At 39.7% G+C, this 135,920-nt stretch overlaps 1 long non-coding RNA gene across 1 annotated transcript; it reads right to left on the reverse strand.

Annotated features, from left to right (window-relative positions):
- Positions 1-62,040: 62,040 nt before the first annotated feature.
- Positions 62,041-119,658, reverse strand: LOC139669328 (uncharacterized). Its single transcript, XR_011697239.1, has 4 exons — positions 119,560-119,658; positions 62,884-62,997; positions 62,385-62,513; positions 62,041-62,104 (listed from the first exon to the last, which is right to left on the reverse strand). It is a non-coding gene; the product is annotated as an uncharacterized lncRNA (long non-coding RNA).
- Between the last annotated feature and the right edge of the window lie 16,262 nt (positions 119,659-135,920).

The following is a 135,920-nucleotide window of genomic DNA, read 5'->3' on the forward strand; positions in this document are numbered from 1 at the left end:
TTTTAGAAAAAGTCTAATAAAGTTACAACCACATGTTTAGCCAAGCTCAGATGTCCTAATGGCAATAGCATAAAATAAAAATGTTCTGTGATTGAAAAGCTCTGCTATAATTTTAAGAACACCAGAGAGGGGAAATCCGAGATGCAACTCCCACAGCTGCAGGAAATCAGTTATATTATACACGTGACAGGGGAGCACAACTCCCACTGAAGTTACATTTTCCATCTCTGTCTGTGATAGGTCAGATTCTCAACTGATATAAATCAGCCAGTTCCATTAAAGCCAGTGACAAGCTGGACTGATTTATGCCAGCTGAATGCTTGGTCTGACCTCTTTCCTGTGCTGCAGCAATTGCATGACCAACTTGTAATGGCTTTTGGAAACCAGTTGCCATTGTGCCTTCAGCTTCTGGGCACACTGCAGTCAGGGCTCACATTGTTCCTCTGCCTATGGAGGTAATGGGGCAATGTGTCTTCTTGAAAGGGAGTTAGAGGTCGTTTGTAGCCCAGGTCTCTCTCAGACCCAAGAGAAGTGGCAGTGGTAGAGGCCATGCTATGGCTCTCTAATGCTGAAGAAACAAATAGGACTAGAAAACCCACTGCCTGATACTCCCAGACTTAGGTGAGTAACTCCAGGCTGTACACCCAGTCTGTAAGACCTGCCTATATTCCTACAAGCACTTTGTAAAGGAAAATAAAGTTGACCCAGACCTGCTGGTTTTTAGTGTGGTAAACTTGATAGGATAGGAACTCCTCATCAAAGAGTAAAGGCACCAGAAGATTTAATAAGCAAACATATACTAACTCTCTCTAAAAGTCTGTTTTCTGGTATACAGACAAACAAATGGCTTCAAGAAAAGTGAAGCTATCTTTGCCTTTTACAGTTTGTAGCTCCATAAATACAGTGCAGAGCCATTTGTAATGCACAAGCTGTCTGGGGTAATAAATCATTGATTGACAAAGTAAACACAGTATTATTATAAGAATGCTGGAAATGTTTTTGTTCATGCTCAGCATCCTTTGGGAACTTCTTGTACTTTGCTTAAGATTGCATCTCAGCAGGACTTTTTTCCCCCTTCTTAAAAAAAATTGGAAAAAATCAGTCATTTATTTTGAAAGCTACAAACACTTTATAATGTAGCTACTAGAGAGGGGAATGCTGTCGCTTTTCCTTCTTCCCTGTCTCTTTTACATGAGGAGCAAACAGCAGCATTAACATCAAAAATGCAACCATAATTAATTACATCTGTCTCAGCATGAGTCATTGCCATTTTTGAGGTTTGATGGGCTCTAACATCTATTGATGTCATCCAGGGATGAAGGTAATGCTGAGAGGGTTGCTCTGTAAATGTGAACACCCAAGACTGATAATATGGCACTGACTACACTTTCAGGGCAGCCATTTCACAGAATCACAGACTATGCTGAGTTGGAAGGGACTCACAAGGATCATTGAGTCCAACTCCTGGCCCTGCACAGGGCCATCCCCAAGAGTCACATCATATGCCTGAGAGTATCATCCAAATGCTTCTTGAGCTCTGTCAGGCTTGGTGCTGTAACCACTGTCCTGGGGATCCTGTTCCATTGCCCATCCACCCTGTGGGTGAAGAGTCTCTTTCTAATATCCAACCTACACCTCCCCTGATGCAATTTCAGGCCATTCCCTCAGGTTCTGTCACTGGTCACCACAGAGAGATCAGTGCCTGTCTCTCCTCTTCCCCTCACAAGGAAGTTGTAATTGCAGTGAGGTCTCCCCTCAGTCTCCTCTTCTCCAGGCTGAACAGACCAAGTGACCTCAGTTGCTCCCCATATGACTTCCTCTCAAGTCCCTTCACCACCTTCCTTGCCCTCCCTTGGACACTCTCTAATGGCTTAATATCTTTTTTATATTGTGGTGCCCAAAACTGCACCCAATACTCAAGGAGAGACTGCCCCAGTGCGGAGCAGAGTGGGACAATCCCTTCTTGTTACTTCAACCAGCTTAACATGTAAGAGACAGACATGTCCATCACCAGTCATCTCTGAGTGGTCTATCACTGCAAAAATAATTTCACATGTGCAACAAAATCAGTTGTAAGAAAAATTATTCATGATGTTGCCAATATGTACACTATCAAGGGCATGACAATACTCTACAGTGGCATCTTTCATTGGCCATGTTCCCCCTGTCCTTTCCCCTCAGCAATTCCTCATTGTTTCTTTGCCTGCTACCCACGGTATGTGTTTGCATATGTCTCGTGATACACTGAAGCATATCACTAGCAGTCTCTGTTCTTGACATAGCCCTCTCCTCTTGCCAAAAAAAGCTTGTGACATTGAAGGTTATATAGGGAGGCAAGGAAAAACAGAAAGGAAATTAAGTCCAGCAATCTTCCTCAGAATGTGTCACACATTTAAAGTAATATTTTTTTACCACAGCAGTTTGTTGAAGTGAAGGACTGGAACAAGAAAGAGGGGGGAGAAAGGGAAGAATGGCTTTGATTTTGGGTAAGTTGCCTAATCGGTCTTTCAGGTTGCAGAGCAACATTCTTTACAACTGCAGTGCAGCATCCAGCTTAAGTCCCAGTTAAGAGCTAAGGAAAAGTCTTAGCCAATTCAGCAGGGCTGCACCCTCCCTTTCCAGTAAAGACCAACTCTAACTTTGCCTTCTCTTTCCTAGGCTGGGAAGAGCCAGGCAATTTTACTGAGCTAAAGTTGTTGGCAAGACAATTAAATCTCTGCAAGCCTTCTAAGTGTACAAAGGCAGATCCTGAGTGCTCATTCAGATCAGTTTGCAGATCTGCAAAGCTCCACCGTGAGACAGATCTGCACGTACACAACAAGAAGGCTTTTTCACACTAGCCATAGGTGATAATCAGATGTCAAAATGAGCCAAATGTGATTGAACTGTCAACATTTTCCAGTGCACAGAAGGCAGAGGATTCAGCAAGCAGTGGCAGTGGGTGCTGAGAGGCATTTGTTTCAGTGGTGCACAGTGACCAGCGAGACCACTGCAATAAGAGAATGGTGGCCACCCTGGATGCTCACCTGGAATTATCCAGCACCTCTGAACTGAAATTTCTGTGCAAAAGACAATCTAGACTATCCGTGCCAAAGAAACATCTGGTTTGAAATACTATAGTTTCTGACAAGGAAAATTCGGGAGTTGAACTACATTGAGCAAAATACAAAGCCTGTTTTAAAAAGAACAGGAGGGAAGAATTTCTGGGGCTACCATAAAATCTTGACAAGAAATTAAGATGTATTGAGACTGTGGGTTATCAGTTCCTCTTTCTGTTTGACTTTGTCATGTCTCTGTACTAAATCTTTAGAGGTAAACATATTATGTCATATTTAATAGAAGATGATTCCTTCTACCAAGGAACATCACAACAAACACTGTCCCCTTCTGGAAATATTAGAGTTTTTGGAGTTTTTTTAATCCTAAATCCTCAAATACTGAAGATAATACAGATAAATCAAAATTAATATTCGAAGGCAGAGGCAGTTCCCTTGAAATTGAAGTACTATAAGCATATTTCAAAAATTTATTAGTTAGTAATATCTAAGCATTAAAGGAGGAACAGGGCTTAATTTTTTATACTATGAAATAAAAATTACTTTCTGTAAAATGCATTTTCCTTTTTATATGGAAATGTGTCAAATGTATTAAAAACATCCACCTGAAGTTGTTCATATCCTCTTACAAATCATATTTCATGTTTTTAATGTAATAGACTGATCAGATACAGTAGTTTAAAAGTATTTGTCAAAATTTCCCTTGTTGCAAACTTTTGAGTGTTTACTTCTTCAAGATAAATTGAACTGTTTTGATTTAAAGCACTGTACTTTCAGAGGGAGGGGAATGGATTGCAAAATGTGTTTATAGAAACAGTTCTGAGGTTTGCAAAAATCTAATTTGAATACCTACAGTGAAAAAAAAAAAGTGTTTCTTTCCTGCAATTCATTACTCTGTTATTCACCCTTTAGTGCAAGTTTAAAATTTAAAATTTTTAACTCCATGCTGAAATTTTACATTTCATTACCAGTACCAACTGAAAATACACTGCTTTGGAAAATATTTCATTTGCTGTATGGAAATATCACAACTGAGCTAAAAACCTAAAGCAATACTAAAGAAAAACTGGATCTAACAAAGTAATATTTTTAACTCTGAAACCAGCAAATCACACTAACTTTCAATTAAGCAAAAATTCCTTTATAATTTTGCTGCTTCTAATAAAAATATGCTTTTGAGCTAGGTTAATTTTTATGCTGAATAAAAAGGAGCAAAAACTGAAATCATGCTGATTTTTGCAGAACGTCTGCATTTAGGATTATATTCTGTAAAATGTGAAGGAATATACTGTATTGCATAAGCATGGATGACATTTTACAGTAAGTTTCATGAAATCTGGTAGTTCTGTAGGCTTTGAAAACATGTTTAGTAAAACTTCAGGGGACAGCTTTGAGAGAACAGGGTTATTATATACAACATGACCTCCCAATTCTTCATGCTATATGTCAACAACCCAAGTGTGTGTACTATACAACATCCTTTTTAAATAAACAGAGGGGGTTTTTTTGTAAGCAAAGAGCATACTACTTTACTCTAAGGCAATCTCTTGAATAAAACTGCTCTTAGACTTCTTTCTGTTTCAATGATTTTTTTTGCTTTCTTACAAATACCTGCATATTGTGGGTGAACATTCATGTAATTAGCCATATTATTATAGTCATTTAGCAGAGGCCAAAATCATGAGCTGGGTATAGTTCTCAAATATGTTAATTACTGAAAGTTACAAAAACTGTGACATTTGGCTGTTGCGTGTGTGTGTACTTTTATTGTGCCCCTGGAAGCTTCTTATAAAGGGACTCTATCTATCTATCTATCTATCTATCTATCTATCTATCTATCTATCTATCTATCTATCTATCTCCACTAATATCATTTTGAAAGCCTTTTGCAGGATTAGGCATCAAATGATAACAGTTTAAAATTATTTATTATCAGTTCTTTGCTTTCAGGATCAATATAACAGGAACAAACAGCTGATATCCAAAACTTTTTGAATGTTTATTAGATTTCAGAAAACAATTAAAGCATGTTCATGAACATTCACTGGCAGTCTTTGCTGAAAGGTTAATATATGTTTGGCTTTCTCTTTGGTTGTTTTTTGGGGGGTTTCTTGTTTGGGTTTTGGTTTGTTTGTTGGGTTTTTTTTAAATAAAGTCTAAATTTTCCATAAAAAATCACCTAACAAGTCACCTAAACAGTATTAGCAGCTATACCACTAATACACAGAAAGCAATTACAGAAACACCTTCTATATTTCCTCTGTTAAAAACAAAAACAAAAAACAACAACAAAAAAACCCAAGAATGTTTCATAACAATTTCCTTAACAGGGCTCCCCATCCATCTCTTGCTTAAGGACATCTAACACACACTCTAAAGAGCAATCTGATTATTGAATCTCTGCAGGGAACAAAGGCCATCTACTCAAACACCATCTGGAGCTCCAGTTTGAGTGGCTTTTTTCACTAGTATATATCACTGCCATAGAGCCATGTTATTAAAATGTCTCATCTGACTCATCTTTTACAGGTATTTTCCTTGAGATTGTTAAAGAGTGAATTATTTACTTTCCTTCCAAAGCATCACAAGCCAGGAAAGAGTTAAGAGAATGCTTTCTTTCCTGGATTAAAAAAAAAATAAATAATTTGGATTACTTTTAGTTCAGAACCAGTTCCAGTAGATTGGACTCCAAAAATAGGAGCTAGCTGCAGCTGGCCTGCTTCTTCCTCTCAGTTTGTCCCTGAACCAGAAAACCTGTAAGCAGGAGCAGCAAAATGGCATTCAAGCTCCTTGAACAGGTGCTGAGCACAGCACAGTTAAGCTCACCAGACAGCTGCTTGTAAAATCCTGCGTGGACAGGGCACAAGATCCATTGCTTGGACCTGCCAGCTCAGAAGTACCTGCAACTTTGCACATGATCGAGCAGAGTAGTAGTGCTGGGCAAGAGGGATTTTATGGAAACTCAGAAGCTTCTCGAGATCTATGAAACTGTGAAGACTGAAGAGTCTTGCTCCTGACTTCTAAAGAAAGCATGGGCTAAGATGCTCTACCCCCGCCCTGGCATAAAAAAAATTTCAGGACTCAATCTGTAGAATTGCATAGAAGTTATAATATTGTATTGCAGCACCTCACCGATAAAAAGCACTCTTTGTGCACTAATCAAGGAGCACAGCAATTCACCAAAATAAAGACATTCCTTTGCTTCTTACATGAAAACTGAGAGAGCTGAGAAGAGAGAAGTACAGACTCTGTTGCTCAGTCAGCAAACAGTAAATAGACTTTCTGCCCTGGAATCAGCATTTGGCACTTACAGGAACATAATAATACAAAACATTCAAATTATTTTACAACAGTAAAAACAATTGTGGAAAGTACCAGATCGGTTAACTTTTGGCAACAGTAAATTAATGCTATTGTTTTAATTAATTTCCTTTTCAGTTCATGAGTTGACTTCATAAAGTTGTTACTCTGTGTTGATAGACAAAAACGCTCACTTTCTGCAAAAGCAACAGCAAATGTCTTTCTCCTTTCTCTTAAAAAAGATGGGTTTGTTCATCCAGCCATAAACCAGCATATTAGTTTAAAAATAACTTAGGAAACTATGTCTTTCTGAATTGTGATTTTGCCAACACAAAGAAATAGCTCATATATTTATCTATCATTACAGCCTGGTTATGGGAACTAGAAAAAGGAATGCAATGATAGGAACATTAACCTTTAACAATGGTTGAGCTATAACCCACTCTTGTTCCAAGACTCCAGTTGCACAATGAAGTCTTTTTATGATAGTTTAAAATGTCTTTTCTGATAGCAGTGTTTATAGAATTAGCTTGAGATGACATCTTCTTTGCTATCTCTCAGGGCCCCAGTAAAGCAAGAGAAAGAATGTCTCTGCATAGGGAAAACTAGACAGGAGCAATCTCCACAACTATCAGAAAAATGAGTCGCCCAGTCATTTTGTCAAGCTTTCCACTGAGCAAGTCAGCATTCCCTGCCACCCACCCCCTTCCTGAACCCATCACTCACTGCAGAGCATTTGGTTCCCCACTGTTGCACTCCTTGGGGTTTGTTTTTCCACCCCTCTTCCCACTGCACCTTCCCTGTTTGAATTTTCATGAATCTTGCCCTTCACGCTTTTACTTGACTTCTTTTTCATACTCTACTAAGAATGGCATAGTAGATTATTCACCTTCATGCTACATACACACTGTCTATACAGTACATATGTGTTGCTACACATAGCAACATGAAGAACTCAATAAAAATTACCTTTTGGCAGCCTGTAGGGGAGCTTCCACTAAGAGTTACACAAACAGCACATTTTACTTTGCTGGACATTCAAAAGAAGGTATAAACTACCCTACTCTGTGAGTTTAACTTCCCATAGTATTGAAGTGCTTAGTATTGCATTCACTATTCAGAACTTTCCAACCATTTGACCATTAAAAATGTACTTTTGTAAAATTTAAACCTGAAACAATACAGATTTTTCTGAGTAAAGCAGTTTACCATGATCAGTGTGAATTTCTACAAAGTCTTTTGATCTATTTTAGGCAGATATTGCAAGGGAAAGGGGACAGTGTTACAAGTGTAGTGAAGATTTGGGAAAGTAACTTTAAAAAGGTAATGAATTAATAAGATAGTCTCTAAGGGTTTTTCTCTCTCCCCAAGACTATAGGGCAGCAGCAAAATGCTTTTAAAAATTGCAACACTGTTGAAGTAACAGTATTTCCTTTCCAAAAAGTTGAGTTGTACCCATGTCAGGTGAAAAAAATTCCTGCTTATTGCAATGTGAAACGAAGTTAAACAAAAGAAATTAGATCAGTTATGCTAATTAAAATAATTATTTGCATGTATGATCCTTTGTATTTAGAAAAATAAAGCAAACTAATTCAAACACATATAAAGGTTTCACATTTAGACATGTCTCATGACTGTAGTTACATGTGAATGCATATTTGAGGCTAATTGCAAAAGTTTTCCTTTTTTCATGCTTCTCACTCACAGGACTTGCCTTGGAAAACTTAACATGTGTTCAAAGATTGATAGGATTCTGTCTAGCATTTGAGTAAACAAAAATGCTGGGTTTCAAATTAGCTATGCAACACTGCCTGAAATATATATATATATATTAATTTCATTCCTGAAGACAGACCACCTTCTTTACCAGGTTACCAGTGCAAAGTTCAACAGAGGAGGGAAGATATGACACCTACATTTGTTTTGGTTTAGAGCAGTCTGACAGTTTTGAGTTAAAATCCCCAGTCATGCCCACTTGCTGGGTATTAATTTGATTCACAAAGTTATGGCACTATACATGGATTAAATTCCTTAAGAGGAAACTGAAAATTGTTCCAGATGTGCCCCAAATGTACTCCAGCTTCTTTGAGGGACACAGGGCCTGGGGAAGATCAGCCCTGTGGACAGATGCACATGACAGAGATCCCGGGATTTCCATTGAGGGGACCAGAGCAAATCCAGTCCAAAGCAATCCCTCCCTCAAAACACAGCCAGTGTTGATAGAGCAGCACCGTACCATCTGTTTGGGTTTGCTCTCTGCTGCTATTGCACCCACTGGCTTTTCCATGTCGGCAAGCAGATGGACAGGCTGACAGATTCCACAACTCTGACCGCTGCCAGAAGAGCTGAAACAAAATGTACTGAGGGGCGTGTTCTGAGTCTCATGCATGGGGAGAATGATGTTCCCAGCCACTAATAACTGCTGCACCCAGTATTAATTAGAAATTCAAATTTTTAATTTTAAAGAATTTTTGGGAAGGTCGTCTTTGTTCTTGGTGCAATGCCTGGTTATTTTCACCACATGTGACTTTCTCTTCAGGCAATTAGTTTTGTATTAGTTAGGAAACAGCAATTGATCACTGCAGCTTATGAAAGAGCATTTGTATATTGCCCCATGTTCTCTAGTTTTACTGAGACCATCTACAGACCTCTTCTCTTGTCCATCAGATATTCCTCACTTATTCCAATGGTTTTTGCACAGCAAGAGGGGCCTCAGCCACTGACTGATGTGGCAGAGGAAAGACCATCACCAACTTACTCACCTACTCAGAAAGCTAAGCTGCTTTTTGTGCAAAATTTTAAGATGCTGTTCTTTCCTACAAATCAAAACTTTTACACAGCACAGCACCAACATGCTGGAGACTTTTCATTTCAGGATCAAGTCTGTAACAGAAGAGGGTTAATCACCTTAATTAGAGACAGTCATTGAGTTCTAGAGACCTATATTACTGATGGAGAAGGACTATTTACAAGAGCATATATAGGAGAAGGAGTAATGGGTTCAAACTGAAAGAGGGGAAATGTAGGTTAGATCTACAGAAGAAATTCTTTACTGTGAGGGTGGTGAGGTCCTGGCACAGGTTGCCCATGGAAGCTGTGGATGCCCCATCCCTGAAAGTGTTTAAGACATGTTTGGATGAGGCTTTGAGCAACCTGGCCCAGTGAAAGGTGTCTCTGTCCTTGACAGGGGGGTGGAACTGTATGATCTTTAAGGTCCCTCCCAATTCAAACCATTCTATGATTCTGTGATATTACTGACAATCATAGACTCCTGTCCTAGCTGTCCTACTTTACAAAATGATGTTATTTAAAAAAAAATCCCACAAACAAAAAACCCCCATAGATTACACATAAAATGCAGTACCTACCTAATACTCTAGGACTAATAATCTACAACTGTACTCAGTGTTGTTAATTTGGAGCTGGGATGGATGTTTAGAAATCCAAAAAAAATTCATTATATCTTTGCTTTGATAATTAGTTTTGTGACTTTTGTACTCAATAAGCTAGCCAAGAAATTCCAAGCAGAAACACAAATTCCCCTTAAACGTCACCACGCTTTCACTTCTAATATCTCATTTAAGTTCACCAGAAATACAAAATCATGTTCTACACTTACACACCCCAAGGTCTCTGGGCCATTTCTTGGATTCATCTGGCAAGGACTGGGATTTCTCACATAAAGTCAACCTTTGAAATAAACCACATCTCAAGTATTTCTTGATTTTTTGGCATCAAGGGTCATCTCTTTTGTTGCTGTATCAAAGTTTACCAAGGGAGATTTGACTACCTAATTTGTATATTAAGATGTATATTTGATCTGGATTGAAAGTGCATCTATACTTCCTAATATAACATAGTTGCATATTTCTAACCTGTCAAGGAATTCCAGGTGAAATTTGCCCACTTACCAAGATCATTTCTGCCTGTCAGCATTTTAAACTTATCCTAAGATAAAAAGAGACTAAAATTATTGAACATAGTAACAATACGTATTAACAGAAGGTAAAACATTACTATATTTGAAGTTCCTCCTTCATGAGAATGTGCTTAAACAAATTTTAAAAAGAAAAACCTAACTACTCTAATATCTTGATGTTTCTTCTTGGAGACAGTCTGATACAGAACAGTCATCTGAGACAATTTATAATTTTGTTTATGCAGGCTGGATGGTACCGTGGCATTAACAAAGCAGGAAACTACAGAAAACAAAGCAGGATGTACATCAGAAGCTTTCCTGCTGGTTGGTTTTGGCCATAGCTATGCTATAGCACAAGAAAATCTGCTATACTCATCATCTGGGGCATTTTGATCACAGCAGTTTATGTTTTTAATTCTCAGTGTTTTCCTGTCTCATTAATGAAATAACATGGGGTCTTCCTACCATGTGTAATTATAGATGTAATTCCTATATGTAGATATTAAATCCAACTGATAAATTATTTAAACTCTTTAAGAAAATGGTAGTTTGAGGGTCCAGGACTTTGAGTTTGTCATTGTATTTTAACCTTAACAAACTCAGCCTTTACAGAACTTTTCACTGTCCTGAACAGCATGCTTCTGGTACTCAGAAGCACCATGAAAGTTTATACAAGCTGAAGGTCTTGCATAATTTTTTCCCCCTACCTGTAGCATTCCTGTCCACATTTTCAGGTATAAATTTTGGTCCCATGACATACAGTTGACTTGCAAATTAAAATATGGCTCTGAAATACAGAATGAAAAATGAAGTAACTAAAGGTTTAATTTTTTTTTTTGTTTGTTTCCATGGTTACCTTTTTCTTGGTGGCTGGACTGTTTCAGTGGAACATATCCTGCTGTGAAATATGAACTACCTAATGATCCATTGTTCTTGCATTCAACACAGGGTGCAGAAATTACATTCATAACATATTGAAGTCTGTTAGCAGTAGCAAAACTGGAAATTCATTTAGTGGTATGTGATTCTCTTCTAACCAGGTGGGACAAAAAGAACTTTGCAGTTGCTGGAAATATGCATTTAAATATTTCAGAGAAATAGATCTGTGCTGATTTAAAAGTTAGAAGGAACAGCTGTAATCACCTAAAAATGTTCTTAATAGATCACAAAGTATACTTTTTCAAACCATAAGATAGGTTTGACAAAGTGTTTAGCAGTCTCTTGGATTTAATCACACCTTATATCATTATGCAGAATAGCTGTTTTCAGAGACATTGAAGACTACACTGCATCTTCTTGTCCAGCAATTCAACTTGACAATACTTGGTTTGTTAAACTTCCATGGAACTACTCACACTGACTTTGCAAAGTAAGAGGGATTGGGAGTTCATAACTCAGTCCAAAGAGTTTGCTTAGTGACTGGGGGTGAAATGTGGCTTTGATGCTTGACACGTCACATCCACTGGAAGGGCTCCTCTTCTGCTGTCAAAGGGAACTGGCTCAGGCTGGCTTGGCATAGTCTGCTGATCAGCAGTGGATGGAGCAATCCCTCTGCAGGGGTGTTCCAGAAGGAACACACTCTTTACTAAGAATTTTAACTTTGGAGGAGGGAGTCATACTATTTTTCAAAGTACAGATTACCTTTTTTTACTTTCTGAAATGTAACAGATTTATCTTAAAACTGAGTTAAAAGGAAACAACAAAACAAACTGTAAATGAGACAACATCAAGAAAAAGCCTGTGCAGACTAACTTTCCTCTTTGAAAAAGCGGTCAATTTAATCAAGCCTCTGAGTTGGCTGCAATGAATTAGTAGTGGTCTCAATCAAGCTCTTGAAAACAAAGCCACAAGCACCATGGGCTGGATTTTGCCCTAATGAAGTCAGCTGGAGACTTGTGTGTGATTAAATGGGAGCAGGAGACCTAACTGACAATGTTTAAGGTGCTTTCTAGCAATTGGCACCAAAAAAAGGCAAATAATAAGTTACAGACACTTCTGTGTCTGCCCAACTACCCAACAGCTTAGAGCAGCAGACCCTTCACACCCTGGTTACCTGAAATGTCATGAGCACTGCCCTACTGGCAGAAAAGTGGCCTTGCAGGTGGTATCAGCTTGCTTATGACAGATCCATTCCAATTCTGGCTCCACCCACCACACACAGGAAGAAACCAAGCCGTAGCCAAAGTTAAGGAAGACAACTCAGCTTGGCCCTACCATCAAGTTCCAGAGAGGAAGATTGATATTGTCATACGCTTTTATAGAAAGTTCAAAGAACAAGCACCAAACGTGAGATCCTTATGGGTCAGTGAAAACAAACATCTGAAGTTATAAACAGAAGTGTCAACCATGTTATAAATTAATGGTGATTATTGATGAACATGAACTCAAAGTATTTAGGTGGGCTGTGATGTATTTTCACCAATCCTGTTATTTACCTCTGCAGCACTTGGTTCACTATAATTTTTAACACAGAAATTTTCTTTCTCAGCAATCCAATCAGAGATTCTCATACAATAAAGTAAGCACTTAGAGAAGTTTTCCTCAGTCTCTAGAACTTACATCTGTGAACACTGATCATTCAAGATAAGACACAGTTTAAGACTAGAAAGAGGTTTGATTTATGATAGGTTATCACATGAGGTAAAGATGCTTATCAGGCACCTACTGCAACAACCAAACTTCCCAAGTGAACACAGTCATGCCAGTTACAGCTGAGATCAGAACTTGGAAATGCAGAAATACATGAAAGATAATACAGGAAGGAAAATTTTAAGAGAGGTTTGCTGTGAAAGAAGTCTGATAACATAGTTGTGTTCAAGTTTTAAATGCGAAACCAAGTCAAGTCCTTTTCTTCTTGAAATAATTTTTCCAATAATTGGTAGATCAAGTAATCATTTAGGGTAGTCTAACAGTGAAATCAGATTTACTCTTAGTTTTGTCAATATTTAATTTCCCTCATTTTGAACTAAGTCAGTCCCTTCTCCCCACTATGCTGAAGGAAAGCTGTGCTGAAAGAAACTGACCCACTTCCAAGCATAAATAAACAACCAACCTGAGTTCCTCCTCACATGGGTCTAAATAAAGAATGTTATGATATTACAAGATGTTGCTGTCTGAGCCAGGAAAAACCTGAAATAGTAAAGAGAGAGACATACCATCCATTACACAAGCAGGCAAGCAAATGGAAAGTCCTGGTGCTAAATCTTTCCCCCGCGAAAGTCTAAGAGCAAACCCAGTCTCACAACTAGTGCCAGTCTTGGTGACAAATGCTCAGACAAGGCTCCTGTTGTCCTGCTCAAGTCAAAGTCATCTTTATAAATTTGATGTGTAATGTATTGAGCTAAACTGCTATTTCTCATCTGATCAGAGTTCTACCTCAGCACATAGCCCATGACAGTCTCACCATTCCTAGAAGACTGTTTCCAAAGTGAACTGACAAGCTGCTTTATGGGAAGAACAGGCATTTAATCCTTCTGATGACCTGAGGTGAAAGGGGGAGAAAAAAAAGTCTCAATCAGCTAAAATATATTTTTGTTTCACCCACTTTGATCTCAAAACTTCAGACAAGTACCAGTCACTGTATGTGGAAAATCAACACAGATGTCAATTTGTTATGTCTTGCACAGGCTGAGGAGAGATGGAGAAGGGAGTAACTCTCCTCTCCCAGGTCTTGCACACACAGCTCAGGTGAGCACTGTGTGGTGCCACATGAATCCACACAGGCAGGAGGCCAACCTGAATCAGTCACGAGTCTCATAAGCAATAATTTAACACCAGAACAACTCTCCTCACTTCCTCAGTCGACTGTTGTTCAGCTCCTTTAAAATGTCATTCAAAAAGCATGTACCATGCACCAGGGCATAGGATTTGTGACTCTTGGGCTTCTCTGCTTCAGAAATATTCTGGGAGTAAAAACAGACACAGAAAAAATATCAAATAGGATGGATTTTGGTAGCATATGCACCTGCCAGACTAATCCAAGATCTATGACATTGATAAATTTGGCACCATTTCATCTTGGTATTTGCATTATTACACTTATCCAGAAAATCAGCTGAAAGGAAATTGTTTTTGACAGTGCAGGTTGCACAATACCTGTGGCAAGAGGATGGCTATTTCCACACCATGCTTCTTGCAAAAGAAACCTTGACCTCTCTTGGCTTCTCAATGTGGTTCTCCTGATGCTATAACATGTGCCAAGAGAATATGCTTGAAAATCAAGTTTCTGGATTTGCTATAGGTGTTTTCTTATTTGATCAGCTCCTGCTAAGGGAGTAGCAAGCACCCCTGCCCATCTCCAGCTTACTCATATATTTACTGGTACAACCCCCAAAACTGTTTGGGGTTTAGAATTGCCCATAACAAATTCAGGTGCAGAACATCGAGCTTTTGTTTCTCCTTATTATACAGAGTAAAGTCACTTGCAGAGCTGAAGTCTAGATCTCACAAACAACATAAGGTTCATGAATGTTTGGACTCTGGATCTTCGCATGGGATGTTCTCAGAGAAAGCAGGCATTTCTCAAAATTACGGAAATGTAGATTCCATCAGATAAAATGGTTTTCCCATTCAACACACAGAAAGGGCCTGAAGTAACAAAACAAAAGCTTAATAAAGGGCATAAACAAAATTAGCAGGAATTCCTCCAGGCTGAAAGTTAGAATAGAGCCAAAACTATTGAAATGTCCGGAACCCAGACAGCGCCTAACTAGTTCACAAGTTCATTCAGGGTAGGGAAAGGGGGAAATGTGGTCAGACACTTCTGTCATTTTGAAGAATATCTGTGGGACTTTGACAAAAAAGATGAATGTTCTCATTCAAATGCACCACCAGTTATTTAACTTACTTCCCCTGAATGTCTGGACTTCAGCTGCCTGCAAGACTGAAATATTTTGTCCCACATGCATTTCTGGTATATTGATTTATTTGTATTCTGTCCTGAGCCCTTCTCCAAGAAAGATTCCTGTTTTGAGCATCCACATCTATAAGCAAAACAGGCTGTCAGAGCAGGCTTTCTTCAGAGCCCTTACCATCAGGTTCTTCTCCACGCCACCAGGCTGGTTTACATTGCTCATAGGAGTGTTGATGCTCTTTGGGGAAGTTCTGAACTGTGGCTTTTGCTGAACAGCAACCTAAGGAAAACTTCCACTAGGCTGTCACTCCTCTTTGCCTTTAGCAGTTAAACATCTAAGACATCTAAAAAGAACCTGAGTGTTTTCCTAACATTAATATGTAATTCACCATCTTTTACTGGTGTGAACACAGTGGAATATAGAAAGAAGCAGGCTATATTTTATAACTTCTAATAAATGAGGTCTCATTATGATAACACTGAGAACTCTCTAACTTTTTAGGGATCTCAAATGTTTATATTCTAACCTAGTACCAATTTTACTAATGTAGGTTCTGAAAAATGGCAATTCATGTCCATTTTGCAACACATCCTTCTCTTGGGAAGGACTGTCCTGCGTTGATCTAGATTTTAAGTATCATTCACATCCTCAGAGCAGTAGATTGACTTGGAAAGACAGATTGTCAGAAAAAGTTATATCATTAATCCCAAATGCACTTTTGTAGAGCATTATACAGCCAACAATGCGACAGAAAACAGCCTCCCTGGCTAACCATAGCCATGAAGTTAGGCTTGGCACGGTTCATCACACCCTGTGTTTTTAATCTCCACAGAGGAAAGCCGACACCAGCTTTCACATGGGTTTAGTGTTGTGAGAGTTCTCTTTCTATAAATGCCCAGAGTCACTTCAGGGTTGGTACTAAATAAAGCAGTCAGCAAAAATGTAAACTAATGTCTGATGTTTTGTTTTGCTGCATATAGCCACCAGGAAAAGTGAAATATTTCAGAATCCCCAGAGTACAAGTGGAAAAGAATCTGCAGTATAGCTCTGTCTTATTTTGGCCATGCAATAAAAAGAAACACTAACCATTCTCAGAGTTCAGTACTCCTCAGCCAGTAGCTGTGTGACCTGGCATCAATGTCCTCTCCAAATATGTTATGATGTTCATAATTTTCCAGGGAACTGGGAGAACAGGAAAAGCTCAGCTGATGTATCCTTCCATTTGCTGAGAAAAGCCATGAGTTGTACCTATTTGCTGTAATTCCTGCTTGAACTTTAGAAAGAAATATTGCAGCCCCAAACTTTCTAGCTTGAATTGTAAAGATAGTGTTTTAGGGTTAAAAAATTCCCCTCCTCCTTTTTCCATATCACATATTAACTACAGCACACCTGGAACTCCAGTGGCTATTAAGATCTTGCCATGCTGTGTCCAAATAGCAGCTCGTCTTCCATTTCTAGTGCTCTCCCTGCACTCTGGTTTCATTACTTCAAGTTTCCTCTCCAACAGACAGCAGGACAAACTCTCCTCTCATTTCCAGTCACATTAGTCTGCAGTTACTTCATAGATCTCCATGACGTTCCAACAGGCTCTTACCAAGTCGACCAAGAAGAGAAAGTTCCCTCCTGTAAATGATGTGAAAACTTAAGTTACAGAGAAACAGAGCATTAATTCCAGGTTATGCTGATGTCAGTGGAGGTTCTGTCATGGGTTTCCATAAAGCCACAATTTGGTCCCCTCATACTGAATAAGCCCAGTGAAGTCAGTATATATCCATTTGGCAGGAGAACAAACCAACTTCTGCTTCCAGCTACTGCTACACAAATCTTTTTATTTCAATGTTATCACATATTCCCTAATTCATTCTTCATTCTCAGAAGGTCTCTTACACAATTTTTTTTTCAGAAAGCAGTGCTTACCTTGTGTTCATAACTAGAATACACTAATACTTTCATGTATTTCAACATCAGATTCACCTGCTGTATTTGATGTGAGGAAGGAAAAAGCATTTTTAACAGCCATCCTCTTACCTCCTCTTTTCAGATGTGCTTCAAATCTAAATGGAAACAACACATTTAAAACACTGCCGTGTTACATCATGTAAGGCAATGCTGTCAGCAGAATAGCATGAGATCTTTATGCTGACTGATATGTGGGAACTAAAACAGCTTTAGTGGTATTATGTTAATAGTTCAGCAGCTTTTACATAGAAGGAGATATTGTCCACAAAGGGTCCAAAAATGGAGAAATTTACTCTCTCTCATGGTCAAAACTTCCAAAATTACTAGTTTTATGTTGCCTACAATATTCAGTCCCCAGTGTGAAACTAGAAATTCATCTGGTCTCTGAAAATAAGCATCATTAACTATTCTATTAAAACAGTATTCTTCAACTGTGCTGGGAAAAATATAGTAATGGATAAAATCATTTGGCTAGAAGTAGTCTCTAATTGATTATCTTGTTTCTCTAGAATAGTTCTTGTCCTATTTGACTGCTGATTTTTTCCTGAAAGGAAGTGAACCTTGACGGAACACTGCAAATTTAATTGTGCCATTTAGTCAGTCCTGGCAAAACCTTAGTGGCAAATTATTACTGAGTTCTCAGTCTTAAGAGGCGCCCATAGCACAGTTTACAGGATCTGCTAGCTACACAAGTATTTATTTAAATGCAAATTTAAGGGCACTATATTAACAAAACATTTCTTTTTTATTCTATTGGCATCACCAGTTCCGCTGTGATCTGCATCGTGCTCCTGAGACCATGATCAGCATAACTGGAGCTCCCTCCTTGACATCATATGCAACATTTATTTTAAAGAAAGATTGAGTCATTTCTGTAGTGAGGGCAAGATGGCTACAATGGGAAGTGAAAAATCTAGTCATCTATATTCAAGGAGCAGTTCACTCTACTCTGTGCGAAATTTGAATCTGAATCTCACTAGGCTGAAGATACCAAGTCCTGATTTAGGCTCAAGTACTTCATACAAGCGTATTAACTTTAATTCTATGGACAGAGAAATAAATATAGAATGCAAAGATGCAGTATTAAGTAACTGTTCCAAGCTTGAGAAGGTTCATACCTATTGAAAAAGTCCAGTAGGTTTTGGTCTTTTCAATACTGGGAAATACCAATGAAAGAGAATAAAGACTTTATTTGAAATCTCTTAATGGAGACAATGTGAGTTGTATATGCATTCAGTCCAATTTTATCAAAATCTCCAAGTTTATATGTTGAAGGGGAATTCTGAGGAAAAAAAAGAAAACATTGTAATGATAGAAAGCAACTGTGACATTATTAGATCAATACACTGTCAAAGTTGATTCAGTCAAAAAAACCCAGTAATTCTGCAGACAAAAGAACAAGATTTGAATTGTAGTTTAGTGCTTTTCTGAGGAAAAAAAATGCTGTTTCAGCTTGTATTTGATGATGATTAATACCTACCATATATTTGGCACGCTTATCTTGATCATTTTTTCTCCAGCAGCTCACAGTCATCTCCCTCAGGGATGTGTGTGTCAGCATATTACCTAATGATAAACTGATAGCTGAATCTGCTGTTAAATAGGATCTGTAACATGACAAAGTGTCCACTTTCTATGTTTCTGCATCTGTAAGTGCTACAAGGGGCAGATCTCCAAGCAAGGTCAGAAAAAGGAGGAGCTAAAGAATGTTTTGTGATGAGTAGAAATAAAATGGACAGAGTAGTGAAAAATGGAATTAATGTGGGAGATTTGTCTTCATAAGCTGGTCCTTCCAAGAAATGGAGCGGGAAGGGGTTGGAGATCAGTGAGCACATCGGCAAATTCAACTTCCAAATGTTCTTGGATGCTTCTCAAGGGAAATAAGGAGCTGCAAATAGATGTGAGGACAAATGGCCACAAGTCTACAAGACTTTTTTCTCCTCTCAGGAAACGATGGAACATTATTTTTGGGCAGCAAGCCAGCAGAACAGTTCTTACCACAGCTAGTCCTACTCAACTTAGCTATAAGGTTGAGATTAAAAGCAGAGATGTCAAAAAAACAAGAAAATTACCACAACAGACAATTGCAAGTCAGTCTCCTTTCCTGAATATCCAGTGTTGGTATTATGATTGGAAATTAATTCATGCTATGCATTTAATCCTATCAGCAATTAACATTTCTGTTTTGCGTGTTGCTGAGTTGAAACACCACAAAAGGGCAGAAGGAGGCTCATGCCAAGTACACCCAAACAAAGAACTGCTGAGAGCACACTACAGGGGAAGCTCTCACTTTTTCTGGGAAATCTGCATGAGTGGATGCCTCTCTGAAAAGCCTGTACACAGATGCACATGGTGTGGGGAACAAATATTAGAGGTCAGTGTGCAGCTGCAGGCCTGCAAACTTACTGACCACAGAGAGGTGGTGGGGCAGGACACATGACCATAAGTGTTGCAAAAGATGCACTTTAGGAAGGACAAACTAGGGTGATGAGAAGAGCTGTGCTTTGAGATGATTGATGAGCCAGCTGAAAGCCTGTGGCAGACCAATATGGACAGTGTTGTAATGATGTCTGCTACAGACTGTCTGATCAGGAAGATGAAGAAGAAGAGTAGACATTTTTCCAGACAACTGGAAAATTTCTCATGGTTCACAGGGTCTCGTCCTCATGGGGGATTTGAGCCATCCCATCTGCTGGAGGGATGACACAGAATGGCACAAACAAGCCAAGAGATTTCTTGAGTGCTTTAGGACAGATTCCTGGCACATCATCAAGGAATCAACAAAGGAAGATTATCTACTGGACCTCATACCTAGAAACAAAGAAGTGGTCAGGGATGTGAAAGTCGAGGTCAGCCTTGCTGAAATGACCACAAGATGGTGGAGTTCAGGATCCTGTAAGGAGGAAACAAGGCAAAAAACAGGACTTCAGATAAGCCCACTGTTTACTTCCAGGGTCTGCCTTGGAGAATCCTATGGCAGACAGTCCTGGAGAGAAGAGGGTCTGGGAGAGCTGAGAATAACTCCTCCCACTGTTGTTCTGTCCTGACAAGAGAACAATCAGTCACAGGTGGCCTGCATGGATGAAAAAGATGTTCATGATGACTCCAACAAGAAAATAAAACATGCAAGAGGTAGAAGCAGGGACAGGTGACTTAGAAGGAATAAAAAGACTGTGTTTGAGTGTGCAGAGATGGGGTGAGGAAAGTCAAAGCACCAAGTTGAGCATGAGCCAGCAACATGCCCTTGCAGCACAGAAAGCCAGCAATATCCTGGATTACACTAGGAAGAGTGTTTGCAACAAGATTGAGAGAAGTGATCCTTCCCTTCCACTGAGCACCAGTGAGGCCACATCTGCAGTGCTGTACCCCGTTCTGAGCTTCTGGGTACAAGGGATACATAGTCTCATGAACAGATTCAGTCCATCAAAGCCAATGAAAAATTTGGAGCATCTGTCATACAAAAAGGATTAGAGAACTGTAATTATTGAACCTGGAGAAAAAAAGTCTCAGGAGTTGTCCTGTACTAGTTTATCACTTTGTGGATGTGACCAAAGCTGTGTTTTCTACACCCTCTATATCACTTCTCATGAACTGTTAACAGTTTACAGCAACTGCCCAGGGCACACCTGAACCCTCATGCTGCAAGCAGGATGCCAAAGAAACCTGTAAGATAGGAGTCTTGAAAACTCCCCTGCAGAGAGTCATTAGCATCTCCACACCCAGCCTGAGGGGTCATGTATGCTAATGGGCCATCAATGATTCCAAAAACATCCCATGACTCACAGAGTTAGATCACTCAATATGGAACTCCCCACCCTGGGGGAGGGACTGAGCAGTCCCACCTGAACCAGAGGGTATATAATCTTGGGGTTTGGAGACTTCTGCAGCCACTCACCAGGTCCAAAGGAGGACTAGAACCTTGACAGGAGGAGACCACCACTCTTGACCAGACTGCAACCATCATCTGCACCAACAGGTTTTTCCCTTCCTTTTACTTTGGACTCAAGGCAACCATGGGGGAGGTCTCAGCACAAGGGCTAACAAACACCGTCCTGTTTGTGCCCTGGGGTGCTTGCTTATACTTCTGGGTTTTGTGGGTTAAAACCAATTTGTCTTTGTATCATTGCCTTTATTGTAATATTTTTATTAAATTGTAACTCTGACTTATAACATCTTTTGTGTTGGGTTCATTTCTCCTGCCAGTTTACCTTTAAACCAGCACAGGAGGATATTACGGATATGGGAGACTCTTACCCAATGGAAGATAGTAAAGAAGACAGGTCTGACTCTCATACAGAAAATGCCATTTAAATATAAGAAAAAATATTTTTACTGTAAGAGAAATCACACACTGGAATAGGTTGCCCAGAGAGGTTGTTGGGTCCCTGTCCTTGAAGATACTCAAAATCCAACTGGAAAGAGCCCTGAGCAACGTTGTAAGTGATCTTACTGTGAACAGAGAGCATGGGTTGACTGATCTCCAGAAATGCCTTTCAACATGAGCTATTCTGTGATTCTGTGAATGTTCTTCTGTTCTGTGATTCTGTTGTAGGAAAAAATTTTTTTCTTTTTAATTTTTAAATCCTTATTTACATAGGTACTATAAAATGGGTACTGCAAATGAGGTATAAATATAGATAAAATAAGCAGGAAATTATGTAGCAAATTAACCTGTTTCTTTTAAAAAAATTGGAATGCATTTATATTTAATACTGAAATGAAGCAGAACCAATCTCTGAAGCAAACTTGTGTGATTTTTCTACTGATGCCGAAGGAGGTTTTTTTGATTTTTCAATTTTCATATTTTGTAGATTTTAGGAACACAGTAAATGTAATGCTGTAAATTTTAGTGAATTAATATTTAGCAGCTTGTAGCATAAAGTCCTTCTATCTCTACCCCTGCTCCAGAACAGGCAGCTAAGATCTGCCAGCTATTTAGTCTCTTCCTCAAGGTACCTGATTAAAGCATATCAGAAGAGAACATAAACATGGAGCAGTGTGACCCGAAGCCCTGGAGAGCGTCCAGAGAACCTTTATGTGCTGAAGAAGAGGAGGTGGATGAAGACAGAGGGTCCCAACGACCCCAGCCCCAATTCAACAGGGGTGGGAACTGGGAGGGGACAGAGGTGGAACTGGACATGTGGACAGTAGTGATTGGATAGGTTATATTATAAAAGCTATAGAACTTAGAGCTTGCTTGCGCGCGCGTCGATGTATTCCTGGATGAGCGGGGTTGCTCATTAAAGTGACTGCCCATTATCTTATCTCCTACAAAACTTGGCTCGGAGTCTTTTTTACAGACTTCTACGGCAACACTACCAATGAAAATAAAGTATTAAAAATTTACTAAATCAAAAATTTAATTTGTGGAGACTGGTCTAAAAAAGTTCTGAAAATTCAAAAAAAACCCTATTACTTCAGAGTATATTACATACATTCTTCAGTTCTTTATATTTGGCCTCTGAAAAATTACATTTCAGATACACACTTCTCTATTCTTTGAACTCCATGCATCAGTACTACCTGAGCAGATATACTGACATTGTCCTTCTGACAGATTCCACAGCACAGACAGTACTACTGAACCTGTGAGGAAGGCTACAGTGCCAGCAGATCCAGAAATGTGCAGGCAGTCCCACATGGCTTCTGGGTGAGACCTTGCAGGAAAGGTCAACCAAAGTGCAAGAATGGGAGCGCAACAAGGAGCAGAGGTGCAGTTCACCACACAGCCTGAACAGTCAGTTGTGGCTTCTCTGTTTTTCCTTTTCAGATTAATAGCCTTGGCTGCCCTGATTGAGAAATGTCAGTAACGAGTGAAGGCAGGAATGGATTTTATACTTATTTGAAATACAAGCAATTGACATATCAAAAGGCCAGGCCACTTATGCTAGAACATATGGAAACAAAAGGAGCATTAGCAGAACCTACCTAGGCTGTTTCAGTTCTTGAACTGTATGAGAAGGCAGAATGAACCATGTATTGTACAAATGGGTATCAAGGGACAGAGAGATTAGGAGGGAATGAGGTATATCCAATTGCACACTGTTCGGGCTCATGGGACAACTTTGCAGATCCAAATGAATGTCAATGAAGGAAAGAAGCCAAAGAGTTGGAATAGTGATGCACATCCTCTGGCACAAGAAACATTCCATGGAAAGCACTTCCTTCCAATGTTGCCTGATGAGAATGGAAAATCAAGAGCATCACTCACCATACTGAGAACAACCCCAGGGCACTAATCATCACTAGGAAAATCCAAGCTCTTGTCACCATCTACAAAGGCATGGGAAGAGTTTGCAGAAAGATATTATGTAGCTAAACAAAACCTGGCCTGACACAATATTAATCAACCACTGAATGTCATCACCAAAAGAAAAAGTAAAACCCCAAAAGAAAATTGGTTTCTTTGATTGTTTGGTTTGAGGGTATTCCTTTCTTCTTCCTTTTCTGTATTTATGGAGCAATTTTTCTTACATCAGTATGTCTTACATCTTGCTTTCAAATCAGTGGGAAAAGATGTTTTTCTATTCAGCTGTAATAATCCAGATCCTTCAGAGAAAAACACTGAAGCAAAGCAAAATTGCCATCAGAAGAGAAACTCTATCGGATCTCCTTCTAAAGCACAACTCTTCAGATAAAATCTTAGTTCTCTATCCCATATTCACCAAAATTATATAAAGTGCTAGCTAAATACTCTTTGTTTACAGCTGAACTAGTTTGCCAGTAACAAGTTTACTGTTTGGAAAAATACTCAAGAAACACATTTTAGCAGTTATTGCTTTCAGAAATAAAAGGTACTGATCCACCTACATATAAAATGTAATATTAGGGAAGACTTGGAGAATTTGAAGTCACTTCTGTGTCCTGAAATTGCTTCAGAAGTTAAAATCTCCAAAGCATTTCTTCAGAACAAACCCCAAGATGTTAAAGCTTCTCACGGAAACTTAGAGCACCTCATAGGGGAAAAGGTCCAGATGGTTAGGACATTTGTCTAGATGGCAAGTTTTCCCATTTGAGGTTAAAGCAGGAATGTCATTAGAAAAAGTGACTGTGCCACAGTGCTTTGGTGTTTCTTCCCCTCTCCAGTAGTGAGATGCCCAGGAACACAAATATATTAGTTACTGTGAAAGAACTTATTTGAGCTTTCTAGAATCTCTTAAATAGGGGTCCTTTTAAAAAAAATGTTTTGGCTCTGTTATCTATTTGTAAGAATAGGTAAAGTAGAGGGAGAAAAAAACCCCAAGAGTTAAAAACTATAGAAAATCCATTATTTTAGAAGCTATTCTGACATATTCATTACTGTGGTATTCGTCTGGACCAGAAAAAGGAAAAAAAGAAAAATATAAAAACCAGCAGAGACCTCAGTGAAGGCAAAGAAAGTAGTGGTAGAAATTCTATTGAAAATAAAGGTTGCAGTATGGGTGGTTTCACCAGGGATCTTCCATTACTAGTCATGGAAAATTCTACGGTACAATCTTTTAGCTTTCACTTAAGACTTTCATTTACTGCATAATGCCTAACACATAGCCATTCTCGTTTGCTAGTTTATGCTTTAGAAAACATCTAGCCCTAAGAAATTGTAAAGGTATTTCTCTAGACATGAGACTGGACTTGGATGTTGAACCACACTATTGGATTTATGTGTCAAGAAAATACAAATTTCTCCAAGTGCTGGTATGTGCAACCATCATTTGTTCTTCCTCAGCTGCTGTATATTTTCTGATTGAAGCATGCAGTGTGTTCAGAAGGATTGCTCTGTTGAGTATTGCAATCCTATATGCAACAGTGTCTTTATTTAGAAAGTCTCAAACCCTTTACAAACCTGACTTGCTTCTCTGTGGCCTAAACCGTGGGTCAGTTCACCCACCAGTGAATTCGTGACCAGTAAGGCGTGACAGCCATTTATCAGCATCCTGGCGAATTTTGCAAATCAAGAATAATCTAATTTAGAACTTGACAAGAGCATCGGAGACATTATCATTATTCTTGTGAAACACCTAGAAATGTTCCTGACATTCAAGGTGGGGTTTTGCTGCAGAGTAAGACTCTACCTACAGCCTAGTGCGTAGCCAGGCAACTCTCACCAAATTAGCTCACTCAGCTATCCCCAAACTCCCAGGGCTCAGCCTACTGCCATCTGAGACCTCGAGGTGGGGCTGGCAGATGTGTCACAGGGGCAATGTAAGACACAGGCTCTCCTGGAGGAGTAAGTGGAGGCCAGGTCTGGTACTGCTGGGAGTACACACGGACACTGATGCCTGTGTATGAAACAAAGCTCTGGATGCTTCTCAACTGATTAGCTCTCTACCCTCTTCTGATAGTACTCACTAGACCTGTGCCAACTAGAACAAGCTCCTAGATGACATTCCTATAGTTTTATAGTAAGGCACCCGAAATTGTCTTAGACTTAAATTGAAACTCATCCTCTCACCCATGCAAAAGTTTTAGAGCAAAGGTGTTCTGTCTGTCTCATTGTGCAGAGGTACAAGCATTGCTATATCACATTATATCAGATTTTCAGGTCTCCCAGTGTCATTTAGAATAGGTTTTTTGTGCCAGGCACAGAATTGAATGCAACAAAAATTAAGTCATATTTTTCTAAAATACAATATCAAACTTCCAGTGATCCTTCACTGAAATTGCAAATGAGTATTTTTGAGGACAGAAAATTATTAGACCGGAAATAAGAATAGTACATCAGAATTAAGAAGGGGGGTTTTGTTGTTTGGTTTGTTTTTTTGTGTAAAGTGATACAAAAACAAGTGCAAGAGCATTTGTTTAAATCTAAACCACAAACAACCACTTCAAATCTACCTAGAGAACTTTCCAGGTGATTGATCCAGCAATACCATTTCCACTTTCACAAAATGCTTAAAGTTGGCAAATACATGGGACAGAGTCAGGAACTAGGGGACCTGGTGCAGGCAGTGGGACACACAAAACCCCTAGAGATTTCCACCCTGAAAAGAGGAGGGACTGTAAACACAGAACAGATGCTGCCATGGGAGAAGGAGGTTTTGTCTCCTGGTCCTCAGAACCAGCATTCAAGAAGTGAAAGACAAATTGTTGCTTCCTCTCCAATGGGATCTGCATTTCACCAAGAGAGGGAGAAGGTTGTGTTTTCAAATCCAACAGCCTCGACCTCAAAAAAGTTTTCTTAAGGAAAAAGCCAAATTACCCCAAAAGCAGAGGGCTCAGTCTGCAGCAACAGACAAGCTGCTTCTTAAGCCTCCCTGAATCAGCTCTCAGGTCCCTCTTCTGAACAATTTCATAGGAAGTTCCTGTGGGATTTGTGAAAAGTACAGCCTTGCTGAATGCCTTCTTTCTCTGTAACTTAAGCCAGAAGGGAATACAAAGCTGATTATTAATTGCATGATGTGTTGAAACACATTTTTAAACCTCTTCCATAACTACCATTTGCAGAGTTATGGGGACAGAAAAATCTCTGCTTTCCCACAGCAGGTCATATTTTAGGTGCAGGGAAGTTTCCAAGGCTCTGAATGAGTCAGGCAAACAGTGAGGTACTATAAGCCTGTGCATATGCCTTATACCTCCTCTGTTTCTTTCCCTTCATAAAAAGATGTATTTATTTTCAAATGCTGGGGAATTCTAAGGAGTATGAAAGAAAGGAAAGACACAGCAGTTTAGCACCCAAAGTCTTGTTCTTTCTCAGTATTCAGGAGAAGGCCACAGACAAGCACTGCATTGATTTACTACAGGTTTTATGCACATCACTGTATTTTAGACTTGTCTACAGGCATCAACACGGAGCAAAATCATTATGTTATTTATCAGAAAATCTTATTCTTCATGTTATAAGTGCTCAGAGAACAGCAGCACAATTTATTAAATCTTATTCTGAACATCAGCACTGGATCAAGCTTTCCTAACCACAGTATGAGATCGATTTGTGCCTTTAAGAAAGAAGTTACCTTTCTTATCTTAGCTTGAATACCCTACAGCATTATGAATTATCTTAATTACACAGGTCTCTTTACACAAAGGTTCATGAATATGAAACACTCTGATTAAAGTAGTGCTGAAGTTCCATACACATTCATCTCTGGAGGTAGCTCCATCAGAGTTAATGGACTTGCAACAAGGTTCAGTTCTGCCTGCTGTGCCGAAGCACTGTCTCACATCATGCATACAACCAACAATTAGATGATGAAGTGACATGGTAAAAGGGAGATTTAGCCTTCTGGGGTGAAGCAGGGTGAGCGTCATGTTACAACTACAAAATGCCATACATGAGCTGGCTGGAGGGAAAGCAGTTACACTGCAGCAAAATAGTCCTGCTCTCACTGAGGCTGAAGTTACATCTATTTTTTATTCTATGTTTCCTCCTTAAGCCACTGGATAATTATTATGCATATCTTGCCAAAGCCAGCCATGACATTCCCAGTCACAGAGCAGAGTGTGCCAGGACCCCATCCAGCACAGCATGAGGACTCCTCTGTGCTGTGAGTCATCGCCTGCTTCTGGCTACATCTGCCACTTCCATTGTCCCAGAAAAACCCTTCTGGGCTGATGGTATCATGCTGGCCCTGCCCAATGCTGAAGCAAGTGAGAAAGAACAGAGTGGATGTGGCAGATCACAACATGTGCCCTGAAGGTCACAACATGGGTTCAACATGGAAATACTTTGTCTTTTAATAGGTGACAAGTATAAGAACCATCCTTCTGCCAGCAAGCTTCAGGGAGCAGCTGTGGTGCAACAATCCAGCATTTGATGTGAGCTAGAGACAATTAAAGAGTTCATATAAAAAAGGAAAGTAAAAGTGCAGCCCATTGTTTTTGGTGGCAGCAGCTTCACGTGAACAAGAGTCAGAATGGCCTTCCTAAGCCACAGCAACCAAACTAGGCCCACAAAGTCCCTGACAGAACTACAAAAATGGCCTCACCAAGTATGGGGAGAAACTAGGAACACAATATTCTCTTACTGAGTGACAGAGAGAGCAAAGACAAATGTCTGAAGATTGAGTGTTAGGTCTTCCAGCAAATCTGGCAAGTTTGTTAAATGGATTGTTATGACTCTTGATTTTGGCAGGAAATTTTATCTGATTTTTATAGTAAGCCAGAGACCTCCCAAGTGCAAAAGCTGAGCAAGAGATCAGATATGAAATGTTGTTTCTTTTTCCCAAACTAAGCTTCAACACCAATCAGTTTTATATGTTCTATTTTCAAGTGCCAAAATTTTTAACACACCAGTAAGTCAGGGCTCCAAGAGCAAGCTCAGCTCTGGGTATTGAGATGGGGAGTTTCTTGTGTGAAAAAGGAACTCCTGGGTACTATGGAACAGGAAGGCTTCTCATCTAAGAAGAAACTTCTTCAAATGTCACTTCTAGGGAAGAATTTTATTATGGTAGTCTTCATGTATGCTATTGATAACAGCTACTTAATATAGCCATAATGAAAAATAGAGTCATGACACCCTGTGTCTTACAGAAGAAATAGAGATACATATTTGTCATCTACCTGAATAGCAGCTGGCCTGTAAGAGAAGAATTCTTCATGGTATGTACATGGCTTTTAACCTCTAGGGAAGTGTTGAACCTTATCTAAAAACCAAATGTTATTAAAGTGGACACCAAATCATTGGTAATACAATCTGGCTCAGAGAAAAGCAAAACAAATTGCTCTGAATTACTGTTTCCCTGCTTCTCTGGCATACAGCAACATGTGAGTTGTGTCCTAATTCCACCTAAAGTTTTAACTGGATAAAAGGGATAGGGAGAAAGACTGTATTATGCATGCCTCAAAAATCTTAAGCAGCCACGCCTAATAAATCACATTTCTGAAATTGATTACTATTGTTCCAAGCATATCCCCTTTCCCCTTTCTGTGACACAAAATGTACTTGTACTTTGTACTTCCAGAGCTGAGTGCCTCAGGGGCACATACAACTTTCCTATTTTTTATTTATATTTTAACACAAAAAAAGTTAATAATGTTTTGACAGAACAATGACCTGCCATAACATTACTGGGAAAGGCTCAGCTTCAGGCCTTAAGAAGAGATTAGATTTTTACTGGCCTTGGAATCAATTGTTTACTTTCAAAGGGATGAAAACAAAACCTGCTTCTAAAGGTTACAAAAAAAAGTTACAAAATAAAACTAAATGAAATAAAATATAATCTGAATATGCTTAGAGCACCCAAAATGCCCTGACATCCTCTTCCTATGTGAACATCACTGCCTTGACAAAGAGAGCATGAAGAAAGGTACATTTACATTTTACTGCCAGCTAGTAGGGCAGGGCATTGTGTCACGTCCATCATGGGTACTGATCCAAGAAGCAGCTCTCCATTGAGTTGAGAAACTCCAGAAACGTTTCTCATGGGGAAATCCTCAAACACTACTTTCTCAAGGAGCATGCAGCTGCCAACAGAGCAAGCAAAGACACATAAGGGAGACAGAGTAGGGCAAGAAACTGTGAGAAGAGGAACACAGTGTTTGGATGCAAGTCCAGAATCTGACCAGATGTTCAGAACTGACAGTGGACTGGGATTTGCAGCTAGTTTTCATTCCCACAGAAAGGGAATAAATCAGCTCCAGCACTCAGGAAACTCATCCTTCCTCCTCCCAGAACTCCTTTCACAGTTGCTTTTGTGTTCACTGTTCTTCATCAGCCTTACTTCCCTCTTCTCTGCTCTCTGATCTCTCCCAGCGCCAGACTCTTTCCCATGTCTCCATATCTACTGGCGTAACTGAGTAGCTCATATCCATCTTCTGACTTATTGTTCAGCTACTCACTGCTGTGCACAGAGCTCTAGACATCACTGGCAAGTAAAGAACATGAAGCAGAAACTTGAGCTCTGTGAAGGCCTGTTTGTTTTGGCTGTCACTGTTGTTTTTATTAATAAATGCCTCCTGGTAGACTAGACTCCATTTATCATGCCATATGTTATCTAGCTTATGTTCTTATACAGTATTTATTACAAAATTTAAGTTGAGCACAAAACTATTTCTCTCTCTTCCCAGGCAGTGAGAAGGGTGGTTATGTTACTTTAATGAATTTCCTTGTCTTATAACATTATTGAGAGGCTTTGGTTAAAGAAGTGGTCTAAGTGTTTTATTTTGAAAATGTGAATTTTGTGGATGCTGTAGCCTTTTCCCATTGGAGAAGAATTACTCATCCATCTGCACATTAATAAGTCTCCAACTTCCTTTTTTGCTCAGATCTCCCCAACTGTGGATTTTCCCCAGACCTCTTTAGCTACTTCCCTTTCCAGCCTTGCCTATCTAATTAGTTTGATTCTTGCTTTCACACACCACATGCTGAAATCAAGAGGGCTGCTAGATGAACCCAGCCAAAAAAAGGGAAAACATCCATTTTCATGCTCACCAGTAGCTCCTCTAATATTGCTACAGAAACCTAATTCTTGACAAATGCTCTTTAGGATTACAATGAAATCTTGGGAGAAAACACATCTAATCGAATTTGAGGGTAAAAAAAATTCAGACTAACTTCAGAAAGAAGAATCAGATAATGGGGTAGTTGTCCAAATGAAGCCTCTGCTCCTAAAATAACGGGATCCATTTCTTAGACGGGGTCTGATATCTCACAAGGGCTGTATCAAGCAAATAACTGAACTGGTCAGTACAAAGCCCAGATTTATGCAAAACTTTACTGGCTAAAACTGCAGAAACATCTTATGATTACCTAATGTTAGCAACAGCATCGTAATAAAACTAAGGAAGAATGCACATTTTGTGGTCTCAGAAGGATCTGCATTTACAGAAGAGCAAGGTCCTCATTTGGTTAGAATGGTCAAAGTTGCTAGGTGTTACATATGGAGTACACAATACCTTTTCTTAACATGAAACTCTACCATTGTGTTCCTTTCCTTTCTCAAGAGAATTTTAGTAAAGCTTTGATGCAAAATATTGTCTTGAGTAAGTTCTCCTATCCTGAGCCAGTTTGATAATTTTTTGTGTTTACTGTCTTGGTTCACAGGTCCTACATTCACAGTGATTTATACAAAGTGTTCTGGTTTGTATCTCTCACAAACTGTTTTAATACTGCATTAGGTAAACAGAAGGTCATCAGATTTCCAGTCCTTCCTGGGTAATTTTCCCCAGTTATGTAAATGTTTATCTTAATTCTGCTTCTTCCTTTGCACTTTTAAAAAATGTTTTTGCTCTTTCTCCATGCTGAGGCAGTGTGATAACTGCTGTGCAGAACCGAGACAAAAGAATACCAGGGCTGGATGCCAAGGAGCAAGGCTGCAAGTACCCAGCCAACACCATAGTCTTTGACTGCCTGTTCTCCAAGAAGGCATAAAAGCAGTATAGAGATCCTGTTTTGCATTATTACCCAAAACTTCCAAATGCACCTATTAGAAAGCTTCAGTGAGGTAATTCAGCAGCCCAGCCCCTTGTGTTTATGCAGTAAAACTACTTGCTCCTGTGAACATGTCCACAGATGTGCCAGGGCCAGACATGTACATAGCAGCAGAAGTTTAGATCAAGGCTTGATTCCCCTGATTATTTTTCCCACCATGTAACCTGTGTTGTGTTTGGCAAACAAGCTTCTGGGGAAAGGGAACAGCATGTAAAGTGCTGGCAACAGCATTCTGTTTGATATGCGTAAGTTAATTAATAGAAAACAGCTCATGTCAACAATGTTTACATTTTTTATGCTTTCTCTCTTTAACCACTTGAACTGAACTATATAAAAAGCACTTTAGAATCTACTGTGTGTATAAAAATCTGTACTCTAATAAATTTAGGTTTGTCAGGATACAGAGTTGTTGATAGGCTGGGGATCATTTCCATAGCCAAATAGAGAATCTAACTCAGTAGAATATACTAAAACTTCAGTAGTTCCTTCAGACAAGCCCTGCTTTCTGTCCAGCTCACAAAAAATTATAAGATATGGGACAAGATAACTACAGAAATCCACAGACTTCAGTGGGCAGAATTCTGAAGATAACTATCTTATCTCAGCAGACTTAGAAAATAAACACTAAATGAACAATCAATCTTTTAAGAGGTTGACACATTCTTCTTCTTGCTTGGACAACCAAATTCTACTTGCTCCTACTCTAAGTGAACCTCAGTATCATCCCTTTGTTTGGGCACCCATCTGCTACCAGTTTCAAATTTGGTCAGCAAAGTGCATATAGCTAAATGGGCACACGTTTTAGTAGAACAGATAAATTCCTTCTTAATTGCTCACACTTTCAGTGTTCAGTCTTGAAATATGGATTATGTAAGCCAGAAGCCTACTCTGATTTGATAGGGTTTGATGGTTTGTTTCTTCAAACAGCCAACAACAACTTATCTCTCTCCCTTATGACTATATAAAAAGCAGAAAGAAAGATCAATTCCTAAGTTAAGCTTCTACACAGCTAAGAAGTTTTAATTTTGTGAATACACAAACCCACTCAATCATTGAAAACTCAGAGCAGGTACCACAGCACTCAGTGTCGGCTCATCAGCCAGCAGCTGTGAGAGATAACAGTGCTGTGTTTGCTGTGAGAGTCTGGAATCAGGGGCTTTCTGCATAGACTTATGCTAATGTAAAGCAAATGAACTGCTCAGCCTGGATGAACTTAACATCCCCCTGGTTTAGCTTACACAGAGGTAAACCAGAAATAACAACAGCCAAGCAGAGTCCAGTCAGACAGCAAGGCTTTCTGGGCCAGAACAATACACAGACATCCTAAGCTGGAAGATAGTGCACAAAGTCCCTTCCCCTGCCCAGGGCTGAACTACACACCGACCAGAGGGTGCTTCTCCAAGACAAGTGCCTTCAGTAAAGGAGTCATGCATTAAAAAAAAGCAACTATAAACCATAATGAGAGAGGACACTTCCCTCCGTAGCTTCACTGCACATCCTGGCACTCTCAAGCATTTCTGTAGTCCCGGTGGATTCACTGTTTTGTTTCTGTCTTCTACTAGTAATAACCATAGACAGTGAGAAACTAGGTATGTAGTTGACCTTCCCAGGTAAAATGGTGGCTGAAGCAGAAGCCAGAGGTTATTTATAACTTCTTCCATAAGGTCAAGAAAAAGTTTTCTGCAAATGCAGGATTGAAGTTAATCCATACTTTGGGCTCTTCAGCTGCAAGGCAACTGCCGTGCTTTTGTCATTATAAAGGCTTTGGCTAGGGAAGAAATGGCAAGGAGAACTGGCAAGGTCAAGGACAGAGAGACAGAAGGAAACAGATTTAATTTCACACAAGCTCATTTCCACAAACTCTAGAAACAGTAAAGCAAACACAATCAATTTTTCCACTGTGTATGATGCAGAACTTTTTGGACCACCTCTCAGTGGGAAAAATACCCAAAACATCTTTAGGGCTGAGCTGAATGAGTTCACTGAAAGTTAATGGGACTCATTTTCCTAAGCCCCTTGGGCATTTAAGAAAAAAAAAATCTTACAACATGCATGTTTTATGGTTGTTGCCAAGAGGAATCAGCTGCTTCTAAAGACCAAGAATACACAAAATTTAACTTGGTTTTCAATCTCAGCCTGACTGCTTCTTCTCCTGCACCTGGCACAGTCACTCACTTCTAGGAACAGTAGATTTACTATCTCCTGTTTTACTCAGTACCACCCTGATCTCTTGTATTCACGGGCACAAAGGTGGACACAAACAGTGCCCAAAGAGGGCAGAGCTGAGAGCTGGGTCTGGCAGCTGAACTATCTTTTTCTTTCTTTCCACAGAGAGATTCACAGCCTGGCTCATGTAAGGACAGATATATGCACACTGATTTAGCCCTCAGTTTGTATACTTCCCTCACACATATACACTGTGCCATCACAAGGCACAGACCTACTAAGGGCATACCTGGAGCCTTCAGTTAAAAGGAGGTACCTCAGCCAGTGCAGACATTCCAGCTACATGAAGCAAACCCAGAATGATGCTGTCTTACCCAAAAAGCCAAGACCATCTCTTCTGCTGATGGAGAGAGGGAAAGGCAATGTGAAAGATATTCTGTCAGAGGAATGAACTAAAAAAATAAAAAAAAAAGTTGAGCGCAGCAATACTTGGAAATTTCTGAAGTTCTAAAGAATAGGACTGAGCCTTCTGATTCAGGTTAAATCTCTTGATTTAGGTTAAAGTTTACGGTCTACTCGAATGGAAGGTGCATTATAATACTTTACACATAAAAGAAAAAGCATTAAATTTTGCCTGGGTTTACATGCACAAAAAGTATAGGTGGACATCACCTCGAGTATGCATTTTTCTCCCCAAGATGCCAATTTCTAGATGCAATATACGTTTGATTTTGCTCTGAAGCAAAGGACCAAGAAGAATTTCTCTCAATATTTCTGCAATATAAACTGTAAGTGATGATTGAGTAAACATTCATCCATTGATGTGACTAGCCAAAAAAGAATAAAAAACAGGTAGAACACTCCCAAGAGTTTTTCATTATTGCTTTTCCCTAACAAAATCAAAACAATTGGCACCAGCATTCCTCTGTCACCAGAACAAAATTAAGTAACTTCATTTATTCATAGGAATGCCTTCTGCTCAAAATATGTGATGCTTGAAAGGTCCAATGTAGTGCAGAATGTAAAAAGGTGGTACAGAAAGCAGAAATGTTTATCTGGAACCTCACCACCTCTTCTTCCAGCCTTGCTCAAGTCATTGACCTCAGAGAATATTTTAAGGACAAGGAGTTTATCTCTTAAATTAAGTGACTTGATGCCTTGTGGGTTCTTTCCTTACAATTGACTGTAAGTGGCCTATCTGAAACTGTTATTTCATGCATGTAAAGGAAAGCAGTACAAATAAACTAAAACCAAAATAAAGCACGTTATTATAGGTTTGTACTTTTCTTGATTTCCAAATATCAAGTTTTACAACTGAAATGGCTGTAATTATTTTCTTCACAGTTTGTTTTTTAAATAAGCCACTTCTTTCATTTATTAAAAAACCTAATTGCTTCATATGCAAAGTGCTTTGACTGGGTAGTTATTTTTACATCCAGTTTCAGGGGGGAAAAAAATAAAAAGGGGGGAAAAAATCTCAAATGGATTTTAGCCTAACTGTGGGGAGCATGAAACTCTGGTTAGATAAATAATAGGAAAATGTAGGTATCAAACCTATATTCTTTTACCTCTTTCCAGTCTAAAATAAATCTTTTGTCTCTGGACTTCTCACTGTTCTCACTGTTGATATGGACAACCTATTCCAAAGCAGCTCCTCAGCTCCTCAGCATGTGACAGCCCTGCTGGCCCTTCCTGGTGCTGTAAATCCCCCATGTCAGTGCCCGTGGAGTGTGGCAGAGAGGGCACCTCTGCCCAGCTGCGTTCCCTGGGCAGTGTGGGACCAGCCCAGTCACTCAGTACCTCTCCTGCTCCTGTTCCCAGTGGGAGGGAGGGTGAGGGAACATGGCCAGAGCGTTGCTCTATCTCAGCTATTCCTGGCCATTGTATCAGCCTCTGGGGGCCATAGAAGTGTAATGTAATGTTGTTCTAAATTTATGTCCCAGCCTGGACAAAGATTAGGGGAAGGTTTTAGGTCTCCCGCTGTGTTTTCAGTTCTTTTTCCTGGGGCAGGAGAAAGGAAAGGGAGAAAATACAGACTAGAGAGTTAAATTACTTTAACTCAAAGAAAGCAGAAAATATGGATCTTCCCAACAGCATGTTTAAAGACTGGTCTTTCATTTTAATGGGAGTTTCAGCATTATCTCTTCAATCCCTATTGACAAGACACTTCTCTCCCACCTTATTCCTCCTGCTTCTGAATAAATCCACACATCAGAACCAAGAGGGCATGCACCTCTGAAAACTAACAGGATGAGTAAGTGACACTGGTCAAATCAAATTACATGTGTTCAACAAGATCAGCTCAAACATACATTGATTAAACAAGTCTTTATCCCCCCACATCTCTAAGAAGAAAAACACTAAATTCAAGGTGAAGTGACTATCTGTCAATGGCAAAATGTCTGAAAAGGTTAATTGTGAGAAAATATTATCTGTGACCAACCGGTATTTACTCTCTCAACATTTATGCCGTTGAAGTCAACTGCAATTGCTTCAAGCTGAGATCTGGAGAATCCCTATAAAAAGAGTGCTTACACACAGTGGATTTCCCATAAAATTGTCTCTGACCGGGCTCTGGAACATGAATATTCACAACATGCTTGGACAAGGTGATATGTGCCAGGCTTTATACAGCACTACAGAGAATCTAGAGATGTAGGTTTAGTAACATAATGAAGTTTGAAATTTACTGTAACATTAATATTGAAGGATTTAAAAAGCAATTAAACTGCTTTAAAATAGCAGAGAGTTTATGGGAATGCAATATGGATTGGAACAAACAGGCCTAAATCAACAGTGGTTTGGAAGTCTAGTAAGAACTAAAACTATGGGAGGTAATTCAGGAACAGATGCATCAAATTAATTCCAGTAAGACTGGAGTGTTAAAAATGGCAACAGAAGCCAGCTTTGTTCAACAGAATGGAAAAATAATCATCCTTTCTCTCCCTTTCTGCCCCCAAGGAGCTGGATTTTCCCGGCACAGCCATTCATTGGTGGCAGAAAATTCACCAAAATGTTTGGCACCAGGAAAATGAAGACAAATAAAAAACATACATGGGGGAACAGAGGGGGAAAACCCATAACATAAAAAACCTCATGAGCACAGGTAATGCAGAGATGTGAAGTTGCATTTCTTGGTTTACACTGGAGTCTTAAAATAGGTAACACATTTGGAATCGCGAAGTAGTGGTTAGTACAGCATGGATAAAATATAGTCAATGTTAGGAACAGGGCATTTCTGAGGCCAGAAGAAATTTGACTTACCTTAAGAACATTTTAAACATTGAGATAACATTGTAGTTATCATGTACTCCCAAGCCCCAAAATTAGTTATGCAGATGTGACTCCTTACCACTGCTGGAATCTCTCTGTCATGCTCAGCTCTCAAGGGCAGACAATGTTTTGAAGCATTCCATGATCCCACATACTGGGCATATATATGGCCTAAATAGTGGCTTGGTGAACGTTGGGATTTGGCTAACGTGGAGAAGGAGATTGCTAGTGACTTAGGCTTTTATCCAAAGGTCTCCAGTTTTCCCTCACATTCACTTGTGAGCTACACTGAAACTGCTTCTCAGGTTATTCATTCACACCACACAAGTAAGTGTGGGGTCACAGAGCAGAACTACAAAGCTGTTCAGAAGGAAATGACCGAGGACTGTGTCTCAGAGGCTTCCGTGGAAAGTACACCCTCTACTCATAGTAATTTCTAGTCACAACTGGAAGTGGATGGGCAAGTTACATTTTTTTCAGGAAATTTATCACTTTTCTTAAGAATTGCCTGTGAACAGACTGTGACTTTTATTAATTTGTCTCCAGTTGGCAAGGGTACACCAAATATTTTCTGTGAATGAATCCTGGCCAATGGATTGCTCAGACTCATGTCTGTTCTAATTGCTTCAATACTCCTGCTTTGACGTTCAAGCTGAGCAGGCTCAGATCAAGTATTAGTTACAACAGATACAGTTTCATTCCTAAAGTAATGAGAAATTTACCTTTTACACAGCAGATAGCCATAGAAATCTTCCCCTCATTATAAACAAAGCAAAGCAAATCGGAAACAGATCTCTGGCACTAACAGAAAGGCAGGGAGGAAATAGAGAAAATATTGATTAATGAGATGTATTTGTGCTGCGGATGGCGATCAAAGGGGAGGCAATGCAATGCGTAGCACTCACCATTGCTTTTAAAACCCAAATTCCTTTGATGTGCAGCTCAGTATCCGGCCATTATGGGAATTAAAAGAAAGAGCCATATAGGTTTAAACTGAACAGCTTCAGGCACCAGGCACATAGCACCAAGGTTTTTGCTTTTTAAATGACCAGCTGGGGAATAATTATGATAAATTACGTTTAACTATCATTTGGTTTGGTAAACAAAGCCTCTTGATGCAAACAGTAGTATAGTTTTCATACCATGTAGTTTTCACACAGAGCAGCCCGCATTTTTCCAGTCAATAAGCATTTAAGCACAGAGGAAAAAGACCTTCTGAACAAAATAAAGGCTCCCTAAGAGCAGAATGTCTATGGGGACTGCTCCCAGCAGGACCAGGGAAGCTACACTGCATGCAGCAAGGAAGGAGAAGTATCACACCACTGTGTGTGGGAAGGATTTACAGCTTTACACCCTCCCCTCAGAATTCCTCCCTGCACATCCCTGCTGGCCTCTCCTTTCCCTCTTTGTATGAAGGCCTGACTGGATGCTGGGCTCCCCTGTGGAGGCTGCTCAGCCCACCAAACCCAGCTCCAGCCCCCTCTGGTGTCAGCAAACCTGTACCTTGCTGTCAAGAACTCAACACCTCCAGCCCAGAAAGGGCATAACCCTCTGGTTTCCCCATCATTTGTGGGCTCTGTGGGAGTATTCTTCACAGGCAGGGTGAATTCAAGGCTTCTTACCAGCTCAGGAAGCACTGAATTTTGCCACAGCTAAGCCTGGGCAAGGCCATTCCTGCCATGGGAAGGGGCACTGAGCCAAAGGGAGGTCTGGGGAGGGGCAATCTGGCAGCAGCTCTTGCCACTTCAGAAGGTGGCACGAGGCAGTGGCATCAGCACTTGCAGCCTCCCCACGACACTGCCAAAGGAATTTGGGAGCTCTGACAACCCACTGCCTCACCAAAGGCTTGAGTTGATCCCACCTGCAGCCCCTGTCCACAAACTGATCATATATTTCCCTGCCATAGGAGCCCCTGCCCTTGCAGGCATCTGTCACAGCAGTGCTGTCCCTCACAGTGCCCCATCAAAGTCCTGCAGGTATTCAGTCACATGAAATGCATCTGATTACTTTGGAAGGTGCTATGGATCACTATAACCTATCTTTTTTTTTTTTTTAAATCTACCTGAGAAGCAACAGGACAAGATGTCGAAGACTGACAGATATTTTAAAGCATTCTGAAAGACTGATTTTTTTAAGACTGTGAAAGGTAAAGGGGAATTTGAGCTTTAAAACTGCCATACAAGAACAGATTTATATTTTTAAAAGACTTATTTACAATCTATGAGCTTCAGACATAAAATGAACACCATTGAAAAATAAAAGTTTAAGATTGACAGGCATTTTGCCACTTTAAAAATTACTTGACACCACCTTAAGTTTTGCCTCCTCAACTGTTAATCGATAATTGTAATAATATAATTACAGCAATTATTATAATATACTATAAACGGATAATTCTTTGCCCAAAGAAAAATAAGCTCCTTCTACACCACATCTCTACTGGTGCAAAACACCAAATTTCATCTTGAAAAAAAAACAGTGGAGGGTTTTGAAGAGCTCCCATCCTACTTGTCTATCAGCATCACATCTTCATCACATTTAATTCTTTTATCAGAAAAAAAATAAGAACTAAAAAAAAAGGCAAGTAAATAATAGGAACTCCTGTAAACCAAACCCACTTTTAATTTTTTTTTTCAAAGATGAACTCACAGCTCATTTGATAGATTGAGGTGGACAATACTGGCACAATGGCAGTGCACTATGTTAGGTCTAGTGTTAAGTTGCAGCACTGAGACAAAGATGACCATAAGTGGAAGGGAACTAATAATGAACTAAAACTGCATTACCACTCATCAACTCATTGTACTGCATGGTAGAATGTAGAGAGAGCTACAAAGGCTACAAAATCAGTCTACTGACAAAAAAAAAAAAAAGAAAAGCTGCTAAACTACCAGTTTAATCCAAAGTAATATTTTAATATATCAAGTCGAGCAGGACAAATCCTTTTTTGTTTAGCATTTGAATAAAAAATGCATTTTTGAAATACATACTCATGATGAAACTTTAGAAAACACTTAAAGTATCTTATGGGGTTTTGGGAGGTTTGTGGGGAGAGAGAGAGAGAAATCTGGTTTGTGTCAAATTAAACATTCCACACAGTTGAATAAGAAACTCTTTCTTTGAGGACCAAGAAAAACAAAGCAAAGGAAGAGTTACATTTGAAGTTCTCAGGATAACTTTTTTTTCACACAAGAACAGAGGAACTATAGGATGCTGAAGACTGAGATTTATGCCTCTGCTTTCCTAATCAGGTGTATGGTATCTTCTCACATTCTTACCTAAGCACAGAGTAGTACTGCACACACACTTTTACTTCTCCCAAGAATATAATTTTTTTCGCCTAATTTATTGGATTTTTATTGTGGAAGGAGAATATATTGTAAGTAGAATAAATGTAGTTCTGCCATTGACTCATTCAGCACATACATAATACTGAAGTGGAATATCTCCAGCAGCATGACCCACCACATAGATTATGGGACATTGAGGTTAGAAACCCCATAAGTAAAAGCTGTAACTGATGGGAGTCCTCCCTGCACACTCTACTTCTGTCTCCAGGTTAGTGCCAAGAGACAAACTGCTGCCACCTCAGGCTCCCTTCCCTGTCAAGATTAATTTCAAAGGTCTAGAAAAGGTGCATAATTTTCCTCCACAATTTAATTATTTCTTGAACTTTCCCTCAGAAAACAGATTCTGACATAATCTTCACATAAGTCCATCAGTCCCCTCAGAGAAGTTAGCACTGATTTTTCACAGAGCCATCAGAGGCAGGTAGTGACCCAAAACACCACACCAAGAGAGTGGGTTTTTTCTCACAAAGAGCTGATACAGGAAGGAGCAGAGTACCCTGAATCCCCAAAGTGGCTTTACTTTTTCTCTTCTTGGAAAAGCATCACTGTCTTGCAGCATGTCACCATGTAGGGCTGAGGAAGGTCTTCCTCTCTTAGCTCAGCAGCCTGGGCCACTAGAAAGGGGCCCTAGATCATGTCACTGCTCCTGCAAGAGCCTGGGGACACAGCAGGAAATCCCACACACACACTAGCTGAAGTTGATTTTAGAACAAAACAAGCCATTTGAACAGTTTGATTAATGAAGGCCAACCAGGCTGCAGGAAAAGGAGTTCACGTCTTGCTGAGTGGCTGCAGTTCCCATGAGGGTGTGGACCAGGGCACACACATGGGGGAACAGCATTTCCCGAGACACTCAGAAAACATGGAACAAACTTCACAGGAAATTAATGTCTCACATGCAAAAAACGGCTCCAGTAGTGAGGACAAGCAAAAGAAGATATGTCTCCATCAACTGAAAATCGGCCACAGAACAGAAAAGGGAGTCACCCTAAGGCAGATAATTGCCGGCTGACAAAAAAAAAAGGCAGAGTAGCTGGTTGCAGTGGGGCCATTTCCTTAGTCTCATTGGAATACCCTTCAAAGCTGCTGATAGCTGTTACTGCCAGACAGAGCTGTGGAAAAGGTCAATGTGTCAACCCTTGATTCTTTTAGTCCAGGAACACTCTATAATTTCTAAAGTGTCTGGAGTATGTTCTTCCCTCTCACTCTCCCTCATGGACAGAAACAAATGAGAAAACCATTTCAGTGCAAGACATAGGTGATAGTACAGAAAAGGCCTACAGATAGAATGGAGTGAGGTGGGAAAAAAAAGACAGGCAAAGGAGGTAACAGTTTAACTTGCCTGCTCAAAATTACCAGTCAGAAATAGGTACTAGACTGGAACAGTTGCAGTAAATGGGACAAACTTACTTTCATATGATGGGTTAACTCTCATGATAGAAGCTGCCTGCTGCTCATCACACCCACATGGGTTTACATTTGCCAAGAAACATTTCTTTCTGCTCTCCCAAGTATTGTTGCCATCTGCTCCCAGTCTGAGTCTCAGAGAGTGATAGAGGCTCCCTAACCCCGGAGAATCCCCAAATGATGCATGGAGGAGGGGTGGCAACCTGCTGGTTTAAACCCTCTTCAGCAGCAAATTGGCTGCTGCTGTGGAGCAGGACAGCTGAGCCCTGGTGTGTCATCCCCAGGCAACTGCTACAGCCCAGCTGGGGTCAGGACAAAGGTCAGCAAGAGCTTTACATTACTTCCCTGGTCACTGTTGTCCAGCTATATATCCAGTTATGACTGCTTAAAAAACATATATTTAAAGCACTAAATGAGAGCCCATGGTGTGCTCTTCCTCCAGCTCAGGTCTTGCTGGTACTGCATTTTCCTGCTACAGTGAAATCACAAATAACGTATTTTGGCTTTCTAGTGGGAACCTGATTCAGGAGGCAAAAGTGAATTTTTCCTCTCTCTCAGTTCATCTTACTTCGGGCCTCATTAGTTGGATTTCTCTTTTTATTACAGAACTTCAGCCCAGTCTTCACACTTCACTAGCTACCCTTGTCTTTCTAGCCTCAACAAATTCCCTGCCCATTTGGATCTTTTTCAGCTTTTTGGACCATTTCATCCGAACAAGTACCTGAATAATGTGACAGTTTCATCTCTGGCATTCACAGAGGTCAAACTTAGTCACCTAGTATAGGCTATTGTGACATTAGAAATATGATGACTTGACTGAATCTAACACAACAATTTTCTCTTTAATAGTTACATTTTTTTTGTTACATTAAACTCACCACTATTTCACTCAATAGCTTCCTTGGGCTTTGAATCAGCTCCTTCTGGAATGAAAGAAGTAACAACATGATTGTTAAAACTGCAAACACCAAATGAAAAATGTAAACTCCAGTTTCTTTGAAGGACTATGATGTTTTGGGTTGCATGTGTATTTGTACAATAAAATTAGTAGCCTATATGCCCCTGATGATGTGTTACTGTCAGAAAAAAAGTCAAGAGTTACCAAAGAGCTGCACCATGGAAATAAATAAAGCAAAGGTTCACATTACTTCAGTGATCACTCTCTGTTAAACAGATTTTTTCAGTTTACCAGATACATTTGGTCTCTCATAAATATATCACTGAAATAATAAATGAGTGGATTTTCTATTCCTAATAGGCTTTAAAAAACCATCTCTTCTTTCTGAAACAAAATTATTCCTAAATGACGCTAATGGCATCCTTCTATAGATCCCTCATCTTTTCTCATACTGCATTTTTTTCTCCACATTTCTTACTGCAGAGAAATAATTGCCATCTATTTTGTTTAAGGTCCTTAAAATGACAGCAGCCCTTTCACAACTTCTCACATTTCTCTAAAACTATTTGTCTTAACCCAATGCCAGCCACTCTTGAAATGGTTCATTTTGCTATATAAGATGTACAGAAGAATTTTAAGAAACATGCAGAGACACTTAGGGCTTGATCCACAATCAGCTGAAACTGTGTGGATGACTTCATCATCCATCAAGCCAATGTTCTACACATACCACTCTTACATTTGAATACCTACAAAAAACATGGCTGTTAGAGCTCAGTGGAGACACTTCACAGAAATACTTCCTAATTACACTGTTCAAATGTCACTGTTTCTAAACATTTTTCAACTTTTTAGTTGCAAAGTTACCTTTCATTCCTTTCATTACAAAGTTTTCTTATTCTAGTATTTGTACTGCTTTGGTTTTTTGTTTTTTTTTTTTCCTTTGGGATTTATGGCTTTGTATTTGTTTAAGTTGCCAAATTACTAAATTGTCAGTAATACTAATAATTAATGACCAGTCTCAACATGAAGTGAGCAAAGCAACAATTTATTTACCAATTATAAGACTGCATTTTCTGGCTCACAAGATCAGTGTAGCAGACATTCTGCAAGGGTAACTACTTTTCACTGCCAAATCTGGAAAAAAAAAGGTTGATAAAGAAACATTAGTTTGTTTGGGGGAGGGGAGCATTGAATAAGTTAAAATAATTTCAAACAGAAAAAAATACTCTGATTCAGTACATTTTGAGTGTGAACACTGAGTTCTTTTTCACTTTGTTCAAATCTCTTTTCTTCATTTCTACTATAGAGAAAAAAAAAACACACCAAAATCTCAGATTCAAATAATTGCAATCTTAAGCCAGAAATCTGATCCAATTTTTGCAAAAGATCTCTTTGACATTCATGGGGAGTCCTAATCTTAAATTCTGACACCTTGTGTTTAGTGATATTTGCCACAGCATCTCAGGAGGCAGCAAGTCTCACCAGGGATGTGAGTGTGCTTTTCTGGCATCTCCATCAGCTTTCTCTGCTGGGGCTCCCAGCTGCCCAGTTAGACGCAAAAATCAGAGTGCCAGCTGCTGTGGGCATATGAGTGAGGTTTAGGGGGAAACAGTGATAAAACTAATCCCCTGGGCAACCTATGGCTACAATGTAAAGGTACCCACCTTGGCAGGAAACCTCAAGGGAAAGTGACCACTCATGCAGTATTTACCAGCATCAACTCTTCCAGGAAAACACAATTGAATCAGCAAATTTAGCTCATCATGAATACACCGAGTTGAATTTCATTTTCTAAGTTTTGCAGTTTATGTGAAAAGACAAAACAATTTCCTTAATTCTCTTTTGGGATCAGGCCACTCTGTGAAGGAGAATTGAAGGCATGTGCAATTTCCTTCTTTCTTTTCCCCTTCCCTCCACCCCCTGCCTCGCCCTTCCCCAATCATAAGAGTTTTCATGTGTTTTGAGACTCTCCTTTTGTTCTACCACAATAAAGTCCCCAAACAATTGCCAGGTCAAATGTGCTGTGTCTTTCTTCCATTAGTGTAACAGCTGGTTCTCGCCTCTTAAAATTCCTTTACTGTCAGCTAACACATGCCTTCCCATTTGAAGAATTTCTAATATGACTTTCAGTTCCAGTTCTTTACTGTTGTCTCAACCTTAGTTTAAAAGCTTGATGGGTCCACACCAAAGACAGAGATGCTAATGCCCTTAGATGATGTTCAGATCTGGAAACAAGCATCATTAGGTTCCTCCCCTTGATGGGTGAAGTGACAACATGAGTAAGAGACCAAAAAGAAAAATAAAACCAACAATAAGAAAAAACACCTACCCCCCCACCCAAAAAAAAAAACCAACAAACAAAAAACCCCAGATGCCTGCTGTTCCTTTCAGAAATTTAGATGCTGATTCATGCCTTATTTTTCCAGAAGAAAGTCCAAATTCCTCAAAAAAACCCACAGCCCCACAACATTTGTGTATTTCAGATACAGTAAATTACTTGAATTTGTGTCAACTTCTCAGCAGGCAAGCAATAACACCTGGTAACCTTTTTATACCTCTTGGAAGACAGAGCCATTGTCATCTCCTTGACAAAAGTGTCACTAATTTAGATGTTTTTCAAACAGCTTTTAAATTGCTGGAAGGACTGATTGTTCAACATAAGACACACTTTTTAATGAAATGTCCAAAAGAAACACAGAATAAAGGCAAACAAGCACTGAAAAAAACTGAGACAAAGAACCTATAAGTCACTGTTATAAATGCTCATCATTTAAGACAGATAGGGCTTAGGTAGATCCCCTAAAATCATAAAGGGTACATCTTCAATGACAACTGCTGTTTTTAAGGCGGGAACTGGAGTCTGTCATTCTGATAAAATTACAGAGCAAATTTAAGCTTAACAGGTGCTGAGAAGCTTAGGACCAAGTTCTGTCACCATTCTCCTGGGAGGTGGAGCACAGTCCCCTCAGTGCAGCAGCACAGAGACCAAAGGAATCTTTTAAACATCCCAGCTCTAGGCCATTGGACTTCTGTCTGCAACATAATTTAGACAACCCAAAACCTAAGTTAGAAATTTTCTGGACTCAGTGCTAAAGTGTTACTAGCAGTCAGTTAAGTACTCAGTGGCATTGCTTACACTGACACACTCCTCATGGATTCAGGTTCTTCCAGAGGTTCTCCAGAGTGTCTTTATTCCTGTCCAGGACCAGACTTGTGGTAGCCACTTTATATTTTTTCAGCCTTTTCACACAGCATAAAGAGGCAAAACATATCTCAGTTGGTCTTTAAAAGTTGCTCCAGAGTATATTCAGATGGGATAAAAACTCCTAGTATCCATAGTCATTATTGACCATAGGTTAACCCCAAACCCACTGAGACACGTGGAACAGCAGAATTCACTGACTTTGGCGAGCTTTGATTCAGGCTGCACACACCCCTTTAATGATATTTTCTATTTCAAAGTATTACAGCTCTTTCAGCAGATGCCCGGCATCTGTGGGCTTGATGGGGTGCTAATCCTATTACAAGGTGATGATTGGAAGCCTATAGCTGATACTTCCAGATGGTTTTAGGATTCTGAGACCACATATGCTCAAAAAGAGGAGAAGGAATGTTTGGAAAGCTGTCTGGGTGTAAGAGTTTCATAAGGTATTTGCAGAGTTTTGAGAGTTTCCGGATAGCTGGGGACCACAAACCATACATACATTAAACAGTAGAGATTCACAGCTCTCTTGGAAGTTTGGAAGACTTTACCCAGCAATCTACAGACCTGTTAATATTCCCACTGGGATGTGTCAGAGATCCCAACAACTCTTGGCATGGTACACTTGGCAATCAGCCACTCAGACTTCTTTGCTTCTAGGAAAGTATGGAGGCCTTGTATTCATTTTCCCAGTCCTTCATCAGAGTTAGAGGTTCAGGTGACCTCATTCGTTCCACTCTGGCACTGTGGATGTAGTGATCCATAGAGGCCACAGAAAGGATGTTGCTAATTTCCTGGTCCTGATTAAGTAGAATATGTTAATCATAATCCACAGTGACTTCCAAAAATTGCACAACTTCATTGCTCAAACTCTCCCAAAAATATTCCTAATAAAAGAAAGGAACAATTTTTAATACCCATTCCTGCAATTATTGTGAAATTTCACAAGATTTGATAACTGTCAAGGCTCAAGCTGTTGAAGTTTTAGCAAGAATCTCAGCTTCAGTTGGAGTAATTGCTTGCCTCTAGGAGTAAGGGAAAGGTGTGAATTGGAGGAGCAAAACATATTCCAATGCAAACATTTACAAACAGTGGCTATTAGCAGCGTAGGTCACAGTAAGAAGCTTGTTTGCTCACAGTTGCTCAGTCTTTTGTAATGTTCAAACATACAAGTCAGCAATGGCAAAGTAAAACAAATACAATATTTGAGCAAGTTATCAGTAGTGTTGCTATGTATCTATCAGTCTCACACCTCTTTTGACTCACCTGTATCAATAATATGTCATAATTAGATGGTCAGTCCAATATGTTCTTATCTGACAGAAAAAAAATAACTACTTTGGAAACAGGGAGAAAGAGAACCTGGAAAACATTTTCAATTTAAAAAAAAAAAACCAAAAAAAAACACTCAGTAGGGTTCAATTCAAGTTTGCTGGGATTAGATGCAAAGGCTTTGAAACTGGGTGTATGGAAGTACAGAACTACTCAGCTGAGACTCATTTTCTGCCATGGGTGTCCCTTTACTGAAGTATCACATATTACATATCAACTCTAGTGGCTGAACTGATATAATTTTCCTAAGCATATCTGTGCAATTAAAAATGCAGTTAAATGCCTTCCTGACATCCGATCCCATCAGATCTCGGAAGCTAAGCAGGGTCAGCCCTGGATTAGTACTTGGATGGGAGACCTCCTGGGAAATGCCAGGTGCTGTAGGTTCTAGTCCTGAGGAACTTCACTGGCACTGTCCAAGCTCGCTCGGCCGTGGCAGATGAACCTCAGGACTTAAACGGTGGGGCCAGTTCTGTGCACGCTGAGCCTCACCTAAAATCCACTGCGCAGGCTGGAAGGGCACACCCACGTGGGGGGACAGCCCTTCCCAAATCTTCGTTCGCGAACCTGAGCCACACACATCTGTGCAATTATTCTCTATTCCACATGCAGAAAGAACACGTTTGTTCTTAAATAAATAAAAAAGCTTGGAAAAGTTCTGTAAAATAGCCTTTGAGTACTGTCTCCTGCATTTCTGCAGGAGAAGTTGCCATTTATATCAGTTGGGAGAGATAGCAGAAATGCCTTCTTCTCTAGTGAGGATGTTTAGTGTACTATAGAATAATCATATATATAAAGTTACAATCACCAAAACTACATCAGAGAATCTCTGATATTATCTTATACATGTTGCATAGAAGCTGATATGGGAACAATCAGTTAAAAGATTTTTAAAGAGAAGGAAGTAGTGAACTATGGGTAGATACTACTGATCTTTGAATCTGTTAGTAAACAGTCTTAAAAAAATATTTCCCTGCTCAGAGTCCAGTTGCACACTTTGCTCTGTGCACTTCAGGGTTACCACACTGATGTTTGTTCCCTCTGATAACACCTCAGTTTTATAAGCATAGGTCTCAGCCTTGCAGCTAAACCCACTTGTTCAGACTCCTAACCACATTTAATCTAGAGAAGCACTATGGAATTATAAAGGCATTTTTGCCACTGATCCTCTTGCAGAATCAGTCCCATTGGGAGCAGGCTGAAAGGAATAGCAAACTTTATACAGCTGCACTGTGCCAAGAATCCCACTTTTTATAAGTCTTAAAATGTTGTGGTCTATAAACCAGTTCTTCATTACTGGTGTATTGTAAAACATCTCAAGTTCCACATTTGCCCATCAGAGCCTGTTCAAGCTTCCATTACTGCTCACTGCTTACCAATTGCTTCACAACTGTTCAGGGCAGAGATTTTTCTGTTACCATTGTGGGGTTTTTTCTCTTCTGTCATTCCAAGTCTCAAACCAGCCTTTAGATTCGTCAATATTTTAAGTATCACAGTACCTGGTAAAAACAGTTTCCCATTTAGTTGCCAGAAAAATTCATGGAAAGTCTCCTGGCAGTTTCAGTGGGAGTGAGATCAGATCTCTGATGCATGAGAAACTGTCAGCCCAGGCAATATGTGGGTACCATTTCTAATTAGATGTGTAAAGCACAAAGAAGGGTAAAGGATTTCTTCACAGAACTTGACTACTGACTTTAACAGTAAGAGGATTGGCTGGCTGGGGAGTGTACACCGTTCCTCCAATATGCTCTAAAGGGAACAATGTTTTATCCTTCATTTGGATCTCATCCCACCTACTGAGGCTGAAATGTCCTTAGAAGTATATAGTTAAGAGGTACAAGGGGGTGAAAGAGGATTTGCACTCAGCTTTTGGATTGCTGCTGCTCTGACCAGTTTTAGCGGTCTCTTAGGATGGAAGTGAAGTGCCAGTGATGTTATCAGCAGCAAATCTGTTAAAACTAATAAAAAAAGCCTGCTGAATACCAGACTAACAGAACAATGGATAAACAAACCAAAGACCTACACTTCTCTCACCAGAGTGGTCTGACTTTCTCTGAATATACAGATTTTAGTAAGAAAACTGTCATCTGCTCTTTGCTGGAGATGTGCACCAGTACTATGAGGGAGTGAAGGGGTATTGGTATTTAACCGTAACACAAAAGTGGGCTAAATATCTCATTTTTTCAGTGGGTAGTGGGGGAAACTTGGGGCGAAGCATGTTGTTAGACCTTCTGCTTCCCAGACTCAAACTGTCATGGTAGCCAGCCCACACTTAAGAGGATTACACTGAGCTTTTATGCAAAACAAGGACTGTCATTGCAGGAACTCTATCTGCCTGCCTCAAGCAACACTGTCCTGATTTGAAAGGAATGACTTTGAGATTCATGGCCAGAACAAATACACAAGGGGAAAATCTGCCCTGTTTTTAAGACATAACTATGTAGCTGCAAGTTTATAAAAGCTATATATAGTATGTGGACAGATGGATGGATACACTTATCATGGTAAGTCATACCACAGGGGTATTCTCTGTGGAGCATAGTAGGGGTCTGTACCTTTGGCCTTTGAAACTTTTAAATATTACAAAAATAAAACCATGCCATTATCCATTTGCATTTCTCCTTGCCAGACAGTAAAAAAAGACACTACTGGGAAAGGATTTCAGTATTTCAAGAGCTATGTTCCTTTTAAAGGATCCCTCAATTTTGGATCTATGGTACACAAACACTTCTCCAGTAGTTGTCATTTTCAACCAGGTTCTTGATGTAAGAAAACAACACCAATCAGCTCAGCTTTATCTGCAATCACAACAAGAGATTACCATACTTATTTCCAGCATTGGATAGTGAAGTGCAGCATTTGTTTACGCACAGACATTTTATCTCCACGTACATAGAGCTCAAGAGCTCCGGGAGATTTGCCAGCTAATGGTACAGGATTGTGGTCCTGGGAAAATCTCTGATCTTACATAGTGTAGGTTATGTTCCTGTAAACATATAACCAAGTAAAGCCTTTATTACACTGCCACAGTCTCTGAGGCAATGAGGGTCTGTAAACAGCTTGCACAAAGCACCTCCGAGATGTTCTCAGACAGAACAAACGCCACTTCTGTATAACTGAACAGTTGGTCTGAATCTTTCTCAGTAGACCAAATAATTTCAAATGTTCAAATAACATTGCAAATATAAGTTTTGAAAAAAATGTGACTTTAATTTCCCATGGGTACTTAAAATTAATTTGCATATATTTCTGAAAAAAAAAAAAACCAAACAGTTGCTGCATGGAAGTCACAGGAATTATTGAGGGCTGTGACAGAGCAGTGCAAACAGTGACTGAATTTACAATGTATTTTCCAGCACTGTGTGTTCTTGCAGGCTAGGGAAAAGAGTCATGAAGCTGAGGTACTGGTTAGGCTTTTTTAAATTCTGAAAGCAGGACTTAGTGGAAGAATACAGAGACTTCAGCAGCAGGGAGTATATTTGAAGAAAACACAGAACTTCAACTTGGAAGTTAAATTCGTAAAACATTTCTGGCAGGGAACCTGATTTGGAATTTGTGACAGCACCTAGTACAGGTAAATCACATTCCTAACTGGGAGCTTCTAGTTGTTAACATGACATATAGCTTTCTTTGTCAGAGAGTACTTAGAAAATATAAATCTTACTCTATATGCTGTCATCATTTATAAAATATTTTGTGATGTACTGAATAACTACCATTCAGTATTTCTGCACCCAAATTTAGATGTTCTCAGACTAGTCTCCTAAGAAAGTGACTCCATAAAATCAGATGTTGTAGCTACAGAGTATAAGTGACTTCAGTGAATGCAGATGCATAACTATGACAACAGTTTCAAATCAGCCTCTTCATAAGCTGCCTTATTTCAGACTTGTGCTTTGATTCAAACAGAGCAAAAGCAACAACTCATATGCACATACAAGAAAGAGATGTTTCACCTAAACACTTCCAGTCACTTTAAGTACAAAATTCTACTTTAAGTTTGTGGTAGCGCTTAGTTTTCCATAACCACCTTCATTGCACTAACATACAGGCCACATGCTACATTGCTTCAGATTAGCAGAACTGAATCAATTTTCCAGAGCAAATGGTCATTATTATGAGCTTAAAATTTCCTTCCCACAAATATTCTCTTTTAGTTGCTTTCAGTGACCATTGCAGTCAATCCCTATAATTTTTCTTGCAATGTAAGTAAGGGAAATTTAATGAATATATGACTTTATTCATTCAACAGAAACCTCAGATGGAGCTGGAGTTAATTTTTAGCTGTGAAAGTCTAGTCTAGAAACTTTCTTTGCCAGCTATGAGAACACAAACTTCATAAAATCAGACATACAACAATTGTTACTCAAAAGTCAATTTTAACAACAGTTACCACAACACAGGATCCATGAAAAAAAGGGGCTTTTCCATTTCTGAATGTGACATGGAGAAATGCATGTAAGGACAGAATTTCAAAGTTCAAACTTCAGACAATGCCTTTATGCAACACACAACTCAAACTTTTATTCGTGTTCCTGGGTAAATATATGCATTTTCTTTTTTCAAATTATATATTTGTCTTTACATAAAATCACTGAATTTCACAAATACTGTTTCTCCAAAATGCTATCTCAGATGTTTTAACAGTTCTCCCATGAAGTCAGATGTGAAATGCCTGACACCTAATAAATTGAAACTACAATCAACTCTACTTTTCTTAATTGCGGTAAGAGAAGCACCAACATCATGACAGTAGCAAGACTTGTTACAGAGAAGTTTCCTATAACACACAAATGTGAATAAACATTTCAGGTAAAATCTACATGGAATGAACTTACTCCAGTGCATCAGTCACATGCTTTATGGCAAAACAAGGTTAAAGAGACTAGTTTGGGACAGCCACACTACTCCAAATTCATGGGATTTAAAAATAGGAAACCATGACAGCTACATCTGCAAAGAGCTGATTAAACCTCATTTGGTTTATCTAACAGCTTAGATGTCCAAACTTCTCCGGGGACACCCCCTTGTTGCGGGGGAGAAGCTTGCGTGCCCTCATGAGGTTGAGAGCTATGCTGGAGGTGGTTTGTGCCACCAGTAGGGTCTCCCATGCCAGACAGGTCTTCAGCTGAAGGGTCAGACAAAGTGTGACCATGGGCAGGATGGGCTCGCTAGCCGTCTGGCAACCATCCTAGGAGAAGGACAATTCCAACCCCAAACCTGGGCAGATGGAGCTCGCTTAGCTCTGTAAGGCCATCCGTCTAAGAGAAGGACACTCTAACCAAACCTACGTCCTGAGGTATTCGCTGTGACTGTCCAAGCTCGCTAGGCCGTGGCAGATGAACCTTAGGAGTAAAGGGTGGGGCCAGTTCTGCGCACGCTGTGCCTCACCTAAAAAATCCATTGCACGGGCTTGAAGGGTTCACCCACACTGCAAAGCCCTGTAGCAACAGGCGAGGGTCAAAAATGGCAGGTGATAAGAAGCAGCTGGAAGCCGCAGACCCAACCCTGCATGCAGGCGGTTCATGTTTTTCCCTAAATCACCTTGTCCTTGAGCTGCTTTTTGCTGACGATGCCGCCCTCGTTGCTCACACAGAAGCAGCTCTGCAGCGATAAACATCCTGCTTTGCAGAGGCTGCTGAGCTTTTTGGGCTGGAAGTCAGCCTGAAGAAGACGGAAGTTCTCTACCAACCTGCACCTCAAGAAGTCTTCCATCATCCCCACATCACCATAGGCAATTCAGAGCTTAAGTCAGTCCAGCAGTTCACCTATCTGGGAAGTATCATTTCCTCAGAGAGTAAGATCGACAAAGAGATAGACAACAGGCTAGCAAAGGCATACAGAGCCTTCGGAAAACTCCATAAAAGAGTCTGGTCCAACAAACGCCTGAAGAAAAGTACAAAGATTAGTGTCTACAGAGCCATTGTACTGTCTACTCTTTTATATGGGTCTGAATCATGGCTCATCTACTGCCACCACCTCCGGCTTCTCGAACGCTTCCATCAGCTCCGTTCAATCCTAAACATCCACTGGTCTGATCACGTGACCCATGTGTCTGTTCTTGAACAGGCAGGGGTCAGCAGTATCGAGGCCATGCTGATGAGAACGCAGCTACGCTGGGCAGGGCACGTCTCCAGGATGGAGGATCACTGCCTCCCAAAGATTGTGCTCTACGGTGAACTCGCCACCGGCTGCCGCAAGAGAGGAGCCCCGAAGAGGAGATACAAGGACTCCCTGAAACAACACCTCAGCCTTGGCCATATTGACTGCCACCAGTGGTCCACTCTGGCCTCCAATCGGGATTCATGGAGACACACCATTCACGACGCTGCTGCTTCCTTTGAGAATGCACGGAGAGTCAGTCTTTAGGAGAAAAGACAACACAGAAAGAACTGTTCCTTGACCGGACCTGCCTATCCCGTATTGGCCTTTTTAGCCACCAGCACGCTTGCAGCAAGTGTGGGTAGTGCCCTTCTCAAATCTTCGTTCGTGAAGCCTAGCCACGAATGAATGAATATGGATGAAGATGTCCAGAGTGCTACTAGGAACTGGGACAAAGCGGAGGTTCTCATCATAAATCTCTACCTATCATGGCTTCTAAAATCTACTGATCCACCAACATGCGCCAGGAAAAAAAGCCATCTGGATTTGAGGAGTAATTTGATAGCTGCTCTGAAATTTTAAAGAAAACTCTAAATAAATACTTGGCATCAAATATCTTGCTCCAGAAGTACAGCTTTTTTTCACCTTTTATGTATTCTCCTAAACCCAGTAATTTTTCTTCTTTCCCCAAATTGACTGTTGCTTTCTGGCCAGCAAACAAATCCCTCTGAGGCTGGATCAATATATTGTATTAGACATCCTCATAACATTCTACTTCCTGACCTGTCACTCCACAGTATAAAACTGAGATTTTTCCTAAATTTTGAGACACTGTTAGTAGTGATCAAGAATTATTGATGTTTGGAGGTAGAGCCAATGGTTTCCATGAAGACAGATCACTCTCTCAGACCACTATTTAACAGTTGGAGATCATGTCCATAACTATTTCTATTAGAATTCACTTCAGCCTAAACTGGAGTCTCAGTTGAGAAAATCCAGAACCCCATTTCTCTTGCTCCTAAACCTCTTACCTATAAACAAGCCATTCAGTAAGCAAACACTGCAATAAGAGCTGTGACACACATTGTCAGGGTGGTTTGGAATCCTCTGGGAGACTTTACAACCCTTACCTGGTACCTTTCAGAAATACTAAAGGCACCAAAACAGTAGGTGGTGCAAAATAAGAGTATGAATGAAAAGGCTGTGACAGCAATGATTATTCAACTGTGTCCTTAATAAGCTTAGAAACTAACAGTATGAAGCATAAATATCTAAACAGTATGAATTAACAGGGTGCATGTGCAATAAGAGCTGGAGCAGCTAGAACATGCTACCAACCAGCACCTGTTTGAAACTAAAATATCGGGATGGATTTTGTATGTTTGATCTGGCTCCCAAACAGACCAGTGATTCTAATGAGAGGGACTTCTGCAACATCCAGAAAGTAAATTGAAACAGGAGATTATTCTGGAGAGCAAAGAGGTAGGCACTGATGCACCTGTAAAGACTGTTAGCCACAAAAAGCAACAGCTAAAATGGTGAAAATAAATCCTCAACATAGGAAATGGATGTGAAGGACTTCACATCCTAATCAAAGAAAAGCCTATCTCGATTTTGTGATGCCAAGCAATATACATAAAAAGATTGGTTATATTGATCTTCCAAAGTAGCCTTCTGAACACTTCCAGAGACTCTAACTGGACCACATAGGCTGAGAAATCACAGCTGGAAAAAATCCTCTTAAGTGGTACTGTATTTAATGGCCAAAAAAGCAAATATGAAATTAGACTGTGGTGAACTTTATGGTACAGAAGACAAAGTGTTCTATACTACCTTTATTTCATTATACAAGCAAGGGCAAATTAGATCAACACAACAGGAAAGGCAGATATGATTCTATGATTTTCATACATATCTACTTACACGCTTCAGTTCTGATGGTTCAGATTCTATAGACAGTCATTCCTTTCTTTCATTTTAAAAACTCACCAGCTGATAACAATGGTAGTAGATTTTGTAGGTTAGATGTCTCATTCTCCACAGTTAACTTTGCTGAATTTTCTATTTTTGTCCTATTTCATCCTCTCAGAAATCAACTAAGAAAACACACACACACACACATATACACATACACACACACATACAAATATATACATATATATGTGTGTGTGTACATATAAATATATAAAAGGATGTTTTATCCATTGCTTGTTTGACCATAGACATTAGATTTTGTTTTACTTAAGCCTAGATACCACAAGAGGCAAAAGTAGGTAATCTCAGAGACAAATTACATTGAGGGTCAAAAAGAGCTGAAGTCACTCATAAGAAGGTAAGGAGAGATGGGTAGAAAGAGTTTTGAGGCAGAGCAAAAAGCTAAAATAGAATTGTACAAGTGAAGAAAACCTGATTTCCTTAAAAAAATCAAACATAAAACAAAACAACAAAACAACACTTTCCCAGTTGGGACAGTAATGCTGAAGATCTTTCTGAACTGCTCTGAGATCAGCAGATAAGCAGTATGTACAGCTAATTATTACCAACAATTAATTACAGTTATTATTGCTGCATGACAGCTGGCATTTTTAGTATCCAACTTCAGCTGCATTTTTAATAATCCGACCGTACAATAACATGCAAAATAATTACTGAGCTACATTTCAGGAATGTGTCAGGTTCCTAAAAATAGGTCTTCAGTAGCTATTCTCAGCATGTAATATAGCCTCCCTATGACATTCTTCAGCTCCCATATCAAAATCTATCTTTTCATACAGCCAGAGACTTCAATTCTCTCTCATGCTACAGTATCAGGGATGCTTATTATACTTCTTATGTCTCTTTAGGTCCATTCTCAGTCCTTCTACCATAAGCAGGTCAACTTATTAGGGATGAAAAGGGTCTCAAGGCTTTTAGATTTAACCAGAGAATGACATACAGAATTTGTGTGAATTCCAGCTCTCTAATGACCTAGCTTTGCAAAGGCTTCTGGACAACTAAACCCCATTTAACTGTCTAAAGAACTTTGTGCTTGCAGACAAAGTATCTGTATCTACCTCTACAAAATTCATTTTGGTGTTAATTCTGCCTTAACAGAGCCTTGAACTAACAGGTTATAGCAAAGAAGAATCAAAGATCTTTATGAAACTGGGACTGGTTCACTTTTGTGGAGCCTCTGCTCATAAGATGCTTGCCAGTAAAACTATTACCCTTAAAGAAAAAAAGGTGAACATCATGGGAAACAGGTTAACCACACAGTGGCCACTTTCCAGGACTCGCAGGTAAATCGTTCCCTTACCTTGGATCAGCTCATGACATTTTCAGTGGTGCAAGCAAGAAGAAACAAATTTTCATCTCCTACAAAAAAATTGGCACTTCTAGAATTGTACAACAGTATACAAAAAATACACCATAAATACTGGATTAACATGTAGAAGTTAAGAAACTTTGCATATACACAAAGCCTCAAGTAGCAAGTTGCTATTAAGTACTGAAATATTGACAGGATGAAATGTGCCACATATTTGTGTATCAGGTAAAGTAATTTTGATTAATTCTTCCAGTTTACAAACAACAAATTCAACATTTCCACCTCAGCTGAGACTGCAGGTCAAAAGAAAATTGTACCACTGCACTTCATTTGAAAATGTTCTTCAAATGCATTTTGCAGAAATACAAAACTTGTAATTTCTCATGTGGTATTTATGATGTTTTATCTCTTTCCACTCATTTGTCTTTCTTTTTTAAAGGAAGGGCTGAGAAAAGCAAAAGCCCGAAATAGAAATTATTAGTCAAGGAGAAAATGAAGAATCTTATTTTCTTTAAGCATTTTTCCTTGAAAAAGAAATTGAAAACTAGATTTCCCCTCTCCTATCTCTTACATGCTCTTCACAACCACTTTTGAAAGGCTCTTTAGAAGCAACATGAAAAGTTTGGCTTAATGTGTTTCAATATTTCTGATGGGAAACAATCTCTTTCTCTAATAAATATTCTGGACTGTCATTTAAGAGCAAATGGTTTTACAATCAGCTACAGTTACTTGTGATTATATTATAAGCTTCAGTAGCTCATATGCTTTAGATCCACAGTTTAAACAAGTTCTTTATCTATTTAAAATTCTGATGTGCCATTTTCAGGATGAATATTACACACGCATGTTGCAACAAGAGGAACTCTTCCTCCTACATGGATGTTTGAGCAGCTTGAAGATTGAGACCATGTGTTTCATCTTGGCTTTTAGTTCACCACATTCAAATCAAAATCCAAAAAAAAAAAAAAAGAAAAGCATTTTTAGTACCACCAAAAATTAATAGAATGAAAGGGCTTGATTGACAGTTCTAGTGATCCATATTCTTTATCATTTGCAAGAGAGGGGTTGTATAAACACCTGTAAGAGCTTGTCTAATTTTAGGAAATGGCTGTAACTGATCACTTGGCTGTAGCTCACCACATGGACATTCTTATTGCACATTAAACCTGCCTTCACACTATTAATTTAATCTATATCCAAAACTAATATGAGCTCAAACGTAAGCCAAACATCTATGTGAAATTTATTACAGAATAATGATTCTGACCTGAGATCATACCTTGACTTATTTTTGAAATTATTTCCTCCAAAGACAAGCCCTAATATGAGATCCATCCTTATATTTTCCAACTGAGACCAAGCCAAGCCAGCTGCAGACCCAAAAAAGGAATTCTGCCACAAAAGCCCCTTAGGCACCGCTGCTAAAAATGCCACCTATTGACCTGATTCTCTTCCCTCTCTGTCCCCAGATTCTCAGGAACTGCACATCCCTCCACCAGCTTTCATGCTGATTTCAAAGGACTTAACTGAATCCAAAATAAGATATAATGAACTCAAATCTTAAGCAAGGTAAAAAGGGTCCATATTTCATGCAAACTTTGCTGTCAGGTGGAGGGACTGGGCAGAACCCTGGCTATGTTTCATGGCACGCATCAGCCTGCAGGTTTGAACCCATGAAAATATCTTTTCAATACAAATTACTCCACAGTTTTTCCACTGCAGTATTTAGGGTTGGCATGGCAAGGTTATGATCAAGGAAATGCCTTACACTGCAGCCTGTGCAATAGCATAAATCTCTTAAATCCTAATAAGAAGTAAAGGGCAGGATTTGGGGATTTTTGTAATACAGACTAGTGGGACCACAGCATTTTTTCCTGAGTACAACTATATGGGTGTGTGGGAAAAGGGGTTATTTGAAAAAGGAAGCGTTCCAGATAATTCATCGCCTTTGGCAATATTTATTATAACTTGCTTACTTACATTTAAAAAATACCTTTTGTGCAATGCCTCATTATCCATGTACCAGAACATCTCTTTTGGCAGCATTTTAGGGGAGGGGAAAGGGGAGGGGGGGAAAGAAACCAGAAAATAAGAAAGAAGGAAAAAAGAAAGGAAAAAAATTAAATGGGGGGGAAAAAAAAGAAAAACAAACCCAGCGCCTAACAAAGACCTCTGACAACTTCAGTGAGATGGCATGTTCCCATAAATATTCCCTCTTAATACATCAGTCTAACGAATACACACAAAGACTTGGCAACTCTATTTTCTCCTTTTAAAGTCACATTGACCATAAGGCACCAATGTGTTCAGCTGTAATTAGAAGAAATTCTGTGGTTCGATATCCATGACACCTCCTAGGACTACAGGAAACTCCTCTGCTCTCTGCTTCACAAACTGCCAGAACATTTCACAACATAAAATCAACAAGCAGCACAGAAAAGTTCATCCAAGAAAATGTCAGTGACGTGTCTTTGATGCTCTTTGCAGGGTACTACTGGAACATTTTTTTCACAAATACAATAGAAACAACATTTTAGCTTCTAAATGAACACAAACATACACAGTTATTATATATATAAGGTTTAAAACTAAAAATCCATTGATCATAGATGAAGAGAGAAAGATGTCTCTGAAAGTGAAGTGAGGTGGTTCTTGCAAGTTAAAATTAGTATCTTGCCAAGATTAAACAGGTCATATAGCCTCATGCTACCTTAAAATGAACCCTATCTAGTTCATTCCTAGTTGTAGAAAACTCAGATCATAGCAGCTCATGAGCCAAATTCACTCTTTCAAATACTATCTAAACCAAGTCATTTTCATACCTTATTCACAACATCTCATTAGTCTTCATTGTGTTGTACTGCAAAGCTTTACAACCACTGTAATAATAACCATAAAAACCCAATAAAACTATGATTAATTAACAAAATAGTCACCTAGAAGGACACCAAAACCATTTTAAAGAGGCATAGCCTAACAACAAAGACTAATAAAGGCATTCAAAAACATTATTTGAATTTTTTTTTTCACAAGCCACAATTATCTTAATTCTTTCACTGTAACAGAAAGTATGAATTATGACCGAGACCTTATCTTCTGCACTCTTTTTCCCACAATGTCTTATTCAGGCAGTGATAACTTGCATGTGACAGGAACGTCTTAGAAGCAGAACAACATACTTTAACTTGCCAGTTTTGGAGACAGTTTTTATCAGCGAAACCCATCCTTTCCCTCAGTCTACCCAATCAAAGTGTTGCTACAGCCAAACATATGAATTTTTGATTGTGTGTTCCAGTATTCAAATTCAGTTTAGAGAAAAGAGTATATTCTTTATCCTTAACTCTTAGCAGAATATAGAAGTGTCAGGGGTTTTTCTTCTCTGCTGAGCTGAAGTGCTGTGTTCATAACCTCATTTACTAATTAGTCAGTTCAAAGACTACACTATTCTCCGTTAATACTTTTCACTTCTCTTCCTCTATGCTCAATAAAGAAAAATAAACAAAACTCAGAAAAACTACACACTTAGATCTGTAGGTATATTTCACTGGCTGAATGAAGATAAGAACCTATGCATATTTTCCTCCTTTGATCATCTCATTCTTCTTTATTGTTTTGACCAGGAATAGAATAGTTAATGCTGACATTTAAACCAGATATTTACATTTATTCCAAATGATATGATTTGTTCATTTCCAGACCAACTGTTTCACACTACCTTCATTTACAGGTAGATATGAGCTCTGCTGCAATTTTTTTCAAAGTTTTTCTCACAACTAAATTGCTAAAGAATTCCAGTCAGAACAGGGGAAAAATAAGGAAAAGAGAAAAGGAAAATGCAGAAAGCAAAATGGCAATTCATGTAAAAAATCAAATCCTTCTAATCTGAAAATATCAGATGCCCCTGATATCTAACTTCCTTTTTTCCCTGTCAATAAACTTGCAGACAATAGAAGACTGTGACACAGTCTGCCATATCCATCATCCTCAGGACTGTGTCAGGAATAGACCTGGAGACCATCCTCTGGGAAAATTCCCATCACAATTCTGCATCCTCAGTTCATGTTTCACTCATCTGTTTCCAACACAATTGTATCCTCAGCAAGGTTCTGTTTTCTCAGCAGTCTATTTCCTCTTAATCTAAAGTCATAATTTTCAGGTATATGAAATCATACTAATTCCCAAAGTTACAGCATGCCATGGCAAAAACATGGGCTTACAAATTTCACTGAAGAAACCAGAAGATTGTACTTCCTCCTGGCCAGGGGAAGAAGGTGATGCTAATTTTGAAAGTATCCCATGTGAAAAACCTACATCTTAAATCACATTTTAAGAGTCTTGGAGTTCAGATTTGAATCGCACAGCTTAGTGTCATGCCTAAAGTAGTAAAGAGAGAACAGAAGTACTGGGGGGGAAAAAAAAAAAAAAAAGCTATTCTAGATCAACACTACATCTGTGTCATCACTCCACTGTGAAAATTTTTGTTGAAGTCAAACAGCTGACATGCATAATCCTCTAAAGATACATCATCAGTGACACAAAAAGAACCTGTATGTGCTTCCTACCAGGCACCAGCCAACAAATTACATTTTTTATTTTATTTTTAAAATCATCAGCAGATGTTCCAAAGCAGGGGAGAATAGTTCACCCATTATAAGTACACTCAGTCACCTCTAACAACCTTCCTGATCAGCTCCATCTCCTGAAGTCTAAGACAGTAGAGCACTCTGGGAAACTTTCCATATTCCTGAAACAGTGAGTCATTCAACAGTTGTTTTAAACAGGATCTGAAAGAGTGCCACCAGCAACACTAAGGTCATCTCTGAGTGCTCACTAACGAACCACAGAGAAAAAAGCGAGACATTTGCAGCAGAAAGTTTAATATTTCTTGACATCTCAGTACTTATACAGCCCTCACAACTTTAATATGAACATTGAAAAATCTTTAATGGATTTTACCCTCACATGACCCCTTAAAATGGAGTTACTTATATTTTGCAAGTGCAGAAACCAGAAAGTTAAAAAGTAAAATAAAAATAAAAAAGCTTATTTAAAGCTACAGAAAGGATATGGATAATGAATTAAAATGTGATCACAGATCTCTTGAGTCTTGTGTTTTAAAAGTTTATTTGAAAATAACAAACTTCCAGAACAAACAAAAAACACAGTTGCAGTCTGGCCATATTTTATACATATGCATTTCCTTTGCATATTGATGGTCATTTTCCCATATAAAACACTCTCTATTAATTAAAATTATTCTATCCTAACCCAGGACAGATAACCATGATGCTGTTGTATTGGAGAGTACACCAAATATCTGTGCTTTGCCATTGATCACCCTTATTACAAGATCACAAACAGTCCCAGTCCTGTTGTGTCTCCACTGATGTTGTACAAATCACTACATAACACAAAGAGAGAGACAGGCTTTTCTCAGGGAACTCACAGTCAGAGACAAATGTAGGTTTAGTGTCAATCCTGCCTTCAGGCCATGGAATATATTCACTATCTTCTCAACTTCTGTGCAGTGTTCCTGCAGCCTTAGCATAGCCTCAAAGTTGAGCTTCCCGTTTCTGAAGTTGCAGTCTCCAATAGCTTTAAAATCACTGTCAAATTTTGTTCAATAATTTCTAGCAAAACAAGAAAGCAAAAAGAAGAAAAATAAGAAAAAGTAACAGTGGGTGTCTTATGATGTAGAATTTACTCCTTTGAGAGCCATTCTCTTATATAACAAAACCAAATTGAAACCTATATGTTTTCACTAAGGAGAGTCCCAGAATTAAAATATGAAACAGTATCAGCCAAATAAATGTTTCTTCATAGAGCAGTCACAGACTGCCTGCTGGGCATGGCATGAAAAGGTCAGTAACGTTAATGAGAGAACAAGCATCTCAGGCTCTCTTCACCTACCTATTGCAAGCCCATTGTGATCCTCTGGTTTCACATTCACCTCTCCTGTGAAGACGGGCTGAGAGTATTGGGGTTGTTCAGGCTGGAGATGAGAAGGCCCTGGGAAGACCTTAGAGAATCTTCCAGTACCTAAAGGAGGCCACAAGAGAGCTGGAGGGGGATGTTTCATAAGGGCATGGAGTGATAGGACAAGGGGAAATGGCTTTAAATTGAAATAGGGTAGGTTTAGATTAGATATAAGGAAGAAATTCTTTACAGTGAGGCTGGTGAGGCACTGGAACAGGTTCCCCAGAGAAGCTGTGGGTAGTTAATGTTGGAAATGTCCAAGGCCAGGCTGGATGGAGCTCTGAGCTACCAGGTCTAGTGGAAGGTGCCCCTGCCCATGGATGGGGGTTTGCAACTATGTGACCTTTAAGGTCTCTTCCAAGCCAAACCATTCTATGCCTCTCTAGCTGAGTGTTTCTTTCTGTGACAGTTTGATGGCAGATTGATGACTTACTTGAATTGTAGCTTTTAGGCAGCTAATCCTTTCCTAAGAAATTAGGTGGAGCTGGCAGCGGCATTTTCTAATCTGGCTAATATTTCTGACTTCTTTATGGTTCCAGCAGTAGTCCTTTTGAACCACAGACAGAGAAAAGGAAAAAAAAAAAAAAGAAAAAAAAAAGAAAAAAAATCAGAGCACAGAAATTATCTGATATACAACTTCTTACGAGAAATACCTGTTCTATAATCTATATCCATTTCTTGGAAATGGAACTCAGAGTGGTTATCATAAGCAATGGCATGTATGACAGTACCACTGGGGAAATCATTGAAGTGTGCCTGGTAAGATGAAAATAAACATCACTTAAACATAGAAATTCAAAGTAATTCAATTTTGACTCTTTTTTAGCTTTAAGCTGAATACTTCTTGACTTCACCAGAAAACTGCTGCTGTCAATGCTTTGACAAGCACACGAGCAGTCCTTGCCATAGGACTGTCCATCCAGCGTTGGTTCCTGCCTGTTTCCGTGGCCCGAGCCGGGGTTTCAGCGGGCGGAGATGCGGGAGCGCACGCACTCGGTCCGTCCCGCACCTGTGGAAGGATCATATGGAGCAGCTGAGGCTCGGCAGCCCCTTGGAGCCGAAGTTTCCCAGGAAAAACGAGCGGCGTGTCCCGGGTGCCCTCTCGTGGGCCCGCCTGGAAGAGGGCTGGGCGGCCCCGGGATGGGTCGCGGGCGAAAAAAAGCTAATTCGCTTCAACTGCAAGCTAAATGCAAGGAATTGTAAGGCTTATGTCCTAAAGGTGAGTAAAAACAGATCTAAAAAACACTTTGCTTATCCCGCCCGCCAGAGCTACAGTGAGAAACCAGAGTGGTTTCCACTAAAACGAAATGCAAAACTCTGCTTGAGAGCAGTCTCAACAGGTTGAGGTCTCACATGGCTTCCCAGCACCGCACTCCATATGTACTATAGGCAGAATTAGCTTAAAGAAAGGTAGGATCTTATATATTAGCTCACCAAGCACACTTTAAAACCTAAATTTAGGCCCACCTGGCCAAACCCATAACAATCACCAAGAAGAATCCAGTTTACTTCCCCCAACAACAGTGATGAGGACAGGTGTGCTACAAGGATGCAATTTCCTGTATTCACATGCCTCAGCACAAAACCCAGCTCTGGACAGGCTCCAGCCTGGAGATTGTGCTTGTAGTTCTCCCTTGGAATTGAAAGGCACATTCCAGCCATTCAGGATCTAGAGAGGAAACAACTTGCCAAAACAAGAAATGAGGACATAGCAACCATTAATGATGATGGCCAAAGGTGGAGCTTAAAGCTCAGCATTTCAATTGACAGAATCAGAACACTTCCATCCCAATCATATTATTGTTTCACAACAGCTCAGTTAGGCTCACATGTGATCTAAGGTCTTGGTGTGTATGTGTCCATAGGAACACTTGTTAAGTCACAGAATTGCTTGACACACCAAAGCAAATCAGAACAATTAGAGCAGAAAAGCCTTCCTGAATCAGCTGAAGGCTCAACAAGAATACATGGTTTGTAAACTCTGGCATTCTGCTGTTTCTTTGGAGAACATAACGCTTTCATTTGATTTAATTACTTCCTCACAAAATCACTTGCATTGAACTAAAGAACAGGAACAGGGTCTGTATGGCCAGCAAACCTCAACTGCCTCACATCACATGTCATACTGCTGCATAGGGCACTCTGAAAAAACACATTACTTCCACCTTCAGGGCACATGGGAACCAACTTGTCCCTGGTTCACTCACAAAAAGTAGATCTGGATTATATGACCATCCATATCCATAACAGATTAACATAATTCTGTGAACAGATTGGGAAAGATGGGGTCTCAGAACCTCTCAATCAATTAAAAGCTGCCTAGTACCAAACTATCATTTGGGGGGGATTGAGGATGCTGCAGGACCACTGCGTGTTTGATCTTTCCACCAGGTTATCTCAGACACCCTACAGATGATTCCCAGCTATGACCTACTCCTTTGCCCATTTTCAGCAGTGTGCAGCCAATAGTGCATGCCTACCTTATGCAGAACATTTCAACCCTTCCAACCCCATCCTGTTTATTATCAAATACACAAAAGCCACAGGATGGTTCCCATCACCGCAGCAGCAGCAATGTCTGCCCTGGTGGAACCTGTAGACTGTTACCCCTTACAATCCAGTAATCATGTTTTCATTTTTCTCTTTGAAATCACAGTAAAAAACAGTGTTCAATCCTTTTACCCTTCCTTTAAAAACTTCCTATGATTTCTCTGGCATCACACACACAGCTGTGGGAGCAAGAATCTACAACTCTGCCTTAAATTAACCTAGTGCATAAAAAAATTGCATTCTCATGAGATATAAGTAACATCTTGACCCAGCAAAATTATGTTTGACAATAGAAAATTATGTAATTAGGATTAGGTTTGTACGTGGCTTGGTCCAAGAGAGGCCTCTGGAGAATTCACTTTGATTTTCTGTTTGACGTGTCCCTGGAGGGGAATGACTACATTGAATAGACTCTGCCCAGGGTTTCTGGCACACTGAGGAAAGAAGATGGAAGGGGTTAGGACTTGCAGTGGGGGTGCCTTCTGTCACCACTGCAAATGCCTCTAGCTAGACAACATTAGGGTAAGGTTTTTAAGGAGCAGGCTGACTTTAAAGAGTTCAAGTTGGCTGTCAGAGAGCATGAGACAGCATTGCACAGTACAATCCTGAAATTTTATGTTGCTCATTCAGCATCAAGTGACATCTGTTCCTGTCATTATGTACTAATTCACAGATTCAGTGTGTTCTCTAATTGCAAAATTAATTTTAATAAGTTAGAGCTCCTATCTGTGCACACTACTGGCTACAAAGAAGGGGGCTTTTCTATTCTCTCTACAAATGAAGGATATTGTACATATTGTCTGAGGTTATTAGTACCTGAATAAGCATGGACTTTATGTATTCAGATAACATTAAATCCTTGATGTGCTCAGTTATCAATCTGATCTCCTTAAGTCCCTGTTTTACAAGAATTACATTTGGTTAGTGAGTCCCTTCTGTTTCCCTCATGCTCCAATTGCATGATACTAAGACAGATGTTTAAGAAATTGGAAGGATGTTTATTAGGGGATATTTTAGATAAAGTCTCAAGTCATGGGAGAAGAGGACATTAAGCAGCTTATTCACTTTTGTGAACATTTAATGACTTACAGTCATGGAGCCACTGCAAAAATGAGAGCTAGAGATAACCATTTTAGCAAAAGCATGAGAAAGGATATAAAAGAGAAAAATGTATCATTTTTTGTTTGCTTGTTTTATTTTTTTCTCTTTTTGTATAAAAAGAACCCTTTGCAATTCTACTACAAGGTAAGTTTGCAGTGCAAAAAAGAATTCCTGTCTCTTGCATAAACTGTAACAAATTCCCTGTGAGGTATAAATACAATGGAGCAAAGAAGAAAATATCTTAGCTCCAAATAAGACTGATAAATACTAGAAAATGTTTGCCTCTGGACACTGACAAGTTGGAGATGAAAAGTTTTCCAATGAATTTGGCTTCTTCACTCACTTATATCCCATCCTAGTTTGGCCCAAGTTACATTTGGTGGATTCAATTCATCCCAAGCATATCACTGCAGGCTTTGGAGAGATTTCTTTGGCCCACTGTTGAGTTCAAGGGAAACTATTTGTAGTCAGTGTACTCTCACTGTCAAGAAAAACTTCAGCTCACAGCAACTCTGAGCTGTAGTTTACCACCAGAAATGTATGTTCGTGGGAGAAGACAAGAGGATGCCGAAAAGTGATCTTGATAATTTAACCTTGGGCAGCTACAGATTCATCAGCCTTTCTGCAATGACCACTGGGGGTAGGGGGTGAGAACACTGCCAGGAGAGTTTCCAGCTTGTATTTTTCCAGTTATCAAGCAATGACACATTATTTGCTAACCTGTGCACCTATGACAATTCCTCACCTATGGAAAAACGCAGCTCCACTGGAGTCAGTGAAAACTTACACCCCAGGAGGGTCTGGCAGCCTTTCTCCCAGACTTCTTTCCTACTAATTTCTTCATTCCTTCCATATTGTCTTTTTTTCTTCCTTGTTTTCTTTTCTCCTTCCACCCACTCTTTTTCTGGGGAAAGGATTTTCCTTTGACTGATTTGGACTTTTCAAAAACACTCTGACACACAACTTCAAGCACTCACGAAGCAAGAAAAAAGATGACACTGTAAAAGTTGCTTCCAATTTTTCCTAAAAGCCTGGGATCTACTGCAATCACCACCAAAACAAGTATCACCACTATCCCTGTGCAATGGCTCTTAAATGTGATTGGAAAACTTCCACTATTGCTATCCTGTATTTATCCAGTTTTCAATATACCAATGAGTCTTGCAGTGTTATTTTTCTTCCCTTAAGCCACAGTTCCTGAAAACAAGTAATTACTTAATTATCTTGTGTTTTCTTAATGAAAGCTAACTTGCAAGCCTTTGTACTTGTAGAGAAGAGCTTGAAAATGGGACTTGAGGGAGTTTTTAAGGCTTCATAAAAATACCCTCAAAATTAAAATAAAAAGAAGCAAAGAAGTTTGTTATTATTGTGGTTTTGTTTCTTCAAGCTTTAAGACTAACATGAAGGTACCTTAGCAAAATGAAATAAAGTGATAAAACTACAGATGCGAACAGAAGGCAACATATATATAAGATTTTAATCTTGTATAGGATTAAATTATTAATAATTATTGATTATGGACCAGATAGAAATGTTTTCTAAAGAAAGCTTTATGTTTCCCACAACTACATTTTGCTCAGAAAGCACCCAATTCCCTTCCAAGTTATAACTACAAACTTGGTGCTGTTGCACTTTGGTCACAAGAGCTGTGCTCATATCCACAACCTCCTCTATGGGATGTTTTCTCTCTCCAAAGACATCACAGCTACTGCAGTTCCCAGATTGCTCTCCTGCCATCTGCAACAAGAGATACTGATGGATGAAGCAGACTGATTAATGGAGACCAAAGCAACAACAACAACAAAAAAAAATCATAAAAAGACAAATCTTAAGTAGTGCTCTGAAACAAGGCAACAACGTAGAGCCATTTAACAAGCTGACCTAAAACAAACCATGAATTTTAGGATGATTAAAATAAAAAAAAGAAGTTTTTTTTTTTCTCCTTGGCAAAAATGATGCCTTTCCACAGAAAATATCAATTTTGCTGCAACCACAAATGTCTGTCAAATCATTTCAACAGAAAAGTTTCCAACCAGTGCTAATCATTACTCAGTTGAAAATGTACACTAAAACAAAGGATATTTTGGGTGTACATCTGCAGCCAATCAACAGACTAATTTGAAACAAAAGAAGTTCATATACAGTTGGAAAAACAAAAAGACTAGCCAAAGTAGCTGCCAAGAATGTAGCCTTGAGAGAACATCTGAATGACACTAAGATATGTTGTTCTGCACTAATCTCAGGAGAAACCTTTTTTGATTGTGATGAATTTCTGCACTGTATCATATTTTTATGGTCTATCAAAGTTTTGCAATGTTTTGGGCTACCTGTGAACACCCAACTCCACCTATTCTGTTCCTCAGTTGTTTTAATAAAGTGAGATTCATTCCATATATGAGCCTTTCCTGAAAAACAAAACAACAAAAAAAAAGAAAACAATTGAAAGTAACAAAACATGTCTAAGCTAGAGTGAGCTTTATGGTTCTCAAGAATAGATCTGGGTCACACTGGAAATGCCACCACTGGAAAACCCTCAGACATCTCTTATATGTCCTGCCTGACATTCTGTTTAGAAGAATTGTTATTTCAGCAAAAAATCCCAACAATTCCGTCCCATGGCACATAACATCTTAGAGCAAGCAAACTGAGTATTTACCACTGTATCAACCACTCACTTCTTTTGCTGTTGTACTTTTTGCCTTGGAAAGCATTGCTGATATTGCTGTTCTGTACTAGTTTATAAAGAGCCTCAAGCATAGTAAGGCACAACATAAGACTGCAAAATAAACAAACACAGTTTTTAACTACAGTGAGGATCCTTCCCTTTTAATTATGTGGAGGGTAAAAACCTAGGCAGTGTCTGGAGATGTTCCTCTAAACTTCTCAGGCTCTTATTCCCCATGAGAATTGAAGTAATTTCATATGTAACTCACAGCACAAATAATTCACAATCAAAAGAAAGCAGCACCTGACCTAGAAAGGAACCAGCTTTTATTTTCACTGTCTTTTAATGACTGTCTAAATACATTTAGAGAAATACAAACTGAACAGGTCGATGGAGTAAAAGTTACATTCAGAATCCTAAGACACTTGTTAGAAAAATGTAAATGTCTTCCAAGAAAAAGAGGCCATTGTTGGAAAAAAACAACCAAACAGCATAAAATATCCCTTGTGGGAGACTGAAACTTCTTCCTTGCTCATATCATTCTAGTAAAAGAGAGACCTGCTGAACTAGTAACTAAAATGATTGGCAGCCTCTTTGCTTTCTCAAATTCACCAAAGATAAGGAAAACAAAAATGGAAAATTTAACCAACCAGGTAGGAAGAAGGAATATGTGACTATGTGAAGTATTGATCTAAAAGCTGCACCTGCTTCTCAGGTGGAATTTTTTTCACAACTCATCACAGTGCATACAGGAAGGTCTGTGACAATTTGGAGTATGGACATGCAGTGCACATCCATCTACGGGGCCTTACAATATTTTATTCATGTCCTCAAAAAACAACTGGATACATGGATACTGTCAAAAATGGAGACTGAACTTCAGAATAGATTTTATTTTCCAGAAGACAATGATTATTCTAGCATGGAAAAACAAAACCTCAAAGGTCATGCAGTTTCTAAAAAAGGTCCCATGAAGATGATACTGACAAATGTGACTCTTAGTGAAATGGACATTTTTCATACCAGCCCAGGATTTCTATGAATTGTTTGGCAGTGGGACACAGCATTTCATTTCCTGGAACAAGGAGGATGCATCACAGGAACATTATAAAATTCTCTTTCCTGATATGGTTGCTGACATGTTGATTTTGAGATTCAATTCAGACTTGTCCTTCAGTCTGACAGCACCAGAGTAGCCAGTCACGAGGATCACGATTCTCAGGCTCTCACAGTTCAGGCCACTCTCCAGCTTTTTTCAAAGATATTTTTCAAATGACTGTGCCAGGGACCATGAAACATGGCAAACCAATTTTTAACATCCTCTTCCAAGAGATGCCTCCTTGTCCCTTCCATTCCTTTTTCCTTTCCCAAAATATTGTGATTCACCCTCTCTCAAGTGACATTCATCCACAGGATCTGCAGGATTGATCCCATAATGAAAGTCTGCTCGGCTCTGTTGAGACCTGTGGGTGCTCAGGAGTAGCAAGAGGGAACACAGGGCAGAGATCCGATAAAGCTCTGCCCAGCAGCAATATTTGAATCATAAATTGATTTTGCATTCAAACCAGCCCGGCTTTACCATTTATCAAAGTCTGTAGCATTTTGGAAAGAGAAGAAGGGTTTGGAAACACAACACACTCACAAGAACACCTTCCAAGCGAGCAGCTCCCAAATAATATTCTCCTTTATAACCTGATTGAAATAATCATCCCACAGTCAAGCAGAGTTTGTTGGTTACACTCAAAGCAAAACATGCTTCCAGCTGTGAGAGATAATTACTGTTTATTGACTGGCTTTTGAGGACTTTTATGCTATATTTAGTTTTAGAGCTGTTTGGGATTTTTATTTGCAACAGAAGCACTGATGAAAAAGGCCATTGCTTAAAGCAGTCAGCTGCCTTCTAATGATTAACCTCTTATTTCACTTCAGAATATGTTTCACCTGCAAATGTGCTGGGAAATCAAGACTAATCCTGGGCAAATTCCCACAAGTGCTCTGTTGAACCAGTAACTGCATTTATCAGCATTACCCACTGATAGTGCGCTGTTCTTCTATAGTGGTGGGGTTTTATTTAAGTATCTTCACAAACACCAGAAAGGACAGTTAATTATAACCATCTCTCTACAGAGGGGAGATTTTAGAAGTGGCTGTACCAGCTGGAACTAGTATTCTTCCTAGTTAAGTGTTCCTACTCCTCACAGTGACCAGCACAGTTGCTCCAGAGGCAGAATGAGAAACCAGAAAATAAGCACAGAGGAGTGCTAACCCTTTCATCTCCAATAGTTACAGTAGTAGTAGGGCTACACCCTTAAGAGAGGAATTTTTAAGCCTCTCCCAGGCCATTTTTCTTGAACACAATTTCTGTTAGTCTTTATTCCATTTTTTCTCTAGATGACATAAGCAAAGCCCAGAGAGATTGCTTCAAATGTGCCTCTAGGTCTGTGAGGGCACTCAAGGGAACTTTGACTGTCCAGACTCTGCTTTCAGTGTTGTCTCTCACTCTGGTGTGATGTGAGGACAACGGGAACTATGCAAAAAATGAAGTGGCAAACAGTAAAGGTCATCCTACAGCTCTAGTGCCACAGCTTTGGCAGTTTCAGACACAGGAAAGGGAAAGGCACAAAGAAGGAGGAGTCCACCAAAATAATTAAAGTTTTTTGCTAAAATATTCCTTTCTTAAATCAAGATGTTTTTCTTTGGAACTAGGCCTGAAGTTTAAATCACCTAAAACTGAAGTATTTAGTTTTGAAGCAAACAATGTCGCAACTGAAGTGCTGAAATCAATTTTTCCCCCCTTATTTTGTTTTGCTTTGCTGAATTGCTCCAAATATTGTATTCAGATAAATCCAAAACAGTTCCCATCTCCCCCAGCCTGATTAATATATTCATTAGGGTCCCAAATGATCTCATCACAACATGCCAATTGCAAAACTCATCCCCTGTCTTTACAGAAAAGTTGATTATGTCTCTACACTGCTCTGTGGAGCAGACATGACTAACTACAGAATTAAAATAGTCAGAAAGCAGCAACAAGATCAAGCAATAATAATGTTGACTGTTTGTAAAAAATACAGGACCACTGGGTATCAAAGAGGGTTGAAAAGCTAAGACTGGCAGTGATTTTGAGGATTATTGTAATCGACAGGAAGAATCACAATTTATTATGTCTTACTTGTGAATTTAGGGTACAGATTCAGACAATGGACTGCAGAAATACATCTTTAGAGTAATATTACTATCAGCAGGGGAACCTCACAGCAGTCCCCCATATATTCTACATTCCTATCCCCATATACAGCCAGAAAAACACAGAATTCATAAGGGGTTGATTGAGGACTACTATGAGAAGTTTGGAGTCATTACTATAGGAATTTTTATTTGCATTGAATGTAAAGATGAGAATAATAACCAGAAGAAAGAGTTACAAGACAACCTTTTGTGTCTTAAAAGTGACAAATGTATTATTTTGCGGAACATTTGAGCATCAGAAAAGTAGGGACCTGAACCTCCCTTACCATTAAGACTGGGATCCAGTCTGTCATCTGGGTTACTGCAGACAGAGAGGTTTATTATAAAAATATTATCTCAATGATAATTTCCTATTTGAGGTCTATGAACCAGGTCCTGGTTTGAAAAGGATTAAAGCTGGCTGAATTCAATGGAAGGCTTTTTGTTAACTTTGGTGGGAGAAGGATTAGATCAATGATGAAAATCCTATCCTAAGGCAGAGGGAGATTAAAAGCTTCTTAACACTAGAAAAATTAATGTATTATGAAAATGAGTGGAGAATTCAAAACAACGTTCAGGTTGGTTTGGAGGGTAAGGGTGTTTGTAGGGTGATGCATCCTAAAGTTTTAAATTAAGAAGCCTAATCAGACAATAATTTTAAGGCAGAGTATGTAATGAAAATAACCACCTTGCCTGAATTCAGCCATGCTTGCACAAGTCACTGTAGCAAATCAGATGGAACTTATGATTGTTCTAGCAGAGCAATATATGTAGCCTTCCCACAGTATCACCAACAGCAGAAAGAGGCAAAAGCCTTAAGGAATATTCCTTAAGATTCTCCATAAAATTAACTCACATCAGTTCTACTCCTCTTTAGCCAAGCTTAAAAAAATAAGAGCAAAAGACAAAGTCAGTGGGTTGGGTTTTTCCCCGCTCTAGTGTCACAGCATTGCTCAGTGTTGGTTTTCTAACCACAACTGGGAGCATCAAAAGAAATTAGGTCTTCCTAGCTGTTGCCCAACAGAGGGTTGTGGCCCATTAACTCAGTGTCATGCAGAGTACCAACATCCTTCTCCCCTGTGAGATAAGACAGCACCTAGATCAACTCCCATCTGACTGACAACTTTACCTTTCTGCAGGTGCTATTCCATCAGGTTCCCATCTTGTACTTTTTACTTCTGAGACTGTTTAGCTTTCTATGGAAGAAACCCTAAAATGAGTTAAGAGTGAATACTCTGCCTTTTGTACCAAACTGGAAGTTAGCTTTCTGCAGGGATAGGAAAGCTATAACATTCCTCACACTTACTGGAGTTTATTAGGAAAAGTTCTGTCTTTGTGAGGCATCCTCCCCTCCATTGCCCTGATCACATTCTCATTTATATCAGCTGCAAAGGTCTGACCCCAATGTGAACAAGAACAGGATCTGCAGTAATTAGTAATTAAGTCAAGAACTCTGTTGTTGGGGGCAGAATAAAAAGCCTTTCACATTTACCCTTCACACACAGAAAGCAGCTACCTCTTGTGGGGGCTTTGCACTCTTCAAGAGATCCATCAGGAAAGTCAGTAAATCAGTAAAACTCTTGCAGCTGCACTAAGAGCACATCAGTAATATGCTTCAGCCTACTGATGAAGGGGCAATATACACTGCAGTGCCAATAATAACATGTTGCATTATAACAAATTCATCCCACTGGTTGTTCATTTTCAACCACAGTATCTGTTTTGCTCTCCATGCCTAAAATCTACAGGGCAGACATGCAAAAAAGGAAGTAATTTAAACATTATTGAAGTGCTAGGTTTGGTAGTGCTGGTTTAGTGATTGGATTCCATGATCTTAGAGGTCATTTCCAACCTAAATGATTCTAATATTCTGTGGTTATGAACATCACACCATATAACTATTGCAAACCAGAAAAAAAATCTCTTCTACATAGTTCATTATATGCTCCAGTGCTCATTTGATAAAACCTGTGATAAGAATTTGTGCTATTAACCCAGTTTCCAGTAGGAAGGTGTGCACACCATCACCACTAACCTCTTCTCAAATCACCACTAAATGGGAAAGGCTGGAGAACAATCTGTTTTCATGATTAGAGATCAGAGCTGAAATCACAAGTGAGAGTGCTCCTGCCTCTCTGTAAGAGGAACAAGGGAAGGGAGAGTTGGCTTTACTGCTTGTTTGTGTTGTATCCTGCCTTTAAATAAATTACTTGTTCTAATTCACAGTGAAGTCAACTAAACAACTCCCATTGTCTTAAATAATTAAACTAGTCCAGGAAATAATTTCAGAACTTTTCAGCACCACTAAATTAATTCAAGAAGATGAAGAAAAAAGACAAATTATCCAAGAAAAATATTAAAACTAAATTCCATCTTCTGGTTTCAATATGAATGTGTAAGATATTAGTCTGTGACTTTGAAAAACTGGCTCTTTAACTTAGCAGAACATTTTTAAAGGAAGAACAGAAATTCAAGTATTTTGTAGTACATCACTTATCTCTTGATAGCTGAGGCACATCTACAGCACATGGACTACAATCTCATAGGGAATACAGTGCATCACATCACCATCAAATGCTCTAACTAAGAGACCTGTGTGCAAACTGGAGTACTGTCACCATCTAGTCCTCCTCCACACATTTCTCTCATGACTGCTGAGGCTGTTGCTGCACTCCACGTGGAGGCTGGACCATAAGATAAACCCTGATGGGAGCCAGCCCATGGAGGAAATGCAGAACAGCAGATTGCTTTACTGCAACATAAGTCATTCAGGAGACACATTACTTCATGGGAACAGAAGAAGTTCCCTTGCAAATGTGTCTGTAGGACTAGATGTGCAGGTAAGAAGTTGGTCTTGGATTTGGACACCTAAATCACCCTTCTGCCTTTTGCATTTATCAGTCCAGAGCTCAGTTTTTTCCATCAGGAATGGAGATACCACAATTTCCTAACCTAAAAAAGGGGACACTAACATACCAAAACCACCCCAAAAACTCTGAAGTCCTGACGTATAAACAGGTGTTAAATTTATACCAGAGAGAGAAATAAACTTCAAAGGTGCACATCCCTGTTTCTATGTGAACTTCCACGAACTTCCCCCTTGGATTATGCCTTTCTTGCTGTGTTTACAGGAAACTGAAAAATGATTGTATGGAAGAATATTACGGAAGAATGCTACTTCTTAAAGGCTTCAGTTTGCAGATACTGTAATAGATAACAGATATTTTAATGTCTTCCTGATTAATGCTGTATTTCCTAGTAAATGTATAAATATATCATGGTTAAATAAACAGTTCTCTAACTTCTTGTGATTATACACAGCTGCAAAAACCTGTTTGCTCAGGAAGAAACACAGAACTTTTTGCCTTTCAGATTTTCCCATATCCCTAGGCAATTTATCCTAAACCTTGAGCTGGTGTGTGTATATATATATATATATATAACTACTTTTTTTTCATCATTAGAAATTAATTTCTATTTTTAAGCTTTTTTGATTCATTTCCTACAAATGTTACTTGTGGTTTTTATGTTTTTGTCTTTTCTCAAAGACCTTTGACTAGACAAAGCTTTTCAGAGAGATTTTAATTAAAGCAAAGATGGTTGGAGGTTGAGGTTGACAATCACATATACCAGCTTCCATGATAGTCACAAGTTCATTACCTGCAAACAATCCTGCTATACTTTGCCAATTTAAATCATTGTGTTGCCTGAAGTATCTGAAATGTATTGAGTTTCAAACACAAAAAGCAACCCAAGTAGGGTCATAAACCCACAGAAGCCATTTAAAATGAAAGATGGCCCTAAATTAAAGCCTTGATCCAGACCCTTGACTGCTGCTAAAATTCAGATCCAACCCTATTCACTCAAAAACTAGTGACGAGAGCCATACGAATATTTTAATACACACAAAATATTTCAGAATATATAACTTCTTGTCTGGCTTCTTTCCTTGGAATGAATGAATTCAGAATCCCAAGTTCAAAATCCCTATAAAATCGGGGAAATGTTTTATCCAGCTCCAGACTGAGTTTCCCCTCTATATGAATGCTGTTCCAAAAAAAGGAGTAAGATTCCTGTTTTCCAAGTAGCCTAAGATTTAAATGCCCAAAATTAATTGAAATAAAAAAAGGAAAACCAACAGCATAACCAAACCTCCCACTTCCTTAAACTCATTTCCATGTGTTAGAAGAGTTGCTGTTATCTGTTCATTAGACTATTGTGAAGTTTTATTTCTTACTACTGTGTAGTATAGATGCCAATATTAAAAAGTAGTTCATTTCATTAAACACTGATTGTTTATAAGCACAAAATTCAAGAATAATGAATTCCAAACACAAGGGAAAGCTCTCATCTGTTTTAGATACCTTGGTCTTTGGACCAAAAAGAGAAAATCACAAATGTTGTTAAGTTTAGTGGACCTGTAGAGTTTTAATCTCACCTGATCAGGTCAGGGCTGTGAATTTTGTCTCAAAAGATACTCACAGTTTAACTACACAGTCTTGTCATTGCCTATCCCCAAAGTATCATCTCAGCCACAAAAAGCAGGTTGGACTTGGGAGTGCTGGGACTGAAGGGAAATGGAACAGGAAGAAAAGCATGTGTGACTGCTTAAGACTAATCCTGGAGCATCCTCTTTCACTGGCTCCAAAAGTTCATGCATAATGCTCCCTCTGCACAGCCCAAGAGGATATGGCTGACAAATTCCAGGTGCAATGAAAACCTTTGGACACCATCTCGAAAAAGGAAATCCTTCCAAGAATTCTGATTCTTGACCTCAGTGTCCCTTTGAGAAAGCTGAGCAATCACAGTAAGTACCTAAAAAAGTTAATTAGGATTCATTCTCCTGGTGTAAATGAGTAATAAGGAAATTACAACGGTTTTCAGCAGCTGAAATAGATTTTGATCACAGGAGTTTTCTGTAATAGATAAGCCAGGGACTGTTTTTGTCAGATGCACAGAGAACACATTGGCTGAAACAAGGTCAAGCTTTTAATATCCACTAATATATTTCAGCAAAATTCTTTCCTTTCTTTGTATTTTGTTTTCAAGAGAAAGCTGAACAGCTATCTTGTGCTCTGTGCTAATATCCAGATTGTCAAACAGAGCTTTAAATAGAGCAGGGTGCTTTTAGCTGAATTCTAAAGCAGATGGGAGTCGACAGAATTGTTAGAAAATGAGGCTGATGTTCATGTTTCCTGACATATATAAGAGGGCAGGCTGCAGCATTCTGCTCCTGCTGGAGAGCTGGGATTGGGGCCAGGGAGATGCCATAGTCAGGTCAAGAGGACGTACAGGCAGAATGATGCTGCACAAGGGGAATACTGTGTGACTTCCACAAGCTAGTGCAAACACAGGAACAATGCTACTTCACTGCTATTATTCACCAGAAAAGGAATCTGAGCTTCTTTTCTCATATGCTGAACTTTTAGACTTCTCTCTCTGCTTATCAGAGCTCCAGGGACCCAGGTCTGCCTACAGCTGGCGAAAGTCCTGCTGTTTGTAATCTAGAACTAACAAGACCCGAAGATCAATGTATTAATGAGTTTCCGGAAATAAAAAACATTTTAACAATGGAAGTTCTTTTCCTTCATTCATTATTTTAATCATAACCACTGTCTTGAACAAGCTGGAGAAAAGGCTTATTCCTTGTTCAGGTGTTTCAGTACTGATCATCCCTTGCAGAAAATAACAAGAGCCATGGTGTGTTTCTGTGGATACACAGGCCAGCTATCTCACCAAGGCAGGAAGAAAACAAGCTACATCAAAAATCTATTTTGTGCAGACACAGTTTGCCTCAGGAAACAATTTACTGGACAGCAAGTTCCTCCAGCTAACATGGCCTGCAGTGTTTAGAAACTGAGTCTGACATGCTTCCCTTAACCAGGGACTCCCAGAGGAACTTTTCTACCATCACACTTCTTGCCATCTGCCTCGCAGTCACATGAGCAATGCATTCTTCCCATCAACCAAAATCCCTCTCTGTGCTCATAGACTTTATGAGGACCAGATGTTCTTGGGTCTCACTAGACCAAAGCCATACAGACACAGCTGGCAGTATTCTAATTAGGCATAAACTGGTCTCATTTTCCCTTAAACAGCCATTCATCTTATGACCAACTGGTACATTCAGACACCTTGAAGTGTTCAACTGGCTAGTTAGCTTGCTTGAGTAGCAAGAAGAAGGTGGTGTATATGGCATAAAGTCCCCCCTTTCTGTAGAACTCTGACCTTTGGGACACACACTGAGACCCCAAACACACTGACTCAGCCCCTCCATTGACTCAGACTTACACTTTTCTCTGTTAAAGCAACCTGCATATATATCAGTTTCTCCAAATTCAACTCTGTGATCTTGGAGCTAGATTACCTTGTTACAGTTTTATCTCAGCATTGTCTTACTATGAATACGTATGGACTTACAGAAAATTTATCTGCTGATTCAGTTTCAGTGGGAACCATCTCTTTTTTTCCATTACTCTCCACTTGTTTCCTTTCCTTTGAGTCCTCCTTTCATTTCACACACACTTAACCCCCTTCACAAAGACACATCTGTCCTGTCCCTGTGATGCCCTTTCTGATTGCCACATTTCTGACACAGAGACAAATACATATGAACAGAAGGATGTAGGAGCACTGCTTTGGTCAGGACAGGGACAAGCTGCCCTTCATCATCTGAGCACACAGATGGGAATGAGGCATTCCTGTGTGTTCCAGCCTGGATGAAAACAGGCAAAAGCTCTACGAACCAGCACCAAGGAAATAAACAAGTTGTTCTTGAAGAGCCCTAAGTTTTATTAGGAGCATTATTTAAGGAACTCCCAGTAGTTTACTGGATCAGAAATTTTGATGTACCTTATCAGTGCTGCTGCATTTCTGGGTGCCATCTGTGGCACTGAATTATTTCTGCTATGTTAGGATGACTTGGAGAGTGCATCCTTTCACTAAGCAGGGCAGTCCCTTGCCACTGGTTATTCAAATGTTATTATTTCCAGGTTGATTTGACATAACCCTGTTTGAAAAGGGCCCTGAACTCCACCAAAAGCTTTAGTTACTGCAGACCTCAGTCTTTCAGGTGAGGCAAGCTATGATGAGTGCATAAAATATACACTGAAACCCTTCAACAGGATCATCTTAAATAAAACAATTTCATTAAAGCACTGCCTTTATGTAACATACTAATTATATCCTTTCAGCTGCACCAAGAGTGTAGAGAACTTGAGGGAGAGCTGCTAAGAAATGCCTAACTATTCTAACTTCATGGTGTTCTGTTTGACTTTTACACGTTGGAGAATCAGAGCATGGGCTTCCCAAGGTGACATAAACCCTTGTTTAAATTTCAGAGCACTTAAGAACAGAGGGAGGAGGAGAACTCCCCTCTAGCATTAGCCTAATGAGCTTAGTTCAGCTGACTTCAGAACTCAGGCAGTCCTGCCTTTCCGTCCTGACATCTCAAGTTTTTGAACAAACTCAGTACAACTTGTGGCACATGGCACAAACCATAGGTATCCACAAACCAAGCTGTCTGTCAGCAGGTACAATCCTTGATTTTCCTTTGAGGGACTGATTTGGAAAAATTCAAATATACTTTATTTCCTTATCAAGTGAATAGCACCTAGAAACCAGACAGGCAGTGGACTGCATAGATCTCACTTTTTTGAAAATGAAACACACCTTGATTTCCTATTACATCCCATCTCCCCAGCCATTTATTCAGTTGCTTTTACTGTTCAAGTATTATTTATATTGGGAAAAGTACAAAGAAAGGCATAAAAACAGAACAGCAAAGCCTGTTAAACCCACATCCGACAGGTGTAAATGCCTGGATGAAATTTAAGGAACTGAAGAATTAGGACCAGAGTGTTAAAGTCCTGAATAAAACAGGAACCAGAGCTGGCCAGATGATGTTCCAGCACTACATTTTTCCACTGGGAAATTACTCTCACTGAAATGTTCCACTGGAATGAATTAGTTCAGAGAGAGATCAGCTTGAAAGCTGACTCTGTCCTTACCCTTAATCCCTGAAGTCTTCCTCACCATGTGACAGGGAGCTGAAAGCCTGTAAGCAACCACAGACCTGCCTTCAGCTTTGCCATAGGTTGGTTTCGCTGGTGCCACCTCTCAAAGTAGTCTGGGATCCCAGGCTTCACTGTGGATCAGCGTAGGCTCTGCCAGCTTCTTGGCAGATGGCCATGGGCCTGGGAATCCTCAGGACAGGAGCCTCTCCATGTGGCAACTCCTTCACACTTTTTTCCCCAAAATCAGGGGGTGGCTGCAGGAAGAACACTTCAAAACAAGCCAGGTGGTCTTATCTGCATGCAAGTGAAGTTTGAAAACCTCTGAATTGTTATTCAAACAGAAAATTCCATGATTACTGTACTCCACCAGAAAAAAAAACAAAACCAAAACCAAACACAACCTACAAGCCCCTCACTCTGTCACAGACATGGAGATGTCAAATTCTCAGTGTATGAGTACCCAGGAAATATGTTTTCCTGTGGAAGCTCCACAACTTGGGAATTTTCTTACAAGCCATATTTCACCCATGGCAATAAGAGAGCTGCAGAGTGGGATCATGGGGTGTAGGACATGGGCAGTTTGCCTGCTCATGACTTGCCAGTTACCGCTCACCGCCAGCGGCCTCTCGCTCAGCCCACACAAATCCTCTCTGGCTGCCACTGCAGCTCATCCTTTTAGGAAGTTGTGATGTGAAAGCAGGACACAAAAACCCAAAATCATTCAGCCTTCTGTAGGTGAGGTTGAGGAGTGACCCTGAAATCAAAAAAGCTTGTGAAGTGGAAAAGGTTTTCATTGTGTTAATTCAAACTTTGCAGGTAATTACAGGCAGTCTGAATTCCTTTTCAAGGTTAGAGGAGTTTGCATAAATGATTCTTCTTTAAGAGAGATCAGAATAAACATCATCTAGAGAACTTAAGTATTTATGATTGGAAAGAAGCCTGTTTGTTAATTGTTAACTGATGAACTGAATCCTGTGTAAGGTCATGTTTTGAAATAAGCTATGGAAAAGCAGTAAAGCAGAGTTAACAGCCCTAGGGTAAAACCCTACTAAAATCCCAAAACAAAAAGGAAAAATTATATGGAAGTAACTTAGGTCAGGGTTAGTGTATGAGGAGGACAAGTGGAATACAATAAAGTTTTTATAGTATGTTTTCCTTTCACATTAAAGTAACCATGTACCAATAAGCTCATGTGATGAGCTATTACCATCAAATGTGTCCACATCCCACATTTATAGCTGGCAAAGTATTCTTTCTTCTTCTGTAACATTTGGAAAGTTGCATAAACATTGACTAATATGAATCTGGTATTGAAAGGGAGTCCCAGATAATGAGAGGGACTTTGACAAGGAAAAGTGCTTTCCTTGAATGGTGTTTAGGGAAAAAAACCACTCCCAAGCAAGCAAGAAATGCGAGTACAGAATCTGCTCAAGAGTCTCAAATATTCTTCTCTCTCCCTGCTGATGACTTGGCCAATACAGAAGACAAAGATTATGTTTTCCCTGCAAGACACAGATCAGATTATTCCATGATAAGAAATTGCACCAGCTGAGGACCTTGTGGGAGAGAGATCAGACAAGAAAGCAACAGAACTGAGATCTTAAAATCAAAGTCCTGAATTTTTGGCTGAGTTGGTTCTAGTCCTTCCAAGGAAAACCAAACAAAAAGACTTTCTAAAACCCTTCTATGGTTATTGTTACTACTTCAAATCAGAAGTGAAGGACTGAGACTGTGGTCCAATTCTGGATATTACTGGAAATTAAATAATGAAGTGCACTCATGCTAATGTTACAGAGGAGGTTACATACATTTTATTCTTTATTTTTGTATGGATTAATTTTCTGGACTTAAAAAATGCAGTTTATCTTTCCTGATAAAAATTGTTTTCTATCTGTGTGTGCAAGAGGCCCCAGGGAGGATGTGGCTATTTATTTCACATTTCTGTGCAAGGGCTCAACCTGATTTAGAACACACTTGGGAGGCAGCCTAAATATTTTGATTCTCACCATTTTTGCTCTCACTAACCACCTGAAAGCTTATAATTACAATGACAGACATCTGTCCAAATCAGATGTTATTTCCTCTCAGGAAGTTATCTTACCATCAGAGGGAATACATCTAAATCAAATGAAAACATACCCACAGAATTCTGTATCAGTACAGACAGGTTCCAACATTATATTCCTCCTCCATCCCTGTGGATTGCTGCAGTAATAAAGAGGAGGGTGCATTGCTTTTGCATCTTCTCCAGGCTTGCTATACCCTTGCCTTCTCTCTGAGCCCAAGAGAAGTGTAACCTTAGATCATTTTTCCTAGGAAGAGAAGAATTTTTTGTTAGTTTGTTTTGCAGCTCACCTACTAGCAAGCTCTGCCTGGATCAGAGTTTCATTATGGAGGATATTTTGATGTAAAGAAAGACTTCTACCTGGCTCCCTGGCAAACTGAGTCCAAAATGGGAAGACAAGGCAATGCAGGGCAGAGCCACCCAGGATGTCCCTGTGTGAGCTAACAAGGGAACCAGAAGTAGGGCTGAGTCACAGCTGAAATCTCTGCTTGGAAATGGAATGCTGAACGGAATGCTCACCTGAGCTGATGTTGGTAACTCAGTGTCTCTGTGCTGTACTCCCTTGCTCAATGTGGGCATGGAAAAGGAGAAACAACCTTCCTTCAGATGCTCATTGCCACAGATAGTGTTCAAATGGCATTTCCACCCTCCAGCTGCTCTTTGAGTCTCTGGAGCAGGAGAGCATGTCCTTGAAGAAGAAATTCCCCCAGGGCATCAGATACAATCCCGACTCTCCTGCCCTTAGAAAGCCCTCTCATTAGGTATCATCTCACAGGTCAGAAGCACTGGCAGCTGGTGGTGAATAAATCATACCCTATAATCTCTTTAATACAAGTCTTGCTCCTACCTCCCAATAAATGAAAACATTGTGTTTCCTTTAATAAGAAATGCATGGAAGTGTGCCATTCATAAAAAGATTCAATTAAACATATGAAGCATATCCTGCTGTGACCTACATTTCAGTAACAATGAGATCTTCTTTCTTTTGTGGTAGTGGGACTTGTTCAGGCAGTTTTTGGGTTTTTATTTTTCTATTCAAAAAACACAATTCATGTCATTCACAAAACCTGCTCAAATCTTTAGGACTTTTTCTACAAATGTGAAATAATTCTCCAGTGCAAAAGTAGTAAAAATATAACTATTTATATGAATAGAGTCAGCCAAAACATTTTTTTTACTCCTTGAAGCAGAAAAAAAAAAGTCCCTTTTCTTCCTCTTTAATGGAAAATATAGAGGAGTTTTGTTTTAGGTCAATTAGATCAAAAGGAATAATGGGGAAATTGTTCGGAAGAGAAAGATCCTCCTTCCCTAGCCTTTTTTCTTCTAAATAGTTATATTCATGTCTGAGCGTAAAAAACTAAAATGTTATCTTAAGAGCTCATTTTTTGCAGAAGTATTTTAAGCATCTTTTGTTGTCTTTGATTTCAACAGTCTGAGACAGGAAAATGAGCAAATGAAGGAAACTGATTCACCACAACAAAGGAGTCCAATATCATTACCTTAGGAGAATAATCCACAAATGTACTATCTCACCTTCATACTCATCTCTTGCACAGTTTGAAATCACAGTAGTTATTTCACTGCCATGGAAAAACGTTTTCTTAAGCAAATAGATTTCACCGCAAATACTCAAAGCAATTACTGAACATTTATCTTTCTAATGCTTTTTCTGAAAAATGGAATCATTTAATTAGGAAATTAGATTGAATCCTGGCTCACTGAAGTCAATGGGAGTCTGCTACTCACTCCACTGGTGCCAGTGTTTAATCTCAGATTTCACAAGGACTGCCTCTCTGCTGAAACTTAAATAAGTACTTTGGTATGCTGCTGCAGCAGGTCATTAACCTCCACTTTCTTTATCAAGGTCTACAGAACTATTTATGGGTGTAGAAAAGGATAAAGGAATTTCTAGAAATGGGAAATTGCTTCTTGTCTAATTTCCCTTTGAATGCCAGCATCCTGGTTTCAGCTGCGCAGAGAAACTGGAAGTAATGTCTTCTTGTAAGGTTCTTACCACCTCAAATCAACTAAAGCACTTATACTACTTTTGTGGAAGATGGCACATTCTTAGCCAACACACACCTACTACAATAGCACAGCATGCCCAGACAAAAAACCTACTAAACTTCTACTAAACTCTGGATAAATGAAGATTCCTCTGCAATTTGAACCACCAGAAGCAGCTCTGACTTACTCTGCTCTCCCATCATAGCTTTCCACAGGGAATAAAAAGCCTAATTCCAGGTCACTGTTTTTGTCTGCTCATTACAAAATGGCCTTCAGGTACTGTAGGTTTATGTTTAGGAGCTCTCCCAAAGCTGCAGGATAAAAATCACACTGTCAGCAGCAATGACGCACTAGCACAATACAACTTTGTTTAAGTAGAGGCAAAGTTCACTCTGCTGGATACGCAGCTTTTCTGAAGGACAGTCAAAAAATTCTCACAGAAGCCAAGACAAGTCTTACCACATCCCAACATGCAAGCAAAGCACACTTCTTTAACCTTTCCCTTTTCTCCTTCTACCAGAAGAATACACCTGAAGCAGAACTCACACAAAATGGCACAAATAACAGCATGCAAAAGGGCAAAAGCTCAGAGACTAGACATGTAAGGGCCGTTTGCTGCACCCCTTCACCCCTTCTTACAGCCTGTAGCATGCTCAGAGCCTGGCAGATGCATAAGCCACAGAGGCACAGAGCACCCTGATCCTGTTCAGTCCACACTGAAGTTACTGACTTGGAACCAGCATTCATGTTGATTTAATACTAAAATGCTCTGATGTCAACTGAGCATAATTTAAAGAAGCCATATTGCTTTTATATGTATGCCACTCCATTCCACACAGTAATTGCCTCATGTCAGAGGACGGAAGGAAGGAAGGGAGGGAGGAAGGAAAGGGGAAGGGAAGGGGAAGGGGAAGGGGAAGGGGAAGGGGAAGGGGAAGGGGAAGGGGAAGGGGAAGGGGAAGGGGAAGGGGAAGGGGAAGGGGAAGGGGAAGGGGAAGGGGAAGGGGAAGGGGAAGGGGAAGGGGAAGGGGAAGGGGAAGGGAAGGAAGGATGGCTCAAGGATGAAGTCACTCATTCTTTCTGTCCCTCTTCGGCATATTCCTTCAACAAGCACCAGAGACTTCTATCCTTGCACTGCAAACTTAGCACCAAAAAACCTGAAAATGGGGGAAACAGTTTGAGCTTAAAACAGAACAAAGCCTTAATACCTGTGGCCATATGATTACTTGATACGAACAAATGGAAACATTTACAGAACTAATGCATAGCTATTATGAAATAGCTGTTAGCATAAGTCCAGGTACCGGTGGTATTAAAATGTGTAATAAAAGTGGACCAATTTCTAACAGACCTAAACCAACAGCTTCGGAAAATATGTCACAATATTATTAAAAATGCAGTAGATGTTACTGTAAATCTATCAAAAGTCATTGAAGTGACATTTTAGTGTTCATAGCCTAAAACTCAAGAATAAAAAAAGGTGAATGGCAATTCAGTGACAAACTGTTCTTAAAATGCCATATTGTTGACACTGGGTGTTGTAAACAAATCTCAGCATTACCTTATTAGTTTTGTTCGGTGTGCCTGTGAATTAAATGAAAAAGTTAGTACAATAGGCTATGGCAAGGACATCTCGAACCAAGACACATGAAAAATGCTTGCTGGAGTTTATTTTCAAAAAATGAGCATTTATAAAGTTAGCAAGTGAGGTCTTGGGAAAAAATGTAGTTTATTGCCCTCAGACGTCTGGAAGAATCTGCTGGAGGCAGACTTCATTCCCCAGCATCAGACCATGGCTAAGAGTCTCCAAAAACCTGACAGTAAAGAAATCATCTGCTCTTTGTGGGACCTTGGTTTAGCACTTTGCATGCTGAGCAGGTTAGGGGCTTCTCCCAACAGAAAAACATGTCCTGTCACATGGACACCCCTGGTGCATGGTGGGGGTCCTGGAACACAGAGAGAGAGTCAGTTTGCATGAGAATGGAAAACCAGCCCAAGAGACTGTTGAGCCTGCTCCAGCATTTATAGCACCATAGTTAAACTCTGTGAAATTTGTTATCATAAGTTTCTTTTTCCAAAAGCAGTTTAAGTTTCCACAGAATGGGAGAAATAGCTTAGTTTTCTTTGCTTCTCTGGTTAGCTAACTTTCACTTTAAACTATATGAACACAAGCAATCAGTATTTAGGGTCTTTTGTACCATTTTGATTGTCTTCTTGAAACACAGGCACTCACCACCAGCCACTTGTAACTATAATGTATGTATAATTGCAACTTGTATGTATAATTGCAAGTCTGCTCTTTGCTAGTCAGTATTTTAAGGTCATCTACAGCATTAATCCTGTTTCATGTTTTATTAAACTACCATTGTCTTCTACCAAAAACTGTATGTTGATCTCCTAAACCCCTTCTGGCTCCAGCTGTAATTCTCTTCCACAATGGATTTAGGCTGTTGCTCATCATTACAGCACCAAGTACACTCACTTTAATAAAAATAGGAATGAATTAGTCTTCAGTTAGCAATTGCACTGAAGGGCAAGGTAATGAATAGCTAAACAGACATGAGTATATGATCATTCATGTAAAATGAATAGTGTGAGCTACCTGCTTGAAATCCTTATGAAACCTTTGTTTTATGCTAGTATCAACAGAACAAGGCAGAGTAATCAACTAAGCTTTTGTAAGAATGATTTCTCCCACAGGGTTAATGCAGCCCTTTAGCATTTCAAGATGAAGCCACAATTCAAGGGACAGAAACACAGGCGATTGCATTTGACTTCTTTGTGTTAGAGATTTGCCTTCTCTCCAGGTGAAGGATATCAGTACTACAGTCTGAGCCACTGCAGTCCTTGATTGTGCCCACAGCAGTGTCAGTGCAGCACTTTGCAGAGAGCAATAAATACCCACTGGTGCCAGATGAGGCACACAGAGCTGCTCCCCAACCTACCAGATACATTGCTTTCAAACTCAGACACTGACTTGGAAACTATAACATTACCTTGTTCTTCTACCCTGTCTTCTTCTGCCACTACTGTAGCTATCAGAAACACACAGGACTAGATGGATCTGGCCCAGTTATGTCATTCTTATTCAACATAAAGTTTCATTGGCAAACTCAAAATGTAGAAGTAACCTACTTTTCTATATAATCAATAGCACGAGTTAACAGCAGCTCTCACCAGGTATCTTGTGGCCTGCATCTTTGTTCACTAGCTTTATCTCTAGGGCCTGTAATGCTAAAACAAAAGTGATCATTTTGCCAATTAGGATGTTTTACTGTTGGGGTTTTTAGTGAGTCACACAGCACTGGCACAAAAGCAGAGTGTCAGCCTAAACTCTACAACATGAATTCTGGTTAAATAAGATATAAGGTTATTGCCTCACTATTTCGAGTCACGATCAAGCATGCAACGGTTAATAATCCCCAACTGGAAAGGCTAAGTATTAATAGCAAAAGAAGCACAGCATTATTTAAAAACTCTGCATTAGACAGAGGGCAGGAAACCAAACCAGAAATAATACCCCTCAAACACCCAAGGCACTTATCCCCAGAGAGAAGAGCTGAGTTTATTTGGATTTTTATTTCAAATACCACAGCAGTAGGTGAAGCAAGTCTTATAAAATTTGTTTGTTTTGATTAGAAATAGGAACTAGAAATAGGGCTTAGGGTAAGAAATAAAAAATAAATAAAACAGGGAGAGAAGTCATCGCTCACTGTGACTGAAGGAAGATAGCAATAGTTGAGTAACTCCATGAAAACCACACCATGATGCTGTGAAGTCAGAACAGATAGGGCAGAAAGACTCTGAAGAGAACTTGCCAGCACAGAGAATTTTGATGTTGAGGTCTAAGCCTGTCTCCCCAGCTTTGTGTCAGAATCCAAAACCAGCAATTCGCTGAATGTGGACTTTAAGCCTTCCCTCTCTAATAGAAAGAATATGTCTGCAGTACCTTTAGAAAGAAAATTTAGTGATTCACTGACTACCCAGTTGCTGAGCTAGAACAAGAATTACAGTTTTATTTGATTCATTTTTCTGCAAGTATTTCTGCTTTTTCAGCTGAAACTTGACCTTAAGTCTTACTAACTGCCTCCTGTATGTTATTAAGCCTTCTCAGCACTGCGAGGAAAAAGCAGAATTGAGTTTCCAGTCATCACAGTAATACTGGCAACAACAACCACCACCACTCCATACACACTAGAACATCACACACCTGACACCATGCAGGACTATAAAGACCACAACCTGAGAAGTGTTTCTTGCAAAACTGATACAAGACCTGCCATTGAATGCTGCTGAATTTCAGAAAGAAGTGTTGCATGGCAGGCCCATTGGAATACAGATTGTTTACATACGTGTTCCATGAGCAAACCAAGAAATGTCATGCCTGCTTTTTATGAGATTATTACCAAATCTGAGGCAATCTGCCTCCTTCAAATGCTATTCTGCTGTATTGGAGATTTGTTCATACCTTGAATAATGTGTGCTGTTGTGGCCCCATCACCTCACAGAGAATATTTAGAACTTGGAAAGATTCTGACAACAGAAGCAGGATTTGTCAAAGTACGCGGTGACCTCTCAGAAAGGAAGAGGACTTTCCAGCCTGGGAAAGATGCCACAGGGGATATAGCTGAAGTCTATGAAATCTTGACTGACAGAGAAAGTAGAGATAGGGATTGACTGTTCCCTTTTTCTTCCAAGGTGTAGTAGAATCCATGCCATGTAGCTGCCCTGAGACTGGTACAAAAATTCAAGGAGAACAGTTCTCAATGCAGCAGGAAGAACAGACCCGTGGAACTCTTCACCTCTGTGCACCCAGGCTTAAAAACAAGCAGGTCCTTGCAAAGGTTCACTGTAGATCACAAAGCAGACTAGGCATAAGCATACTCAGGAAGTTCTCTGAGGTCACTATAGTTGACCTGAGAAGTCCTAGGGTGGAAATAGCACTTTTGTGTGACCTGTTCTCACTCTTCCCCAGGCACCTCCCTGTGTATGTCCATTCCCTAGACATAAGGTTCTGGGCTTTGAGATCAATTCCTATAAACAATTATGAATGTTCTTATGTCCCAGCAGGTTTTGAATCTTGTTCTAAATTCTACCAGCCTTGAAGAACCATCCCAAATCTTTTCTGCAAATGTATTTTTCTTACAAAACTGAATAATACACAAAAAAATTCAAGATCTGACTTGTAATTCCCTTTTTGAAGTCACTTGGTACTTCAAATCTCTCAAAGTGTATGTCATAGGCCTTTGAGAACATTGCCTGAGTCTTCTGTGCAGACCTGTCAGTTCAGTACATTCCAAAGAATATTGTAACACTTAAATATTTGAGTTGAAAGAGCTGATAGAGTTGTTAGAGGTGACCTTTTACAACATCCACCTAAATTAGACAGACCTATCATTGTCCAACACAATATTTACATAACTTAAACATCTGAATTAAAAACAATATATTTAGATACAACATATTTAGGTACAAACTATACATTTGCTAGGAATGTTGAATAACTTTTAGCATGGCAAACTCAATAGAATATCTAAAATACAGACTGTAAACTCAGTCTCACTTTCCTCTTCTTGATCTCAGCTGTCAGTTTATTTTCTGATCAGCTAGGCTTGTCAGATACCCTCTTTTTATTCCACATCATGCCCATACATTTACTTTAGATAGACATTTTTCTCTCTTGTACTCAGTCAACAAGAATTAAACGCATTTTATCAAAAAAGGAAAAGCTTTAATCAAATGCAAGAGGCCAAAATCCTCCTCTTAATCTGTCTCTCTGATTCTCAGCAATTTCATCTTCCAGAACTCTTTTTTTTTTGGTCTAGCACAAAGCACAGTGTTCCCCATCTGTGTACATGTGTGAATCCACACATGCATTTATGAAAATTAAAAGTAGCCTTACCATGAGAACTGAGCAGAAAAAAATTGTTTCAGAAGCTTGCAGATTCTTTTTTCAAATAATTGTAGTCTCTGAATGAAAGCTTCTTTTTTCACCCGTATCCAGGTGTTAGTGGTTTCCATGAAAACTTTTTCTCAGTTTTCCACTATACTCAGTAGGTCTTTGAATTAAAGATTACATGTTATTATTCAAAGATTAGCTTTAGTTTTTATTAACTCCAAAGCCTTCTTAACAGAGGCTGTGATGACAATAACATTTGAGAAGAGTTTGAGAGTTGATTTGGACAAAAATGTCACACACTTTTTGAAAAAAAAAAAGAAAAATAGCAAAGGCAAGTTATGTAAATATACATTTGCTTTCTTGCAGCCTCAGCAGCCTAATCTGAACATATCATGGTATCTTTCAAGTCTATTTAGGGGAGGAATACTTAGAACACAATCATCCAAGAGAGACATGTCTCTGACAGGACTGTGAGGCATGGTAATCAAAACTCAAACTGCTGCAGTTTCTCTGGTTTGTAGTCAAAAGCCCATGGACACTTCAGGTTTCACAGGATCTCCCCTCAAGCCACAAAATCATCTTTGATTCTCCCAAGTTCATAATGGATTGGCTCATGAAAGTACCTCAGCTTTCAAATCAGTGGAGACAAAATGTATATATAGAAAAGAGCTTCTGTACAAAATAATGGAGCTTTCAACATGGGCAAATAATTATGCAACTTCATTCATTATATGACAAGAAAATTTCTGTCATTTCCTGCAGAAGGTGATTGGAAGGGATTTTTTGCTATAAGACGTCTTAAGTTTCCAAAGGTTATGACTGAGGAAAATGTTCTGCTATGGTAGAAAAGGTGAGACATTCAAGGAGGAACAGTGCACCCAAGCACTGAAATTCTCAAGGTTGGCCCAACTTTACTCCTGTTCAGATGCATCTCTTGTCATGATAACCATGTCATTCTACAGTGCAATATTCCAGAAATATTAGGTATGTGCAGTTGGGGTTTGGGAGGATAGGGTGGATTTAGGTTTTGGTAGCTAGTTTGTGTTTTGTGTTTTGTTTTTGGTTTTTTTTTTTTTGTGGGGTGTGTTGAACTGGAACATTTGATGTGATGTGCAATTCAAACTGGCTTGAATAAAAATATGACCCTGTAAAGCATTTAAAATTGGCAGGCAGGCTGGGGTGAGCATTCAGGCAGCACAGCTGGGTGCCTGAAAAGGGAAAATCCAATCAGCAGTGATTGTACATGGATAAATCCCATGAAGTTGGGGGAAAGAAAAAAAAAAGGATGCTGGCAATTTTCTACCGTGCTTAGAACAGTGAAATAAAAACCTTGTACTGACCTCAAGGGGAACAGTAACATTTCAAGATTCAAACTTGAAAGGGCAAAATATTTTCTCTTATGTTTGGTGCTAGACCTCTCAGGAAGCATGTGGACATAAGAACTGGAGAAAGGAATGAAAGCCCATTTGGGAATGCCTCATATAGTGCCCAACTGTGCACATCTGTGACTGTGCACACAGTTATGCAGTGTCTCATTTAGCCAAACCTCTTCTTGAAATGGAACATGAAGATCAAGCAAATACAAAGCCAGACCAAAGCAGAGTTTCAAATTTTCTAAAATTCAAAATAACAGGAGTTTCAAACTTGAAATAACACCAAGCATTGCCATGGGACAATCCTGTTTGCTTGGTGTGCATTAGATGCACAATTAAAGGCACACAGACAAAGATCTCTTGTCACACAAGAATGACAAGAGTTCCTCCAGCCAGAACCATCCAAACAGGTCTTAGGGGCATTCAAAGTGTTTTAACACTATTCAGTTCTTTAACTCCTGTACACTGGGACATGAACAGGAAAACAGCATTGTCCAGCTAATTCAGTGTCTTAAAGCATCAGAGCTCTGTCAGTTCTTAGGGTGAATATTTGAGGAGGGATTTTTATTACCTGGCTGGAGTTGCACTTGGGCTGTTTCCAGGCAAGGTCCTTGTCTTTGAGTGCAGTACCACAAGGACACTGTTCAGTGCTTACAGGAGTTTTCCCCTTCAGTCCAAAGACAGAACACAACTGTTACCTTTGCCATAGATATTTTTTCCATCTTTATCAGAGAGGCCACCCATTATGTTCTGCCTCTTCTGTTGTTTCCACTGTCCTTGAATCCAAGCCAAGCTCCTCTTCAAATCCTCAGGACACCTCTGTGCTATTATTTACATTTGGAAGCCCAAGAAGAGACCAAAGCACTCATTTTCAGTGCTTAACTAGTGAGTCAGATCATTTGACTTTATAAGTCAAGGTAGTTACCCTGGTAAGCAGAAAAAACTCGATGATCTATCCTTGAGCACTACGAGGGGGAAGCAAATTGAACTGAACTCTCTCACTAACCATCATTTCTCGTCCTGACAATATCTAATTCCAATTGCAGATAATGGACAGATGAAGATAGATTGTACCCTTTGCTTCTCTTCTCCTCTTAGGTGAGTTTGTTCGCAGCTGAGCATTACAGTGAGGTTTTGTGGCTTTCTCTGGGTGGCATCAAATTCTGCCCCTTCTCTGTTGGGGAAATTCACAGCAACTAAGGAAGACCTTCGTCCTCTGAAGAGCTTCCTCTCAGTAAGATCCTGGCCATGAGTATTTAAAATCTTTCTGAAGCCAAGAAAAGGTTGCTGTTATCATCCATTGCTGATTTTGACATCACTATACTGATTTTAAATGCCATGCAGCGAACTACTAATTGGGTATTGAGTTCCCTTCTGCACTGTACATACAAATCATGGGAATCCTGCTCCTTTCTGTAACAGGAAAAGGGACTTCTTTAAAGATTCTGTTTCAGCTCATTAAACAACATGACATATACAGGATATAGAAATTATATATATTAAACATTTTCTATATTTTATATGTTATATATTATTATAAATTATATATGTCATATATTGCATTATATGAGGTATTTAAAGAGGCAAAGTGTCTTGATTTGAACAAGCAAATGTCTAAAGACAGTTGCAGTGGCAGGCTGTAATATTGTCAACATAACACTGGGAAACAGTGCTATTCAGCTGACTTCTCACATGCATAGTAACTCTCTTTTCTCGTTATTCTTCCTACTCCCACCTATAGATGGGCCCATAGTAGGAGACAGACTTCCATTTTTCAGAATTTTGGAGGGTTTTTGCAACAGAGAAGAGCTACATTAAGGTGTCATCTCTTGACTTTTCTATTTGTTCATACTGCCAAAACCATAAAACACTGCTCCCACAAGCATCTCTCTTTTTTATAAAAAGCTAAAAATGAGGTTAAAAAAAGAAAAAGGCATTGAGTCTTTCCCAGTCAGTCTCTTACAAAACAAGAGACTGACCTTCCTAGGCAAAGAATCAGCTTCCAGCAACTCTGAACACCAAAGCTGCAGCACTGCTAAAAGGTCAGGAAGCTCTAAAACTCCAAGCACACCATATTCATACAGACAGTAAACCTGAACACAATGATGCTGCAGAGAAACTTCCCTGGACAGTTGTCGACCAGAGCAAGAGATAACACTGCATCCCTTGGGAAGCTGCCTGGAGTTCCAGCTCTTGAAGAACTTTGGCAAAAACAGGCAGTGAAGAAATGTGAAGTGATATGTAAAAAAAACCCAATCTATCCAGTCACTACAACAGTGCAGTCATGCAATGAAGGTAAATGCATTTTATGACAACTCTTGCATTTATGCTCAATCATATTGTCCAAAGTTATTTTCTATGCTTATTTTTTCCTATGTTTATTTTTTTCTGGGCCTGCACTGCTTATCAAAGCTAAACCTAAAACACAATCAGTTGCATTGGTTTTGTTGGACTCTGCAACATTCTCTCTCTAATGTGGGAATTTGAACTTTCACATAGTACAATTCCCAGATGTTGCTTTCCTTCTACCAGCAGAAAGGAATCCCTACTCCCTTTTAAAGTCAGCCCAAATGAGGGTTTCCACCAAAGTTACTTCAGTATTCTCCCAAGTGATTTTTCATTTCTCTTTTGCAGAAGATTTTATTACTCACACCTGGTGCAAAACCAAATTCCCTTCACATCCATTCCAGTCAGGACTTGTGCTGTTTCCCTTGTCCCTATGATGCCCACCTCTAGCACAAATTTCTCTCTTTGGTTACTCACCCCCCTTAAAGTTAATATTCAGTCATTTCCATGGCTTCACACCAGCTATGGCCACAAAAAGAGGACTTTGAGGGTCAGTCAAAAAACTTCTCCTCCTGCCTGACCACTATGGGAAGAGCCCATTCCACAGCACTTACAAGATCTGGTTTAGTAAAGTCATGGAAAAGTTTATTACTCCACCTTATTCATGGTGAGAAAAAATAAAAGTTCTCTTTTACCAGAGCACAAAAATGTGAGATTGATGGTATTGGTTTCTTCCATTTCTTCATTCACCAGCTCAGAAGAGCAAACAGTCCCAGTTTTTCCAATGACTCCAAGTGCCGCCACTGTGCTTTCATATCACCATGGCAGTGAAATAAATGTTATATACTTGGAAGTCTTTAATGGAAAGAAGGTGGCATTAGGTGAAATGTGAAGGTGCACGTTCATATCTCAAACACTAGTGGTGGAACACTTACACACTGGATTTCACTATAAAAACAACTTCAATTAAATATTCCAAGAGGCATTTGTACTCCTTGTATGTGTGGCGTAGTAATTCAGTGCCACATATGAAAGAGAAATTATTTGGGGGAGAAGAGGTGCTTAATCAAAGGACAAGGAAGAAGGGAAATTGTTGCCCTAAACACCTCTCAGCCCTGACACCTTGCCATGGGACCTGGGCGAAATCACACTTTGGTTTTAAACAGTTTTGAGTAAACCATTACTCTTAAACAAAAAGCTCTAAGCAGGTAAGTCAAATATTTTCTGTTAAAACACTTTTTCAACTGAAATTTAGGCTTTCTAATAAATGCTGGGGAGGAGTGGGAGAGAAAGAAGTGTCGACTTTCTACAGAAAAATAACTATTGCATCTCAAATTTGAAGTCCCTTCTGATAACATATAGTTTGCGAACTTACTGTTTTACACACTGTCTGAACTGGGCTCCCCAAACTATCTAACTATCCAACAATTTTGTAATTTTTTTAATGAAATCTATCCAGACAGACTGGAAACATAAGACAATTGAACTACAATTTCCAACAGTTTCTTTCCGCAGTGTGTTCAAATCAAATTATTAAGTACATAGGCAAAGCTGGTGAGTCTTGTCAGAAAAGACAGTTTTTCACCAGATTTTTTGTAAAAGACAATGACTTTTTAGAACAACAACAACAAAGTAAAAAAAAAAAAAGGATTTGCAGGTTAGTTTATCCCACAGATGCTCATCTGAAATCCATATATTACTGGTAGTAAAATAGATTGGGATTTTTAAAGGCAGAAGGAAAGTCCCATAAGTAGTCTATCCCAGTCCTACTTCAGCCCAGGCTAATAATGTGTATTTCATTAATTTAATCTTCCTCTTGCCTAAGTTTAAGGGTTCAGGCTAATCACCTACACAAAGCTGCTTACCAGGATGAACTGTCACATTTTCAAGTATTCGTTATTACACTCCTGAGATCACTCTAAGGATGGTCACAAAGATAAAGAACTTACATATAAAATATAAGTTTACAAGAGGGTTATTGGGTATTAGTTTGGGCTTTTTTGTTGTGTGAAGGGGGTTGTTTGTGTGAATTTTTTAGCTAATCCACATATAGTAAGTTTTAAAGGTATTTCAGAGGCAATATTTTCAACACTGGCTAACAGATTCCACAGAGGTCTTTGAGCCTTAAGACTAATTTTATTATGTAATGCATTAGAAATATTTGCTCTCTACTCTTCTGCAAAACCATATTTGACAACAATGGACCAAATACATTCATATCCCAAAATATCAACTAAGCACGAACATTTAAGTATGCAAATCTTGCATATATTAAAGACAAGTAACTTTAAATTAAAAGTAAATTTGGTTGTGGTATATTACCTTCTTGCAGAACTATGTTCAAAGCTCATATAGAGAAAATACTTTGTCTACCTTGGCTTGCTTTGATTTCACAAGCTTCCCATAGACATATAATGAAGCTTGCATAATTAACATATGGAAGGTCTCAGAACATATTACCACATATTCTAAATATAATCAGTAATTGCATATGATGTCATCTGAAACTAATTCAGTCCCCTTCACAGCAAGCCTACATTTTGAGCTCACATCACACTGGCCATGTGCATTCCAATCTGCCCATATCTCCTGCCTCCTCCTTCAAAGGCACACAGGTGCCTCCGTGTCACCTTCCACGCTGCCCCTTCTGCGCAGGGCACACAGTCCAAGTCCTCCTGCCAAGTGACCTTATCTCTCAGTGTTTGCTTTCCATGCTGCCTGTAGAAACGAGGACAGTTAAAACACAACATCAATTCCACCGGAGAAACACACACCTCCCTGAGCTGACAGTAAGATCTTTCTTCTACTACCCCCGTTACCTTCCTGTCTGTAACACACAAGTCTGGGTTTGGTATTATTTTACATCAGAGAGTAGGCTCATTTGGGCCAGGACCTGCAGACTGAATACTTGACTTGTTTCTGACCACATGAACAGATTACCTTGCACAAACCCAGAGTAATGATCATGGGACCATTCTTAGTTATTTCCTTTGCTAATAATTCTGCTGGTATTAATAGCAGTTGGTGAGTACATGACACTTTCAAAAAGCAATTGTCCTTATTAAGTAAATAAACAATGAGTGAGGAACCTCTCTGTGGAGACTCGTTTTTTGTAAACCTTGGCCTCACTCTGGCTGCTTTTGTTTTTCAAGCTAAATGATTTGCAAGTATTATCCCACTGTTAATATCCACAGCACTGAATGCCAGCATCAACAGATTCCATTGACAAGCCGTGTTTGGGTTTTCCCCCTCCCTCTGTCAAATATGTCACTGCTTTAAAAATGTCCTCAAGTAATTAGAATTACTCATTCAAAATAGAAGCACTACAAACTTCCCTCCATGTCGCAGATAATTAGTTCTGGGCATCTCGTCCATTATCCCTTTGGGCATTTGCTGCACATGCCATGTGAAATAACAGAAAATGTGCTTTTCAGTGAAGAACCACAGCAAACAGTCATGCCAGGAGCAGTAAGTAACAAGCTTGCTGACAGCACTACAACCCTTCTTCATACAAAGAAGTCCCGTGGGTTTTTTTTTCAGCAGAGTTTTGAGGTTTTTTTCTCTGAATACATTTCTCTTCCCATAAATAAGCACTGTAGAGAATAAAACATTGAAAAACTAATGCCACGCCCTGTTTAACATGTGGAAGAAATGTTACCCCATCTCTAAAGATTTTCCCGCTCACTGTTAACAAATATTGTGCTGGTATAAAAAGGGTAGTTTTATAACAACAGATGGAATTCTTTCCATCTTTTTTTCAGTTTCCTACCTCTTGCCATTGCAGCAGGCAGGAATCAATGGAGTGCAAGAGCACCTCTTGCTACTTAGGCATTGAGGGATATTAAGTTTTAAAGCTTTTCAGCACAACAGATAAGACAGACCTTGATTTCAAACAAATTTCATGCCACCCAGTTCAAGGTAGCCCTTTTATGATAGTGGCTATAAAAACTACACCATTTTATGACATCACAATAATGTCTGAAAACAAATTGTAGTGATACTGGGCTTTTGAGATGTTGCATTATGAAAATTAACAGGTTAAATTAAAAAACAAAACCAAAAATTATTTTAACTATCATACATAAAGTAGCAGGTATTTAGAGATGCCAGCAAAGGTTAGGGCTCAATCCTGTTAGGTACCCTACACACACCAAGACCCAAACTTTATACCACCCAAGTTACAATCTGAAGTAGCATGAGAAAAAATGTTTTTGAGAAAGAAAGCATAATTTTAATTTTACAGGCAGGAAAATTGACATATGTGATCACCAGTTAAGATTAGCAGCCTTAAGCCTGGATGATTAGGTACAATCATCTGAAACCTGACATTAATACAATCCACAGAAAACTTTGGAAAATCCACAAATTTGTTCACCTAAAAATGGATCTAGGTGCCACTTGAAGAAATTAAGTTACTTTTGTGGTGTAGCAGATTGTCTCTGGGGCTGAAACAGGGATGCTGGCCAGATTTTGTTCTCCTGACACAAGCACAAAGTCATTTCTGCTCCCTACAGTGAGTTAATTAGGTTTATCTGAGCTGAGACAAAAGCTCATTAGCCTTTTACTAACAGCTCTTAAAACTCCTTTGTTTTGCTGTTCACAACTTCTATTCAGCATAAGTGGATAGAAAATATATGGATTCAGATTTTTAAGTGCTGTCAGGAAACAAATCTTCTTTTTGTTGCTCTAGTCCATTCTGGAATATGTTGGAAGCAACTTAATCTACCCTACCTTGTCACCTCTAAATCCTAACCTGGAGACCTCCGCAGTGGCCAAGAATGCTTGAAAGAGGTCTCCTATCAAGATACTGGTTTTTGTTAGACTGCGACTCATTATCATGAATCACATGTGCATCATTATTATGTATTTCCAGTCTGCTAAAAATAATTATTTCAAATTATTAAAATCTTTAAAAGGAAGGACACATGCAATATGTTGAGGAACAGGATTTGGCAACTATGTCTAAGCCAAGGTGTTAACACCAAAGCATTATACCACTGTGAATGTAACTAACTGTAAACATCATTTCACTAAGCATGAAAAGGGTGATTTGTAGAACACACATATGTACAAGTTACACTGTAAGCTAAAACTGGCTCCAGTCATCAACAAGGGTGTTAAGGAAAGGTCCCAGTCTGACCATGCAGGAGCCACTCTGGCAGTCACACTCCCATCATCAGAGACTTTCACCACTGGGACCAAAGCCCTTTCATAGCAAGTGGCTCCAGTGACATGGCAGGTCCCCATTTGACTCCCTCACAGCCTGCTCAGACAGTCAGACCAGGTTTCCTTAGTGGTTTGAGCCCAGGTTTCCCATAGCAGTCCAGGATGTCTCAATCCACAGAGCCATTGATTCATGGCACAGTAACCCAAGAACAGCTCAGCTGGTGCCTCTGAGGAGGGACCTCCAACAAAGGAACCCCTGGGCTTTTATTGTTTATGATTGTGATAGTCTGGGGTTTTCCTGCTGAGCCATTGGCTCCTGCCCTGTCTCTGAGTGTCCTATCCCCTGGCTGGGCCACAGGTGCCCATGCCCTTTGTTGTACAAACCCTTTTGACTCGGTTCCAGCCCAGAACTCAACCTGCAGCAAATGTGTTCCTCAGCAGGCCTGTGAAGGTTACCAAAGTGCTCATCTGTAATAACAATGCTGCCACACGTAGAAACATAGCTCCATGTTCAGAGAGAATCCAGTCACTGCAAACATCAAAACATTTCAAAATGTTTGAAGATCGACAATACATTTGATAGAGCAGAACATGGCCAAAAGTCAGGAAGCACAGGGAGAAAACAGTGGTTTGTAGACTTCATTTCATGCAAAAAACTTAGTTCACATTCCAAGAAAAAAGCATAGAACAGGCAATTCTGCAGAACAGGCACTGGGAACTGCTGAGAATGTTAATGAATTTAGCTCTAGACCTATCTTTCACAATTTGCACAGTAACAGACAAAAGTCAACCACAGATATCAAGCCATGGCTACTCATAACAATATGTCAGAGATTATTGTTCCCCAGGAACAGTCTTGTCACTGGAAAATGTGAAAAACTCCTCTACCAGTCTGTGTGGGGAACGCAATTCACCAAAAACAAGTCAAACAAAAAAGAAAACCCCTCTGACCCTTCAAAAAACCCACTCTACACACATAAAATTACAAAAACAAATTTCAGACAAGCCTAAACTGGAAAAAAACCAACAACCTGGAAGCAGAAATGCAGATCAGGCAGAAGATAGCATACAAAAGACAAGGCAAAAGTAGAACCATAAGGAAGCAGCAGAATAAAAATTAGGCCACACTTAAAAAGAGTATTCAGATTAGTTATCTATAATAGCCTCTTGTGTTATGGGAAAGCATATTGGGGAGCTAGTAGAGTATTCTTATGGAAGACTGTCAAAACTATTCTAGTAATAATGTTTTATGACATCCAATTACTCATGAAGTCAAGGATACACACAATATAATCACAAACCACAGCATAGTGTCTGCGGAACAAAATGTCAGATGGAGAGATTGGTAATATTCAGGACTGACTTTAAAGACTCATCTTGGCAAGCCTCAATACCGCTGGCAAGAGGGAAACACAGAGGGAAGGCCACTATTGTTCTAGTTTATTAGAGACTTTACGCACTGATGCTTGAGATCTCTCAGAAGAGGCTTACGAGAATAGCAAGAGGAAAGGAAAAAGGCCCAGTTTGTTGCAGCTGAAGGATTTTTCCATAAAAGGCAGAAAGAGGTATAAGAGGATGGGATGGTGTTACCACCAATGAGATGAAAAGGAGCAGACAAACTTCTGAGTCAAAGTGGCAAAAATTCAGGTGGAACCTGAGGAATTGCAGTTTAAACTTGATATTAAGCTTGAAAGGAAATCCCATAGTTTGTTGAGGGATATGGATCTTGGAACAGTCAAACTGGGATTGATTTCCACAATTATTGGACCCACAAAAGGCTCCTGAACAGCTTTGTTACAGTACTCCTCTGCCTCAGCTTACCCCTGTAGCTGTCCAGGCATAGAGTGCTCACTGGAAATCTCGGCAGAGTGCTTTTTTGAGAGCAACAAAAGAGAACAGAAAACACACTGAGAAGCTCCCTTCTTTTTTTGTTGTTGTTGTCCTTTTTTTTTCCTTTCCTTTTTCCTTTTTTTCTAATTTTTGTTATTTTGGATTCAGGTTCAGTGAAAAGAGCAGCAGGCAAAAACCAGGTTTCAAGGACACAGCCTGAAACATGGAGATAATACAACAAAGCTTCCAAAGAAACTGTATCAACAACCCTCCAGTTTCTTATATTTGGACGAATTTCACTGAGAGCTGGAGCAGAAAGGCATTCTTCAAAAGCCTTAACCCAATTCTCTCCAAATTTGGTCAAAAAGGTTCTTTAATTGAATCATACTCAAAGGAGGAAAAAAAAAAAGGAAAAAAAAGAAATTGGAAAAAAACCCTTCAGAAACTCAACTATCACCACGTATTTTTAAGTCAGATATCTAGGCTGTATGCTTAGTTTTTCAGTTTTATAGCAAAGAGGTATTTACACTAACAAAGCCAGAATCTACAGTGGTTGTTGCTGGTTGTTTTTTGGTCCTCTTCCTCCCTCTCCTAGAAAAAGGGACTCCGCAAGGCTATGCTGGCCAAAGTCTGAAATACACTGCAAATCAATTCTCTGAAGGTGGGAAGAACAGGAATGAGTGGCACTGGAGAAACCCAAGCAGCTACTGGAAAACAAAAGCAAGAGGAGGATACTGAAGCACAGCCAGAACTGCTGGATGCCACTGCAAACAGAGACTGGGCAAACAGCTCCATCTCCATCTCCACAGGCTGATGCATGGACGGGTCACACAAGGTCATGCTTCTCCCAAGGGGAGCCATCGATGGCGCAGATCTCAGGCAGCTCAGCACAGCAGGATCGTGTCACCATGGGACAAGGATTCAGGATATCGCTATGTTGTCTTATCTAGCAAGTTTTATTTCTGGCTGGCAGGACTGACCTTTAGGGTCTCCAAAGACGCAAGTCCCAGGCTTCTTTGATTTGCAAAAGTATAAACCCTTGCTCTAATCTCAGCTTGTTTGAAAAATAAGCATATTTCTATCCACAGTCTATCCTCTATCTTTCAAATTAATCTTGACAACACATACTGCCTGATAGAGTTGAAAGTGTCATAAATGTTTTTTTACAATCGAGTTATTTTCACAGTCAGGACAAACAACTACTCGGAGCTGACCTCAGAGCTCTCTCTCAAGTTTGTTAAAGGATGTCTGCTCATTTCAGCTGTGAGGAACAGAGCTGCCCTGGCTGCCAGGGCCAACTGCAATTGCTCACAGCTGTAACAACTCCAGGGTGCAAGCAGTGCCAGGGCTGTGGAAGGAAAGCAGGGTATAGAAGGGACCTTGCAGGAGTCTCATTCCTCTGAAGAAAGTACTAATAACTTAACTAGGCCCAGCAGGAGCCAAAGAAAAGAAAGCACTAATCACAATTCCTGCTGCTGCTTCTTCCCCCCATCTCCAAATTACAGACAGCAGCACTCCTGTTCAGAGCCTGTGACTGGGTTATCCCCAAGGAATCTGCCTGGTCAGCCATGCTGGAACTCAGAAACAACTTCTGTTTAAAGTTGTGGATGCTGATAGAATGAAAGGTGAAATCATCTCTAAGAACATCACCTTTTTCTCATCAGCTTTTCTGCTGAGCAGCATTCAAACACTGGCATTGCTGCTTCTCAGGGTCCCAGTCCTTCACAGCCAGGACTACTACGGGAAGCAATGAGTAACAGGATTATTTCTAAGGCTGATAAGGAAAAGCCCTGAGACCAAATGCCCTAATGAGCTGAAAAGTAAAGCATACACAGGGAAGCCCACGAAGAGAATAGTTGGATGTTCAACAAGAGCTTCCATGTTCCACTTTTCAAAGCTGAGCACACATGAGAGCTTTAAAAATTGACCCTGCTCCAGATTATCTGGATCCACAAAAATTCAGACAGTTTCTTGAAGGAAGTAATCATAACATTAACTAGTTCTGCCTCATCCTTGTTTCTAAATGTTAACAACATCCAGATTAGCAGATTTATGTGTAAAATAGGATAATTTTTTTAAGTGCTAACCCACCTTGCTCTTACAGGGCTATGCCAGACAACAGACTGAAGGAACTGGCCATGTATGAAAAGGTGAAGATTACAAGATCTAAAAAATGACTGCAGGCAGGTGTTCCTTTACAGTGCAGTAGGAATATTTTTCTCCATGGTGTCTTGCAGCTACTGTAGATACAAGACTGTTCCAGAGAGTCCTTTTACTAACCTATCAAAACCCCTTCAGTTTACCCCTGAACACTAGGACAGTGAACACAATCTCCTGAGTTAACCAGCCCACCCACATCCCACCTACACAGAGGACTCAACCCTGTCTTCAAGGAGTAAATCCTTTTTCCATAATCCAAACTCCACGCTTGCATTGCTTACAGTAAACCAGTTGTCATATTTACCTATTTGACCACTGTCATTACATTATCCCTACATGCTCTTATCTATAATGACAGGCTGTCAGAGCCCTTTTCATCTGTAGCTACTGTTCTTACTTACTTGTGATGTAGGAGCTCTGGAGAGCTGCTGTAATAAGTTCACGTTATGCCAAACTCAATAAAACATAAAAACAACCTCTGTCCTAAAGATTTTCCAGGTCAAAGAAACTCTCCCAAACCTTTCTTTGAGTTTAATTTCTGTAATCGATAAATCCCATTTATTTTTATTCTTTTCAGGTACTCACATTTTTATGTCTCCTGCTATAGTTTCAGTTTTCTCTAGAAGGGAACCTTTTGTGAATTGACCATACAAAGGCTCTGTGTCCTCTTTCTTCAAACCTCTCAGAAATATCTAAAATTCTCTAAACCATGTGGCTGAATAGGATTAGAATAGAGGTTCCATTAGCTCAATAACTGGTGACAGCAATAAAAGCGCCTCATCATTTTTAAATACAATTGTTAATTGTTTCAATCTTTCCTCAGATATTACTGTTATTTTTGTACTTCTAAGTCAGTGCCAGTCAATACAGTAATTTGCCTACTCTCATGGTATTCTCAAGAAGGAATGAGAAAGCTGGAGGAGTTTTTGCCAGGGCATGTAGTGATGGGACAATGGGGAATAGCTTTAAACTTAAGGAGAGTAGGTTTAGATTAAATATTAGGAAGAAATTCTTTCCTGTGAGGGTGGTGAGGCACTGGCACAGGTTGCCCAGAGAAGCTGTGGATGTCCCATCCCTGGAAGTGTTCAAGGCCAGGCTGGATGGAGCTCTGAACAACCTGAGCTAGTGGAAGATGTCCCTGTCCATGGCAGGGGGTTTGGAAAGAGATGATCTTTGAGGTCCTTTTCAACTCAAACCATTCTGTGATTTTATGATTCATTCTATAATTCTATGAACCTCTGAAACAGTACAGGACTCTTATTAGTCCTTCGGTCTAGCAAAAAGTAGACCAGGTACAGCAAAGAGGGACCAGGTACAGGATTTCTTCATTTTTCTTAAAGGCATTATCTGGTAAGGAATGTGAAGCCATCAATTAGTTTGTAACTACCAGCAGAGAAAAATATCAGGACTGTCTCATGATAGAGAAATCTGAGCCTTACTTTATTAGGATGCTCAGAATTCAATATATAGAATGATTATGATGTACCAAACAAAAGGAAGCCATCCCCCACCCAGCACATAGGGTCACAGCTCCTCCGTTTCAAGTGGTTCTGTTTCAGGGAATCCTCTCTGTCCAAATGGCCCTTGATGACTAAGTATTTATGACTGTCTGAAAAATTTCTACTAATTAAAAGAAACATGTATAGCTACTGAAATAGCTTGGGCCAGAGAGCAGAAGTAAGGGTTCCTGACAAAGGAATTTTAGTTAACTGCACTGCTATGTTATTATCCACCTCTATGAGTAATTAATCCATGAGGAAAGGAAGAAGAAAACTTCACAGACCTGCCATGGGCTTCAGGCTTTTAAAAAGTAGGCTTTCCAAGTGCCTCAGAGATCCTGAATTAGAAGGTTGTTCAGATGAGTTCTCCCTCCAGAGCACTGAGTCACCGAAGAAGGTTAACTAATTGGATTAGAACGGTAAAGCTGACACCTCACATCTTTCAGATACATAAACCATAACAAGGATGAAATGTAGGGAATGTGGCTGAATTTGAAACAGTAAACAGTGTAAAACACTAGCAATCAGGTATGTGCCTCCAGTCCATTTGCTTCTTTGAAAGTATCAGAATAGAAAGATAAGCCTCTGAACTTTGAAAGTACCTTCATCAACAGGATGATGACCAATTTCCTGTGAAAAGAAAATTAAAAAGAAAAAAAAAAGGAGAGAAAACAGTCAAAGGGTTTGCAAGGATTCTAAGCTGTGCAGATTTATCTAACCCTTATGAAAGCAAAAATCAGTAGATTTGATAGAACTTCATGATGAAATCTTCCTCAGATCTCAAAAACAGCACAATGGAAAAATAGTGCAAAATTATCCTAGTGTTGACAGCAAACATAATAATTGTGGCAATTCTCATCCAGAGCACAGGGGGCCTGTTGGGGCTCTGCCATATTAAATCTCTGAATTTTAGTGGCTGGTGATGTGTTTAGCATCACACTAAAATATGCTCCTTGTCACAAGTTTTCTGTTGTTTTGGTTTGGTTTTCTAAGGACTCATGACACAGAAGCCTGCAGAACTTGCCTGAGAGCATCTTATGATGTAGAAAGCATCACACATGCCATTGATGAAGACAACCTCAGACAGATGTCCTCAATTGTTACATGGATCACTCAGAGGATTTCAGGATACTAAAATCATGATGGCATCCATAAAAAGTCATTGCATATATTGGAGTGCCAGCTATGTTTAGTGTAACCTAGAGACACATAAGGCAGGGAGATGACTTGATTGGAGCTATAGCTCACTTAGCCATCTTTCCTGAGTTACACAGGTAGATTTTCTAACAAAAACATTAAGACTAAAATTTTTAAAAAATGCAAGATAAACACTTTCATATAAAATCCTTCAAGGATGTCTTTTCCCCACAGAATACATTAAGGGTGGATCTTCTACTTGATTTCCTCAAGCACTGCAGGCAGGCACAGGAGTAAAAAAACATGTTAAAAAAAGACCTTTTGCAGGAGCTTGATGTCTTCTCTCTGCTTTTTTTGGACATAATCAGGGTCAATACAGGTGTATGCCAGATGGGCATGGTTACATTGCCTGTGTTGACAAGTGCAATATTTCCAAGAGTTTTCTTGTTTTTCTTGGACAACCATCTAGAGAATGCCTAAGATTTCTGCCATGTACTTCATTAAATTCTGGAAAATTTTAAACTTGTCTGTAGAAGCCAGGAGAAGATGAGAATATTGCAGCTGGGACTGAATGTTGTTCTACTGGAGTTTGAGGTTTTTCTCCATTTTGTCAGATAGATGGGGTTGGAGAAATAGAGTTGTAAGAGAAGATTAATGCACCCTTTGAAAGTGAAGAGCTGTTCTCTGGAAATGCTGGGCAATGCTGCCTTTGTGTGCAAACAGTACACAGAGTAGCTGAGGATGAGAGGAGATGGCAGCTCAGCCAGGACTAGTGACACTGCAAACAGCACAAGGAAGGGAATACACAAAAAGTGGGACAAGTTCCTGTGGAGTTCTTGCTGCAAACTCTGGGCTTTTTTTTTTGAAGTTGAGCTGAAGGGAGAGAAGATTCTGGCAAAAGGAAAGCTGAAAAGTGCATCCCCAAGCAGAAGAGGAGTAATCCTTTTTGTGGTGTATTGGGACCACCTGTCTGAAGTCAATTCTCCACTGTTCAAAAGCCCTTTTGTCCCAGTTCTGCACTGCCTTTCTGGTTTATTTCTAGGCATCTCCAGACACATAAATGAAGTGCAAGGTATTAATTCACCATCCTTCTCATATTTTAGCCAATTCTTATCCTTCTTTGTCTAAGTTTGGTGACAGATTTCCCAAGCAATATCCAATCCATCTTTCACAGCTGGCTCAGTTTCCCAGACATCTAGTGCTTGTTTGGGAGCCCTGTGTCTATGATACTCTATAACGCAGTGACAGTTTCCCTTTCACCAACATATCTGCAGTTTCTACACACATTTATTTCTTAAAAGGGACCATTATTGACAAAAAAAAATCATATCTTGTCCTGTGCCTCTGGGGGGAAAAAAAGGAAAAAAAAAAAAAAAAGAAAATGAGGAGGAGAAGAGAAATCCAGTCCTTTATCCTTTCCTAAGTTTCTTCAGAATTGGCAATTTGGATATGCTACCACAAATGCAGTCATGAATTAATATGTATTATTCCAGCTGTAAGTAAACTAGTTTAATTTGAACTATTCTAGTTATATAAAAACAGATGTAGAGGCAGACAATTAGGTTTAAAATAAAATCCCAGAGCACCGGCACCAGCATTAAGGTTGATTTACTATAGAGGAAGGCACTGTATGTGCTGTCTTGGTCCTCAACACAGAGCATAGACAAGAACTTATTTCTTTTAGCTAAAAAGGAGCCTACACTTGCAGTGAATCTTCTCTTTCCATTCCTGGCAGAAACAATGCACAAATCTTTACAGCATAAATATATAGATGGAGATAACTATGTGTTCACCAACGTTGAAATTCAGTGTATTAGATCTTACTATCCATAAAGACACATACACCAAGCTTGTCCATATTGAGCCTTTCTTTTAGTGTCCTGGAGAGTATTTCTCCCACTTTCTGAATACTAACTCCAGATAGATTCTAGGTTCCTTAGCCTCCTTTGCATAATTTGGCAATTACTTAAGCCATCAAGTAGACACTCTTTCTCAGCACAGCATCTGAAGTTTTCCAACCACTTCTCTTAAAAGCATCTTCCAAGCTAAGGGGCTGTTGACAGTCACAGAATCTCTGTATTTCTTAGAAATTTATTGTAGCTATTCACTGTTTTTAGATCTCCTTCTGCACCTTTAGAAGTCCTACAACTTTCAAATACATTTATTAAAATGGAACACTGAATTCTCAGTGATTCACTTCAAAACTGCAGATTTCCCAAAACCAAATCTTACGCTGCCAAAAGTGATGATGCCTTTGCCAGCTTCTGACATTTTCATGAGGATATGACTGCCAAGATACGTAAATTGAGTCATTTTATTCTGTCTTTGTCTTTTAGAGTTCAGTTTCTGATTTCTCATTAAATTTATTTGTAGGGCTCTTCTCCGGAAAAAAAAAAAAAAGAAAATTAGCAACTCCCTCTTTTTTTTTTTAGATGGTTCTCTTGTGTTTACTTATTCCTGACTGAACTGCCACATCAAAGAGACACAGAAACTACATGCAATTATTCTAGTATCTTGTTGTCAAAGCATGTAATGACTCTGTACATCTGTGAGTTTCCTCATAATGAGGTCAATAGCAATGCAATTTACTGGAGGTGAGAGAATGCACTCAAGTTTGATGCTAACATCTACAATGGATCAAATGTTCAAGCTGATAATTAAGAATAACATCAGACCTCTGTGCTACTTTTCTTGGCACATCACACTTTAATCCTCAGTGGATTATCGTAGAAGTTTCTAAAGAAAGCCTGCAAGTATATGACTGGCTTTCCTCTCCCTTCTGTTTGATGCTTGAAAAGAGATTCCTACAGAAGGAATTTATGCCATTTAAGATCTTCCAAGCTGAGACTAACTTTACATTCAAGCTTACATTCAGTCTTCTCAGATAAACTGTGTGAAATCACATGAGTATTTGCCGTAGTTCCCTTTGGTATGTAGGTGGTACCACAGACTTCTTTATCACTTTCTTCATTTACATCAGTAATTTAATCACTTACTTCATATGCTTTTATCCTTTACAATTACCTGGTGTTCAGTTACAGCTTTCTCACATTCTTAAGCTCTGCTTCTCTTGTCACGATGACTATCACTTCCTTTGTCAGTGTCCTGGAGAAATAGCACACAGGCAGCACAATTTGAATGCAGTGCTTCTCACTGCTTGTCACTCCTTCTCTGCATCTAAACCTTTCTTGCTTACCCTTGGCAAACAGCCCAGCTCATACAGTCTTTGCAGGGACGATTTTACAGGAGGTACAACATCTTCCTATCACTGTCTTCAGCAGCAATTTCAGCTTCAGTGCTGGTTTGTTCACGTGTGTCCCTCCTTTCACAGTTAATTATTGTAACAGCACAAACTCACAACAACGTTATGGGAATGGCACAAGACACAAGAGACCCAGCAAGTGACTTTGCCTCACAGCAACAGCTTCTAAGAACAAACTTCAAGGGCAGTTTGATAATTTTTGTTTTTGTGCTCTGAGGCAGGGCAGGCACCTGTAAGGCTTAGACAGCTCAGACATGCAAGGTACCTGCACTCCAAGTTATTCCCTTGGAATCCATTGGAATAACTCAAAGAAAACTCAAATCCCATCACTCCTTCTCTCCTAGAGATTATTTTTTCCCCTTTTCCTTCTCTGATCCACATTAAGACTCATGCCCCAACAAGATTTTTCTTTTAAGAAAAGAGACTTTTTCTAATAATATTTTTATTGAAGTTGACAGACTAGAACTACCCCGACTTCCACAAGTCATTTGGAAAGCTAAACAGTGTATTGATATTATATATCTTGAACTTGTATATTGAATACTTGTAAATGTAAAAACTCGAATATTTTTAAAATTTTAAGATATCTGCAGATAATGTGTGCATTTTTTATTATTAAAATAAGCAAGCTATCAGTATTTTTATCTTTACAGCATATTAACTTAATCCCTTGAAAATCTCATGAAAAATTAAGATGTCTGGCAATTTTCTTGTTGTCTCTGACAAAATATTTGACTTTTCAAGATTTTGCATCTTCAAGTAGCTAGCTTATAAAATATTCAGGTGTGAATCAGTGCCTTCTCCAAAAGCTCTTTTAAGAAGCACACTCCATTTTCAAAGCCCAGAAGCTATGCCCTGTTTTCAGAAATGTCTGGAGCATTGAGGTGCTGCTGGCAGACAGCAATTCTTACTCATCTGAATAGCTTAGGCACATTGCTCATGTGCTAAATACCTCATGCCAGACACAGGTTTCGTCTGTGTCAAATGGTAATTGCTTGTTGCTTTATGAATGTCATCGTAATTATTACTTTCACTCTGCATTTTAACCTCCATGGTGAATTGATAAACACAGTTTCTGTTGAAAACTGATTGATGTCAATTCTGACACCCTGGTTGTGCCTTTCATATACCGGGAAGACATATAACTAAATGAAAATCATTTAAGCCAACATTTAACAAGCTTCCTTCACTGGATCTAAAGACAATTAAAGTACTGCTGTTGATTTGAATAACATTCTACTGAGAAATTGGGTAAGGCTGGGTCAGGGAGTGGCAAGACATTGGCAGAGGTGAGACAAATCTTATTTTCAAGAAATGACTGCTTTTCAGAGCACCAGCCGAGACCACCAGCAGAGCCCACATGACAGGCCAGCTGCCAGGCACAGGGATGCTGAACCAAGCCCCTGGACTCAGGAGGGATGAGGTCAGGCAGGGGCAGAGCATTCAGGTCCATTTCTTGTTTTCCAAAGGGCTGTTGGGATCTCTCAGACTCTCCAGGCTACAGTTAAAAAATTAATTTTGCTGATCCTTCTGTCTTGCTCTCCAGCCACATCATTCCTAAGGATTTATCTTGTCAACTCCCATTTTGTTGTGGTGAAACGATAGGAAGGGCACCACATTTACTTCAGAACCTGTAGTTTTAAGACTTTGGAGTCCACAGTCCAAGAAAAAGACCAGACACATGGTCAGAACCCAAAAGTACCAGGCAGTGAAGGATGTTTTGCAGGGAGAAGAGGAGAGGGAGGTATTGCATGAGTTCATCTTCAGCAGATTCATACAGTGATTCAACAGCTTCTGTAAACAGGGCCAGGTTAAAATAGTTCCCAAAGTCTACCTAAGAGAGACCTCTTTGCACTTCTGTGACTCAGTAGACAGAAATCAAAGATTATGCCATGTGTCAAACTTAGAGCTTATCAAAGTCTTTGTGAAAGCCTGGATTGTCAAGGCTGATGTATGTTCTGTTTCTTGTTCTAATTTTTTTTTGATTTTGTCTTTGATCTTGTGCTGCCTGTGGGTTTCTTTGCTCTTGCTTATACATGACCATTCTACTATAGCTCATTAGTGAGTGAGGGTTTTCCAGGTGTTGCTTCACAGGAGTATAAATTCTCAGTGCAGTTGCTCATCTCTATTGCTGGTACAATATAATCCAGCAAGCTGAGTGGCACAAGGTGCCTCAAAGACATTGTACTTTACACATCTTTACATAGACAGCTGGCAGCTTTGCATTATCACTGCTCTGGCCTCACACTTTGATTAAGAATCTCAGAGTGAATACTTACACTGATATAGAAAGAGCAGAAATATGTATTTCCTTTTTTTTTTTTCCCAGAAGAAGCCTCATCTATCACTGTAACACTGGTTTCTGTCTATTACCCATTCTGCATTCCCATTTTACCATCTGCCCAATGCTAACCTGGGCTTGCTGTGTCTAATCTGTGCATCATCACCACTCTCTCAGCTGAAAAATATAAAAGATTCGCTTGAATTCACTTAATGAGAAGCTGTACCATTCAGGGAGCTGTACCAAAAATAACTTGATTTATGAGCTGGCAGTTTAAGTAGCCCCTTAGCAGTGCTTAACAACTGCTGCTGATGTAAAATGCCTCTATTGATTTAGGGCCGTCCAGGTTGGAAGTGAGTCAGGTAGCCCCAGTTCACATGCATCAGAGCTGGCAGTTCACATTTGGAGGAATAAATCTGAGATATAGTTTTTATGGGAAAAATCCAGTTTAGAGATCTAACAAAAATTTACTGTGAAATCACTATCTGGAAAAAAAACACTCCACATCCACAGTTCTATTAGCATTTTTTGCCTTAAATGCCAAACAACTATGGGAATATCTTTGTTCTGTACACATTTGACTTACTTTTCCCTGTTGTTACACTGAATTATTGGACTACTTTGTTGTATTAAATACAGCTTAGCCAGCTGGTAGTTGTTTTCTGGAGAGCCACTGCATTGTGCTTTCAGATGCAAGAAAGTCAGGAATGACTTTTGCTCCTCAGTTTCAGATCACACATGTTCAACATGATTCTTTCTTATGATGGAAAGCAAAAGGGACACATGTAAGCTGCAATGTGGTAACTCAAGGAGCATAGTAGCAAATCCCACTTTAAGTCTAGTGATCCCTTGACCCTAAGTTTGTCAGGGGAACACTTACTAAAGTACACCAGGAAAAGTCAAGCACTGTAATCTCATGTTCCCACACCTTTTTCTTCTGCACAAACTTCCCAATGCACACTATTTTCCATTTTGAACTCAGTTTCTGATTGTTGCAGGTAAAGATCAAAACCTGAAATCAAACTGTCTTGGTTTGAGATAAGCAACTGCCAATCCCCCCCCGCCCAAGCACAGAGAGAAAAGCCTCCCTCCTAACACCAGGGAAAGGGAGGAAAAGAGAGGCGAAAGGAAAAAAAAACACTTCAAACCATGTTTATACTAAAACTACATATATTTTTACAGAAAGGAAGAGACAATTAGAAGAGAGTACAAATATACACTCATACAAGTCTGCAATAACAAATTTCCCACTTCTTAATGAACACACAAATTCTACTGTCCTAACTACACATTACTTAAGAAAAACCTTGGTCCCCAGGAAGACAAACTCAAGCAGAAAGGAAAGACCCAGAACAACACATTTTACTTTCCTGAGATACCCTCTGAGCCAGTGGTGGGCCTGGTCCTCTCCATCCCCCCTGGGATAGCATCATGTGTCCTCCCAAGAGGAAGGCTAAGAAGTGACTGCCTTAACCACTCCCACACTGGTTCCTACTTCCCTGGAGATGATGTCATAATGTGGTATGGAATACAAAATTACTGGCTAGAAGAGGTCAGCTGTTAGCTCAGCCCAGCTCAAGTCAGCTGACAGCTTCGGCCTAGTCCAAACTTCAGAGCCCAAATCTAGGCCCACCTAGGTGAACCCATAACACAAATCGTCACCACTCTCTTTGCAGAAGATGTAGCCCAGATGAAGAGACCTCACCAACCCCCTAACCCTTTCCACAGTGTCCCTCGTGCCCCAGGCATTTACCTACAAGTGAAGGAGAAACTCCAAGCAGACAATGGACTATCCACCATATATATGCTTGTTCCTGGGCTTTGAGCACTGGGTGTGAGCTGAGAGGTACCAAAAGACACCCTTGTGCACACACAGATTTAGCAGCACTGGGCTTTCAGTACTCCCTGGTCTGGGATCAGGCAGAAGCAGGGTCCCTGAAGAAATGGATTTACTAACATGGGAAAGAAATGGGCAACTACTGAAAGACTTCTTTTCATACCTGCAGAGCCTCAAGGCTGGGGGAGAAACCTTTTGTCAGTGCCATCCCTCTGAGCAGACATGGGGAGAAGCCAGGAATAGAAAGTACACCGTAACAGTTCATTCAGAAAAAAGCCAAGATTCCAATAGCTCCAGCACAACCCTGGAGGGACATAAGCCACTCTAAATGAATTATTTGACTTTGAAAAGGCTTAAAAAAATATACCCTACATAACGTCTGAAAGCAGAAAGTCTTACATAAATTTCAGGATGGGGACTATTATTCTTGTAAAAGCAGGAATAATATCACACTTATGCCCAACGGGCAATAAAACACATTATGGAGCAAGACACCAAGAGGCTGGAGTGACTTGGCTGATCAGCAGATGAAAGAGATGAATGAAAAGGTCACTAGGTATGAATAGAAACATCCAAGCACTCTGAAGATTTTATAATTTGTTAACCAAACAGAGATTCTGGAAGAATGGATACTAGAGAAAACAAGAGCAGAGAAGTAGAAAAGAATAGGAGAAAAAAGATAGGATACAGTGACTGAGTAATTCTCCTTACACATAAGAGAGTCTGGAGGCAGGGGAAGGGGGGAGTTGTATAGCTTTAAACTCACATAGTGGAAAGCATCAGTTCTATGCCTCTTGCAGCTACTCCAAAAACAAACACATCTGAGCGAGGACGAGCCCACGTGACTGGGACATACACGTGTGCTGTGCTGAAGGAGATGTCATGTAGATCACAAATAATTCATCTGATGTGGCATTTGCTCGGGCAGCCATGCAATTTCCTGTGAACAGCAAACTAAGGAACCGTGCAAAATCTCTAGTTCATTACTCTCTTCTTCCCTGAGGTTGAATCAACTTTCCCATTTTTTTAATGCTGTATTTAGCTGTTTGATCCATTCATATTTCTCTCTCTATTCAGCTGGTCTCCCATTTATGAATTTTTTACTGTATATGAATGCTCACTGCAATTCATTCATACATTCTGCATTCACAGTGATGCAGAAAAGACAGACACATTTATGGACAACACAGACCAACAGTGTGCCGGGACAAAAGTGGCCTTAAGTCCCTTCAGGGAACACAGAGGCAGTCTTTCAGAAAAGGCTCCTGGGGACTGCCATCCCATAATCCATCAAGGAATGTGTCATAGAGTCCACTGTTGCAGTCTAACCAGTTGTCCAATCTCAGCCCATGGGTTTGAGCATGAAACTCAAGTTCCTTGCCTGATACTTGGTGTCTCACATGTTGGCCATGTGGCTCTGCATGTGCTTCCCATGCTAGACATAGGTTTCCACCTGTTCTTCAGGGAGTAGATGGGTTGGAGATGATGATGGGTTGTAGTTTTTTGGTTTCTTTTTTCTCCTATGAACATTCTGTAATTCAGTGAGTGATTCAAATAAGGACAGAAAAAGTCATCATTGTTGGCTGGGCAAATTTAAGGATTCAGAACAGTGTGGTGCTAGCTTTTCATTTCTTTTCATGCCACAGCAAACTCTTGCTTATGGTTTCAAGTGTGTAATCACAAAACATACAGTGTCAGATTAACATCACAGTTGGATTTATGAAGTTTTCCTGACTTGAATGTCCTTTTTTTCTTATTTAAATATATACATACAGAGACCTCTGTGGCTTTTCCAGGATATTATCTATGACCACACACATACAGAGATGGTTGAATTTAATGTTTTTGAAAGCTTGCTTACCAGGTGGTCTTATTTCCCTTTTTCTCAAGAAACAAGGCACACGTGCATACAAAATTCTGTCTCACATAATTTATAGTGACATTGGTTGTTGGTTTTCAGGGTTTTTTTTAACTTAAGTAATTAGGTAACCTGTTCACTGCTTATGCAAACAAAAAAAAAAAATGAACATGTGCACATGTCAAAGATTTTCAAGATGAGTGTCCTATAGGAAAACCTTGCATCTGGAAAGCAGCAGGAGACAGACCAGGCCAGACATCTGTTTGTTTTGCTCTTTTTTTTTTCTTTTCCAGTGCAGCAGTTGTGCATTCAGCTAAATTCCTCTGACTTGCAAAACAACAGTTCTGCATTTTTACAGTCATTCACTGAATTCTAACTTGTTGTCAGGGAAGGGTTAAATGTAATGGCATTCATATGGCCAGTGTTTTGACCTTTACCTGTGCATCAGGCACCACACAGTCTCATCACATTCAAGACTTGATGTGAGAACAGCAGCTCCACACATTGAGCCACACCAAACAGGAGCCCATTTCTCTGCCAGCACATCATATGATGGATTTAATCTTATCCTATGGAGCTAAAGCAGAAGGATGCCCATCCCACCCTACTGCTGCAGCATGCTGCCCCTTCCCTGCCATTCCCAGATCTCACATATCAGGTACCACAAGCTGAGGATGCACTGGTGTCAGACCAGAGGAAATAGAAGGTGCCATTGCTTTAGGAAAAAGAACAGGATACAGATGCACAAGGATCAGGAAGTTGGTAAGAGGACTGGAGCACCTCCCCTATGAAGACAGTCTGAGAGAGGCGGAGCTATTCAGCCTGGAGAAGAGAAATTGTGTGGACACCTCACAGCAACCTTCTAGTATCGGAAGGGGCCTACAAGGAAGCTAGAGAAGGAACTCTTCATCAGGAACTGGAGTGATAGGACAAGGAGTAATGGCATCAAACTGAAAGAGCGGAAATTTAGGTTAGATGTATGGAAGAAATTCTTTCCTGTGAGGGTGGTGAAACACTGGCACAGGTTGCCCAGAGAAGCAGTAGATGCCCCATCACTTACAGCGTTCAAGGCCAGGTTGGATGGGGCTTGCAAGAACCTGGTTTAGCCAAAGTTGTCCCTGCCTGTGGCAGCGGGGTTGGAACTGGATGATCTTTAAGGTCCTTTCCAACCCCATCAGTTTTATGATTCTAAGTCATCAGGAGCATTATTGAGGAGCAGTCAAAAGCAATGGTTGGTGATCCCACTGAACAATTCTGCATGTAAAACCTTATACGAGATCTACATAACCACACAATCTGAATGCTGGCAGCCTGGCCAGTGTTTCAACATAGCAAAACATGCTGAAATTTCACTTGCAGTGAAGTAACTCCACAGACTTCTACTCATTCTAGACCCTGTATTACCCAAGTAGCATTTGAAAATGTTTTTCCCTGTCTTGCAGCAGTGCCAAGCCCTGATGGTGATTATAGCAGGACATCTATTATGTGTGAAATCCCTACTGAAATCAAGCAGATCAGAGCCAGGCAAAGTCAGATCTCTCATAAATTACCTGTTCTTATCTACATGGGCAAAGCCATTATTTGCAGAGGGGAGACAAAATTTAGTTTGAAAAACTGAATAGTTTGTGAGCCAACAGGAAATCTGAATTTTCAGCCTCACTGACGCAATAAAAAGCAAACCTATGCCTTTTAGCACAAGGATAGATCCTCAAGCATAAATAGGCCTCTGCAGTTACAAAAACTTCCTGTCTCTAGAACTTGATTTTGTTTGCTCTCATTTCCTAGCTACTGACTGGATGCCTTGACAACACAACAAACTTTTATTTCATTTTGAAGGTTTAGCATGTCATATAACAATAACCAGATCACTCCCCCTAACTCACACATAAAAATTCAGAAAAATAAAATTGCTTAGAAGAAAAGTCTTATTTGTTCTTTTGTTGTTTGGCACCAATTATTTATTCATCATGTGAATTACTCTTAAAAGCCTTTAAACTCATACACCAGAATATGCATCAGTATCTGTGAAATTATTCCACAGGTATCAATTAGTTGTCTTGAGATACAAGTCAAAGTAGTGATTAGCTCCCCCAGTGAAGCCGAGAAACCTTTTGTCATGACATTCATGAAACTTAACCTACATTTACAATGGAATGAAAGACAGGAAAACATGGCAGACAACATGAAATTAGGACATCAAGTTCAGTGGGGACAGAAGAGGAGGGGCATGGTATGCAAGTTCAGCTACTGTAGTCAGGTGATGATGCTGAAATTATATGGCTTCAGCTGTGCACCTTTCCTGTGAAACAAATTTTGGCTGGATAAGCCACTTTTGCCCAGACCATCCCATCATGATCTGCTTCTGTTCTTTTTTAAATTCAACGTTTTCCCCGGCTGTGCTTGGAAGAGGCACCCTGCTAGTCCTGTACTTACTGATGGTCTGCCCACAGCTCCTCTTTGCTGGACTCAACAGGGCAGTAGGTGGGCTTCAAAAATACCATCCAGATCCGCTTGAAGATGAGGTTCCTCCTGTTTTGAAAAGCTTACAGGATTCTATTTGATTGGAAACCTCAAGATTCTCACTAGGTAGAGAGTAACAGCTACTCCAACTATTTTAAACATGGAACCTGGCAGAAAGATAGACTTTTTGTATATGTAGTTAAATCAAATAAGCTGGAGGTTAGATGCTATACGTGCTCTGGGAAAAACAAACAAGCAAAAGCAAATGCACACCCAAACCACCTCCTTTCTGGTACCTTTAAAAAATAGTCTAAGTGCTACATTGAATTTACCTACAATTATTTCTGTTACTGCAAGGTACCCCTCTCCCATACAAATGGAAGGTCATTATTTACTTCCATTTAACATTTGAGAAAACATAGACCTTGCTAACTGTTCTTTTCCACTGCATATAGACGTATACACAACAGAAGGGATGAAACACCTATGGCTCCACTTCCACAGATTCATGCCAGCAGATCTCAGCTTGTGTTGGGAATTCTCTCTAGAAGCAGTTGAGATATAGAAGTAGAAAACACTGAACATAAAAGCTCCAGCTGGGCAAAGTTTATTAAAGGTCTGGGATCCTAATCTGACCACAGATTATTGCTGTACCCATTAATATTCTGCTTGCAATGTGTAGTACCAAATGATTCACAGATGTTTAAATAATTGGCTGATAAGCCTATATAGAAAACTATGTTTCTATAAACATCTAGAAGATACAAGATAACCACCTTTAACTGTTTTATAGATGAAAGTGTAACAACAACTCTGACCTTTAATTTTACATACTAATAAAAAAATACTAAAACTGATAAATACAGAAACCTTTACACAAGTCAAATGATACAGAACCCATGATTTCAAGCAAAATCCAAGACAGAACTCCAGGGTTTGGGTTTCTATTTCCCAAGTGCTAAGAATGAATTCTTTCCCATGTTGTCTGAAACAAGCAGATTTTTCCTGCCTTCCAACAAGACAGTTTGGGGGCACAGAGGGGAAGAGATGGATTATATGTTGATTGAAGCACTTAAAAGCCTTCAGAAAGAAACACAAATGCCAGGTGCTGACCTAAGGTTCCAGAGGTCTGTAACCAGTATACAATAAAACTGAAATATTCCAAATAGTCTCCTACTCTTTGACAGATGTTGCAATGATGTCTCATTTTTCTGTTTTCAACACTCACATACTTGTCCTTTGGACATTCTTCATATTAAGCTCATGCTTCTATCTATTGTTTGCAACAAGTCTCTAAGGCAACCATGGGGTTGGGCAAATAGTTTCACTTTGTACAAGATAATAGGTAATTCAAAACATCTATTTTTTCAAAGTAAACTAAAGTCATCTACACATCAAACATTGCAGTTGATTAAGAGTCCAAGAAAAACCAATCAGTGTGTCCAACTAGACCATAACAACTCAATCCCAAAGTGCTGTAGCTCCCATTAACTTACAGGGTCAGGGTTGAAATTCAGGGGCGTGTAAAACAGAGCCCGCTGCCAAACATCCACCCACTGCAACCACAGGGGGAGGAAAAGACTGATTAACTGTGGGATTTATTGCCAGAGAATACACATATCACGTAGTTTCACCCAAGGTGAAATTCACTTCAGTCCAAAGAGTATTTCTGGAACCCACACACATAGCAGGTGCATTTCATTTAGACTCCAAGAAGGTCTGATCCAGAGCTCAAGCCAGCAGAGAGACCTCTCAAATAAAGCACATGATAATAAATAACTATCATCCCCTCTGGTCTAAAGTGAAGCTCTGTTTCCCCCTCAATACAAATCAGAAAACAAGGGCTTCAACCTGGTTAAGACATGAGCACTTTTCAAGGGCCCATAAGACATGAACAAAACATGATAGGACATGCCAAGCCCTGAGCCTGACAGGACGAGGCTATTTCACCAACATGCCAAATGAATCTGTCTGCTGTCTTTTCAGATGCAAGGACACAGTTAATGACACTGATAAAACTGATCTTTCTGCACCCTTGTTTGTCACAAGAAGAGCAGCTCCTCTCCAAAATTTCCAGTTATTCCACAATTGCCAAATGATCAGAGCAGAATTAGACTAAAGGTATCAGGCTGTTAACAAATCCGCCCTTTTAGGACTTATGTATTTGGGGCCCTGCAGACAGATCTGAAACATGCACCACTGACGTGGGCCAGGCTCAGGTGGCTGACAGCAGGAGTGTACTCTCTGGACTGAGCTGTGGCCAGCACCCATCTCCTCACACAGCCCTTGGGGATGGCAAAGGGGAGCTGCAGGCAGTGCTGATCATACCACACTGCCCAGAGCACCTGCCAGGTGATTCCAGGTCTGTGGCAGAACCACCAGCTGGCCACAGGGTTTAGATCCATATTGCTAACAAATCTTTCTACTTACCACCTCCACTGTTCCCCAAACTTCAGTGAACACATTGCTTTATGCTATGGCTTGTACACTGCACAGCCAAAATGCCTCCAGCCAACATTGCTGCTCTGAGCTTCTGCATGGAAGATTTTGTGAAGAAAAGGGACAGATAAAAAAAAAAACGAGTTCAAATTGATTGACATGTTTTGCTTGGACAAAGGGGGTATTTGCTCTGCCTTACCTCCTGTAGGCCTAGGTACGCCTCTGAGTGCTGCAGGCAGTTTTTCTCTTGTAATACACACTCACATCGGTGTCTGGAGTACAATCACACACCACGTTGCTGCTCTGGAACAGAACAGCCTAAAACAGTGCCCCTTGAAAGCCTTGCACATGCTCTTGGATGTCTCAGGACTTGATGCTGTAAGCACCTCACCTGCCAAACAAGACCCCATTAAAACTGGCTTACATCCTAGACTAAGAAGGATTGGACCCTTGACATTTTCCTCCATTTCATTCCTGCCTTTTGTGTACTCAGGTGTTACCAATTTCTAACTCAGCTGGTGACTATACTTACTACTAAGACAGTGATCCCAGAAATCTCTGAGAAATAGGATAGAGCAGCTTTGCAAGCCAGTTGCAACAATGTCAGTAAATCCTATGGACCCCATAAAAGATAGTATTGTCTCTGAACTCCAATACTCTGAAATCAAAATACGCATTATGCCCAAAGTGTTTGCAGAGTAAAGAAAGGTCACTTAGCTTACCAGTAATAACACTGGGGGACCAGTCAGCATATATTTCAACACTGATGTTTGTCTCTCTCACAGGAGAAGCTCAGAATGTTGAAATCTCTTGTCCATCATGTGGCAAGTGGATGTCCTCCTCTGTCTCCTCCTCCCATGAAAGAGGCATCAAGGGTGCAAGATGACTCTTCTAGAAGTCATTTCATTGAACTTCACAGTGCCTGGAAGTCCAAGACCAGAGGCAGGTTCTGGGTTCCACAGCAGCAGCTTCTCAAACTGTCACCATTTATGACAAGGTAACTTGCTCCTCTTTCATCAGCACAGACCCCACAGGTTCCTCAGCATAAGGGGAACCTTGCACAGTTAAATGCAGATGGAGGTGCAATAATCTGGATGTATTATCTGACCCAGCAGTGTAGATTGCTTAATTCCACAGGAGGCTCAACATATCGGTCTACACACCTGACACCAGTGCTTCCCAGAAGTGCACCAAGAATGCCATCCAAGTCTGATGGATTGAGTTTCATAAGTCACGAAGAACATTAAGCTCCCAAAATTTTGGACAGTGTCCAACGACAGTAGCCAGAGTTTCAGTGGTTGCATACCAGAATTGCTGAGGAACTGTACTTCAGCTGCATTACATAAAAGACCAAAGTATTTTCACAGAAGTACACAAGATCCTCAACAGAGAACAACCATTCCAGTTGGTACTCCACAATGTTCTCCAAGACATCTTGGTCACAAAAGCCAACTTCATTTTAGACATCAGCAGTGCTGAGGTACCATATTCCATGGCATCATTTAGTGCCACAAGGACTACCAGGTTGTCCTTATACTATTTTATTAGCAAGACAGTTTGGAGAAGAATAATAAGACTAAGTCCAAGCTCTACTATTTACAAATCCTGAATTCTGAAAAGCAGATGGATTAGTGGGGTTAGAGAAACTCAGATTGTTACTCATAGCACTGCTTTAGATAATGGCTGTAATAGGAATAAACCATAGTTACCAATTTTTTTGGTTCCCATTTTGAGGAAAGAAAAATTGTGCAATTCCCTCACACCACAGAACAAGCATTAGCTTATTGTAGATTCCTGAGAACATTTCTAAACCATGTTTTCAGCGGGGTGGTTCCTACTGCTCAAGTCTCAGCAAATTCTGACTGACTTTTGGAGAGTCAAGGTCCAAGTATGCATTATTTCCTCCCCCTGCTCTTCCCCACATACTGGTTTCTTTTGGGAGGGTATCTGGTGAATGAACAGAGAAGGAGCTATAACAGGTGAGAGAAGTGTCTTCTCAAGACACCAGCTAAGACACAAAGAGGTGAAAACACAAATTCAGCTTATTTAGTTTCCCACTGTAATACACTGCTAACTCCCTGCTCTGTATGTGCAGATGGACACATATGTTGTAATAATTTTGCTCTCTGATGTCAACTGTGCCACTGTATAAGTATATACATTTCCTGCAAGCTCAGAGTTAAAAGACAGTCCTGAGAATATGACACAAAGTTGTTCCTTTACATAAATCATCAGTCAGACATACACATATAAATTTAAGCATATACATGCTTGTAGGTATATAATATCTTCCTGTGGAATCTCTCTCTGTAATGAAGCAGAACAGAGAGTAGTAAGGATAAACTCTTTAAGAAGCAGAGAGAAAGGAACCAGACTCCTCCAAAGCATGGAAAAAGAAGGTAGCTGGGCATAAATACTAACAATTCTCCTCATGTGAAAAACAGGTAGTGTTTCCAAATCAGTTCTGGCATGGGCTTCTCAAACATCATTAAACATACTCCCTTTGGAAAGAGACTACTATACAGGGAGCAGAGAAAAGAGAAAAGGATGAGTGTGCGTAGCTAACTCATGAGTGAGAGGTAAAATACTCTATTCTATGTCCTCCTGAGGACCAACACCTGACAGCACAGAGGCAAGGCTTTCAGTACTGCCCTCAAGTTATTCAATGAGGAAAGCATCTCATTCATCAGACTAGTAAGAGCTCTATCCCTAGAAGAGTGCTCCTCCACCTTCAGCTGTCTTTCTTCCTTTATAACCCTTCCCTTATAGTCCTAGATGAGTATTTTAGGGGACAAAACCCACATATCTTATTGAATTCTAGACATTATAGCCTGACCCACCTGATTTTCAATCGTTGCACAAGAAGAAGCAAGGCCTCCTGTCATATCTACACCACCTCTCTGCAAGTACCTATGGCTTAGAAGGTATACCAAGTGCCAATATTTAGGTGAGTGGATGCTCTCCAGGTGATTGCTTTGGCCACAGTTGGAGTTACCATTCATTGCAGCTTTTTTGGCGAATATCTGCCTTTTCTCTAGACACTGCGGCAGCACAAACAGGAATGTTTTCTTCCAGCAGGGAACTAGTGTACAAAGTGCTGGTTAGCCTGGGAGGTGGTACATAGTGAATGTAAGGTTTGGCTGAGGTTCTCTTCTGATCTTACACGAGTCTTGGTGCTGCTAGTCTGATTATTGTTTTGAGCCTTACAGTTGACATGTTTGGGTGCAGTTTAGGAACTAGGCAGATTGACTGCTTCTCATGGATGATTCCTTTTCTGAGACAGGAGTGGTGTACTGTGATTAAGGTCATGACAACCTCTGCACAATGAATAAAGTTGGGTGGATTTACACCCACCCTACCAGCCACTACTATATCCAGTGTCTCATTCTCTGCAATCCTCTGTTTTCCTGGAACACCAAAGCAAACCAAAAAATTCATAAAAAGTTTGAGGAGGAAACAAACTGCAGCAAATGAGAGACTCTCCAGCAAATGAGAGACTCTTGAATGCCATGAGCATTGGGGTCATGGATCCTGAACAGAAGCACAGGGAGACAAGTGCACTCCAGAGGATGTCAGTATTCAGAAAAATACAATGCCACTGCAATTGGGGTTCCTGCACACCTACAATGACTTCTACTTGAAGAACTACATTTCTTGAAAAGTGTCTTTTGTCCATCTGAAGAATGGAATTATTGGCATGTCCTGTTAGAATAAAACAGAGGTACCATTGTCATGGAGCTGCTTAAAAAAAAAAATTCCTAGACTGAAAGAAAAACAACTGGAGTCACAGTTGGATCAAAAGCAACTGAAGCTCTTAGGCTTACATCCATTAGCTGGAGGTGAATTGAAATAAACTCCCCATTCCATAGAGCTCTGGCAATCTCCTGGGAACTATACTCACCTCCAAAGCTATAAATAAATAAATAAAAGCTGCAAGCCCAGACCTCCCACACCATCCTATTTGACATAATAATCCACACTTGGGTGGTCCAATTTGTAAACCACCCTCTCTTTTAAGACAGTGGAAAGCACTAAATCACAGTTGTGAAACCCAAATACAGTTCCCAAAAAGATAGGAAAAAGAAACAGAACATAAGCAAGAGCGAAAACAAGTGAAGTGCTCAAGAAGGAGGGAGCTGAATGAAAGAAGACATTTAAACTTGCTTGGGGTAAGTGGGGCATATCCCATCAATTTTGGTTCTTTTTGGCACTTCCCCCCTCTATTTCTTGAAACATGCAAGTCTATGATAATACTGGCCAGAACAGTCTCCTGTTCCCCACGAGAGAATCTCAATTACTCCAGGTTTGCAAGCATCAAACACTTGGCATACTCTGTAAAAGTAACACAAAATTCTATGAGATCTCTTCTTTCTCCTACTGACACATGTTCCAGGAAAATGGCTGTTGATGATGGGAAGTGCCAAAAGCTGCAGTGATCCCTTTCTTTTACCTCATCCCCAGGCTGCAGGCAGTGCTTTCATGTTTCCCCATCACCAATATTTGAATAAGGCTTGTCATTCTCCCTGGAATAACCTGCACCTGCAATAGGACAGCACAGAGTCAGAGCATTCCCGACACATAGGAACAAACATTCACACCTAAAGAGCTTTGCCTATGGTTGCATGTAATTCTTTTTGTAAGCTATCCCACACCTTGTTCCCAAAGCCTGTAACTTAACCAAAGAGTCTTAAACACTCAGTTCTCTGCTGATACCTTACCAAGAACTGGTAATATATTTAAAAATAAAGAAATCATACACTGTTTTAGGAACAAAAATGGTAACATCCTTCTTTTAGTTCTAACTACAAAGCTCACTGGAGCTCTATGGGGCTAGAGGCTGACCTGCCACTGTCAGAGTGCAGAGCTAAAAACCATAACATCACACAACACACTCCAATGTCAGTGCACTGCAGAAGAGGGATTAAGTTGCTCAGATAAAACAGGAACAACAGATATGATGTTCACAGCTTGACTTGCAAATGAAGTCGGATTTTTAAGAGCAGCCTCCAGGTTTACATACAACTTAACTCTTGTATTAGACTTATATTAGACATATTATCCCTTATATTAGACTAAATGCCATGAGACTGACAGCTACACCTTTTCACCTGTACTAAAGCAACCAAGCAGACAGATGAAGAAAAACTTCAGTAAATGAGGTTTTCATGCAAGAGACTTCACAACAAACCAGGCAGACCTAGACTATCAATTCTGAAAACACCACAATGTTGTCTTTAATGTTATCATATTTAGGAAGAGACCTGTCTCAACAGCACCAGGAGTACATAAGATATCTACACTAAATTACAGTTAAACAAATAAAAAATTAATAACACACACACACACACACACAAAAAAAGCCAAAAAAACCCCACTCCAAAACCCTAATAAATAAGGAATATTACAGAAAAGTAAAACATGTAACGTGTTTTTCCTTTAGCACCACTAACTCTCCTGCAGTGTGCAATTTTTAACTATTTCTTAAATTTCTCATTGATTTGGCTGATTTATCCATATTAGGACATATCGGAATGCTGCTATCAACCAAAATGCTGAAAAGACACTGATAAGTATAGTATATGCATTCAGAATAGATAATAAATATATTTAGTATTATATGCAAATAAGTACAGTATGAAATATCCCGTTCGAGGGGCGGTCCTGTGGTGTAAAGGAGAGCACTCTGGACTCTGAATCCCAAGCACCTGAGTTGGAGTCTCAGTGGGGACCATCCCCTGGCAGTAAATGCCTCTCTGCCATCCCATCCCGTCAGATCTCGGATGCTCAGCAGGGTCAGCCCCCAGTTAGTACCGGGTGCTGTGACAGTCCTGAGGACTTCACTGTCACTGCTCAAGCTCACTCGGCCGTGGCAAATGGACCTTAGGACTTAAACGGTGGGGTCAGTTCTGTGCACGCTGTGCCTCACCTAAAAAATCCACTGCGCAGGCTCGAAGGGCACACCCATGTGGGGAGAGCCCTGCCCAAATCTTCATTCATGAAGTCTGGCCATACATACATGAAGAATATCCTGTTCTTCATTCTGCCAACTATCTTATATTACATAATGAAGCCTAAGAGACACATACTCAGTTTTATTTCCTAGCACTTTTAATGATTTGTGGCTGTTTTGAAAATCCCAATAGCATAGTAGAGCACATATGATATTCAATTTAAATAATGCTTAATGGAATTTCATTGGGGGATGATGAAACCCATCTACCTGAAAACACTCTCCTCAGCTTAGCTCTTGACTTCAAAGATATTGAGGTGACACAGAACTACATCCAGGCTCATATTTTGCCCTTTTCATGTAGTATCCTCTACCAGATCTTCATATTTTGTCTACAACATAAGGAGCAGATGTTTGCCACAAGGTCAGGTGCACAAAAGATGAGTTAGCTGTATGGATTGTCTGTAAGGCATGATTACTGGTCTACATATTCTGACTGCAGAAATTTCTTTGATTCAGAACAGAGAAGGGAGAGAATCAATTGAAAGAGGATAATAGGGTTTTTTTGAATACTCAGTCTTTTAAATATGTGCACTGAACAAGTAGTCAAGGAGAGGGTAGAAGGAAGTAAATGGAATGTCAAGCTGAACAGTTTGAGGATATTCTATAAGGAATTTCATAAAGGACATGCAGTCTGACAGCCTGTACCAACTCTCTGATCAGGTAGATATGCCATGGACACAGATACGCCACCTGGCATGCACACAAGGTAAGCAGAACATGTTACTGATGTGGTTTGCCAAGCACAAACTCCTGAGTACAGTGAAGACTGAAGATCTGTTTTGCAAATCAGAGAATCTTGAAATGGGAGGGGGAGAACAAAACCCAACATTTTTTTCCAGCAGAACTCAGGCTCCAATGCCAACAAGAACACCAAACCTCTGGTAACAGCTGAATCTCAGAAGTGGTTCTTAGCACCACTGACCCCTCAGAAAATGAATCAGAAGGCAGTAGCCAAGCAGCAAGGCTGGGTTTGGTACTCAAGCCAACCAAGGATAGCAAACAAAACTTAGGGCCTTCTGATCTGCAGCTTGGGCACTAAGTATTGTACCACCTTTTAAGAACCTAGACACAAGGAGAATCTGTGTGTTCTGCTTGCATCTAGGCTTTCAGTGCAATCAATAAGACATATGGAGGTAGGGAATATTACTTGGGAGGGAGAGACACTTATCACAGAACATGTTAAAGTGTAGTTTCTGCCCTAGTTCTTTTGCAATCTGAATTCAAACCTTATTTGACCTTGTGGTTTGGTCTTGTAATACAGGCAGATGCAATTTCCAATGCCTCATACTTTATTGCTATGCTATAAGCAGGAGCAGTCTGCTGGTCATTACTAAAAGTATCCTTGCTCATGCATTAGACCCTGTATTCTCTTATTTACACACTTCAGACTAAGACTAGTTAATCTATCACTATCTCAGGGCTGGAAAACAAAGCCTGCCCTGAAAAAAACTTACAAATTTTTTTCTTTCACATAATCATCCTGAAGGCAGCTGCTTGATAAAACAATATTAGCACAGTGAATACTTTGTTAATTTAGAAATACTGGTACAGCTAACTCAAGCATCAGTCCTAGACATGCTGTACTCTCTGCTTCTAAAACAAGACTTTCTGATAACTTGTGTTTACTGAACAGACTCGCTTAATGTATCAATCCTGTATTTCTCATGGAATCTTGCTAATAATAGTGATCAGGTCCAGAAGACAGGAGTCATTTGGGGTCATTTCTCTACCAGTATTAAACAGACCAGGAATGCAGCAAAATGATTGATCATGCCAGAACCCAAAAGTTCATACAAAGGTAACTGAGAGTCCCCTGACTAGTGGGATAAACCAGAGGCAGAGTGAGGTATTAACAGCAGAACAGGTTGCCTTCAACATGGTTTGTGGGCACTTTTTCCCCTCAGTGATGATGAGGGGGAATTTCTTCAGTGATGAAGAAATAAGAGGGATTTCTTTGGGTTCTAGCCCTTTTCTGTTTCCTCACGTAATTCTAAAAGTGTCCTTCCTTTTTAAAGAATTTACTGCATCCAGATCACAGACATGAAATACTGTATGGCATTATACGTTTGAACTGTAAACTGACTTTATACTGGGAAAACAAGACCTTGTCTGCATAAAAGTTTTATAATTATGACACAACAATACAAGTTAAAGTCACCTCCCCATGCCAACACAAAGGCATCTTAATCCCAGTCATCCCTGGTGTGATGCCCTTTCCCACTTACATGTGGCTGAAGAAAAGCCCTGGTGTCACTGCAGAAAAATGACTACACGGAATTCGCATCTTGCATCAGTTTAAGATTTTGGGAAAATTCACTCTTTCAGATCCAGAGACATCACTAGCAAAAGACGTCCATCTACAGAGACTACTGTTCCAACAAATTCATCACAGAGAACTCAGGTTATGCATTAATTCTCTTAGGTAGGATTGGGTTAATCTGAACAGATAAGAATGTTGATACCATGTAACACTGAAGATACACTGTATATCTCTGTCTGGAAAACACCTAAGTTTCTCCAGTCACTCCTTGATTAAACTTGACAAACAAAAGCTACCCTCTTCTTTGTGGAAAACTTAAGATTAAACGGATTTTCCTTCATCAAAACATTTTAGAAAATTAGAGGGGGAAAATTGTGTATGCCAATCAATGAAGATAAAAATTACCATTTGATGGGAGTGCTGGGTCTCTAGTTTTTGAAATAGATTTCTGAAATCACTTGTGCATCAACTGACATACAAATATCCACATCACAATTTTGTGTGTTTCAACACCTGTAAGTTTATGTGGTTACTTTTTAAAAGCAGGATGGACTCTCTCTGATTGTTAGAGTGTAAAATGTGCTGTTATAGAACAGCAGCATGAAAACACATTTTAATACCCACTGTTGATCAGCAGAATTAAAGTTTCAAGTAGCTATGAAGAAGATTGTAAGAAGCATGTTCCTTCACTCCTCCCATCTCCTCACTCTTACTTTGCAATGCTGATCTCGGGACCAAATTCCATCAGCTTTGGCAAACGTGTCATACTGAGGTGAGGTGTCTCTGATTGCCAAACAGGAAAAGGTAAGAAACCACTGCCAGTCAGTTTACTAAACCATGCAGATTCAGAACATAGGTCAGGTCTTCAGCCTTCAAGTCCTTTGTGGTAACTGATGTCTTGGGAAGTTGTGGCACAGCTGACCCAAAGAGGAAGGGAGTCTGAGGAAACATGGATAACCACAGTAGCAGTGAAGCACATGGAAGAATTTGGAGCAGATGTTGAGTTATGAGATCCTAGGAAGAAGAAACTGCTGGAACAATGGAGGGTACATATCAAATGCTTTTACTCTATTCCATCACCAACCCAGATTTGTCCTGAAAAGCGTCCAGATAGAGATGATGTTTTTATCTTTATGAACCTTTTATACTTTTTCCCTGTAAACTGTTTGTTTCTTTCCTGTGGGTGCCCCTTTTCTGTGAAAAAAAAAAAAAAACAAAACCCCAAACAACTGACAAAAACAAACAAACAAAAAAACCCAACAACAAAAGCCCCCAAACTGAAGCTGACTGATCTTGCAAGGAAAGAGGAGGAAGAAAGTGCACATAAGAACAGAAGGACATGTTGACTTTTGGATTTATACTTTTAAAATACACAATCACTCAAAACACACATCATCTGTACCACTGACAGTTAAAACTTTGTTCCATGTTACAGAAGAAACTGATGAAGTGCAGATGGCAGCTTGTGTATTGAGTTGGCCACTTCATAGACTGTAATTATGGTGGATGCAAAAGGGATCACCTCATCCATTGGAATAAAAATGGGATTATCACTTCGCAATTTTTTTTTATGTAGGACTGCAAAATATCTTGCCCATCGCTACTCTTTGGCACGGCTGGAGTTTAACAATGAAATATAAAAGAACGCAGAGTCCAGATTATCTTTTATTTACAGAAGTGATAAATTAACCACTGGAAAGATAAACCTGCCCAAAAAAATCGTTTCTCCTCACTGACCTCATGCTTAGGCACTGCTTGGAATGAAATCAGCTTTGGAAAAAGTTATCCATAATTGAAAACAAATGGTGACCATGCACAAAGAAGATACACCAATAAGGGACTTGTAGTTTCAAGACAGCTCCCTAAGCTGCATGAAAGCCTGAACCTTCCTAAACATGTAGCCAGTATCTAATGACATATTCACCACCACTTGCCACATTACTGCCATGTGTACATCACACATCAAACAGTGGATTTGTGTGTTAAAAGAAAAATAGGAAAAATGTGCTCGTTTTAGCTGTGCAAACTGTAACAAGTGAAATCGCACTATAAAGTCCACAGTACCTCATACAAAACACATAAAGGACCTTGGAAACACACACTATTATGACTCAAATCACCCCTTACATGAGATGACATTTGGCTCTGTGATACACATGCAAGCAATGACTTGGTTACTCAGCATTTACTTGTGTACTCACACTAGAATTACTTCAGAGACAGAAAATAAATAGCTACCTGAGCTATAAAACTAGTGTTTTAAAACTTAAAGATTATTTGGTGATGCAACTGCTGCTCAGGGCAGGAAGGGGAACCACATAGAGAGTAAATGCACTTTATGCTTTGGCAGGGATGCTGACTAGAGAGTTTGTGGAAACAGAAAAGACAACTTGCACCATGGATTACAAATGAAAGACAATCTGATTTCTTCTGCAGCTTCTGATGAGCACCTAACTGAGAATTCAAAACCATCTGGATCACTAGGAAACAACTTAATTTGCAGAAACAAATGTGGGGGAAAAAAAAAAAAGAAAAATAGAAAAAATCAAATCACTGGGAAAAAATCCCCCAAAGCATTTCAATCCAGTTTTCAACTGTGACTCATTTACTCCCATTATTATTTCTATGGTCATAATCATCCATTTCCTTTCACATCATGGCAGAACAAGTACATAAATTCTATACTTCTGCTTTGGCAGTGTTTTGCACTCATTTTGGATGACTACTGAGTTGAACAGCAACACTGAATTTGGCTGAACAAATCCTTACACAGCTGAGATGTTTGCAAAAAACCCTCCACAAACTCATGTTTATTTACCATCAAATCAAGAACTGAAACTGCAGGGGAGCAAAGATGCTGTGCAAGAAACCTCCATCTTACCACCTTCTCCCTGCAACTCCTTGCCTTAGCAATAGCAAGATTTAAGTCCAAGACCAAGGGACTGCCTTTGCATCAGACTTATCTGCCACTAATCTAGTCACATATTTTTAGCCATCATTATGTCTAGAAACTGTAAAGTATAACTCAAGTGTGCACACTGTACTGACCTCTACCAGAAACTGCAAAAAGCCCAAGACCATAATCATGAGTACACCAGAAACCTGACAATTGCATTATCAGAATCCCTAAAGAGGCACAGAGAAGGTGATGGGAAGCTGCTCACCTTCTAGGAAACTGCTGAATAAAGGAATGAGAGCACCAACCAAAGATTTGGCATGAGATAAAGCTCAGGGTCTACAGTTCCTGGGCTGGATGTGGGGCACAGCTCATCCCCTGCTATGTTCCTCCTCCTCCAGCCATTCAACAGATTTTGAGAGGTCAGCTTAAATCTCGGGCTTCAAGCAAGAGAGAGAGAGCAAGAGAGATATTGCATGTATGTCATAGAGGCACAGAATAGTTAAGGTTGGAAAAGATCTCTAAGATCATCAAGTCTAACCATTAACCCAGCAATGTCTTGCTCATCACTAACCAATGTCCCCAAGTGACACATCCATGCATTTTTGAACCCTTGCAGGGATGGAGACTCACTCACTTCCCAGGGCACAGCAACAGCTATGCGTTTACTGCACTATCTTGCGCCATGCATGCACTGATGCAAACTAATTCCCCTCTTACTGGGAACAGAATCATGTAACATCATCTTGCATTCACTGAAGGACAAAGGTTATGTAAGTGGTTACTAAAAAACAGAAGATGCGCAGCAAAGTTTTGGGGCATCAAAAGCCATTAGACACCTTACACCACTGAAGAAGTAGAGTAGAAAGCAAACCAATCAATGCCACTTTTTGAAACAAAGGACTTTCTTCAGAGGAGTTTGACAAATACCAGCACAGCAGGTTGGGTATGCTTTGCTGCCGTCAGTTCCATGCTGCTGCTGGACAGTTCTGAGGGCAACTGCAGCTCTGAGTTAAGGAACTTGGCTTTAATCCTGCTTTATATGTGGTTACTCATTTTATGGACAAAAAAATATAATTTTCCTCTGAAAGGACTACTGGGACACAAAAGAAACCATGATCCTGATTTTAGCAGCATTTTTAGTTAATCTCCTAAGGTGAACAGTAATTTGAAAGGTTTTGCCATTGACAAGAACTTAAGAGTTGTTTGGGTTGGGTTGGTTTGTTTGTTTTAATCCACACTGAATCTGCCCGACTTTTTCCTAACACCAATGATCTGATTAACTAAACACCTAAATTTTATATGCAACTTAAGACAAAAAATACAGAATTCCATAAATATATTTCCTGTCATGCCCCTTTATGGAAATGATCAGGTGGTCAAAAGTGCAATCTTGGGCATCACTGGCAAAGAAAGGGTAATTACAGAACTAACTACCCAGCCACATTATATAAAATTTGGTAGCCTTCAACTTTTTCAGTACTGGGATAATAAAACACTTCCAAGTATCTTTACCCTTAGTAGTCAGCTTTACTAAGATAAGTAAGTTTCTATTTTACTCAGCAATATGTAAGAGATACAGACCAACCAGTATGGTTATGGGAGCTGTTAAAATGTTAATATATAATTCCATCCTGTATCAACAAAGGCAACAAACTGCACATAAGGAGGCTGGTTTAGAAAAGCAACTAAACACCTTAAATAATATCACTACTGAGTGATGCATTAACTATCTGCAGTCACAGTGTGGTAGATTGCTGCCACCTTTTGGTTACAGATTGTTATGGAATTAAATTGGATCCTAAAACACACACAATGGAAATGTACTGTGACATGTGGGATCTGAGCATCTTGGAGAACAGTGGGGTGGGACAGGAACCTCATCTGTACTTTCTGTAAACTGCACAGTGTGTGGTGGCTGCGTGTCTTGATATTTACTTACCATCTTCCAGCTTAAAATATCATCATATCCTCCACTGCTGAAATCCGCTCCCAATGGAATGCATGTAATGGTTACTAAATTAGGAAATACCTTTCAAGATTAAAATTTACAAATATACTAGCCAAGAAAAAAAAAGGAAGAAGAAGTCCAAGGATATAGATACATCAGTAACAACCATAAGCAGTTTGTACAGCTTATAGTAGATTACTCAGATGAAGTATTAGCCAAGACAAAAATTTTGTTTGCACATTTCCCCCACAATAATTCACTTCTGAACAAGAAATGCTGTTTATATTAAGATAAAGACCACCTTTTACCCCATAAGCAGCTCTTGGAAATTTTTACAGCATAAATTCAACATCTATCCTCACCTGTTCATTTTAAAAGCTATTCTTAATTAGTCAATAAGTAAAACATGCAAAAAACTACTGACACCATAGATTTGACCAAGGCAGCCTATGTTAAAACTGTAGGGACCACGTATATGACACGTGAGCAAGCAAACCCATACCCTCAGCTCTGACTGTAACACAAATCTTCAGCCTTCAAATCAACAGCAAACTCTCAACAGCTGCAGAGGAACAGCTACAACAAAACTAACTGATAATCACAAGATCATTAAAAAAAATCTCCCTTATCTATGATCCTGCTTTCTTAAAGCCACATAACCCAATCAAATGTTGCTTGAATGAGGTAGCACAGGTATCTGGTCAGTGATGACACAAAATTCATAGATGACTTCACAGCACAATGAAATGGCAGCAACACCATGTGATGGCTCCAAGTATGGAGGCAGAGCAAGATTTTTAATAAGTAATTACACATGAACTTGCTCACTGTCAGCAGAATGTCTCCTGACATCCTTTTATGTTTCTCCACCTCCCCACTTGTTTAAAAAAAGAAAGAATCCAGCTGCAGGCAACTGCTAATTAAATACTTTGGCTTTCAGCTACAGTTGCTGTATGCACACATCTGCTCTGCAATAAACAGTTTTAAGTGTAATTGACTTATTTTCCATGCTCTAGGAGTGAATATTTATGACACGAAGAAAGAAAAAGCAAGCAGGGTCCAAGCCCCTGCCTCATACTCACTAGAAAGGAAAAGCTGCAAAGTGTTTAAAACTGTTTAAAATGCCTTTTAGAGCTTAAAGGCAGACTTTAATCTCACATTCCAAGGCTTTGCTCCCAAAACACCATATTAACTGGGTTTTTTTGCCTTGAAACAATGTAAATCTGAACATATATTACAGTGCCTAAACAAGTTTTAAGTGGTTCATGTCAAGCATTTTGGGTTAAGTGAATCATGAATAACATCATGTTCCATTCCCCCTGGTTTCACCATCTGGGTTTCAGACAACAGATTTGAACAGAGGTAGACAAGTCAAAGATCCGTAATAGAGTCCTCCTGAACTCAATGAGGCATTGGTCAGACTCCATATGCCGGGACAAATCCCACTGAAGTACGTGAGCTTAGACATGTCACGGGTGAAACAAGCCAAAAAACTTGACTGAGCCACAACACTGAGAAATAGGAGATCTCTGAGTCTGGACAGGGACATTAAACTTCTAGTACTATGTCCTGGTTTGGCTGGCATAGAGTTGTCTTCCTAGTAGCTGGTCCAGAGCTGTTCTGGACTTAGAATGAGAACAGGACTGGTAACACACTGGTTTTCATTGTAGCTGAGCAGTGCTTACACTAAGTCAAGGACTTGTCAGTTTCTCCTGCTGCCCTGCCAATGAGTGGGCTGGGGGTGCAGAGGGACAGCTGACCACAGGTGACCAAAAGGATGTCCCACACCACAGCAAGTGATGCTGAACACCAAAACTGGGAGAAATTGGTCAGGGGGTGGCAGCCCAGTGCTCATGGATGGGCTAGGCATCGATGGTGAGCAATTTCATTGTGCGTCTCTTTTTTTTTGTATTCTTTTATAATTGTTAAAATTACCCCTTCCTTTTTTGTCCTACTTAACTCTCTTTTTCTCAAAGTCTTACTCTTGCTTCCTTCAATTAGTCAGAAAGCTACTGACTGTCTCAGAGGCAGCTCTTCGCAGAAAATATGAGGGGATCTCACATCCTCCCTCCACTGAGACTACAAACAGCAAAATACCAAGAAAAAAGGCTATTGAAATTTGACAATACTTTTGAGCAGCATCCAGTAGACAGTACTCCAATCTCCTGTATGCAAGCCAACACCAGGGGGATGCTATCAGCAATTATCTCTCATTTGGGATGAATTAAACAAATTTATCATATTACTCAGTATTTGTTACTTAACTACCGTGGAGTATTTTTCAAAGTTCAAAGGGCCATTTTTAGAATTAGTAAAAACAAACAACGTAGCATCAATCACAGCATATTAATCTTCCAGAACAACTGCAAGAGTTGAATTTATCCATAGCTGTCAATCAAAAAGCCCACTTTTAGTATGCAAGCAACACAATTTTATTCTCTTTACACTTAGAACTAAATTTCCTTACTCCACTGTAAGTTACATTGTGCCATCAAAGACATCTTGATGTCAACTCTTCTCTAGGAAAGAATGAGAGATTGAAGGGCATGTGGGAGATAAGGGGAAAATGAGAACCTCATTGATGTAGAACTGACAGCAAAACAGCACTGGACCAAAACAGGCTAGACCAGAATGTTGCTTTTCTTTTTGCCTTAAAATATGAGAAAATAGAAGATAAAAAAAATAAAGCAGAGCCTTAAAAGAGGTATCTAGGTCACAGCTCCTTTCAGTCTAGAGCTGAGCACGGTATCATGAACCTTCAAACTTCAACAGCTCCCAAACTCACAAGGAGCATCTCCTTCCCCTCTTGTTCCACATTGTGTGCAAGACAACATCCACTATTGGGATATGTCCAGCTCCAACAGGATAGCTCAGCACAAAGGACCCTTGTGGATAACAACAGGTAATTCCAGAGCACTTCTGTTCTCATCCCTGAAAACGACAGTAAGCTGCCAGATACTTGAACTGGTATATATTCTTAAATAATTCAATAAATTACAAATAAATGTACTTTGAGGTTGCAATACAAGTTTTCAGGAATTAGGGAATGCAACAACTGTGGGTACATAAGGAACTTTTCTTTGGTCCACACTTGTATCACTGTGTGCTATGACACTGTAAACAGATTAGCATGGAAAGTACTGGACAGTAACAACCAAGTTGGTTAAATTTGAAGTATTACAAAGCCTTAAGAGGCAACTACATCTTTTATTAAATTGAAGAAAAATCCATA

This window comes from Pithys albifrons, chromosome 3 (assembly GCF_047495875.1).
Source record: "Pithys albifrons albifrons isolate INPA30051 chromosome 3, PitAlb_v1, whole genome shotgun sequence".
In the NCBI taxonomy this organism is placed as follows: domain Eukaryota; kingdom Metazoa; phylum Chordata; class Aves; order Passeriformes; family Thamnophilidae; genus Pithys; species Pithys albifrons.